The sequence below is a fragment of the Selaginella moellendorffii genome, unplaced genomic scaffold (genome assembly GCF_000143415.4).
Source record: "Selaginella moellendorffii unplaced genomic scaffold, v1.0 SELMOscaffold_66, whole genome shotgun sequence".
NCBI lineage: Eukaryota > Viridiplantae > Streptophyta > Lycopodiopsida > Selaginellales > Selaginellaceae > Selaginella > Selaginella moellendorffii.
The window spans coordinates 211,314-317,734 of record NW_003314327.1 but is presented as its reverse complement, the minus strand read 5'-3'; the positions used below and the strand labels follow the sequence as shown (position 1 = coordinate 317,734).

Below are 106,421 nucleotides of genomic sequence, written 5' to 3'. Positions count from 1 at the left end.
GAGCGGGAGAGATTGAGCGCACAAGAAATCTAGCACGATCAAGAAATCAAGGGAGGAAAGATGCCACCAAGGGTGAGTTTCGATTTGATTGCTTCCACTTCCATTTTTTGAGTCCATTGCTTCCATTCCATTGCTTCCCTTTTTTTTCCTTGATTGCTTCTTTGCTGGCCGAGATCAAGCTCGGGCCGGCCACCTCGGGCAGTTTTGCCCTGCCGGGCCACTGAAGTGCCTGAGGTGGTTCGCATAACCTCGACCTCGGGCACTTTAGGGGTCGGAGGGGCCGAGGTTATTTGAATAACCTCGGCCCCCTGGGTAGCCAAAGTGCCCGAGGTGGAGTCTAGGCCCACTTGATTTTTTTTTTCTCTTTGACTATTTGAATTTCTCATTATCTTTATTTAGTTTGACTAACAAAACTTTTTCTCTTGCAGAAAAGGAAAATTGTAACACATAAAAAGGTTGTTGGAGCCAAGAAGACACGAGAAGTTCAATTTGGCACTGACGACGACATCACAATCGACATGTCCATTGGCACAACAGAGACACATTTAGTTAGAGATTCACCACCTCCACCACCATCACCTCCACCATCACCACCTCCACCACCGCCATCGCCACCTCCACCACCTCCATCACCACCTCCACCACCTCCATCGCCACCGCCACCACCACCATTGCCACCACCACTACCACTATTGCCTCTGCCCCTGCCGCCACCGCCACCACCACCATTGCCACCACCACTGCCACTATTGCCTCTGCCCCCGCCACCACCACCAACGCAAATCCCTGAAATTGGGCAATCTAGTGGTGTTCACGATAGGGAACCTGAGGAACAGCCTGGAGCTGAAAGAGTTGCAGACCTTCCTGACAACGTGGTGGACAAGCGCTTCCAAGAGACTGTTATGTGGACAAGGGAAAAAGCAGTTCACCAAACACTTGAGGCGCTCAAGTGGCCAGGCCCTTGTGACTTGATCAGAAAAATCCCCTTTTGCCGTTTGCAGCAGACGAATCTTGTCCGCACAGCATCCAAGTATGTCAACCCGGATATATACAGCTTGTTCAAACAGAATGGCCTTGCAACAAATATCGGTATGTTTCTAGTCTCTTTTTGCAAGCCAGGAACAACAGAGATCATTACTGTCACACCCGAGATTGTGAATAGCTGGGATTCTATTTGGAGGAGGAAGTCCTTAGAATTTGATGACATGCTTATCAGACATCCTGAGACTCGATAGCTTGCGGGGACAATGTTCCAAATTATTGACGGTAACCACCGATATGGAGCTTGGATGAAGTGTATCGACAATCATTTTCGCGATGATCCCGTCTACCATATCAACGTTCCAATCGGCCATGTCTACGCGAGGGGACCTTTGGATGTCAACAGACTTATCTTGGCCTGCCAAAAAATCAATGCGTAAGTTTTATAATTTTACCTCTAACTCCACTTTAACTTGTTTTGTTGTGTTTAAATGTAGGCTTGGGCAATTCGCTGTTCAAAAACAAAATCTTGTCCATGACATCGAGCAATTTCGATTTTTGGCAGACTTGAGTGAGGATGACATCTGCCAACATTATGGTGATGATCTCGCAACACTTGTTTGGCACTCACGCACTCGAAATGACGGTACAACTTGGTTCAACAACCCAATCAATTTTATGCTCGCTGTGTGCTGTAAAGTATGTCTTAAAAGCCTCTTTTAATTGTTTTGGTTTTTAGCCTTTGGTGAAGATCAAGCAAGATGCTTACGAACTTGCATATCCGGAGAAGAGTCGGGAAGAGCTCTCAACTAAGTTTGTACAAATTGAGCACAAAATTCAGCATGCAAAGTCCTCAAAGTTGAAGAAACTAGTATGCATTGCAGACAATCACAGGCCGAAGGAGTGGCTAGAGACTATAGCTGAAATTTCTTCTCATGAATGTAAGTTTTTTATCACACTTCATTTTTCTTAATTATGCATATGTTACTTTTGCAGTGAACAAAACTCCAGATGACATGATTTACAATATCGCAAAATCGAAGCTTCCATATAAGCAACAGATAGAGACTCTAGAGTTCCTCAATGTCTGCTTGATGAACAGAGAAAAAGGACTGCCAGAACTATTTGAGAACATGATGAGAAGGGCTGTCTATATCACGCAAATTATAAGTGAAGGTGAGAAGTTCTTGGCACCACACATTGGTGATGATCCAGATGGCACATTCATGTCTTTCGACACCTACATCAACACGTCATTGGAAGGGATCGAAGAGGGGTGGCTGCCAGAGAAGTCTACAAGCACAACAACTTATGATTGCCAACATGGTCAACCTTATTTCATGCGACATGCAGCTTATAGGTATAATATGATTTCTAAGACTGTTTTTTAATATATATTGTTTACAGGTATCTTCGATATAGAGGCATGCCATTTGAAGCACCAGTTTGCACTCGACTTGTTGCAAAGGGTGTAAGAGATGGAGGAATGTATCCAACAATGTTTGCAAGAGTTCCGAAGGCACGGAAGATAGAATGCCCTTGGGAGTTGGAGCTCCTAGGGAAGGAGACCTTTACACTAGATCGCAAGGAAATTATCAATGCTAGCAATGATGGCAATGCAAGTGATGATGGAGACGAGGATGAGGAAGCTCCAGATCAAGTTCGTGTTCCACCACCAGACAGTCAGGAACAAGCTCCAATTCAACCATCAAACAACCAAGATCCGGATCAAGTTCTACCAGTAAATAACGATGATCAAGTGGTTCACAGAATATCACGTCGACCTCGAGGTAAGCAAAAGTGAATTTTACAAACTAAAGGTGGTAATACATGTTTTTTGCAGCAATGGCTGTTAGTAGTAATTTCATTCTAGCTCGATGAGATGCTTATGAAGAGGAGTTGGAGGAACTCTCATCGATAACACGCCATATGACGGCATAGCTCTTTTATAGGTCCATCTTGTGTCCCCAATAACACAACGAGGCAATGTGGGTATCTTCATTGGCTCTTATAGTAGATTATTGACATCTTTCACGGAAAACGACATCAACATGGATATACGCCGCCAGTTCAACCATTGGTGCCGAAAGATACAAAGGCCCATGCTCCCAGTTGCGGACTTCATTCTCTTCCACTTTCCAGATGGTCTTTCAGATATCGATGGGAAAGTTGAGGATTAGAACTTTCTCACACCTGACCACTTGCGCGATGCATTCCTATTGTCCGAAGTACTTATGCTCGAAGCTGGCCATGTCGTCTTCATCCTACCGAACGACCCCAACTGGATGTATGAGCTTATGACGTGTGCAGCAGAAGTTCATTTCAAGTCATTCTCTTCCGGGTGCATCATGGATCCTATTGGCGTTGATACGAGGGGCGTCCAAGGGAAGCCTGAAAAGGTGAGTATGTATTTTATATTTTATCTAATTTCTAAACATTTTTATTTTCCAGGTTATGGTGTGGACTTATCATGCCTTCTGCAGAAACACACATGATGGGTTTCGTGATAGCGAACGTGCAGCACGTGTTTTGCCTGGGTACGACAGTTCCACTAACATCATACCCAACCTTGTGGATGAGCAAATCTGCAACACGTTTCTAGGGTACCGATTCCGAACTCCATCAACAATGCAAGTCTTGCTTGAGCTATATTGCCCACCAGATGGTATTGTGATTGATTGCACAGTAGGTAGCGGTTCTATGGTGGAGGCAGCACGTGACTCTGGTAGGTCGGTGTTTGCTATTGAAGAACATCATTTCTTCAAACGCCGGCTCAGAGGATTTCATGAGTTGCCTTCAACTTCAAGGAGGTAAATTATGTTTATTAAAATTTCAATATATATTTCATTCTATTTTATAGATCATAGTCACCTGGAGTTTCTAGAATTGGAGGCTTTGGAAGTCTCCCTGACTATGTAGAAGCCATGGCTCAACACATGCAAGGTGAATCTTCCCCACAATACCAATATAGGAGGAAGTATAAAAGAAATCATTATGTTGATGATGAAAGTTAATTGCATCCTTACATAAAATGGAAAGCTTGTTATATGTTAGATGTCAGTGAAAGTGTCAGATGTCAGTAAAATTGTCAGATGTCAGTGTCAGTGTCAGATACCATAATTATAGATTATCATTCTCACCTATCACTATCACTTTGTAGCGTTTGTGTGTTGCCATCTCTTCCTTCAACATTTTGTAAACAATTGTATATGATATGATAACACCTTCTAGAACAAGGTATGTTACCTACAACTAATATCATTTTATTATATTTTTTCTTTTAATAGTGACAATACTATAGTATAGTAAAGTAATTCTAAATCTTACATTCCACTATAGGGTGGTCTAAAAACCCCATATTTTGCACTAGCCAATGCAGTGTTTCCCAAGGGGATGTTGTTCCTCACCATGAAGCAATAGTGGGTATGTGTCTGTAACTCATTCTTGAATCTATTATACATCCACACGTGCACATTTTCCAAACCTGCCGTTGGGCAATTCATATAGTGCTCAAGAAAAGTTTGTAAACCCATAGAGCCATTTGTCTTGTCCAAGAAAAAGTAGTATATTGGACACCAAATGTAATAGCGTTCTATGCTTTCAAGTAGTCCTGCCATGTCAGGAGCAAGATCTTGCAAAAACATGTGGCATTGCTCTTGAAGCGCTAAATGCAATCCCTCTCTAGTAACAAGATCCGGAATTTCACATATAGAGAGCTCTAATTCAACTTCACTAGAGCCCTCAGCAGAAAAAGGATTGTTATGTGGAGGTGACGGTGGAATGTTGGTAGAACTTGGGGATGGAGGTAGAGATTGATATGAAATGCTGGGGGGCCAAGTACGATTAACAATGGGTCTCCTTTGAGCCATTTAAATATAAACTTCTAAGGAGCTTAAGGAGAACAAAAAACCTACAATGACTATAACTTTTCTAGATAGTTTATATACTAAGTTTTAGTCTTGGGAATGAGGTTTATTTATTATGACACTGACAATACTCAGATTTTTTAAATGTCAGTCTTGGAAATGGGGCTTCATAATCATAACTTTCTTGTAAACATAAGAGCTTCTAGAATTTTAGATTATCGTGTATACACATGCTCTATCATTATGATGAATTCTACTTTGCTACACATATATTCTTTTCTACACATGCCAAATGTCTAGGGAAATAAATTGCAAGGAAATATAGACCACATTATAGTGGTAGAGCACATTGGCACGCTACTATTCTCTTATGTGAGATTGCCTTTTAGTCTTGGAAATGTAGATAAAGTTGATTCTTTGATGTGATATTACTTTTGAGTTTTTTGAAAGATTTTGATTTCTTTTATCATTATTTACAAACAATTCCCAAAAACTTTTAATGAGGATTCACTGCAAAATATACCTTGGTCTTATCATATGAGAGGATTGCGATATAGGCAAGCAATAGAGTTTTTAATATGAATTAATATGTAAATTATAAATGTCATGGAAAGTTTTATGGAGTAGATTTCTTGGTGCTTTCCGTTGTGCTGTTCATTTCTTCATTTCTCTTGCTCTGGACTGTTGTTTCAGAAGTAACAAGAGCATTTTTATCAATCGTGATAGTGGTCTCCACATTCCCAAATGGGTAATAAGGACCAAGAGTGTAATATGGAGATTGTGGTAGTGAAACAAAATTAACATTCTCACATTCTTTTGCACTACAACTCTTACTCACAGATCTTGTATTTTCCTTGCTTCCCATCTTCTCAAGAACCCTAAAAAATCTTTTGAATGAAGGAATAGTATCTACAGCTGTAAAAGTATTCAAAATATTAAGTAGTCAAATCAAATATGACAGCTGTAATAGTTGTCATAATAAAATAATATACTTTTATAAAAGATAGGTTCTCATGAACTTTGTCTTTTTTAAACAATTCAATCTTATAGAAACTTTTAACTTAGATATTTACGTATTTTAATATTTTAAAGTTTGCTAGAACCTTCATTTATTCAATTTAGATCTCCTTTGTAATATTTCTTATTGACTATGTTGACTTGAGTTAATTTGTGTTGAATTGAGCTCAACTCATGAGTTCAACTCAACTTTGGACCATCCCCGTAGAAGGTAGCTACCCAAAACTTTTTAATGGCATAAAAAAGTTAAATATACCCTTATGAGGGATAAATTGCTTATGTTGCGATATAGTAAGTCAACCTCATAAAAGGGAATATTCATTGTCAAAAAAGCCATCATTAGGACACCCAAACACTCTAGAACACCAGAAGGTGGTGTTTAATGTCACGAAGGCAATAGATAAGGCCCAAGGGACTAAGTCCCTAGTGAACGATGGATATAAGGTGCTATTCAAATGTCCAAGGTTGCAAAAACGGGAAAAGTCCGTTTACCTGAATTGGACAAAGCCAAAAATGGAATTTTGGCAAGGTTAATGATGGGCATATAAAGGCCCAAAAATACTTGCTAAGGCATGGTAGAAAGTGCAAGGTTATCCTCTTAATTTGGAGGCGAATAACCAAAAGAAATATGTGAGGCCAAAAGCAAGTAGTAAGGGGATAGAATCAAACCATAGGAATCAAAGAGCATAACCAAGGGTGGTTATATTAGTTGGGAGTGGAGAATCAAGTGGGCGTTTGAGCATATTATTACTAGCAACCGTGGTACCATGAAGAATCTAAGGCATGGAATTGTCCATGTTAGACCATATGGCAATTAGAAAACTGCGAAAGGACAAACCTTAGCAAGCTAAGGGACAGAGTTCTTTCAAGGTTCCCAAAGACAATTCTAGGTAGTGTAATACCTAGAAAGCCAAGTGCAAATGGTTCATAGAACGCGTGAAATCAGAGTGGCATAATAGAAGCATGGTCTTGAAGCTTGCCATAAGGCAATTGTATCAAGGTTGGGGAAGTAGTTCCTAAGTGTTCAAAGGGATGACTTTGAACGAAAATCGATAGTCAAGAACTTTCATGCTTATGCATAAAACCATGTTACACTGGTTAGATGATTTGTTAAGTGAGAGTGGCAAGTCAAGGGAACAAATCCCCTAATTGAAGGTGCTAACTTCAAAAGGGGTCATAGAGGAATCCATGCATGATCATAAACTTGTCAAGTGAGAGGACTTGGCAATTGGGAGGGACTAGGTTTCTAAGCTATGATCCGCTATAAACACCTGGCATCCTGGGTGTTGCCATCCGTAAATGCATATATGGAGGTTAGGTTTGAGTTCTAACCCTCTAATGCTTGGGTTCGAGTCCCAACTCACTAGAGCGCAGTGATGGTTTGGAATATGAGGACATTCATTTTTCGGTGGTCATGGACTCATAGTAAGGAGACTAGCTTGGGCAAACCGCCAAGTGGGAGATGCCCCGAAGTCGTGATGCACGGTTAGATTGCTTAGTGCAAAAGTTTAGCATATCTAACTTGAACACTTTAGTGCAAGTGGCACCAAGGACGTGGTGAATGAGATGGGGACACCTAGACTTAGTTGTTATGGACCTTTGGCCGTAAAGGCTAGTTTGGGTGCACCGCCAAGTGTGGGGGATGCCCCCAGAGTCATGGTCAACAACTTTAAGGTTTAGAAGATCAAGTACTTCTTAGCAAATCTGTTAAGGTGCCAAAGTGAGATCACTAGATGATCTTGTGGCTAAATAAGGATAAGGTCCTTGGTTGGTTAAAGAATGAAATTCCTGGTTTAACTATTGATGGTGGTGTGGCTTGGTCAAGATGACTAAGTGGGAAGAGCATATAAGGGAAATAAGTTGTGTCCATACGATGGCATAACGAGTTTGAGGAAAGTAATCTTTATAAAAGACCCATGGGAGGGTCACTAAGTTGGGCTATGAATAAAGCCCACAATAGAAAATGCTAAAAAAATATACTAGGGGTAAACACCTTTTGGATTTGGCAAGCAAAGCCTTTGTTATGGAACCAAAAGGATACTTCGAGAATGGAGGTAGCAATTCTAAGATATTATTGAGTTACATCTTTGCTGGAGGTAATTATCAAAGGATAGAAGCAAAAAAAAACTAATGGCTAAGAAAAGAGCCATAATAACTATGGGAAGGAATCCAAATGGCAAAGTTAGGTTAAAAACACCAAAGTGTTAAATGCTAATGGATTGTGGGAAAGGCAATGTGTTCCTAATTATAGATTCCCAATTGCTTCAATTTGGTGAAAGTGAAAGTTCCAAAGAAGGAAGCGGTAAAGCAGCTAAATGGTAGGGCCGTGGACAGCCCTAATATGAATTAGGATAACTGAAATTTAGTGGCAAAGGTGGCACAAAATAAAAAAAAGGATGATAGTGCCCTCAAGTAGAGAACTTCCTAAAATGGGGAAGTGGAGTTTGCACAATATGTGCAATGAAAAGTGTCGGAGACACCTAGGAAATTGACTTCGAGAAGTCAAAACTAAAAGTTCTAAAGAGGAATGGTTATATCAATAAAAGTTAAGACTACTTGAGAAGGAGTAGTGGGATTGAGATAAAGAAGGTGTCTCTAATGGGTTTAGCGAAAGCTAAACCAATAAAAGGGAAAGAACCTCTACAAGTGGTCAATAGAGTTTTTATGTTAAAGAAATTATGCTCCTTAGAGGATGGACAATGTAGAGTGAGCCTTTGATTTCCTTCGACTTTGCTCTCTTAACACCATACCCCTTGAATTACACCTAACCATCAATATATAGTGTGATTCCCTTAGCGAACCAATAAACTTTGATTAAAAATTCTTCTAATACCAAATGTAATCTAATTTAATATTATTCAAACCTAAAAATATCTAACCTTAAATATCCTAAAACCCTTAAAAAGGAGTGTGCTTGTATTCATTTAAACAAAACAATAAATATTCCAAACATTTAACCAATTAGAAAGCTAATCAATCTCATGTAGTGTGATTTTTCTAGTTAATCAATAAAGTTGGACTCAAGACATTTTTAACATAAATTGGAAATCTAATCAATCTCAATATGGTATAATTCTCTTAGCTAACCAATAGAATCAAACTTGAGACACTTTTGATATAAAATATAAGTTTTTAAATTTTTTCCTAAGATGTTACTCAACCAAATATTACTCAAATTAATGATGCTTAGCCCTAAATATCCTAAAACTTTTAACCAATTGGGAAAAAAAGGATGCACTTTCTTTTATATGCTTTTTCTCTCTATATTTGAACTTCTACAAATTGTATTTAGAGTTGTTTTCTTAGTTACTTACAATTAAGTATAATTTTTGAGTCATTTTATTTAATTTTTTACAATCCATCATATTTTTTATACAAAATATTAAATTTTAAATTTAAACTTCTCTAGAGGTTACCCAATTTATTACTATTCCAAATATCCTAATACCTTCAAAACGGGTGTGCTTCTATTCATGGGTTATTGTTTTCTATATCTGAACTTTTATAAATTTTATTTTGAATTGTTGTTCTCTTTTGTTTCTTACATATGAATTTTATAAAATACTAAACATTAATATATATATATATATATATATATATATATATATATATATATATATATATATATATATATATATATATATATATATATATATATATATATATAAAATCCCTTTTAAAATTTTAATTGCCATTATTACTAATACTTGTCATACTAATACTTGTCACCAATTCACTTGGAAGAAGCATAATAACTTATATAAGGAGAAATAAATTTTTTAGACCATAAAGAAAGTGTAAATTTAATTTCTTTACAATTCCCATCTTCACACATGCCTACCTTTCCAATGCTTATAGATTAATTGTATGAATAATAAGCTAAAGAATTTGATACCATAAATAACACAAACAATTCTTGAATACCTATATATGTGTTTGTTTATATATATTTATAGTATTAATTATGAAATGATCTTATGGTGTAAATGATATTTCCAAATTTTAATATTGAATTTTAAAATTGTGTCATAAGCATACAAAATCCTAAATGTGTATTACAAAACTATGCCCCTTTACATTCAATGTGGCGAAAACATTGTGTGCCACAAAGTTTTCTACAACTATTATATTCACTACAAACTTGTATACATAATAACTCATTTGCCATTATAAGTAGAACCATATTATTAATAAATAAAACATATAATAAATACCTAAAATCCATGAGAACTAAAATATAATAAAACATTTACTTAAATAGAAAATTTATATTTATTGTAAATTTAAAAATACCTTTTGAAAAAATTTTTTTTTTCTATATGAATTTAATAGTAAAGAGAACTAAAGAAAACCAAAGCAAACTAAACTTTACTGTATAATGCCAAAAACATATTTAATTGGTATATGTGATAATTCTTTTCAGGTTGTTGTTATATCTTTATATAAAAATACTTTTCTTTCTAACTTTAAACTTATTCTAATTTATTTTATTTTAAAAAAAGATTTCTATAAAAATTCTTTTATTAAATTTAAAATCGATACAATTATTAGAAGCAAAGAGTTTAAAAACCAAAAGTATTTTACAAAGTGACAATTTTACGAATTTTTTGTATTTCTTTAATCTTAACTAACGTATCATGGTATGAATTCTGACCTTTAATCTTTATGTGCTTGGTTTATAAAAAATTAGAAGTATAAATTAAGCGTAATATATTTTCAATCACTCTAAACTGTTTGACAAGGGATTAAACCCTTTATAAATACCTAAGTTAGATTTTTTAAAGTTTATAATAACCCAATAAGCAATGCACACACATGCAATAAAAATAAAATTTAAAAAATTAGAGAACAAAAGACTTGTTAAAAAAGGATCCCATTTAAATTATTTTAACTGAAATAATGAAGATTGAGTTGTAAGGAGTTTTACAATACCTATATAATCTTGTAAAAATAAAAATTAGATTAAAGTAAAGTTTTGTTAATGTTATTTGTTTTTCTGAAATGTTTATTTAATTTTGTAACTATAGCAAATTATAGTTATGGGTTAAATTATTTTTGAAATGCCTATCTAATATTATAACTATAAAAATTAAATTGTAGTAAAGTGTAGATATGGGTTAAATTGACACTTATCCCTACTTCCTTTTATATTTTTTTGTTTCTTATTATCATGAATAAAACTATGCTAATTATTATTTGTTAAACATTATTATAATTAAATTGAAGCAAAGGTAAATACTTTTTCTATACTTTTTACTGAGTCAAGTTTCTCATAAAATACCTTCTTCCTAGGAGGTCACCTACCCAAGAATGGGTGACCTCAAACCCAAAGACAATATTTATGGGCTTTTTTCCTTTATATTTAAAAAAGGGATATATTGTTTTTGCTAATAATGTCTGATTTGAAATCTTTTAATACTAAATATAAGCTTCTGAATCTGCACTTCTTTAGTTGATTACACTTCATTGAGAAGAAATAATTTTTTTCATCAAATAATCTACAACAACAAAAATAGCATTATTTCCTCAAAAGGTTAGAAGTAAATTAATGATAAATTTTTTTTGTGTTATACCACATGTTTTAAGTACATGTAAAAGATGATATTTTCTACTTCTCAATAAATCATAACTTGTATTTTTGACCTAAACTCTTAATGGTCTTTGTGATTGATTATTGCAAGCCCAAAATCATGTCATGAATTAGTGATAACTTGGAAGTGATCCCTCTTAACAATTTCTTACTTGATTTGTATTAGTGATAAGTAAGATTATAAAAATAAATGTTAATTGCAAGAAATTAGAGAAGATTTTAAGAGCGGAATATTACAGCCATTGAATTAAAGAATATTTTTGAGTATAATTGGATATATTTTTTACATCTGGACTAATAAGAGAAAATAAGAGAAACTTCTTCCTTGAGGTTAGAATCCACCAAGAACGACATATCCCATAATTAACATGAGATAATACCACCAGTGCCAACTTACAAATAATCTCGAAGGAGATGGAGAGGGGTTCGTGCAAGTAGTGGAATTGCATGCATACGTATGGGTACTTGCTTTAGTTGGGCTTGTAAACACTTCATATTGCCAAGTTAGGACGGGCTCTTTTCATTGAGCCAGTTGAGGCACTTCTGACTGAAGGACTTTCAAAGCTCCGGCATGAGAAAGTCTGCTATGTTGGTGAAAAATGCCCAACACAGTCCGTAGCTTTTGGCATACCTGCTAAGAATGAGTTCACCACCATGGACAACCTGCAATGGAAGTAATGGCAAGTTGGCTTTGTGGCCAGCCTTGTAAAATGGCAGGAGAATGCCTGGATTAAATCAATTTCTATGAATACTGGAGAAGAAGGTGAATGCAAGGCTGCAAAGAGGGGCCCTAGAAAATTAAACATAGAGGAATACCCTTGGGTTAGTCTTTAAGCTCTGAATTGCATGATTGTCCTGTTCCTTCCAGTATGTTTAAGAAAACTTCCTCCAATGTTGAGAGGCTGAGTTGGATGTCTAAAATGCCAAGCTCTTCTTGCTTCTTCTGAAGCAACTCAAAGAAAACCTTCCAGAGAAACATGTCACAAATATTAGATTGTGTACATGCATGCTTGGGTCTTACCGCAAGTAGATTTTCATCTCGGCGCGGAAGAATGAACGACATGTAAGACCTGGTCTCTTCCTTCGCTACAACGTCCATGTACTGCACAGAAGAAATGTACAGGAATTACAACTTAAACGCAGAAGTGTTTTGAAACTTACAAGCTTAAAGAAATCCTTGACCGCGGCTTTGTTATCCGTGCTTTTAACGCTGCAAGTGACGATGTAGCCTTCTCCAAACTGCTGTTTCAGCTGAATCGAGGAACCGACACACCGAAGTGTGCCATTTGCTACGATGGCAATACTATCACCCAAGTTGTCTGCTTCTTCCATGGAATGAGTAGTTAAGACAATCGCTCGATCTGTTTTTAACTTCTCAATGATCTCCCATACCTTCCTCCGTGAAATTGGATCCATGCCTGTTGTCTGACAAAAAGGAAGAGGATTATATACATAGAACTTACGTTCATTGCATTACGTACTGGTTCGTCGAGGAAGACTATTTTCGGGTCACCAATAAGAGCTATTGCTACGCTCAGCCGCCTTTTCATCCCTTCACTGTAGGCGCTGACCCTCCCCCGAGATGATTCCAACAGATCAGAACTGAGCAAGAGTCGTTTACACTCCTGTATCATAGAACTAACTCAAAACAATGAAAAGAAAGTTACGGAGATGAGCTGACCGTTTTTCTTCTTGATGGCTGCATTCCTTTGATGCTGGCAAAAATTTGTAGATGCTCAATCGCAGTAAGCGCGTCCCAGAGAATATTAAACTGATTTGAGAACGAGTGGAATTTCGGTGAGCTTTTGAAATATACATTGCTGACTTACCTGTGGACAAACTCCCATGCTATGTCGAATTTGAGCCATACCGTTCGTAACTGACATTCCATAGACCAGAGCTGCCAAAGAGCGACTGTTTCACGCTTTGAATGGATTACAGCTGGTTCGAAGAGCATTACCATCCCCTGAAGTTAGAGGAAGAATGCCCGTGAGGATGTTGATGATTGTCGTCTTGCCAGCTCCATTATGACCAAGCAAACAAAACACTTTCTCCTTCTCGATGTCCAAGCTTACCCCCTGAATATTGTCACGATTTGGCAACCAGAAAAGAATGAACAGCCATAACTTACTTGGAGTGCATGAAAAGGAGGTGATTTCTTCCAGTGTCCTCTTGATCTTACACCAGGAAATACTTTCGTGAGGTTTCTCAGCTGTACAGCCACGTTCGGATCCACGGTTCCATCTCTTTCAGCTGTTCAGATTGCACATTTACTACTTGCTACTGGAAGATGCACGCGTACCTCTTTTGCAGCGAGATCTCCCAGCCCAGTAGGATGGCCGCACAAAGTAATATAAGGACTTTCGAAGGCCATTTGCGTCAGGCAACACGTTGTCGAAGTAAATTGCGAGAAAGAACCAGATAAAAAATGTTCCAAAGAGCCACACGAAAACCTCCGCCTGGCAGTATCAAACACATTAGAGAGCGGACAACATTGCAAGCTTACCATCACAATATTACAGTCCACGTGAAATGGAGGACATGATGAAACATCTTTCCAAAGAAGACCTCGGTCTCTTTTAGTTGCAGTTCCCTCTCCAAGATACATGAGTCCAATGGCAAATACGTTTGGAGGAAAGAATGACCACAGCGTTTTGATATAAGAGGGATAACGGGGGTCGTAAGGGAAGCCCATCGTTGTCACCAGCTAAATGGAAAGAAGAACTTAGCAAACAGCAAAGAGAGAGACTTGTGCATACCTGAGTCAAGCTCCCGAAAATAAAAATACAAAAGCCCATGGAGTTTGAAGTTTCTAGCTTAGTAACAAAAGTCGAGAACAGAAATGCGAATCCAATCTGTTGCCAGTACTTTGTTAAAACGAAAGAGACAAATCATTGAAACTTACCATGTTGAACTGAAACAAGAAAAATATAAGAAACAGTATGAGCAAACTATTATTCAAGAAAAAGTTCAGCCGGAAAATCATCCCTGAAATAATTAGAAAGGCCGAAGAGCTCAAAGCCAGCATAACCTCCCAAGTAAGCCAAGTTAACCAGTAAACGGAATCAAACAGGCCCATCGTCGACATGGCCTGCTAAGTGTAAGCGTCAGAAACTTCTGCTTGACCATTTCTTAGAATCGTACCTGCCTGAGCTTAAGTTCTTTCTCGTAAACAATTTTGCTGATGAGAATCACCACTGAAAACATAGTAGAGGCGAATAAAAAAGTAGGACCAAAGCTTCCAACACTGGAAAACCTTCCAAGATCGGGGTGGGGATACTCGGAAAACCATACATTCCACTCGATATCCTTGCCTGCATAAACGAAAGCATGGTACTAAGCAATTGATGGTATTAGTTTCGAGCGTACCAGTTAGAAAGCGAGTAATCTCCCTCTCCACAGCCGCTTGCAAAGGCAGCTGGAAGTTAAAGGGTGCGTTCTCATGCTTCCCACGCAACAAAACACCGCTGGGAGTGGAGTTAAATTGCAAGCCATAGGAGATCACACCTGCGGAGCTTTGCTCGAGATGCAATGCCCCACTGCACGCCATTGGGTTTGATAGCAACCACGAATCCACTTCGCTGGATGATCCAAAGCCTCTCACCTGAAAAACTTACCAAAGAAAAATTCGATATCACAAGGCAAAAAAACTTAAAGCAAAAGAATGAATCACCTTGTGCGAAGGGATCGGTCGTCCTGGATTGTTTGCCATGATCTTCTCCACGATGGCTGCGAAATCCGGATTACTACTGTCGCTCCACAAGAAATCGTAGCACGGCGGCCGGATGAAGGCGCTGCTCTCGCAAGCCGGGATAGCAGCCACAAGCTTAGGGTTCGCTGCGACCACGTCCCTGTAGTAGGCATCGCTGCGGCGGCTCGCCATAGCTGCCTGATCGACGACGAAGAGCAAGAAGATGAAGCCGAAAGAGGAGGCCACCTGGAGGAAGAAAGCCCTCTTGTTGCGCATCGAGACCTTGAGATTCTTGAGCATGAGCGCCTTGAATTGCTGGGCGAAGAGGCCGCATCCAGTCTTCAATCCCTTGCCGCTGGCCATGGCGTCGCCGCCATCGCCTCCTTCCTCCATTGCCGCCCAAAAACAAATGGAAATATTCCGCCAGCATCCAAAGATTAGGGTTTATGGCTATGGAGAGCGTCCAGTCCATCGCGGAGAGGAGCTGCGGATCCATTCCATCCTGCTTTGTTCGGCCGGAATGCGAGCGCCCGGGTCTAGCGCACGACGCATTCTTCCAGGAATCGTTCCCAGTGATCGATATTTCGGGGCTGGGAGAGGGATCAGAGCGCGAGCGCGCCGAGATTGTGAGGAGGATCGGCGCCGCCTGTACGGATTGGGGCTTCTTCCATGTTACGAATCACGGCGTGCCCTTGCAGCTCATGGATGGAATGCGACGAGCTGCCGAGATTTTCTTCGAGAGGCCGATGTGTGAGAAGCTCCAATTCTCGACTCCTCCTGGAGAGATGGCCGCCGAGGGCTTCGCGAACCGGATGCTCACTCGGGACGATCAGGTCTTGGATTGGAGAGATTATCTCAACCATCACGCGCATCCCATTTGGAGGAGGAATTCGAGCAATTGGCCTCACGAACAATCTTACAGGTGAAGAACTTCTTTGATTCTTACAAACTTTTGCGAAGCTTTTGCTCAGCTTTTGCTCATGGATGGTTTGCTCGCAGGCAAATGATCGAAGAGTATAGCGCTCAAGTGCTCGCCCTCTCGAGGCAATTGCTTGCTGCTATCTCCGAGTCCCTGGGACTTGGGTCCAAATTCATCGAGGACGCGATCGGGGAGCCATTCCAGAACATAGTGATGAACTACTATCCGCCATGCCCCCAGCCGGATCTAACTCTCGGCCTACAATCACACTCCGACTTCGGTGCCATAACTTTGCTCATGGAAGATCACGTCGGTGGCTTACAAGTCCGGAAGAACGGCCGATGGTTTGCTGTCAAGCCTGTTCCAGGGGCGTTCATCGCAAATCTAGGCGACCAAGTTGAGGTAGCCTTCATGTTCTTCCAGAAAAACCAGAAAAAAGCTATGCTCCGATCTTACAGGTCCTTAGCAATGGACGATACAAGAGCGTGGAGCACAGGGTCGTCGTGAACTCCACGAATAAAAGAATGGCGATTGCTGCGTTCTACGATCCCTCGAAGAACACGAGGATCTCTCCCGCTCCGGAGCTCATTGACGAGCAAAATCCTCGCCTCTACGGTGAAGTTCTCTTCCGGGATCACGTCTCGGATTTCTACTCCAAAGGACCAGAAGGAAAAAGAAATCTAGACTCGATTGCGATCATCCGGCAATGAATGCTGATTCTTGGGCAAAATGGCAGTTTAACCATTCCTTTATTAGCTCAAGGCTATTTTTCCGGATGATGTGGTAGTATATCCTTTGGAGCATATTTTCTCTACTGCCCACATTAGGTTTTTGTCTCGCCTTGATGGTCTGCGCGTGTCAGGTAAACGAGCAACCTTGTTCTCTCTTGCTCTAGTTCCAACACCACGATTCTTTTCTCGCAGCGCCATCTCGCCAGTACCAATTTGATCTACCATCGCCATGAAGTTCCTCGAATACACACCTTTCACAAGGTACTTCTCTTGCTACTAGATTGTAGCTAGGCTCTTGCGCTGAGCAGTTCTCCCACGGGCAGGATAAATGGATTTCTAAGCAATTTGGATCTTGGGGATTGTCGTCTCAAAGGGGTTCTTGAAGCTTACTCCTGTAAGTTTGACTTCCACAAAGGATCAAAATGAAAGAAAGCTTTCTATTGCACAGGCAAGCTTGCTGGCACGGACAAGAAGCTCTCTCGCAGCATAGAGCAAGAAGTAAGTCGTGATATCTTGGCTCACATTTTCTTACAACTATGCGAGATTTTTGTCTTCCTTTTGTTTCAGGTTCTTGACTCCCTTGAAATGTCACCGCAAAACCTTTCCTCCTCGCCTGTTGGCCCCCTCTCTAGCTTGTCGAGGTACACACTTTAATTGCAACTCTCCTTGCTTTCTTTCTTTCTTGCTTACGTTTTTCTTGGTTTTTCTTTAGTCGGAGGACGCTGATTCATCTCATACTGACGCTGTCTCATATGTATCCAGACTACGATTTCAGGTAACCAGTTTTTTCCGGGTACAACAGTGGCTTTTAGCAACCCGACCTTTCCTCTATACTTTCTGGAAGTGATGTCCAATGTTGACAAACGGTGAATGCCGTTGCTCCGTGAGGGGCTTGAGAGTTCAAGTCTCTCCATTTCCATTTTTTTATCCGTAGACGTGGTGGTGGTTCTTTCGTTTTTTCCTCGTTTTGATCTCCTTCTAATACTCTCTGGGAGCCCAGTACTCTGCGTGCGCACCATTTCTCGAAAGAAAATCCTCTTGGTGTGAAGGAGAGCATCGGTTATCATCTGTTAGAGGCGACTCGGGTAGTGTTTTGCTTTTCTGTATCTTGCTGGAAGTTTGTTTATGACTAAGAAAGTGAAAACTCTGCCAGGTTTGGGCTTCGGAGCTAGGAAATAGTTCTCTTCTCATCGATGCTATCTGGGAAGTAATCGACGAGGTACGCAGCTCTTGCGCACTAGGTGTTTTATACATTTCATTCATTTCTTTCTCCAGGTGATAGACATCAAGGACTGTGACATATACAGTTTCTCACCAGAGTTTCAAGTCGGGCCTTTCAACGACGGTGGCATGATGTGAGTAACTTGCGATTGTTTTTGCGGCTGATAGATTATAGCGAGTGGGAGATGGTGTAGATGGTCCTTCAATTACTTCTTCTACAACAAGAAGCTAAAACGCGTGCTTTACTTCAGCTGCCAAAGCGTGAGGTAAAGTTTTTGCTTTACCAGATTTTTCCTCTCGTGATTTCTTTCGTTTTTTATTTCCTTGTTCTTAGCAAACTAGCAGCTGATGAAAGCCTTGACAATGAGGCTGACACTGACGAGGACGATTTCATTCAAGGAATGGAAATCGAGTAAAGTTCCTGCGATGTAATATCTACGCTTATAATGTACAGTGTTGTTTGGATATATGGTTGCATAAAGCGCGGGCAAATATTTCGAAGGAGATTACCTCTAGGGTTTTAGCGTGGGATGTGTGGCGCAGCGGCAGCGGCAGCGATTCTCTCGCCTCTCTGGTATGTTTGGATCGATTGGAGCTGGAAATGCCGGGCGCCATCTTGAATCGACGCTGCCGTTAGCTTGCAGGATCGTTCCCGGCTGCGCAAACTCCCGTGCCTGGCGGAGCACAATGCCGCAGCTCAAGTGGCGGCCCCTGCGTCTCTCAAGTATGATTCTTCCGCGCCTCGGATCCAGACGAGAAAAAGGGTGGTGTCTGGAGTCCAGCCAACGGGGACAATTCACTTGGGGAATTATCTCGGGGCTATCAAGAACTGGATCGAACTACAGGTTTTTTTCTTTGCTTTGTAAATTCAAGTTCCTTTTCTCTATCCATTCTCGATTTGCGATGCAGGAACTATACGACACGTACTTTTTTGTTGTCGACCTCCATGCCGTGAGTGTTCTTGGGATTTTATGCTGGATTCTCTAATGCCATTATCATAGATAACTTTGCCACACGTTCCCGAGGAATTGTTAAAGGCAACAAAGGCAGCGGCGGCTATGTACCTTGCATGCGGTGTTGATCCATCCAAGGTAATCACTCATTTATCGATTGTTTTACTCCCATTTGAGCTTGCGAGTTTGCTGCAGGCTGCCATGTTTGTTCAGTCTCATGTTAAAGCTCATGCGGAACTAACCTGGCTTTTGAGCTGCGTTACACCTATCAGCTGGCTTAACAAAATGATCCAATTCAAAGAAAAATCACGAAGACAGGTATTTGAAAGCTTGTCTCCTTTTCGTTCCTTCATTTGGTTTTCAGGGTGAGGACGTAGGAACTGGACTTCTAACTTACCCTTTACTCATGGCATCAGATATACTGCTCTATCAGGTAGTCCTTGTGTTTGCTCCATCACATTTTGTTTTTCTAATTCGAGAGAACAGACAGATCTTGTCCCTGTTGGCGATGACCAGCGTCAGCACTTGGAACTGACTCGGGATGTTGCAGAACGAATAAACTCTACATATGGAGGTCGTAAATGGAAAAAACTGGGAGGGTAGGTTTTTCTTTCCATGCCTGCAAATGCATTGATTATATCTCATACAGGCGCGGAGGGCGCATTTTTAAGGTGCAGACTCTATACTACCAGCACGACATTAAGCTCGAAAAAGATGTTTCAGGTTCCAGAAGCTTTAATTCCAAAGACCGGGGCGCGTATCATGTCGCTTACTGACGGAACATCGAAGGTAAATGGGACTTCCTCTGTCGAATGATAGTTTTTTGCATGAGCTTTGCTTAAAAACTTGTCTTCCAGCTAAGTTTCTAAGCGTACTGGTTGGTGTTTTTTTTGCCATAAAGATGTCGAAATCAGCGGCGTCAGACCAATCTCGGATCAACATGCTCGATACACGTGACGTGCGTAAGCATGCTACTCTAGTTTTTGTTCTCCAATGGCATTGTTTGCAGGATATTGCATACAAAATCAAGCGGTGTAAAACAGATTCCTTGACGGGGTAAGTATTTATACCAGTAGCCAGGCTTGCAACTAACTGGTTTCTGTACAGGATGGAGTTTGACAATCCCGAAAGGCCAGAATGTAGCAACTTGCTGTCTGTGTACCAGTTAGTGAGCGGGAAGTCCAGACAGGTCTAGTTTCTCCATATCCATCAATTTTCTTGACCATCATCGCATACCTTTTTCTTAACGTGTAGGAAGTGGAAGCTGAATGTCAGGACTTGACATGGGGCGCATTCAAGTTTTTGCTCACAGATGCATTGGTCGAACATCTGGATCCTATTCAGGTGGTAGTTTGAGCTAAATGTGGTCTTGTATCGCACTACTTACTCGTTTTCGCATGGTAACAGAAAAGGTACACAGAGGTGATGAGCGATGAGAGCTACCTGGATCAAGTTCTTTGCGACGGCGCTGCCAAGGCCAACGCCATTGCCAAGAGGACACTGACTGATTTGTATGAGGCAATGGGATTTGCAGCAGCTCGTTAGCAGTTTAAGGTGGGATTCATTTTTTACTCAATCCAATCTTTGATCACGTTTTTCTTTTTCAAAACAGTTGCAATCAGGCATAAGTTCGCTGTGAGTTTGATAAATTGCTTGATGATCATCTACTTGATACTTTTGTGTAGACTCGGAGCTCCGTGAAAGGACCCGATACAAAAGCTAAGGTACCCGGCATTTCTTTGTTACATCTTCCCTTTAAGTCACTCCCTTTTGAGCAGGCTCACTTTGGCCATTCCATACATGGTCGCCAACCAAATAGTATAAAGAAGCCCCCACCACCCTGAGAATCCAGAGAGATGGAGATGGCTTCTCGTCCGAGTATGTGCGTTCTTCTTTTCGCGGCGTTGCTCCTCCCTCTAGCCTGCACCGCGCAAGCTCCTGCGATGTTCATCTTTGGCGACTCGACAGTGGACGCCGGCAACAACAACTTCCTGCCAACGTATGCTCGAGCGAATCACCGCCCCTACGGCATGAGCTTCCCGGGCGGCCTTCCCACTGGCAGATTCACCAACGGCAAGACGGTCCCGGATTTCATAGCCCAGAACTTGGGTCTCCCTCTGGTGCCACCTTATCGCGGGACGAGATCCTACAGCCGGGGCGTCAACTTCGCGTCTGCTAGCTCCGGGATCCTGCCCACCACTCGCCTCAACGGTGCTCTCGTCATGGATCAACAGCTTGACGACTTCGAAAGGGTGGCGGACGTTCTATACGCCACGATGGGGAATCACGCTGCCTCGCAGTTTTTCGCCAAGTCCATCTTCTACATCAGCGTGGGGAACAACGACGTGAACAACTTCTTCCGGAGCAGCACGAACAAGAACAGGCTCACCTCCCTCCCGGCAGACTTCCAGGCGAACTTGCTGGCCAGGTTTGCGCAGCAGATCACGCGGATGCACAGCCGCGGCGCAAGGAAGTTCGTGATCGTCGGGCTGTCGGCGGTAGGATGCATCCCCGTGAACCAGAAGAATGGCCAGTGCGACGAGCACGCGAACGAGGTGTCGGTCATGTTTAACGCTGCCCTGGACGAGATGCTGGATGGATTGCGCAAGAGCCTGGACGGAGTGGCGATTGTCAAGCCGGATTACTATGGCCTAATGGTGGAGACGATGAAGAACCCCAGCAAGTATGGGTTTAGCAACACTGCTCGGGGGTGCTGCACAGGGAGTATGTTTTGTGGGGTGAACGCTCCTGCTTGCCTTCGTCCGGATAGCTACATGTACTTTGATGGTATCCACCACACGCAGAGCCTTTATAAGATTGCGGCACAAAGGTGGTGGAGTGGAGGCAAGGGTGATGTCTTCCCTGTGAACATTCAACAGCTGGCAGCTAGTTAGATGATAGTTAGATGAACCATGAAATAGGATTCTTCTTTTCTTGTTATAACCATATGAACCGAATCCCTCAATTCGTTGTTGGCAAAGTCTATCTCCCCTCACTCAACCACTCTTCTACAAAGCGCACCCCGTGACTCTTCTACAAAGCATAGCCAAGACACCCTCGTCGCCTCAAGTGGCTGTGCCTTTTTCGCTTGGGCTTGGAGTTCAAGGTCGAGTTTGTGCGAGGCAGCTCTACGTCTTGCACGAAATCTGCACGTCCGCTGCTCCGCGTGAAGAGGGACTGCATTCTACAGGATTCTCACAAGGGTCTTGTGCAGCTGACGCCGGAGGTGCTCAGGCTCTGGTTTTGGAGTTTGTGGGCGAATCAAGACATGATATGGGTGGATTAAGACGAGAGTGGTTTCACCTTGTGTTGCGGGAAATTGGGGAGAAGCTGTTTACCACAGTTGGGGATGATCGCTACCAGCCGTATCCAAGCTTGCAGGATTAGAACTTAACATGCAGCGACCTATGTAAAATTTTCAGTTGTTATTGGAAACCTTCAGGATGTTATGCTATCAAGAATAACGTCCGTCTCTTGGGATGCAGGAAGAAGCTCAACAACATCAACAAGCCTGCCCTGCTTATACTTACTTATATGGAAGTGTTGTAGAGTTCATAAAAAGGCCTTTCTTTTCTTTTTTTTCATCCTTGTTAAGCTTTCATCACCTGGGACTTTTTCATTGTCAATGAAAGAGTGCCAGAGATCGAAGCTTTCTTATCAGCTTCAAACCAACAGGGCTAGTGCTTTATTCAGCCTCTCTTTAAATTTTTTGTCTTTCATAAGAGAATAACCTTGCACAGCAAAAACGTATGGAGTTTATGAAATATTGTGAGAGATCTACCACCGACATTTTTTCCAATGTTTCCCAACATAAAAGAGAGATGTAAGGCTGCTTTTCCTGGGCCCATAACCAGAAAACCAGTGGAGATTTATAACAATGGTGGTACAGGATGGCCTGAGCAGCAATAGCAGTTATACATAGGCAATGCAGTGAAACTCAATCTTGCTGAAGGAAGTTTGACAAGGTGTCAAAGATGCAATTGCATCATCATTTCTTTGCATTATAACTGGTACATTCTTTTTTGGTGATTGATCCCTCTCTCTTGCAATGGCAACACTTACAACTTTGCATGTACCTCACTGCCACTATAAACCTTTGCAATGAGTTGCTTGCCATCCTTGAAGAGAAATAAAATAACACTTTAGAGGTAATATTTGGGAATAATGAGGCAACATTGAGAAAAGAGAGTGTTGTTTTATTTTGACTCTATAAGTTCTTCTTTATTGTTTTTTATCTCCTCATATGATTGTGTGTGTAAATTGTTTTCTTCTTGAGATAGAACTCTAGTGCTCTTTTTCTTGTTTGACGTGTAAGGAAGCTATAATCAGGAAGGGGCTCTACAATCAATAACAAACTTAAACTTTCTAAGCTAAGGAGAAATAAATTATTAATTTTTTTCATTCAACTGTATGAGTAAAATGTGTTCCTACTAAGGTAGCATACCAATGCCTTTATAAAATCAATGACAAATTTAGCTTCTAGAAAAAAATGAAATACATATTCTCAAGTTGCTAAATAGTCTCTTCCACTGAAAAAAAATCCAAATAAAATGAATAAGATCACAAAAACTCTTAGATCTATATACCATATAAAGAATGCTATTACTTTGCCACCAACAACCATGTTCTTTGATATTTGAAAATGAAAGACTTCATCTTTTAGAAGCTTTCTCATTAAGGAAAGCAAGAAAAGAATGAAATACCATATAAAGAGGATAAGGATTTTACCTTTAGTACTATAAACACTAATAATATAAATAGAAGATAATAGGCATGATGCACATTTCTCCTCCCTCCACCTCTCCCTTTAGCAGTTGTAATGATTAATTTGTTTTGCAACATCTTATGGCATAATATGTCCAACACCACCAATGTGGTATAACACACATGGTTTTCACCCTTTTATAATGATTTAATATAAAATAACTATGGAGTAAAACAATAACCTTTAGACACATGTGCCAAGGGTAATAGAGCGGAACATGAGCCTCAAGGAGTTATGCCTTTAAACAGAGGGGTAGAATAAAATCCCAAGCATTCAACTAAAAAGCTAAAGAATTAAAATATAGAAGGTAGGGATAATAAAGATAAAGTGTTACATGTGAATTATAATTAGTGTGATTGCCATTTTATACATTATTTTATTAGGGAAGCAAAGAATGAATGAAATACCACACCTTCTATAATGCTTTGTATAATAAAACAAAGATTTTACCTCTTAGACCATAAAAATTAATCATATGCCTAGAAGATAATGGGCATGATATAGATTTCTCCTCTTTCCTCTTCTCTTTTTGGCAGTTACAATGATCAACTTGTTTTGCAGCATCTTGAAGGTGAAATTTCATTAAAATCTAACAACTAAATCACAAAATATCAATATGGAAGTTTTTACTGCAACAAAAGTTTAAGGTTTTTATTAATGCATTAGGAATTGTTTGGGGCTTTATATGTAAAATTTGAGCAGCAAAGACATAGTAGGGGTGAAAGAATACATGCTCAAAAAGTTTTGAGATAGTGTAATGGTTGAATTTAAAAATTTATAGCTCCAAAGTTTGGATGAGTTTAGTATCACTTACAAAAATTAAAGGGGCAATGAGGTTACACACTCAGGGTTGAGCATACCTTTATTATATCCCATTTGGATTTTAGTGGGTATTTATGGATAAACTTTTAGCATGATTTAATGGCTCAATTGCAAAATAAATACGTTCTTAGTTACTATCAATGCTTCGGGATTTTTATTGAAAACTCATAAAGGAGATCTGAACAATGAGAAATTAGAAGGGAAAAGTTAGAATATGCTTAAAATCTTTAAATGCAATCCAACAGTGTTGTTAGAAATTTATAACTTCAAAGTTTCAGTTAGTTTCAAAATTTAAGTATCACTTACAAAAAATAAAAAGGTAAGGAAGCAACACTTCAAATAGATTTTAAACAAGGAATGAAACACCATGGGAAAAACAAATAAAAATTTAAAGGCCATTTTTTATAATAATAGAAGGAACACTTGGAGAATGGAGTGTTATTCTCCTTTTAACTCTAAGAATTTCTTTTTATTTCTCCTTATCTCTTTGTATGATCTTATATGTAGAACTCTAGTGCTCTTCTTCGTGTGAGCAATTTATCATATGGGAGGGAGTTTGCAATTAATAACAAATTTAAACCTTCTAGGTTAAGGAGAAATGAATTATCAATTATTTTCATTCAACTCTATGAGCAAGATGTTTTCCTGCTAAAGTAGCATGCCAATACCTCTACACAATTAATGAAAAATTTAGCTTAAACCTTCTATAAAGAAATGAAATACCTTTTTTCAAGTTACTAAATAGTGTCATCTATTAAAAACAATTCAAATAAGATGATATAAAATCATAAAAAAAGACTTTTAGATGTATATATCATACAAGGAATACTATTACCTTGTCACTAACAACCATGTTCTTTAATGCCAAAAAACAAAAAACTTCATTTTTGAGGAACCTAATATTCCACACAAGATAGGAAAAGGGCATTAATTGAAAGATGAAATGTTACATGCAAGTTACAACTAGTGTAATTGTCATCTTTTACATTCTCTCTTTAAGGAAAGTAAAGAAAGGATGAAATACTATACCTTTCACAATATTTTGTATAAGAAGGATAGAAATTTTACTTTCTACAAAAAAAAATAAACATAACACACATATCTCTTCCCTCCTCTTCTTTTGGCAATTATAACAATTAATTTGTTTTGCAGCATCTTGTAACACAATGTGTCAAACACCACTAATGTGTTGTATAGGATAATTATAGAGCAAAATAAGAACCCTTGAACACATATACCAAAGGCAATAGAGTGGAATTCAAGCTTCAAGGCTTTAGGTCTCTAAACATAAAAATGGAGTAAAACTCCTAAGCATTTAACCAAGAAATAAATCAATTAAAGCATAAAATAACTCTTAAGCATATAGCCTAAAGAATGACATTGAAACAATCTTAAAACATCCAATATCAATGCTAATACCAATATGCAAAATAGAGTTAAATGTTTTTTTACTTTGTGGGTGGTGTGGCGATTATACTGCAATGGAACCAAGAAGCATATAATACATTACTGCCCGTATTCATTTTAGGACTAGATGGGATATATGAGCTTTGGAGTGATAGAATGTAAGCCATGTTTGTTCAATTTCGACACAAAAATTTATATATAGTGAAATTTGAAAGACTTAAAAATGTTGCTTTAAAGTAAGTTTTTCATTTTCACTTACTTTGATTTACTAGTCCTTTTTTATGTTTATTGTAGGTGGGTGGATAAAGCTAGCATAGTTAATGTTCCACCTCTAGGATCTGCCTTCAGTTAGCAAGGATGTTGGACTCTAACATAATGAGGATAAAGTTTCCCAGCATCTTATAATTAAATCCACATAAAGGAAATAATAAAGTCCAATAAAGTCCAAGATTTCTAGGATCTAACATATGATGAGGACAATGATAATGAAGTCCAAGATCAAACATACAATGACAATAATGACAAGGAAAGTGACAACAAAGTCCAAAATCCAACATACAATGATAACAATAACAAGGACAATGACAATGAAGTCCAAGATCTAATATACAATGACAATAATCATAAGGACAGTGACAATAAAGTTTAGGATCTAACACACAAAGACTATAATGAGGAGGTAATATAAAAACTAGCTTGAAAGAAGTGTTAGGTTGTTATGCAAGGTGAGAGGTTGGGAAATTCAATTGCAATCTACATAAATTTGCATGGACCCAAGAAGTCATCAATGGAGATCTCAAATGATGGCCGTGTTTTAATTTAGCATGAAATTGCATACTTATTTTGGGGGTAAGTTTTTAGGGGTTAAAGTTTGGCACTATTTCGACATACCAATGGTCTAACATAAGGATATAAATACTTCATTAATTAACATGGTATGGAGTTTAAGCTTAGACCCAAGTTAAATACAAAATAAGGATAGCCAAACAAATAAATGTCAAGTTGGTTAATTATGCCCAATTTACAATACTTTTGATACTTATAGTCACATTTGCAATATGTAGGTATTATAATGTGCAATCCTTTATGGTCTCACACACCAAGGCATTATATATAAAGTTTTAGAGATAGTAATCAACCTTGCAAAGCTTTTCACCTAAACTTTAGAACTCTAATCAATCCATTCTAGAGAACAAATATTGATGGTAGAGCTTAGAACTAGAAGCATTGCCACAAAAAACTCTATTGAGAATAAACTATATGATTATGGAATGAGATTTGGATATATTAATTACTGAAGATTTTTAGAACTATTTAGAAATACAATAACTTATTAGTGAAGTTTCATAAAGATCTAATGGCTGAATCACAAAATATCAACATAAAAAATTCTGAGCACAACAAAAGTTTAATAGTTTCTACCAATGCAATAGAGTTTATTTTCAGGCATCAGATGCAAAATTTAAGCAATAGAGACATAATTGAGGTGGAGAAGCACATACTAGTTGAAGTTGGAAATTCATAGTTCCAAAGTTTTTGGTGAGTTTTAAATTTGGGCATCACTTGCAAAATCAAACCTCCCACCAAACTTAGAAAATCTATCCAAATGGGCTGTAATAGAGTTCTGCTCAATCTTAACTCTAGCCTTATTGCCTCTTTGATTTAAATGTTGTAGAGGAACCACTACCTGGATTGCAAATTGCTCTGATGGGATTGAAGAGGACCTTAGTGGGTATCTGTGGACTAAATTTAGTATGATCTAATGACTTAATTAAGTTTCAAAGCACATGAAAAATTATTAATTACTATTAGTGCTTCAGAATTTTTGTTGAACACTCAGATGGGAAATCCAAATGGTGAGAAGCTAGGAGGATAAGGGAGTAACATGCTCAAAAGTTTCAAAGCGATCCAATGGTGTATGTTAAAAATTTATAGCTTCAAAGTTTCAATGAATTTCTTTCAAAGTTAAGAAAAAACTATTGGTGTTCTTGATCACTGACAATGGTCCTCTGGTTATCCCATTCCAAAGTGCCAGCTGAGCACTCACAGTCAGGTTCACAACCATAGTCCCATTCACACTGAGTTAACTCCCATCATGCTGCCAACTTTGAGCTTGCACATTGTCACAGCAGTGGAGTTAAGAGCTCCTCAATCTCTCCCACCACCCCACCTTCTTCGAAATCCCCTCGCCTTTCTCGACGTTGGACTCGTAGCACGATTGCTGCTGGGAGCCACATTGATGAGGTTTCCAAAAGGAGACTACTGGCTTGTGAGAAGCTGCTGTGTGTTGGATCGGATTTGAGCAGAGGTTTGGCGATCCACGAGACTTCCAGTGTATACAAAACGTGCTGGCTGGATCCATTCTCGAGAAACGACGAACCTTTGTTCTTGGTCTTCGGTGGAGCCCGTCGCAGCTCTCCTTAGCTCGGGGCCTGGATCGTGGCTGGGCCAGCGAGCTATTCTCATCGTTTCGGCGGTTTTCTACACCACGAGCTCTGCGATCATGCTGTGGTCGCCGTGCTGATCTTGTCAAGGTTGCTGGTCGGCTCGGGTCTCGGCATCGCAGTGACAGTGATACATTGCCGAGACTGCTCCTCCGGAGATACGTGAGACGCTGTCCACGCTGCCGCAGTTCATTGGAAGCTAGACTTGTGCTCCAGAGGCTGAGGAACAAGACAGACATCTCAGGTGAATCCTCTTGGTTTTCGTTCTTTGTGTATACTCACAACTACTTTTCATCTTTCCAGCGGACTGTTGGTGGAAGGATTGGGTGTGAAACCGGCGGTTCATTGGTGGATCCGACCACAATGCCTTCCATGATGGAATTCCCTTGTGTTCCCAGCTCGGGCTTGACGATAAACCTTTGGTCATTTTGACGATCATTGATTCTAATCGCGCTTGTTATTTTTGGCCTCGGGCATATTCGACGATCATCGGTCTTCCTTTAAGCCTGTGCACAAGTCATGTGATCTTTTTCTTTCTCGTTTAATTGGTCGCTACTTTGATGAAAACATCTTCTAGAGTGGTATCTGTCAATCCCCACGCTTGGATGCCCAGCCGCTCTTTCCACTCGCCGACTTCTCTAAACACCTTAGCTATCTTCACGTCGTCCTTCGGTATCTCAAACTTTTGAGTGCCAGAGAGGTTGTAAACCTGTTTTGCACCACTCGACCACTCGCGCACCAGATTTCCCACTTCTTGCTCCTTCGAGGGGTCGCCAGTCACAGTGAAGACGTAAGTGCCACCATATCTGGACTTGAGCTGGAGGAAAGAAAATTGATGAAACAAAGTGAGAGCTCTCTTTTTCACTCACCTCTCTCGTGTTGCCAATGCACTGGAGCTGACCTTTCACGAAAATACCAACGCGATCGCACAAGGCTTCTGCCTCTTCCATTGAATGTGCTGCAAAACAACAAGCGATAACAATCCCTCTCTCGCGAATCTTGAAGAATCACTTACTCGTTAATATGATAGCACGATCTTGCTTTGCCTTCTTGATAGCGTTCCATAGCGTCCTTCGTGAGGCAGGATCCAATCCGGTGCTTGGCTCATCCATATAAACCGCCTGCCACAACGCTTTAGTTTTTCAGTCGGAGTTTTCAAGGTGTATACGTACTTTTGAATGTCCAATGAGAGAAATGGCCACGCTGAGCCGTCTTTTCATTCCCCCGCTATATGTCCCTGCTCTTCTGTCTCCCACCCCATCATAGAAGAGATTTACATTTTTCAGAGATGTTTCCACGGCCTGATAACATCCGAAAAAATGAGTGCAGGTAGGAAATGGAAAATCAAACACATACGGAGTCCAGAGCAGCACCCTTGAGATTCTTTAGGCGTCCATAAAATAGAAGATGCTCCCTTCCAGTCAGTGATCCCCATAGCAAACTGGAGAAAAATAAATTCAAGTTACACCAATAAAAGGGAAAAAAGGAAGTCTTCTTCAGTTATTACTTGTGTTGAGGGCAGACACCCATAACTGTGTAGATTTTATCCATGTCTTTGGAAATATCCAATCCCGCAACAAATGCTTTTCCTGAGGATGGAGTCAAAAACCCAATCATCTATCGGAATAGCAAAGTCAGTCTTTTTCGCGATATGAAAATGGAAATTCTTACCATGTTGATGCTAGTAGTCTTTCCAGCACCATTTGGACCTAGCATACCAAAGCATTCTCCACGCCGTATAGCCAGCGACAAACTTCGAACTGCGTAGTTATCCGGATTTCCATCTTTACCAGCGTATATCTTTTTCAAGTCGTCACATATGATAGCAAAGGATGAATTGCTAGCAGTCCTTAACGTCTCAACAATTGCTCTCTACGTAACGCAAAGATCAGGTACTTTTCATGTCGAAGAGATACATACCTCATTTGCAACGTCGGGTCTGCTTATATCATCTGTATCACTTGCTACAGTTGCCGACTTTTGGAAAAACCTTTCCAAGAAAAACAATGGCCTTCTCTTCAACCCGCACCCGGAAGCAATCACTTTATCCAGGTATTGTGCAAGAACCAGGAAAATAATCCACTCGACGAGCATTATTGCAAGAACCTGCCGCAATCCATTATCGTGGTCTGCAAGGTTCCTCCATTCCATTCCCTTTTCACCAGCACTTGATCCCAGCAACGCATACTGCGAGAATTCATATAGGCCACGATGGAGAGCGAAACCAGGAAGTATTTCGGTCGCAAAGATAATCTTTCCTGAGAAACGTTCAAACCAGGAAAATTTATGATGAAAAAATCTACAAACGTTCACTTACTGCTAATATTCGTGTCCTCGATATAGTTTTCCATGAGAAACGATCCTAACAGCCCGGACCCAAAAACGTACAAGTAACCGCAAACTATGAAAGTAAAGAGCTTGAGAGAAAAGTACAAAAACATGAAACTATCAAACCTGTGGCAGTCAAAGCATGTGAAAATAGTGCCGTCCCAAGAAAAGCCATAGCTATTTGCAAGTTCATGTAGACAAAGTAGAATACAAACTGTATGCTGTAACTGTTCTGTCTGAAGAAGTCCAAGCCTGGAAAAGCATGCTCGTCAACTAGAATACCGCAGATGAAAATGAACTTACCGATGGCAGCACCAAATATCATGAGAAAGAGTATGTACAATATCGAAAAGGCAAGGAAGTAAACGTAGTTGATAAACCAGTAGGGGCCGTCTCCTAAACCATGCATTTTCATCATCATTCGAAGCCTTCGTTCTTTCTCATAAACTAAAGAGACCAAAATCACCTGCAGTTGTAAAAAGCCACAGAGCAAAGCATATAAGTACTCATGGACTGTTAGCTTACCGGAAATAAAAGCTGCACCACCCACATATAAAAGAGAGGGCCAAGCAACAGTGTGAAGTTTATCAGTAGTTTTGATTCTTGCTTCGGCATTTCTTTCATAAAAGCAAAAGGCAGCTGTGTTGAAGGACCAAGCAACATTTTCAGAAACGATGAAGCAGCCTGCAAGTGACAAAATTAATCCAAAAGGTGAGAAGCTTAGAGAGCTTACTATATTCATGCTTCGAGCAACCCGAAGAAGAACCGAATTAGCATTACTTGCAACGTTGCCTCTATAGCTTGAGTTGTAGTAGACAACGAGATCCAGATTCTGAGAACTTGTGTCCAGGAAGTTGTAAGCTACGTGGTGAAAGTGTATTCGTGTATTAGTACTACGAACAAAGAACACCAGCGCCTCACCCAAAGTTATTTCATTTATGAACCTTTCAGGGTTCGCTCTTCTGTAGCCGTCATAGATATCCTCTTCGATCAATTGCTTAGAGTCCCTCCAAACCATATCGGTTGGAACACCTGAAACCATTCTTGATCACAAAAACAATAGAAGAGAAAAAAAGAAAGGGTTACATGGAATTCCCATGGCGTTCGTGCAGTCACGCAACAAAATGCTGAAGTTTTTTGTCAATGCGTCTTCCAAAAAGTAAGAGAATGGAACTTTTCTGGATGTTCCCTGGCCGCCAAGACAATGAAGTGAGATGCTTGGCAGCCTTGAGAAGAAAAACATAACATACCGGCACGATAGTAGACAAGATGGACATGGGATCGGGAGAAGCATCGAAGTCGTCGCTTAGTAAATTACTCGTCAGTGCTGCACAAGCGAGAATAAAACTTTTCGTCAGACTAGAATCACTCACTCGATCGTCTACTAACCGTCGGCTAATGATCGATTCCCTCCAGTGTACAGGAACACGAAATCGCAAGATCCGGAGTCACGGCATCGTGGATCTGGGAATCCAGGAAACTTTCCTTCAAAGTTGACGGCTCGGTATCTTGCATCTGGGACTTGAAGCATGGCCGGGACCTCCGGAGGCGACGGAACCGAGCAAGTGAGCGCCTGCCTGTCGGTGGAATATTGAACGCCGCAGACCGTGTCGCAAGCGCCGCTGGAATCGTTGCGAGGCACGCAAGCGCAGCCGCACTTGTTGGAGGCTTTGTTGTTCTCGGAGTCGATGATCTTTTGCATCGTGAACAGAAAAACGCACAGCAGCCCCGGGAAAAGCACCAGCAGCAAGCTGGTTTTCCATCGTCGCCTCTGGAAATCAATAAAATCGTTCGAAGAAGCTCGCCGAAAGAAAGAAAAAGCTCGAAACTCCTACCTGGAAAACTAGATTTTTGCGAAGCAACGCATTGGCTTGCGTCGAGAATGTAGCAGCAGGCAATTCCGACTGCGTCTCCAGCACGGCACCCCCCGGCATCGCCCTGATCCAGCGTTTCCCGCGTCTTCCACGAGCTGGAGCTCGAGAGAAGCCCTAAGGCCCGACTTTTCAATCGCCCCCAAATCCTTCACTCGGTCATGCCCCCCAAGAACGAAACTTCGGCTGCCTCGTAGTCAATGAAGATCCACCGTTGAGTTCCCGCAAAACGTGAGCCGTACGCGCGAGCGGATATTCGGATTCAAACACCCCCACGGCCTCACGGGCTCGTCGTGATTGTGAAAGTGAACAAGCTGCCGTATCTCGATTTGAGCTGGACATACAAGTACAAACATCCCGAAGGTAAAAACACACAAGTACCCGCAAACTGCATAGCTCATCCGAAGGTAAATAGCACAGTAACAAATGTTTGCATCTACATACCTCTGGCTGTGCTAACTTGAAAAAACAGTGTTGCGCCAACGAAGGATAAAACTATTTTGCAAGTTCATATACACCATGTAAGAATTAAACTGAAGAGAGTGAGCGAAAAAACTGCAAGCCTGCCACAGTGATTCACATTCCAGTGACTGAAATCAGGAAAACCTTACCGACAAGAGAGCCGAACAAATACTATACAAGATTTATGGATCATCCATGTACGAAGGTTTCGTTCTTCTCGCAATCGGCATCACCTGCAAAATCTCTTATCGTCAAACATGCAAATAGATTACTAAACGAGCGTACTTATTGGAAGCAGAAGCTGGATGTCAACCCATAAGTAGAAAACAACGAAGAAAAATCTAAAACATATCACGTCTCTCATCTCCTGGCAAAACTCGTCAATGCAGGGAAATTACAACCGGGAAAGAAACATACCAGATTCATGCAACTCGAAGTATTCCAGGTTTCCGCCTTACAGCCAGTTTGAATGTTGTTTGCTAATTTGATGAAAACATCTTCTAGCGTGGTATCTGCCAATCCCCACGCTTGGATGCCCAGCCGTTCTTTCCACCTTGATGGTAACGATTGCTCTCTACATAACGCAAAGGTCAGGCACGTTTCATGTTGAAGAGATACATACCTCGTTTGCAACATCTGGCCTGCTTAGATTGTCTGGCTGCAGCTGCCGACTTGTGGAAAAAACAATGGCCTTCTCTTCAGCCCGTACCCCGAAGCAATCACTTTATCCAGGTAATGTGCCAGAACTAGGAAAATAATTCATTCGAAGAATCTCCCGCAATCCATTATCGAGGTCCTTCCATTCCATTCCCTTTGTACCAGTCCTCGATCCCGGCAACGCTTACTGCGAGAATACGTATAGGGAGGAAGTATTTCGGTCGCAGAGATATCTTTCCTGAGACAATTTTTAAAAAAGACAGAAGTTGGATTGAAATAATCTTCATGCGTTCACTTACTGCTAATAGTTGTCCTCGATATACCACCATGAGAAACGTTCCTAACAGCCCGAACCCAAAAACGTACAAGTACCCGCAAACTATGAAAAGGAAAGAACTTGACCTGTGGCAGTCAAAACATCCGAAAACAGTCTCGTCGCCAGAAAAGCCATAGCTATTCGCATGTTCATGTAGACAAAGTAAACTATAAACTGTATGCTGTAACAGTTTTTTTTGAAAAAGTTAAGCCTAGAAAAGGATGGTCGTCAAGCGGAATATTGCAGATGCAAATGAGCTTACCGATGGCATAGCCAAAAATCATGAAAAAGAACTACAACATGGAAACCAGTAGGGGTCGTCTCCTAATCGATGCATTTTCATCATCATTCGAAGCCTTCGTTCTTTCTCATAAACCAAGGAGATCAAAATCACCTACGCTTGCAAAAGCCACAGAGCTAAGCATATAAGTACTATGGACTGTTAACTTACCGGAAATAGAAGCTGTACCACCCACATATAAAAGAGAGGGACTGTGAGGTTTATAAATAGTTTCTTCGGCATTTCTTTCCGAAAAGCCGAAGGCAGCTGCCAAGCAACGTTTCAGAAACGCTGAGAAACAGCCTGCAAGTGAAAAAATTAATCCAAAACGTGAGAAGCTTAGAGAGCTTACTATATTCATGCTTCGAGCAACCCGAAGAATACGGACAACATCGCCTCTATAGCTTGAGTTGTAGTAGACAAGGAGATCCAGCTTCTGTAGAGCTTGTGTGCAGGAAATTGACTCCAAAAAGTAAGACAATGGAACTTTTCTAGATATTCCCTGGCGGCCAAGACAATGAAGTGAGATACTTGGCTGCCGTGAAAAGAAAAACGTAAATATACCGGCACGATAGTTGACAAGATGGGATCAGCAGACGCATTGAAGCCATTGCTCAGTAAATAATCCGTCAGTGCTGCACAAGCGACAATCAAATCTTTGGTCAGCTGAAATCAATCTCTCGATCGTCTACTAACTGTCGGCCAATGATCGATTCCTCCCAGTGTACAGGAGCACTAAATCGCAAGATCCGGAGTCACATCTGGGAATCCAGGAAACTTCCCTTCAAAGTTGACGGCTCGGTATCTTGCATCTGGGACTTAAAGCATGGCCGGGGCCTCCGGAGGCGACGGAACCGAGCAAGTGAGCGCCTGCCTGTCGGTGGAATACTCAATGCCAGACTCTGTCACAAGAGCCGCTGGAATCGTTGCGAGGCACGCAAGCGCAGCCACACTTGTTGGAGGCTTTGTTGTTCTCGAAGTCAATTATCTTTTGCATTGCAAAGCGCAAACGCACAGCAGCCCCGGGAGGAGCACTAGCAGCCATCGCCGTCTCTGGAAATCGGAATTCATGGTTCGACGGAAGAAAGAAAAAAACTCAGGCGCGCTGTCAAGTAAAATCGAAACTTTACCTGGAAAACTAGATTTTTGCGAAGTAACGCATTGGCTTGAGTTGAGAATGTAGCAGCAGGCCATTCCGACTGTGTCTCCGGCAGCGGCATCGCTTTGATCCTGCGTTTCCCGCGTCTTCCACGAGCTGGATCTCGAGAGAAGCACTAAGCCTCATTGGTCATGCACCCAGGAAAAAATGAAGATCCACCGTTGAGGTTCCCGCAATCGTGAACCGCCATGTACAAGCGGATATTCGTATTCAAACACCCCCACGACCTTCTTCTCCATCACATCTGCTTGAGCTCCTTCATCACTTTGATGAACACGTCCTCCAGGGTTGTGTCCGCCAGGCCCCACGCTTGTAGCTCGAGCGTCTCTTTCGCGTTCTCTGTGTCTCTAAACACCCGTGACAGCTCCACGCCTTCCTTCGGTAGCTGAAATTTCTGCGTGCCGGAAAGGTTGTATGTTCTCTTTCCTCGAGGTGACCAAGTGTGAACCAGCCCCACCACCTCCAGCTCCTTGGACGGGCTCGTCGTGACTGTAAAAGTGTATGAGCCACCGTATCTCGATTTGAGCTGGAAGTCACACTCGTGGCGTTGAAAAGAGGAAAAACAAATTCGTGCACCGCTTACATCGTTGGAGCTGCCGATGCACTGTAGTTTTCCTTCGACAAAAATTCCGATCCGGTCGCATAGTGCTTCTGCCTCCTCCATAGAATGCGCTGCAATGAGAGTACTGGAGAGTTAAGGCACAATATACATGTTAACAAAAGAGATTACTTGTAAGTACGATGGCCCTGTCTTCTTTGGCCTGTCTTATCACGTTCCAGAGTGTCCTCCTCGAGGCTGGATCCAATCCTGTACTAGGCTCGTCCATGTAAACAACCTTCACAGAAACAAGGAAAGTTTAGTGATCGTGCTGAGATGGCATTCACCTTTGGATTTCCTATCAAGGATATAGCTACACTCAACCGGCGTTTCATCCCACCACTGTATGTCCCAGCTTTCTTGTCGCCAACACCTCCATTAAAAAGGCCCACGCTCTTCAACGACGCTTGCACAGCCTGCAGAGAACAACGAGTTATTAAGCATAGAACTAAGCAGTTACATACGCACATTTTCAAGCGCAGACCCTTTCAAGCTCTTTAGCCTGCCATAAAAGAGGAGATGCTCTCGTCCAGTCAATAGTTCCCATATCAGACTGCCAAAGTAACGAGGAAATGTTAGAGAGCACTAGTTACTGAACACCTTACTCGTGCTGAGGACAAACTCCCATGACCGCGTACAGCTTATCCATGTCTTTGGAAATGTCCCCGCCATCGATATATACTTTTCCAGACGAAGGTGTAAGGAATCCAATCATCTGCAGGAACGTTATATACAGCTTCACATCGAGTGAAAAGAAAAGAAAGGTCACCATGTTGATACTCGACGTCTTCCCTGCACCATTTGGTCCCAGCATCCCAAAACACTCTCCGCGCTCTATAGCCAATGATAAACCGCGCACAGCATATTTACTAAGACCGCCATCCTTCCCGATATAAACTTTCTTCAGATCATCACAAACTACCGAATAGAGTGACGTATTCCCATCCCTTAAGCTTTGCACAGTTTGTACCTATCAAGAAAAGCATTAAGCAAGTACTCTCACAACTTTGTAAGCAGATACCTCTCTCGCAATATCTGGCTTTTGTTCGCCTTCTTCAGACACTCGAGAAATAATATTTTCTTGAGGCCTGGGAAAATATCGCTTCACGAAAAACAAAGGGTGCCTCTTCAACCCGCTTCCAGATGAAACTACTTGATCTAGATATAATGCTAAAATCGTAAAGATCGGTAACTCGACTGCCATTATTGTAACAACCTGCTTGAAGGCATTCTCGCGATCGTGGATATTTTTCCAGCGCATGCCATGAGTTCCTTGTTTCCCACCGACCAATGCATACTGTGCAAATTCATAGAGGCCGCGATAAAGAGAAAAACCAGGTAATAGTTCCAACAAGAATATAAACACTCCTAAAACCAAGTAACAATAAGAAAATACACCAGAAAGCACAATGGCAAACGCGTACTGCTAGTATGCACGTCCTCGACATAATTTTGGAAGAGAAAAGCTCCTAGCAACCCGAAGGCAAAAACATACAGGTACCCGCAAACTGCATTGCGCATCCGAAGGTAAATAGCAGAGTAACAAATGTTTGCACCGACATACCTGTGGCTGTGCTGACTCGAGAGAACAGTGTGGCGCCAAAGAAGGATAAAGCTATTTGCAAGTTCATATACACCATGTAAAAAGTAAACTGAAGAGAGTAGTCGTTGAGCCGAAAAAACTGCAAGCCTGCCACAGTGATTCACGTTCCAGTGAATGAAATCAGGAAAACCATACCGACAAGTGAGCCAAACAAAATGAAGCAAATAATATACAAGGTTGAAAGCGCAAGGAAATAAGCGTATGTAATGAGCCAGTATGGACCATCTCCCAGACCATGCATCTTCATCATCATACGAAGGTTTCGTTCTTTCTCATAAACCAGGTAAGTCAGCATCACCTGCAAAATGAGCCTTCGTCTCTTATCGTCAAAGAGTTCAAAAGAATATTAACCGAGCGTACTTACTGGAAGTAGAAGCTGGACAACCCACATGTAAAAAAGGGGACCAAGCAACGAAGAAAAATCTAAAACATATCTCGTCTCTGGCTTTGGCATCTCCTTTATAAACAGCAGTGGCAACCGAGCAACTGAACCCAGGATAGTTTTTAGAAAGGCCTCTGTGACCTGCAAAACTCAAAACTCGTGAATGAAGGACAATTACAACCGGGAAAGGAACATACCAGATTCAGGCTACGAGCAACTCGAAGTATTCCTGGGAATTCCATTCGAATGTCACCAGCATATGTTGCGTTATAGAAGATATTTACATCGAGCTTCTGCAAGCTCGTGCTTTGAAGGTCATACGCTGCAAGTTTTAGCAAGGTAGCTCTAGAGGCATCACATGAAAACTATAAATCTTACCTGCAGGAATCTCATTGATCCATCTGTGTTCGTTTCCTTTCATGTAGCCTCTGTAAATTTCCTTGTCTATGATCCGTCTATCTTCCCGCCACAGCAAAAGCGTGGGAATGCCTACAGAAATAAACAATTCTTATGCAACCTGAGAAATGTAAAGTATGTTCTTGCGTACACGGAGCTATCCATTGGCCGTTGTAGTTCGAGCAGTCTCGACGCAACACATAGAAATGGTTGGGCAATCCTGGCTCCATGAAATAAGCAAGCGGCGGCCTTCTGAAACTAGCCTGGACGTATCAAACCGCTAAGCACACGTCCTCATCAGCATAAGAAATCTAAAGTTCCAAGAAAAAAAGACTTACTGGAACAAGAGAAGAAAGCGGATTTCCGAGATCCAGTTCGTCATTCAGCATTTGGTTCGTGATTTCTGCAAGGAAAAGAAACAATAGAAGTTACATGACCAAAACAAGAAAAAGAAAACTCTACTTACGGTCTGCGATGGATCGATTCTGCCCAGTGTAGACAAACACGTATGGACAGCTCCAGAACGTCCGGCACGATGGATCAGGAAAACCTGGGAACTCCCCTCCAAAGTTAACAGCCTGAAAGGGTCTCCTCGATATTTGCATCATCGCGGGGATCTTGTAAGGCGATGGAACTGGGCAAGTCACGGCTTGGACATTGTCCGAGTACTCCACGCCACACCGTGTCTCACAGTCGCCCGATGACACTGGAACACACATACACCCACAGGTAAATGCCGGCTCTCTCATCAGCGTATCGACGATCTTCTGGATCCCAAACAGCAGCAAGCACAGCAATGCCGGAAACATGACCAGGCAAGCATTCGTCTTCCAGCTTCGCCGCTGCGGAAGATCTGAGAATCCAAACCCTGGAATGCAGCTGGGAGATTTACCTGGAACACGAGATTCTTCGCCATGAGCGCATTGGCGCGCACCGGGAACGAGGCGGTCTTGACATCGCCGTGGAGAATCCGAGCCTGGCCGCCGCGCTCTTCGTCATCCTCCATAGCCGCGGGGCACCCTCACCCTCGCCCTCTTTCCAGCGGTTGCCCGGGAAAGAATGGCCAGTCTAAAACACCACGAGCATATTCTAGGACACATTTTCTGTTGAACAGATATTCCGAGGTTTAAGTATGATAAGGCTGTTTATTTACACTAATTTAAATTTAAATATGAGAATTCATAATAATAATATCTTATTCTTATTATTCTTCTTATTCTTCTTCTTCTTCTTCTTCTTCTTATTATTATTATTATTATTATTATTTGTTTTTGCATCACTTGAGAATTTATAAGTACTGGGGTGCGATCTTGCCGTCTTTGACAATGTAATAATCCGCAGGGAATTCCTCGTTAACAAAGTAGCGGCGGAGCATCTCCTTGACGCCGGCCGAGTAGCGAGCCTGGGCGTCGAGCGTCGATCCAGAGACGTGAGGAGTCATTGCGTTGTTTGGCATGGATCGCCATGGGTGATCTTTCGGAGGAGGCTGCGGGTACCAAACATCGCCACCGTAGCCTAGATCAAGTTCCCAAGATCAAACAAAATCACAGCAGAAAAATAGAAGAAAAGAGAGACCTCCAAGGTGTCCAGATTTACACGCTTCCGCCACCGCATTGGCATCCATGAGGGCTCCTCTCGCATTGTTCACTAAAACCGCACCTCTCTTCATTTTGCTTATGCGGTCCTTGTTGAAGAATCCCCTGTCACAAATGTCACAAAGAAAACTAACGTATGATCGTTTCTTTCAGCATATATCATTACCTGGTTTTCTCAGTCAGCGGCACATTCATCACCACCGCGTCACACTTGGCCAGCATTGTGTCCAAGTCGGCCTCGCGCGTCGCCCCAGTCTCTTTCTCCTTGTCACTGGGCATGGCCACCCGATCGTAATACAAAAGGTTGCAATCGAACGCCTGCATGGATGTAACAAAGGTGGCGAGCTTTAAGACTTCGTTAAAACTAATACCTTGAGACGCTTGAGCAAATGGTACCCAATTCTTCCAGCTCCCACACTGCCAATGGTTTTGCCTTGCACATCGTAGGCCTTTGAAACGATCTCTGCAACGTCCCAGCCGCCAGCGTTGACTTGGGTCCACCCATTCTGATAGTTGCGCAGAAGGATCAAGACACGCATGAGCTGGTCCTCCGCAACCGAGACCACATTTGACCCTGGGAGATCGTCAATGCAAAGACCGTGTTTGATGGTCGGGTCAGAGTCGAAAAGCCCAGTCAGCTACCTGTGACTTCTGCGACTGTGATGCCAGCCTTGGAGGCAGCCGTCAAGTCAATGTGGTCAGAGCCAATCCCTGCAGTGAGTGCTAGCTTGAGGTTTTTGGCCTTTTGGATCCGCTCGGCAGTCATGTAGCCGGGATGGAATGGTGTGGTGATTAGCACATCCATGTCTGGGATGTGTTTCTCCAGCTCTAGCCAAAACCAAAACCAGAATCAAAATGTCGCTATGTGCTCCAATAAATGTTATAACAAGAAATTACCACAAGTTGGGCCCTCTTTGTCATCAGTCACAATGTAGTCATGGCCCTGATCCTCGAGCCACTGCCGAATTCCCAGGCAATTCTCAACATTCCCAATAAATTTGGGGTTTTTGGCAGCATGCTCTCCTCCTTTGTAGAAAACTCCTACAACCTTGAGCTTCTGGGTTTGATCATAGAGCCCGTGAGAAACTTTTAAATCTTTTCTAGCTTACCTTAGCAGGTGCCGCGGACGAGAAAGATCTGGAGGCCACTTGCAACCCTACACGAAACATGGTGCTGTGAGCATTCGATGATAAGATGTGCTTATGTACACACTAAGTTGTGGACCCCATAACAGGAGAATAGTGATTTCTAAGTTTATGTAAGTGTTTATCTGGAGACCACTTGTAACAGAAACCTGGTGTGCGTAGGGTACTGGACCCCTCTATCACGTCATAGAATTCATCTAGAACTCTGATAACTTTAGATATAGTACGATCTTCATAAAGTTGACAGAACAGAAGTATATTCCAAACTAATAACTTGGAATGTAGGGCTTACACATGAAAGGGAAGCTACTATATAAAGCAAGAGGCAATTTCGGCTTTGGTGAAGAGCCCTAACCTATGGCGATAGATCGGCTTCTAGAGGCAGAATGCTTGGACCCGAGGTCAGGTTTGTATAGGAGATCGGCAGGGGAATGGCAGGCGCTGCGCTACTTGAAAGCTAAACAGGTGGAGGATGAGTTAGTCAAGTTAGCTGAGGACGATCTCCGTGAAGCCGAGTGTTTTCACGCTGCTACTTCTATTTGGGGTACCGATTACTGGCGCCCGGAGGCTTACGATGCCGACCTCTTCTACTTCCTGGCCATTCTTTACGTCTCCCACTGCGACAACCTCCATGACATTGAAGCTCTGAGTGCTAGCGCGTCGGTTTCGATTGCTGAGATCCGTCGACTTGTATGCTTCGCTCGGGTCATTCTACGAAGTGTGATCACAGTCCCTCGAGCCACACCTCTAACTGGTGCAAAATGGGAAAATGAACCACCAGAGATGGCTTCATCATGGGACGCTTTTCTTGACTTCGAGGACAAAGATAGCGCCAGAGCTGCTCTCGAGCTCGGCTGGCGAAGCGTACCTTCTTCACTCGTCGAGCAGCTGTAAGCATGATTGCGGCCTTCAAGTTTTCTTTCTAACTTTCTAACTTTTTGGTGATCAGTGAGAGCTCGAGCCCGTTGCTTGACATCGTCAAACAACTTGTCCGCTCATTATATTTTGTGACGCTACCCGGGCGGGACGAGGTATTTTTATGTGCTTGCCTTGTTTCGTTCTTACGTTATATGTATCTTCAGGGGCCTGCCTGTGCGACTGCGCTGGCCTTCATCAGAAACCGCATATCTCAAGTCGAATCGCAGCCTAGCAGCGAACTGGAGGAGCTGAGAGAGATTGAACGCGGAGTTGTCGAGTGTTACAGGATGGAGGCTGTAGACTTGTCGAAGGAGGACTGGGACCGATACTTTGAGCAAAGCTTGAGCATATATGGCTGCGATCCGGCAGAGTATCCTCCCCCTCTTGCCTGGGGACCCCTCACGGTAGGCCAAGTGAAGCTACTGCTTTCAGCATCCAGCAACGAGGGAAGTTTGGCAGCTTCACTCTTCACACGGAAACCACCAAAGTCAGTATTTCTCTCTCATTTACTGGCTTTATACGACTCTACAGTCCATGCGAGACTCTGGCTTCTCAAGGTGCAACTCCCAGTTTATGTCAATTTCGAGTTTTTACATTGTAAGTCTTTTATGTTTGATTCGTGCATGATCGCTTTGAGGTGTTTTTTTCTGCAGACCGTGATCTTGGCCACATGGAACTGATAGAAACAGAGGTTTGTGGTGTTTTTTCTACTTCAAACTTATTATTTACTTAACCATTCATTTTTATTTCCATTCAGGCACTCAAGTCAGAAGTTGGTTTTCAGGAGCGAGTTCCTTCTTATGTTGAGAGGCTACTGAAAAGAGAGGGGGTATTGGAAACTGCAGAGTAGTAAGTATCACCTTTATGGTTTTTAAACACTTAGTGGACTTACTCATGTCTCCCCTCCTATTTTCAGTATGCGACTTCCAGAAAAAGGCTGCGTCTATCCTGTTAGTAATCCGATATGCTCACGTTTGAAGGTGGGTTGCGTGACTTTCTGTTTTGTGTTCGATTTATTTTGACTACTGGCACACAGGTACCTCTTTTCATAAAGAAGATTGATGAGATGGATGAGTATCATACTAGCCCTCACGCGCTAGGTACCTGTTTTAGCTCTACGCTATGGTACGAGACAAAGCACAAACTGGCATATTGGCTTAGGGTGGGTGAAGCTGGAGGAAACGACGAGGCAGCGCAAGAGTATGGAAATACTGAAAAATTTCTGAAGTGGAGTGGTGAATCAGAGGGGGACACAATGGAACCTCAGCTGAAGTTTCTTGCGTGAAAATGACATGTTTCTGAGTTTGCTTTTGCCTTTTTGTCGGTTAAAACCAATTAACATAGCCTGATCCCTTAGAGCAGATGACCGTAGTTTTTGTGATCGATGAACAATGAGCATACGGCCCACCTAGCTGGGACTTATAATCTGGTTCAATATGAATTCACAAAGTGTGCTTATTCTTACTTCTGCCATGACTTAAGCTCCTCGTTGTACCTTGACATAGAGTTGACACTTGTATAATTGGTATGAAGCGTTTACATTGGGCTTGAAAGGCTTGAAGAATCGCATACACAAGGACTGGATTATACATTGCAAGCCTTCCAAGGTAACGAGCAAACCTAAATGAATGCCCTTTGTCCTCGATTCTTTGCTCTGGACGAGTAAAGAAAAAGGATCCGGGTATAGGAGCCATGACGTAGAATTCACCAAGGCAGTCAACCGCATAGGCCTTGTCAACAGCTTTCGCGAGTGTTCTGGAAGCCGGACAAGATTGTCTGTCCTAGGAGCATCTCATTCCAGCTTTCGAATAGAGAAACCACGAGCATGTTTCATACCATATACATGTGACTTTATAGGATTCATCTGTGTTTAACATTAAAATGTTTTACTTGCGATGAAGGCGATGCTGCAGTAGATTGGTGTTGGGCTGGAAAAGGAATAGCCGCGGCGAAGCCAGGTGGCCTCTTTGCATAGGGAACTAGCCGCAATGTACTCCGCCTCGGCTCGTCTTGCTGCTCCAGGAAAGAGCTGCATTGTGAAGGCTAGAAAAAAGGACCGTCGAGAATCTCGGCAGGCAGCCAGCCCAGTTAGAGTCACTAACTAAATGCTTGCAAGCTTGTATAGAGATAAGAAAATGTATGTCGTACGTACCAAAAACTACGTTTAAATGTTTGCCAAGGTAGAACCTGCTCACCAAGCTTACAGAGAAAGCAAAGTCTGGGCGTGTACACACAACCAGGTATCCAACGGCGCTGCGTTAAGGGACTCGGGCCATCTCACTCCGCTCTTTATCTGTAGAAAGAAACTGATCTTTTGAGAGTTTCAGACCTGCTACCATAGGCATCACAGCAGGAGAGGATTTATCCATGGAGAACCTTTGCAAGATGTCCTGAGAAACAGGGAGCTATTTTTACATCCATCTGGCGAACGTGCCAATTCTCTGCTGCGGCAAGCGCAAGCAATGTTTGAATTATTGTCAGCTTGACAACAGGAGCAAAGGTGTAGTCAAGGCCAGCCAGAGTAGCCTTTGTAGCGCCAGAGAGTGTGGTCTGGCTTAAGTTAAGCTTGATGCTTGGAATTGCGGTGATATTCCTCACTCCAGCGAGTAAAGTCTCCACAAGACTTTCAGGTCTTGTACAGCTGCGAGCATGGTCTGAATCAGCCGTGGCGGTTGGCTTGCCGTTGTTCTGGCGGGAAGAGGAGCGGGAATTAGGGCACGGGAAATTGGAACGGGAATAGCGCCGACTTGGAAATGAGGCACAAGAGTGTCTCCCACTGGATTGGGCACGGCTTGAGGGCCGGGCAGGGCAGGGAGGAACAAGAGCCGGTGGCGCAACGGAGACTGTAAGATCTCTAACCGTGTTGTAAGAGCATTCGATGATAAGGTGTGCTTCTGTACACACCAAGTTGTGGACCCGTACAAGCACAACATGTGTTCTTCATAATTCGATAACTTTATTTGTGTGCTATCTTTTCCAGTGGCAGAACATTCCAAACTAGTCAATCGATTTCTACTTATCCCTTAGTTGGTCCAGTTGAGATAGCTTGGAATGTAGGCATGTATCCCCATAACGTCACAGAGTTGCCGGCTGAACCAGCAGCATTTGTCGATGTCATACACCATCACGACGCTACTACCAGGACCACAGAAGCTGAAGGTGTACATGAACATATACGGCCCACCTTCGGCAAGCACAATCTTTTCGTTGAAGCGGGGACATGTAACTTGGCTCAACCTGTTAGAATTCTCAAAGGGTGAGATATCGATATAGGAAGATCTTTAAATATTCTTACTTCTGCCATAACTTGAGTTCGTTGTAAACAGCCACTACCACCAGACGAGTATCCCAACGAACATAAAAGAGGTAGAGACAACCCTTGTAGAATTTGTATTTAGCCTCTACGGATGTACGTTTCGGAGGAGGCTCAAAAAGCTCAACGAATCGCGTGCAATCAAGGACTGGATTATACATTGCAACCCTTCCAAGGTAGTTCTTCGATATCCACGAGCACCCATCCATACCCTCGCCCTCGTTAAAAGAACCTTTGTCCTTGATTGGCAACTCCCTACTCTCCCACCTCTTTGTCCTGGACGAATAAAGAAAAAACGGTAGACGATCCCGAAACCCAGCCATGACGTAGAATTCACCGTCACGGTCAACCGCGTAGTCCATGTCAACCCCATCAGGCTTGACATCAGGCTCGTCAAGCGTAACAAGGCGGCCAGTCAGCGGGTTCTTGACTTTGATGCAGGAATCATAGGAGACGAAGCCATACCCAGCTCGAGAGGTATGAGCGTAGCTGTTATATTCTTTGCCCAGATAAAAGAGATCCTGCTCTTTTGGAAGCCGGACAAGATCGTTTGTTCTAGGGCACCATAACATATCATTCTCGCTGTCGAATAGAGTAACCACGAGCCATGTTCTCGTACCATACAGCCGGACCACATCGTGCAGAGAGCTAACCAGCGTTGCGCCATTGTAGGATTTATCACCAAGGGAGGGTCCAAATACAATTACTGGAGAGGAATTTCCTACCTGTGAAACCCGTGACATGCTGAATTGCCTTAGTAGCCTACGAGAAAGGGTTGATACAAATTTAAGGGTGAACTTTAGCTTAAGTATGGAGAATGACGGGTGCGCGCCAATGTCGCTCATGGCGAAGAATCTCGTGTTCCAGGTAAAATGCATTCCAGGGTTTGGATTCTCAGATCTTCCGCAGCAGCGAAAGCTGGAAGACGAATGCTTCCGGCATTTCTGTGGTTGCTGCTGTTTGTGATCCAGAAGATGGTCGATACGCTGATGAGAGAGCCGGCATTTACCTGAGGGTGTATGTGTGTTCCAGTGGCATCTCTAGCCAGAACCAGGCAGAATGCTTGGACCTCGGTCAGGTTTGTATAAGAGATCGACATGGGAATGGCAGGCACTACTTGAAAGCTAAAAAGGTGGAGGATGAGTTAGTCATGCTAGCTGAGGACGATCTCCGTGAAGCCGAGTGTTTTTCATTCTTTACGGCTCCCGCTGCAACAACCTCCATGACATTGAAGCTTTGACTGCTAGCGCGTCAGCTGAGATCCGTCGACTTGTATGCTTCGCTCAGGTCATTCTACGAAGTGTGATCACAGTCTCTCGAGCCACACCTCCAACACGTGCAAAATGGGAAGATGAACCAGCCGCGATGGCTTCATCATGGGACTCTTTTCTTGACTTCAAGGACAAAGATAGCGCCAGAGCTGCTCTCGAGCTCGGCTGGCGAAGCGTAACTTTTTCACTCGTCGAGCAGCTGTAAGCATGCTTGGGGCCTTGAATTTTCGGGACGAGGTATTTTTATGTGCTTGCCTTGTTTTCGTTCTCACATTATATGTATCTTCAGGGGCCTGCCTGTGCGACTGCGCTGGCCTTCATCAGAAACCGCATATCTCAAGTCGAATCGCATCCTAGCAGCGAACTGGAGGAGCTGAGAGAGATTGAACGCGGAGTTGTCGAGTGTTACAAGATGGAGGCTGTAGACTTGTCGAAGGAAGACTGGGACCGATACTTTGAGCAAAGATTGAGCATATATGGCTGCGATCCGGCAGAGTATCCTCGTCCTCTTGCCTGGGGACCTCTCATGGTAGGCCAAGTGAAGCTACTGCTTTCAGCATGCAGCAACGAGGGAAGTTGGCAGCTTCACTCTTCACACGGAAACCACCAAAGTCAGTATTTCTCTCTCATTTACTGGCTTTATACGACTCTACGGTCCATGCGAGACTCTAGCTTCTCAAGGTGCAACTGTTTATGTCAATTTTGAGTTTTTACATTGTAAGCCTTTTATGTTTGATTCGTGCATGATCACTTTGAGGTGCAGACCGTGATCTTGGCCACATGGAACTGATGTTTGTAGTGTTTTTTTACTTCAAACCTATTATTTCACTTGCCATTCTTTGTTATTTTCATCCAGGCAGTGAAGTTGCGAGTTCTGTCTTATGTTGAGAGGTTACTAAAAAGAGAGGGGGTATTGAGAACTGTAGAGTAATACGTACCAACTTTATGGTTTATAAAACTTCGTGAACTTACTCCTGTTGTTCTCAGTATGAGACTATTTTGTGTTGAATTTATTTTGAGTACTGGCACACAGTTACATCTCTTTATCAAGAAGATTGAGGAGATGGACAAGTATCATCTAGGTACATGTTTTAGCTCTACGTTATGGTTCGAACCAAAGCAGAAACTGGCTTAGTGGAGGAAATGACAAGGACAAGAGTACAGGAATATTCAAGAATTTCTGAAGTGGAGTGGTGAATCAGAAGGGGACGCAATAGAACCTCAAATAAAGTATCTTGTGTGAAATGAAGCATTTTTGCTTCAATGAAAGATCACTTACCTAATGTTCTTTTGGGTCATTGTTTTGACTGCATTAGCTGATGTGTGGCATGATGGTCATACAGCTCCCAGCAGAACCAGCAGCATTTGTCGATGTCATACATGAACATATATGACCCATCTTCAGCAAACACAATTTCATTGTTGAAATTGCTACTGGTTCCTGTCTTCAAACTTCCCACCCCCCCCCCCCCCCCGAGTTTTTCCACTTTGTTTTCTAGAGTTTTTACTAGTTCATGCAGTTGCTAACATTTGGCATTAGTAGTAGAAGTACACTTTACACTTTTTGCACATTTAAAGCTGGTGCAATCCACTATAGTTGCATATTAAGGTGTGGCCACTTAGAAAGTGTGAAAGTGAGAAAGAGGATATTTAATTCTTGAATATTCCTCACCCTCTTTGTTTAAAACCATTGCATTCATAAGTTGTTGGTTGATGCTCTCTTTGGATGCCTATAGTGCCAGTGGAAAGTGGAAGTGAATCATCTGCCCCACAAGGGCAAAGAATGAGTATTTGTGGAGAGCATTAGAACATTTTATCATGTTTGAGTGTGTTAGGGTGTGGCTACTTACAAGAGAGAGAATGTTTATATTCCTAGAATATTCCTTACCCTCTTGCCCCACAATGAAAGGAGATACCTTAAGGAAAGAAATAATAGCCTGATATCAATCTAAATAATTGAAATTGGAATGTAGACCATTAATAAGAGTATCCTTAGATTAATATTGACTCCTCCAGTAATAGGAGACTTGCCATCTAGCAGGATCAGCTATGAAGCTCACAACAATCCAAGATGCATGTGATCATCAATGCTTGAGTGAGCTTGTAAAACACAAGGCATGTGAGTGAAGAAAAAACAAAGAGCAAGGAAGAACCTGTACATTTCCAAATGATCAGAAGAGTGAATCTATGTCTGGCTGAAGGATGAAGCTAAAGAAGTAAGACTACTAAAGCTGAGGACAAGGTGCTCTAACTACCTGGGATTCTAATATTTATGATCAACATTTTAAGCAGAAGTATCAGGTTTTTCTTAATGATTTTTAACCTAGCCTTGGCATTTTTTTTATGTTTGAAAACACTGCTATGTGAGTGGTTGCATTGGACCTTGAGTTGTATAATCTGTGGCAACCATTTCCTAAGTTAGGTTGGTACTTGCTCATCATTTTGCCATACATTTGCTCGAACTTAGCCGTCTCATGTCTTATGTGGCTGAGAGGAGGAAATTGCCTTTTGGCCACAAGTCTGGAGTTTGGCTTGTGATAGTTGATTGTATGTTTGTTATCCTCCTCCCAGGTTTTGATGACGATGATGAAGGATCTGGAGCACCACAAGAAGGTTTGGAATCCATGACAAATTGAAGAATGGAGGGACACCCCCCTTTATTTAGGGTGGGGCTATTTGGATTTGCATACCACCTCATTGCTTACATAAGCATCCCACTTCATTACTATAAATTAAAGATTGTTCTAATATATTATTAGTTCTCTCAATAAGATCAGAAAAAGTAAGAATACTATCTTGAGCATGATTTATATATTCCAATCTAGCCATAATACTAAAGAGAATGATAAAAATAAAAAACAAAATATAAGAAGGACAATAAGGAAATACCTAAACCAAGCCATAGCTCATTCACTGGCTAATGACAAAATTAAAATTTAACGTTACTAATTTAAATTTAGTCTTTAAATATTTAGGGCTGGCGTGACATGGAGTGCCACGGAGGGAGCGTGGCAAAGGGGTAGCCACCTAAGAGAGTGCATTATGCATTTCCCCTGAATGGAGAAGAGGACTATACTTGGGAAGAAGGATTTATTGTTTTCTTTGCAGTGCATAGCATTTCAGTGGCTCCCCGGGATCATATCTCTTGTCTAGCTTGTGAATTATGGCCAGCACGTCCTTAGTTGGGACCACAAACCTTAATGACTCCAGGATCTTTGGCAACTTCTAAAACACCCACACAAATCAATAACTTTGAAGAAGAAGATAATACAGAAGTAAGGCTCTTGAGTGAGCCAATGTGATCAAACTGTGAGGCTCCCGCAGCCAACATGATGCTAGGGCTGCACCAAGCCATACAAGCCATGAACCCCGAATTCTACTGCGGAAGCAGCCACCATTAAACTATCTTTCACAAGACTTTGCTATGCATGTCTTCTTACTGATTAATTTAAACATTAGTGATAAAAAACGTGAATTGAGAGAAAAGTTTAGAAAATCACAACCATAGAATTGAAAAATATTCTAGAATATACTTAGATATTAGTACAGAAAAGTTTACTTGATCTTCCTTATGAAAGTTTGACGTGTTTAACATCACGTTTTAGAGCTCTAGTTCTAGAATTTTCTCACTATTGCTCTGTTCAGAGGAAAGATCGCCACTACTGGAAAGCTGTATTAAGGTCTTGGCTTTATTTCAATACTCCCTGATTGATTAATATCCTCTATTCAGTAACATTCCAAACTAGCAAATCGATTTCTACTTATTCCTTAGTTTATCTAGAGTTTCTGGCAGAAGCAGCAGCATTTGTCGATGTCATATACCATCACGACGCTACTACCAGGACCACAGAAGTACATGAGAACACCTTCGGCAAGCACAATCCCGGGACTTGTAACCTGGACGTTGTAAACAGCCACTACCACCTGACGAGTATCCTAGAGACAACCCTTGTAGAATCTAGATTCGGCTCAAAAGGCTTGAATGCAATCAAGGACTGGATTATACATTACACGCCTTCCACGTTAAGAAAATACCCTTTGTGCAACTCCCTACTTCCGGCCTCTTCCCTTTGGACGAGAAAAGGAAGACGATCCGAGACCCAGCCATGACGTGCCAGGCTTCACATCAGGCTCGTCAAGCATGACAAGGAGCTTGGTCAACGGTTGACTTTGATGCGGGTGTGACCATCGCTATATTAAGCCTCGAATCCTATAAAGGCGAAAGGATGGTTTGCTCTAGGTCGTGGTGCCCTAGAACAGTATTTGACCCTTCCTATTTAAATAGGTCTTAAATCAACCCTTTGTTTGTTTGTAAACATCTAAATAGACGGCTGTGATGAGCGTAGAGATATCTCACGGTTGGGATGATCGCCGCCAGAAAATTGTGCCGTTGGAGCCTTTGTATACATCGCCTGTGAAGAGCCCTAAAATCACTCTCGAAGCGACTCAAAGCAAGTGATTGTCCAGCGATCTCGGGAAGACGCAAAGCGATTCATCGGCCAGTGTTTCGATTAGTTTGATTGCGTGCATTCTTGTAGAGCTTAGATCTCTCCTCTCTCGTCGGTAGCGTTTGTTGTGTTCTGTTTTGCAGGAAAATGGCCGCCCTGATCAGCTCCAACGGCGGCAAAGATCCGGCTGCAACGCCCGCAAAGAAGCTGCCACAGATCGATCGATTCATTCCGGATCGCAGCGCCATGAATTTCGACGTCGCCAACATGCTTGTTCTTGGAAAGGAGAATTCGCAGCTCCAGCAGCAGCCGCTTCGATCCGACTGCTCCCAGGAAGAGTACAAGAAGCAACTGGCCGAGAATCTCTTGCGCGACGCCAATATTTTCCAGAAGAAGAGCCGGATCCTCGCCTTCAAGAGCAAGCCGCCGCCGCCACCAGAGGGGTTTGAGAGAGAATCGAGGCTGCTCTACTCCGAGAACACTGCTCCAGGCGCGTCCAAGCCCCGGAGGATGTTTAGACAGATCCCTCAGGTAAGCTTCCATCGATTTCTTTGTTCGATCGTTTTCTTTTTTTCCGCTGATCCAATTACCCTTTCCAGGCTCCCGAGAGAACTCTCGATGCGCCAGAGATTCTAGACGACTATTATCTCAACCTTTTGGACTGGGGAACGAACAACATACTCGCTGTTGCTTTGGGACACACTGTCTATCTCTGGAACGCTACCACCGGTGGTATCGAGGAGCTCATGCAAGTAAGCGAGGATGATGGTCCCGTCACCAGCGTTTCCTGGGCGCCGGATGGCAAGCACATCTCGGTCGGGTTAAACAACGCGGACGTTCAACTCTGGGATGCGTTTTCTCTACGCCAGGTACTCTTCGTTGCTCGTTTTCTGTAGATCTTGCCTTCTTTACTTGCGTGTGATTGATTCACGTATAGAGTGGAAGCATTTGTACTCACCAAACGGTTTGTTCATGCAGGTGAGATCTCTCAAGGCTCATACCGCCCGAGTTGGAAGTCTTGCTTGGAACGGGCCCATCCTCAGCACCGGCGGTCGCGACAACGTCATCTTCAACCACGACGTGAGGATTCGCGAGCATGTCACTGGCAAGATGGCGGCACACCAGCAGGAGGTTTGCGGTCTTAAGTGGTCACCCTCCGGACAGCAGCTAGCGAGTGGTGGCAATGACAACCTTCTCTACGTCTGGGATGCCGCCGCGGCCGCCTCACGAGGAAACAGCACTTATCTCCACCGTCTCGACGAGCATCAGGCAGCGGTGAAAGCGCTGGCGTGGTGTCCCTTCCAGAGCAATCTCTTGGCTTCCGGAGGAGGTACCGCGGACCGGTGCATCAAGTTCTGGAACACGCACACTGGAGCTTGCATCCAAAGCGTGGACACGGCCTCTCAGGTGTGCGCATTGCAGTGGAGCAAGCACGAGAGGGAGCTTCTGAGCTCTCACGGCTTCAGCCAGAACCAGCTCATTCTCTGGAAGTACCCGTCGATGGTGAAGATGGCGGAGCTGACCGGGCACACCTCGAGGGTCCTGCATATGGCACAGGTCTGCTCCCTTTCTTTCTTAGGAAAGTGCTTGAGACATACCTTTGTATTTGCAGAGTCCCGATGGTTATACTGTGGCATCGGCCGCTGGCGACGAGACTTTGCGCTTCTGGCAGGTGTTCGGGACACCCGACACAACAAAGGCGACAGCGGTCAGGACGAAAGCCTCATCCAGTGCGCTAAACAGCCGCTGCATTCGGTAACTCTTGATTGATTTCTTTTTTTCTTTTTAGTTTTTGTGCATGCGGTCCATGCTCTCTGGCGCGGTAAGGCCCAGATCATGGGCCAAAATAAAGCGGCGCTGGCCGCCGGGTACTAACAGCCGTGTGCAAGTGTTTGCTTTGCAGGTTGAAGGAGTTCCACCCTCCCAGGCCCCCCCACAATCACAGGTCCCAAGTTTTCGTTCAGAGCTCTTTTTTACTTTCTTTGAGTTTCATCCTGTTAAGATCTTGTCTTGCCTCTTGGCAGGGATGGCTATGGCAGTTCTGGAAAAAGTGCTCGTCGATCCTGGTAGCTCGCTTTCGAAGAAGGAGATTCACGGGGAGAATTCTCACAGATACGCTCCCTCCAACAAAAGCTCAAGAAGGAAAGAAGGACGCGATCAAGGGCGAAGTGTTTAACACTGATAAATACTCGCTTTGAAAAGAAAATAATTTGTTTTCTTTCATACATTTTGTCCTTTTCATTGAATTTCAAAGCACGTAAAAAAATTTTCACTTTTTTATTTTTCATTCGCCATATCCATAGCGCTTGTGTAGCTCACTGATGCCTGTTTTCCATCTGGCACTATAAACACAGGAGATGTCGAGGGATTAGTCACGAGCATTCCGTGGTTATCTCTGGTGAGCCAATGGAAGAGAAACTGTGCACAGCCAGTGAGCAATGGATATGCTTTGCTGCGAAGAAACTCCTGAAGCAAAGAGAGCCAAGTTAATAGTTCTACAAATCCAAGACAAAAATGAAAAGTGGAAAGATTGCAACCTTGTCCAGAGAGAATCAATAGTGCTCCCATAAATGCAAACATTCCTGCTGCATCTTCAAACAAGCTCCACCCATGGTAAAGAGAGCGTAGATAGGATCACCACCAATTGGTGCTGTTTGCACCAATATATCTGAGTGACCACACCAGGTTTACCCTCATTGTGGATGCTGCGTTCAAGGATACTGTCAACTTGAAGCAACTCTTCCAAGTAAGTGCCCTTCCTCTTCCTCTTCGTCTTCTTTCGGTTTTGGTTTGTTTGTTGCCAGTGCTGGCTGACTTGATGATTCTAATGCAAGATCCGTGTGTAGGTCGCTGCTGCTGCTGTTCTATAGAACCAAGCTACAGGCCTTTGATTGGAGACGTGGTGAACTCTCTGATCGCGCTGGTGGTGCTTTGAGGGCGATTGATCCGGCAGTAAAACACAGGATGCATGCACCGAGCGATAGCGTTTTGTTTGTTTGGATCTACACTCTTGGATTTGTCGTGTGACTCCTGGCTGGAAGTTGTAGTTAGCTGTTGTTATAGTCGTCTTGTTGATCAGGTAAGTACATTTACAACCCTAACCTGAATTTATTTCAGAACATTCTTTATTTGAATCTGCTTCTCGACGTGCCAAAGGTGCCACCCAAAAAAGTGCTCAAGAGCAACTTTCACTCTCAAAAGGGAAATTAATTGCAGTGCTTCCAGCTCTTGTGAAGTTGGAGTTTCAAGAATGGGAAATCAAAGATCCAACTCCAAGCACAAGCTTCTTTGAAGAGAGCCTCCAGTGCTTTCAAGTTGTATCTTTCAATGGGTTCGCTTCCTTCAAAACCAGTGGATGGTACGGGTGGAGGTATTGGGCTTTCACTGGAAACTTCAAGCAATCTATAGATCATGTTTATCTTGAGTTCTCTTAAATCGTACCTCTTAAAAACGCTTGATTTCCTGAAGAGATAATAGAAACTAGTTTCCAGTTTATTATCTGGACGCAAAACCAATCAAATTATTGGAAAGAATCAACTTAGCTCTCTTCACAAATGCTTGCTTCCGCCACGCCTAGAGGAGCCAGAGCCCGGGAAAAGTTTCATTATCCAGCCCAGTACACGATCAACAACCTAAGGAAATAGGGGAGAAAACAAAACAAAAAGAGAGACTTTAGAAGATGAACTTTGTGTGTGTAAAGCTCTCACCTCGTCTCCCTCGTCAATGTAATCCAGTTCCTCGTTACTTTGGTGAGAAGCTATAGGCGACACCAAAGGTGCAGAGCGAGCCATGCTTTGGGCCACTGCGAGCTCCAGTTGCTGCGTTTGGCTCTCTAATTTTTGCATCAACTCGGCGTTCTCAACCTGCAACACCAGCACCGATTTTGATTAGACAGCAAGAAACAGTATCCACTAGTTACACCTTTAGTTGAGTGACCGCATTCGATTCATTCCTGAGTAATCTTAAGAGTGCCTCCTTTTCTTCTCCCAACTATTAAAAAGAAAAAGAAACCATGTTTTACCAGCGAGGAGAAATCTTTTTGGCGTACCTCTGTTACTAGAGCATTGATACTTTCTATAATTCCCAACTGGTCTTCAGGCAGTGAGGTTGGATACGCGAAGACGGACGGCTCTTGATCTGAATCCGATGCCTGAGGCTCGCGCTCTATAACTGCAAGAAGAAACAATCGGAGACAATATACTAGCCAAATCTTGCAGAAATAATTACCGAGATCGTCGGTGGAGGTTGAAGCGTCTTCTGTGGATGCTGACTTGATAGGATACGTTTTATCTGCCGCTTCACGAATGCGAGACAGCAGGAGCTTCTTTTCTGAAATATAGCCAGTCAGCCATCACACAAGTAACACGTGATCGAGACAAACCTTCCTGCAATGCGTCATTCAAAGAAATGGCATTAAGGCGATCCTTTTCTATTGATAGAATCTGCCTTCTGCAAAAATTAAAGTATTTTGATCAAAACAAAGGAACTGAAATGCAATTGCAAAGCTGACCTGCATGATTCAACTTCCGCACGTAAAGACTGGACTTCTTTTTGCGACTTTAGCTCTTGCGATCGAGTTTTCAAAATCTGTACAACAAAATGACTGACGATCGGAATCAAAATGAAACATGTAAACGAGCTGACCTTCTCCTCAAGGCCAACAATCTCTGCAGCGAAACCTCGAGAACGTTCAACTGCTGAGGTGCTCTCCTGAACTGCTCTGTCCCTCTCCGCCTTTAGATTTTTAAGCACGGCCTGCAACAATAACACAGGGTGTGTAACTTTGCTAACATGTGTTCGGTACATGCATACCTCTTGCGAGCGAAACTCTTGCTGAAATCTTGCAAGTTCATCTTTCAATTCGTTTACTTTGGCACCCTGCAAAGCACTGAACCGACACTATTATCACACTGGATAGCAAACAGCTAATCTCGATGCAGCAAGATAAAATCAAGAATAGCTGTTTGAGGATGATTGAAACAACCTGCTGATTATAATCCTCCGTGAGAGCAGAGTTGGCTTGAGTCAGTGTCTCCACCAACGCCTTAGCCTTGTCTAGACCGCGTAGCAAAGAAAACTTCTCCTGCGTCAAGTCCTCAATGTGCTGTAAAAACAAATGCATTTCAGTCAATAGCAATCGCGGAAGAACCATTTCTCTTACCTGTTCCAATGCAGCGAAGTCATCTTTGCGGGAGGAACTCAAAGGTGTCTCATCATTCGCAAAAGGCGCTAGTGGTCTTTGTGCCTCGTACCGTGGCTCGTCTATGTGATGTCTTGTCACTGGCGTGGACTTGACAGCCGCATCACCATTCGTTACTTCGGGCACAGCAGCACGAAGAGGTCGAAAGAGAGAGTCCGAGGAGTGCGAACGAGGTGGCTTTTGTTTCGCAGCGGCAAAATTTGACGACGGTTGGAATAGAGTTGCTGGCCGTTGTTCACTCTCGGCAATGTTCGTTCCCGGCTTTTCCTTTTCCAAGTGGTCACTGTAAAAAGTTTTCTTATACCTCGAGTCTTCTTCACTCTCCAGTGGAAGAGCAATGGTGGAGTGTGGGAGAGGATCGGTCGTTGGGTGTGGAAGTTGGTCGATGGTGGCGTGTCGAGCATCCACGGTCGAGTGTACAAGGTCAGTGGAGTGGAAGTTGGAATTCCCAAAGGTGGTGGCGTAGCTCGGTGGGTCGGAGTTCTCAGCTGGAGGTGGCTCGAATTGATCTGGAGGAAGAACGCTCGGAAAATCCGTTTGGACGCTCGGAAGAATCTGAGAGTGTTGATCCTGGCCAGCCGCCGGTGGAAAAGCCGCGGTGTAGATATCCCCATTTGAATCGACCGGTTCTAGAGCTTCGAAAGTGGAAGGCTGTTCTTCAGAAGCTTGCTTGGTAGCTTTCTCACGCTTGTTCTTCTTGAATTGCTCCAGCTGAGAGAAGGAAAAAGAAGAAACAAAGATCAAAACTTCCACAAGAAATTTGGACGAATCACTCACCCGGCGCCTCCCGGCGGCGTGCAAATCTTGCTTTTTGTTAGATCTTGCCGACATCGCGGAAGCTCTGGCAGGGGCGTCTTGAAGCGCGATCGCCATAGAGGGCATCACGGCAGCCATTCCAACGCTCGCGGCCGTGATTCCATGGCTCACTTCAACCTGGTGCGAAGGATTACGACGCTGGCATTCCACTGGATCGTCGAATTCCTGCTCTCCGCCATGATTTCCTACCCTAAAGCGTCAGATCGAGCGAACGCAGCGCTGGATCAGCGCCCTAGCCCCGCCGCCGGCGCCGCCGAGCGTGATCTGTTACCTGGATCGCTGCCCGGCCATATGATCCTTGGGAAATGGAGCTCCTTTTCTTCCAGTCGTGTGTTTCTTCTACTGGCCGCTTGCCCGTCAAAATGCAAAGGCCAGCCGTCAACCAAACCCGTCAGCATCCAACGGCTAGGATCTGCCCTGTTATGTCACTGCGTTTTTCTCAGCCGTCGATCCTGTCCGGCCGAAAAACCTTCGTGTGTTCGATTCGAGTTCTATACTTTCTTGTAAGCCCTAAAAATATTTTCCATTTCTCCAATGAAGCGAGGGCTGCTCGTGGCGGGATTCTTCTCGCTGCTCGTCTTGATCGCTTCGCTGCGATCGCTTCCGAGATCCAGGATGTAAGTGAAATGCGCATGCTTTGTGAGCAAGAAATCTTTTGATCTCCTGCGTGTCGGTAGGCTCAGCGGAGTGTCCTACAATCAGATCTGGTGGAGTGATCCGAGTGGTAGGCGTGATTTCGAGCAATGCTCGTGGTGGAATGATCTGCAGCATGGTAGGATTGTGAGATTGTGCAAGTTTGGTTGAATGGATGGATTTTTCTTGCAGCTCTTCCCGGTGTGAGCAATGGCTACATTATTGTGGATTGCAATGGGGGCCTCAATCAAATGCGAAGGGATGTAAGTGTCACAGTTTCAATGCGTGTTGAGAGCTCACGAGTTTCGTGCAGTTTTGCGATGGTGTTGGAGTTGCACGTCTTCTAAACGCGACACTGCTGCTACCTCAATTTGAAGGAACTCCGTATTGGAACGATTCAAGGTGTGTATGCTACTCAAAGCAACGAAGACTCATAGTTTTTCTAGCGTTTCTCTCTTTCAGACAATCAATCTCTATTCAAGACTGACTGTGTGATGGTTTAGTGGCTTTTCTGACATTTTCGATGCGGATTTTTTTATCGAAACTATGAAGGGTTACGTTCGCGTTGTAAAGGAGCTTCCTCCCCCTTACGCTTCCAAGAAAACGGTGCTGATCGACTGCCAGAAAAAGAAGCTCTTTGATTACGTTGAGGCTGTTTTGCCCGTGTTACTCAAAGAGAAAGTAGTAATCATTCGACCCGCGGCAAGCCAAAGATCGGACAGGTGAGTGGTTTTCTCTTTTATTTCTTCTCGAGAGGCTTCAACTTCTTCCCGTATATGCATGCAGGTATCCACTATGGGCCAAAGCGTCACGGTGTCAAGCTTGCTATAAAGCTCTCCGTCTCGTGCAGCGTCTTGAGAACACAGCTCAAACGGTCTTGGACGCGATTCCCCGTCCGTTTCTAGCACTCCATTTGAGATTCGAGCCGGACATGATCGCGTACAGCAGGTGCACGTATTCCAACCTCTCGAAGGCCTCGCTAGACGCCATCGAAGCCGCTCGCGACAACAAAGCACCTTTCACCGGCAGCCTCGCGGAATCATGGAGAAACAGGGGAAAGTGTCCGCTTACTCCCGGAGAAGCTGCGTTCGTCCTCCAGGCACTCAGAGTTCCCACCACCATGCCAATCTATCTCGCCTCCGGCTCTGGCCTCCTCGAGGAGACGGCCTTTTCCAGAGTATACCCCAACATATATCGGAAGCTCGCCATCCTCGGCGCCGACGCTCTGAAAGGCTTGCACGGCAACAGCAAAGCGGCATTGGACTACTACGTAGCCGTCCACAGCGACATTTACGTGGCTACTTACTTCGGAAACATGGACAAGATGGTGGTGGCAATGCGAGCAATGCACGGCAGTGGCAAGACGCTGGTACTCAACAGGCAAGCTTTCGCAACCTCAGTATCGTCGGGACTTAGCGGTGCCGAGCTCGCTCAGCGAATGTGGGAAGTTCACAGCTCAAGCCTCTTCACCGGGAGAAATCTACCGTTACCGGATTGCTTCTGCCGTAGTACGGGAAGGACAAGAACAAAGAACAGTGACTAGCTAATCATCGGCAAGGAGAAGTCTGGCCACTCTCTTCGCAGCGAAAGATCATCTGGTACAGTGGGCGGCGAAGTTTGGCGACACAAAGTAAAGGAGGAAAAGGACGAGATTCTTTTAAGTGGCAACAGCACTATCAGCGCGGGCAAATGCATCGGCGAGCACAACTTTAGACGAGTCGGCTTTCCGCAGTGACGATCTCTTCGTGTTTGAGGATGGCGACAGCAAAACCGTCTAAGAGCTTTGGCGCTGCGAGCGAAGGAAATGAAAAGATGGTCCTCGGGCTCGTGGACGGCATCGGGCCGTCGAGCTCCGGGGGATCCGACGGTGGGCTGGCCGGCTACGTGGTCTATCTATACGTGCGTGGTTTAGATTGGCCGGGCGACGTGGCCGGTTCTGTGATCTTCACCGTCTCGGCCGGTGCCGGCCGGTTGCTGCCGCGTGGGTGAGTTCGATGCAGTCGCGGGTGACCGGGTGGAACCGGGGCCGCCGGTGAAAGACAGCTTATAGTCACGTGAAATATCTCTCTCTCTTAGCCGAGAAGCTGAAAGCGGTCCAAGAGCTTCCGGTGTCCGGATCGAGCTAGTGCTTGGGGGAGGGGCGAACTTTGGTTCCATCGCAATGCGGTGACTCGGGGGTGTGAGGAGTATCTATTCAGTCATGCGATCGGCGTCCGCGGTGAAGAGGCCGGTTGCGAGTTTCAATCCCGGCGGGGTGGAGAATTTGTCGCGGAAGAAAGGCTCGATTGGTGGTGAAGCAGCGGAGAATGCCGAGGTCGTGGATGATTTGAGCAGCCTCAAAGGTGAGTAGAAGTTTAGATTTTTTTATTCGTTTCTTGATCCTGATGAGAGCTCTTCTTCCGTGTTTTGGTTTCTTCAGCTGAGTGTGATATCGAGTCTGTTGGATACGAGAGCCAGGCGGCGGCCAGCATTGCCAATTTCGGCTGCAAGTCGTTTGCAGGGGCTTGGAAGCCCGTCATCGACGGAAAAATCCAACCTTTGGAGCCACCAAACAGCGCCACCGACACCATCACCAGGAATTGGACGAGCGAGTCCAACTGGACGAATTCGTCATCGAGGCATGGATCAGACAGGCCCTCTGTTTCGAACATCTCCGGCTCATCGGACATGAAGAAAGACGGTGCGTGACCATTGGTCTTTCGTTTTCTTTCTCCTGTTGCTCGCGTGTTTACTCGCGATCGATTGAATATTGCAGACGAAGGCAACGATAGCGACTCGGATATCAGACGAGTGCCCGAGCTCCCCGAGAAGAGCAGCAAAGGTCGCTCTCAGAAGCTTGTCGGTGGAAGCTCGTCGTCGAGAAGGCGATCCGGAGGCTCTTCCAATGACAAGGAAGGCAAGCGACTAAAGAGGTAATTTTCCTTTTTAGAAGTTCCAGAAATGTCCATATTAAGAAAAATATCTCTTTTTTTTTTTTCTTTTTTTTTTCTGGTGGTTTGAACAGGTTGCTGAGGAATCGCGTGTCGGCACAACAGGCCCGAGAGCGCAAAAAGGCTTACTTGGTCGAGCTGGAGCAAAAGGCCAAGGATCTGGAAACTAGAAACGCAGAGCTGGAGGAGAAAAACGCGACGCTTCAAAGAGAAAACTACATGCTCCGACAGGTACGCTACGCAATCTCTTCTTTTTCTTCTTCAGATGCCAATGTTTTTTGCATGACTAGATTTCTTGTCGACAATAGATACGTATTGACGTGTAATTCTTTTCTCCAGATTGTCAAGAACACTACCATCCGGGGCGGTGGCGATTGATAATCCAAATCTTCCAAGACGAAAGAAACAGGAGTAAACAAGATCTTTGGCCATTTTACAACATACATTGGCTATATAACAAGAGAAGTTATGGTGTTACAACAAAAATAATTTAGCTATGACTAAGATAGGAGGAAGAAGATCGCTCACTATGCACTGAGCAGCTGGACGAGGCTGGCGGCCTTTCGCGCCGCGCGGCACTCCCCATTCAGTCCGCGCGCCATTTCCCCCGCCACCGCGGCGGCCCCGGCGTCGCGCGCAATGGCCGTCCACGTAGCGTCCTCGCAGCACACGGCATACAGCACGGCGGCGCAGCTCTCCCGCGCCCTCAGTGGTACCGCCGAGTCACCAGCGGCGCCCATCACCCTCACCAACGCGGGCACCACGCCCCGCCGGAGCCTCATCTCCGCCCTCCCTTCCGGACACGTGGCAAGCACGTCGAGCAGCGCCAGCACGGCCTCGCCCTCGGCCGGTGCCGCGAGGTGTGCCGCGCAGTACCGCGCGTCGTTCTCGACTGCCGTCAGCAGCACGGACACGACGCCGGCGGCTACCGCGCGGCGCCGGTTGTCGGGTAGCATGCATAGGCTGTAGAGCGCGATGGCCGCGTCCTTCTTACCGCGGGGACTGCCCGAGCTAAGCAGCCGGACCAGGCCCGGCATTGCGCCCGGATGCCGCCCAATGATGGCCTTGTTCACGTCCACCATGGCGAGGCTGGTGATTGCGAGCGCGGCGCTGGCCCTGGTGTCGATGGATGCCTGGTGGTGGTGGCGCGAGAGGATGTGGAGGATGGCGTCCACCGCGCCCTCGGCGACGAGGCCGACCTTGTTCTCGTCGTCGGCGCAGAGATTGAGGAGCGCCACCACCGCGTTCTCCTCAATCTCGTTCTGGAGGTCGGGGAAGGCTGGCCGGGATTTGCCGAGGAGGAGGTCGAGGAGCTTGGCGACGCCGCCGGCCTCGCAGATCATCGCGCGCTGGGGCCTGCTCTCCTTGGCCAGAATCCGGAGCTCGCGGACCGAGTCCCGGATCAAGGACGCGGGATTGGCGGCCAGGATCCCCCTGACCAGCGCCTCCACGGCCTCCTTCCTTGCGCGATTGGAGGAGGAATCGCTGCTGCAAATGCTGCTCTTCTTGCTCTTGCTACCGCCGCCAGAAGCGCCGCCGCCGCCACTGGCGAGCTCCACCGAATTCGCCGCCGCCCAGCTCTGGATCAAGCTCCGCAGCGCGTAGTTGGGGATGAGGCGTGTGTCGTCGTGGAGCTCCTGCTTCGTCTTGGGGCACGTCGTGTGGCCGGAGTCGAGCCATCGCTGGATCGACTGCCGATCATACGTCTGCCCCGTCCACAAGATCACCGGCTCGGCCATCACCTCCAGCGATATCGGGCACCGAAAATCCTCCGGAGGAGCTGGAATCCCCTGACTGCTCGTCTCCATCGCCAGGAACTCGACCTGCGATTCCCTGGCCCTCACTCGCGCCTGCATTTCACGGATTCAACCAAGATCCATCGAAAATCCCCGCTACTCACGAAATCTCGCCGCGGCGATGGCGCATCGCCAGCTCCTCGTCCTCCTCGTCACTCGACGAACAGCCTCTCCTTCCAGGAAGAGCGCCATCGTATAGGGTAGTCTTCTCTCGCGGTATATCTCACGCGAATATTCGCCGCCACTGACGTGTCCACTAGCCGTACACTGTACCGCAGCGCGTGGAGGGTTGCGGAAGCTCGATGTGGGCCGTCGGATCACACACGTGAATCTTACGCTCCACATTCAAACCAAACTGGCGTTTGTATGTACACAAAAGAGCTCCAAATCAAACCATAGTAAAAACTCGTTCTTTTTCGTCTTCGTTTCCGTTCTTCTTTCGCGTTCGAGCGCACCAAACTCTAATGCCTGTAAGTCTTCACAATCTGCTCGATCCGACGCCGACACAATGGGCAATTTTGCAGCTGAGCCGAGCAGGATATGCAACAACACATGTGACCGCATCTGCGAACAATCCAGGACACGCGAATCAGTCACAAGTTCTTCCAAGAAAACTTCACTTTCCCCCGTTTGAGAGAAGAGAAAGCAAAAAAATAAAAATAAAAAGATCTTTAGGTGCGACAGAACTTACGGGACAAAGACAGCGTTGTATTCTTGCTCCAGACAAATCACGCATAGGTCGGGTAGGCGCCCGTCTCGTTTTGTTGCGGTTTCCACCTTGGCAAACTCGCCAACTTCTGATAACAGACAAGAAAGCAAACGAATCAGTGCAATGGAAAAATAAAAACAAAATAGAGGACGGGCTTTGCCTTCGTGCTCTTTCCGTTCACGCCTTCGTGCAGCAGCTTCCATTACTCTGGCAAGAAACTAATTTTGTTAGTCCGGCAAGCGAGAAAGGTTGTGAGTTTAGAGGAATACCTTCTGTTCAAGGCCGCTCTTCTCCGCTTCTCCATGACATATCTGATGGTATGTGAGGCCACAAGGAAAACACCGAATAAAGTGAAGCCCAAAGACATGTACTTGTACCATCTGCAAAACGCATCTGTAAGTCTCATACATTGCCAAACGATGGCACACACTCACCTTGACCACTTTCCCAGATTCGCGATCAGCTGATCGATGCTTTTTGGAGTAACGTAAAATGGTCCTTTATGTGGCCTCTGGATTCTCAGCGTTCCTTGATCGTCTTTGATTGCCTAAAAGTTGTATTGAAGAAAACCATTAAGGCTACCATGAGTACTTACTTCTCCAACAACTGTAAGAGCAGTTCCAGTCGGTAGAACCCTTTCCACACGCTTCACTCCGAGCATCTGACAGAGCGTAGCAAGTGAAAAAAACAATCGGGAAAAAAATCGAAAAGCACGAGGCACCTTGAGACCTTGCAGATAATCCAAGGTTCCCCGAACGAGGGACCGACCGGACTCTTCAAAAACCTCACTAGCGATCGTGAGTTCCAGGCCAGCAGCTCCCCGTGCTCCAACAATGAAGACTCGGCCACTGGCATCCTCCTGCAATTAAAACGTGAGACGCTCGACAAGGTGTAACCTGCAGGAAAAATAGTTTAAGACAAGGAAAAAAGCACTCACCAAGAACCAAGGAACCTCCTTGTTGTTTGAAAGCATGAGAGCCGAGTCTTGAATCCAGGAGCCGGTGTCATTGTGCTTCAAAAAATGCTGCTCTGCCTAATGCAACGACGCACTCTCAATGCTTCTGAACCGATCCACGGGAAAGTAAAAAGAATTAAAATCGGAGCACCCACCGTTTCTTCCAAAATGACACACCTCAAGCTGCTATGGTCGCAGCCGATCGGCGTCTCCGAGCCAACACGACCCGCGACGGTGACGACCAGCGGCACAGCTTTGCAAGCCGAGTCGAGCAAATGTGCTGCCAAAACAACCAAATTTTCCATAAGCAAAGAAAGTGTCATGACGAAATCCAGACTACAGACCTAAGTCTTTCAATTGATCGACCCTTCTGACCGCTTTCAGCGTGGCAGCGTCTCTGTAAGGAGAACAAAAAATGGAAACCTATGAATCGCGAATCGATCGATGAGAAGAAAGATCGAAGGTACCTGCCGCTGTTGCGACTGAGAAAATAGAGCGCCACACCGCTCAGGCACATTGTGATGCCGCCCCATGGTAGCATGCTCCGCTACTCACCAATCTTTGCTCTGGGAATGTAGCCACGCCCTCATAATCTTCGCTCGATCCCTCGATTGGATTGCCCGATTCCTCGGACCTAGCGATTGGATCGATCGCGCCGTGCGGAGAATCGATAGAGAAAGAATGCGGCGACCGCCGCAAGACGCACAGGTCGAACAAACAAAAGAGTGCGGCACAAAGAGAGCCCTAAAACGTCCGTACCTAGAGGTCGTACAAGAAATAATGCAAGCAAATTCCTTTGGAATCTAAACCGTCCGTATCAGCGAATCGACGGTGGATCATCATGGTCATGCATCCATGAGCACGGCTATGGCGACCGGAATCAAATAGGGCTATGGCGGCCGCGCAAAGAAACTTGCATTCCTGACCCACGCCACGGGAGTCGCCGGTCGGCATTTGCCAGGGATTGGACGGATCGGCGCCGTGCACCGCGGAAAATCGCAAGATCCGTCGGTGATTCTCGCAGCTGGGGCCGCGATTTCGCTCGCTTCTACCGCGGCCGAAGGTAACCTAGGATATTTCCGCGAGTTCCTCGGATTTCTTCCACTTCTTCGTCGTCGCCGTCGCCGTCGCGAATCATCAATCTCGATGAGGCTGGAGGAGGAAGAATGAGCTTGGATTTCCATGGCACGGGCTCCAGCAGTGGCATTACAGCAGGAAGGTGTTGTGAGCAGCACGCCCTCGAGATCGCGTAGTGTGACGGAGACGAAGAATGGGTCGCATCATTTCACGATCAACGGATATTCGCTGGCCAAAGGCATGGGCGTTGGGAAGTATATAGCCAGCAACACTTTCACGGTCGGCGGCTACCAGTGGGCGATTTACTTCTATCCAGATGGGAAGAACGCCGAGGACAATTCTCTCTACGTCTCGGTGTTCATCGCGCTCGCCAGCGACGGCACCGACGTCCGGGCGCTGTTTGAGCTCACGCTGGTGGATCAAAGTGGGAAAGGCAAGCACAAAGTCCACAGCCATTTTGATCGATCTTTAGAGGGAGGTCCCTACACTTTGAAGTACCGCGGCAGCATGTGGTACGTAGAAGTTTTCTCTACTCTTTCTTGGTGGGCTTGTTTAAGATTTCTTGGTTCTTTCTTTGTGTTCTTTGTTTCTTTGTGTTGGTTGGGAGAGTTTTATACTTCTGCTTTGTGTTTGTTTCTAGAGTTTGTAGCTCGTGAAGATTCTTTAATCGTTTTCGTGGATGGTGACTGTTTGTATAGAGGTTTTGTTCTTCCTTTCTGGATTCGTATGGTACAGAGGCGTCAAAAGCTTCTTTTTTTTCGATCCTGCGTGTTTGTGTTTGTTCTCGCGCTTTCTCGAGTTGTTTACTCAGTGATGTTCCTAATTGATCTTCCACATTTGTTTAATTTCCTTCTTATATTCTCGTACTGTTCCAGGGGATACAAGCGTTTCTTTAGGCGAGAGGCGCTGGAGATGTCGGACTATTTGAACAACGACAGCCTTGACATAACGTGTACCGTTGGCGTCGTCATGTCGTGGACACAAGTCACAAAGATCTATTCTATCCAGCCACCGGAGCAGGATATTGGTAAGCACTTTGGAGCTCTTTTCGAGAGCGGAGAGGGCGCCGATCTCACCTTTGACGCGGACGGGGAGACGTTCAAGGCTCACAAGCTTGTGCTTGCGGCCCGATCTCCAGTTTTCAAGGCGCAGCTTATGGGGCCTCTCCGGGAGCGCACCAGTGATGTTCTACGAGTAGAAGACATTTTAGCTCCAGTCTTTAAGGTACGCAAGTCACGCTTTATTTCTTTCTTTTCGTTCTTGACGATCGATGCTAAGCTAGACTGAATGAGTTGCGATCTTGTTGCAGGCAATGCTACAGTTCATGTACACGGACGCTCTTCCTGACACGGCCGAGCTCTCGGGAGTTTCGTCCTCCTCGTCCCCGACTCTCCTCTACCAGCACTTGCTAGCAGCCGCCGATAGATACGGACTAGATCGCTTGAGACTCCTGTGCGAGGCCAAGCTCTGCGAGACCGTGAGCGTGGACACAGTGGCGACAACGCTGGCTCTCGCGGAGCTCCACCACGCTTCCCAGCTCAAAGGAGTGTGCCTGAAGTACGCCGCGGACAATCTCTCGGGTAAGTTTCTAGTCTCTTTTCATCGACCGATTGCTTCTAAATCTCTTACTCGCGCTTCCAGCCGTGATGCAATCCGAGGGATACGACTATCTCCGCGAGAGCTGTCCAGTGCTGCTGTTTGATCTTCTCAAGACTGTAGCTGGAGTAGGGAAAGATTTATTCGTGGGAAGTGGTGGTAAAGGTGGCTACATTTGGGGCCAACTCTCCGACGGTGGCGACGTGAATGGTAGAAGAGTGAGGCAAAAAACGTGAAAGGGCAAAAAAAATGCATCCATAGAGAACAACACGACATTGTGTAGTCAATCCCTCGCTAGTCAAGACGATGGTCAAATGTTTGTTGACCGGATCTATACATAAAGCCCTAGGTTCAAAAACATTTTCGAGCTGGCTAGAGCGCCAACGATTTCAAGCTTGCAAAGATTCTCGGAGCGGACTATTTGCCCTAGAATTGGTGGAAAGACGATCCGTCTGAGCAAAGTTCGTTGCCCCACTTGTTTTCATGTGTCTCAATGTGCTGTTTTCCAGGTGTTTATCAACGAGACTGCACACTTCAGAATGCGAGAAACACTGACAAAAATTTCTTTTTGATGATTCAACCGTCCCTGGTGTCGTATTCCATGAGCACTCCACCAGGATCGGAATTGCCTCCATCTTCTAGTGTATGTTCCCGGGTAAAACTGTTTGTGGCTTTTGGTGGATTCAATGTTTCTTGTTGAGCCCCAGGCCCGATTTTTACTAGCAAGGCTAAATCCATCGGCGACTTATAACAGAGCACTAGCTGGTGCCAAACTCATATTCACGCACGACGACGTGAGCATGCACCCTCAAGCGAGGATAATATTTCTAAAATGACATTCAAATTTGTCATAAGATAATGTTCCCATCTGAGGGGCTCTTTTTCGTACCTTCACTGCATTCTCTTCTAGCTTCCAATATGTAAACATATGAATCATATAAAACATATATGAAACTAGCCAATCCTTACAATAATCACGTGAATATTCAAAAAGTTTCTTTGTTTTAATATTAAACAACAAAAATATATTTTACATAAAAGAGAATAGTATTACATAAATCATAAAATTGAGGTAATATAATGATAAAATAAGCTACTTTGAATATGGTTTAAAATATTAAATTTTATTGCCTTAATTATTAAAAATATGGTTTATAAATATCAGATTGTCTTTGGGGATAAAGAGTTACTATATTTATATATCTTTGAAATAATTAGCAAACAATAATACATAAATTTTAGGAATTTCAACCCATCTCAGAAATTAACAAGGAAATCATTTGGAATCAATTTTCCTTCACCATAAGTCTCCCCTAAGTTAATTCTATAATTTATCATCCATAAGTATTTATTAGAAATTATCATAAAAATAATAGATTATAATTATAATTTAATATTATAACTTTTAAAAATTAAAAAATGTTAAAATAACTTTTAATATTATAACTTTTAACTTTATTTAATAAATTTAGTTTCTATAAAGAAACTTTGAAGTTTAGGTAGTCATTTAATAGCTTAATGTTATTATAATTTAAAATTTAATACATTTAAATATCAAATTAATAAAACATAAAAGACATTAATAGCATTATGAGGTGCTAGATGGCAAAACTCATAATGATAATTATTTTGTGAATTATATAAATCATAATATAGCAATGTGTTATTATTTTGGTAAAAATCTAAATAAGAAAATGAAATTTTCTGCTGGAGATGAAGATATCTAACGGCATAAATATATAATTGCCACTTCATTATGATTTTGATTGGTGAACAATAGCTTGGTTACTGTTTTGGTATGAAAAATTTTAAATTCTAAATTATCAAATTTGTAGCTAATATCCAATAATACAAAGATTATAGATCCAAAGATAAAACTAACTAAAAATTATTCATTAAAATAAGGGAATAATATTTTGATTATTCCAACAAACGAAGCTCCATCCCTGCATATACCAGGAAATATCCAATGCACCCCAAAAGGTGTTGGAATGGACCACCACTGGCCATCTTCTTGATGCGCCACATTTTTTCCTCCCTAGGGCCGAAAGAGAAAAAGAGCGTGGTCCGTCCATCCATCCATCCATCCATCCATCTCTGTCACTAGCCGTGCCCACCCGTACGTGTACATCCCCGTACCGGACTGACTCTCTCACAAAAGCATACACCAGATTAATTTAGTCCAAGGCGATCCCGCTAGATGCGATTTCACGAGTTCCATATTTTCTCCATGCCATCGAAATCCCGGGCAGGAAAGATTTGACTCCCCCGGCACAAGCCCAGCAGCGGGCGCCCGTGATCAAACACTAGCCCTAACAAGTCAACGACAAATGCCCAGGAGGATTTCTTTGTGAGATCAGCCAAGTTGCAACCAAAACAACTTTTACATACAAGTTGCAATGTTTCCTCTCTTATCTTTGAAGGCTCAACTTGCTCGCGGCTACTGCAAGGAAAGTTTAGCGGAGTATTAAAAAATAACGGTGATTTTTTAGTGCGTGGTTCGTGCATGACATGATCTTGTAGGGGAGGAATCCCAGCAGTTGGTGCCGGGCATCCGACGGTGACGGCGCGCGGGCCCACACTGGCCGTGAGATACGCGCAAGCGACGGCGGAGATCTATATGAGCGCGAGCGAGGAGTTTAGGGCTCTTGGACGAGGAGGAGGAATGGGGCTCTCTCTCCGCGACGATGTGTTTGAGGCTGATTGACATGGATGATCAGGAAGGCGAGGGCGCGGTGTGAGAGAGGGGGATTGGAATACTCCTCTGTCGTGTTCTTGCAGTTGGATTCTTTTCTTCCCTCTTCTTCGTCTTCTCCTCCATTCTTTTCTGGCGATGGCGCGCGAGAATCCCTCGGAATCGGCATGGCTCGGCCGCTGCAGCTTCTCCCGCTCCGTCTGCCACCGGATCGACGCTCGAAATATCCCCGATCTTTGCTTCCCGCATCAAAAGATCGGCAAGCCGCCGCTGCGCTCCAGGTCTCACGAAGAAATCCCGCTCGAAATATTCAAGAAGCGGCTGTTCATCGATTCCTCGTCGGATTACTCCCTCCCCTCCAGCAACAGGAGCTCCCCCTTCGCATCGCCCGCGAGAACCGTGGAGGAATTCGTCCACGGGAACGCACCAGGGAGAGCTCTCGTCCCCAAGCGCGTGGAATCGTGGTCGCAGTACCTGGAAGGGATTGGCGAGGTCAAGGCGGTAGAGCGATCGGAGGAATGGGTAGTGGACATGACGCAGCTGTTCTTGGGCCACAAATTCGCGTCGGGAGCGCACAGCCGGCTCTATCACGGGATCTACAAAGGCAAGGCCGTGGCTGTCAAGGTGATGAGGCAGCCGGACGAGGACGAGGAGGTGTCCCGGATGGTGGATAGGCAATTCGCGCATGAGGTCTCGCTGCTCTCGCGTCTCCATCACCGTAACATCGTCCAGGTCGATTCCTTCTCCTTTTTCTTTTTCGATTGATCTTGACGAGCGGCATGGTTTTCTCATAAATCTCTGGCCCCTCCTCGCGTTCTTGATCGAGAATTCGTGCTTGTCGGCATTTTCTTTACCTTTTCGATCGAGTGGCATGGCTGAGATTGTGGCTTCTTTCTCTCTCTGAGAATTCATGGCTTCTTTTCTTCTCTCCCGAAGAAAAGAAGATGATCTAGCAGCATTTTGGTCGTGACAACTTTGCGCGAACGCTCGCTCACTTTCTTCGTTCTTTTGCATTGCAGTTCGTCGCGGCTTGCAAGAAGCCACCCGTGTACTGCGTCGTGACCGAGTACCTTGCGGGTGGCTCGCTGCGCGGATTCCTCCACAAGAACGAGCCCAGCTCGCTGCCACTCAAGGTGACGCTGGGCATGGCCATGGACATCGCGCGGGGGATGGAGTACATCCACTCGCAGCGCGTCATCCACGGCGATCTCAAGTCGGAGAACCTCGTCCTGGACGGCGATATGTGCGTCAAGATCACGGACTTTGGCGTCGCGCGGTGCGAGGCGGACGCCCCCAGCGTCGGCAAGGCGGACGTGGGCACGTACCGCTGGATGGCGCCCGAGATGATCAGCGGCAAGAACAAGTGCTCCACCAAAGTCGACGTTTACAGCTTCGGCATCGTCCTGTGGGAGCTCGTCACCGGCCAAGTCCCCTTCCAAGAAATGCAAGCCGTGCAAGTCGCGTACGCTGTTCTTCACAAGGTGTGTAGCTCTCGCCTTTTTTCCTTTGCTTCTTTTTTGTTCTTCGAAGTCGTCGTCATCGTGTTCTTCCTTCCAGCCCTGATCGAAGTTTCTTTGCCTTTTATCTAGGACGCGCGGCCCGAGGTGCCCGAGAACTGTCCAAGCGCACTGGCCGCGCTGATGCGAAGATGCTGGTCCGCTAATCCGGACAAGAGGCCCGGCTTCCCAGAGATCGTCAAGACGTTGGAGCAGCTCGACGATTCGTCCAGCAAGGCCATGTCTTACAACACTTGGCACTGGCCCTCGGAGCGAACCAAGTCCTTCCTGGGATGCTTCTCGCGCTGCAAGAAGTGTACGCCCGTCCGCTGCAACTGTAAGTGACACACCACCACTCCACAGGTCAGTCGATCGAGAGGGACAGCGAGAAGAGGGGGGGTCGTCGCTTAGAGTTTAAAGAAACTTAGGAGTTGAGCCGATGATCGATGCTTACTTGTAGTGATCGGATTGTTCAAGGTGGGGGGGAGGGGGGCGCTGCTTTCTTTGTTTTTACTTGTTTTTCTTGCGTAGCGTGCTAGATCTCATATTGGTGGCCCCCCTGACGATCGACACAAGATGATGAAGAAAGAACGTTTTTATTTTCACACCACCCAGAGCGAGCCACAAGAGCGCTGCTTATTTGGACTTTCCCTGCAGCGAGAGTTGACAGGCGGATAAGCATGAAATCGTTCACACACAGCGTTGTTCGTTACCTCTTTTTCGTAGTTTGTTTCGCGATCTCGTTTGACTCAGCCGTAGCATCTGATGGGATCCGTGCAGCCCTTGGCAGCCGATTGCTTGCGCCCACCTCGCCCGCCTTTCTCGAGATACTGCTGGTGGTAATCCTCGGCGGGGTAGAAGGTTGTGGCCGGGAGAAGCTCGGTCACGATTTTCTTGCCGAGTCGTTGCTGCTCTTGCTCGAGAGATTGCTTTGCGAGCTTCTCTTGCTCGGGTGTGTGAAAGTATATGCCGGATCGGTACTGGGATCCTATGTCATTCCCCTGTGAAATAACGAAAAGAAAAAGTGAAAAGAGAGCGGGGATCGATCAATCGCTGTCTCTAAAACTTTTACCTGGCCATCGGCCTGTGTTGGATCGTGCTTCTTCCAGAACGCGTCCAGCAGCGCTGTGTACGAGACCTCCTTTGGATCATACTCGACGAGCACGGCTTCGGCGTGGCCGGTCCTGCCAGTGCAAACGTCGTGGTATGTGGGAGATTCCTTGCTTCCTTGCGTGTACCCGACGGTCGTCTACACAAGGAATGCGCGCAACAATCACTCCCTCTCGGAAAATCCGCGGCAATCGATCACCGATTGATCGATCGATCGTTCGAGACACTTAAGGAGAGAAATAACAGATCACGCACCTTGATCACGCCGGGAATGCGCTGAAATGCGAGCTCCACGCTCCAGAAGCATCCCGCTGCGAATGTCGCCATAGCCGGAGCCATGAAGACCTAAATCAATGACGTGTCCTACGCTGACTTGTCCAGTTCTCCTGGTAGTCAAAGTGACACTTTATGACGTGGCATGGCATCTTTATGATGCCATGGCATATTTGCTGCATTCGCGTTGGTGGCAACAAACAAAGTGATTGCTACTTGAGTCTCGTGATTCGCCCTAAAGAAGCTAAACGGTTTTAGGTTAGCGCGAGCGAGCAGCGAGGGAGTGGCGCTGGCGCTGGCGCATCCGGTAGGGAGAAGCTCTTCAATGCAGGGATTTTCATCGAATGCTTGCTTGTTCCAGCTGCGCTGCAGCCGATCGATGCGTTTCCTTGCGCTCCTCCTCCCGATCCGCTGCCCGCGGCTGTTTTATCCATCGCTTGTCGCGAGCGTCGGCAGCGTGTAACGCTTGGCGAGGCGCTGCGCGTGGAGCCTATGTCGTGCTTCCCGTTTAAAAAGGTGCGGCATTCTCGGCATTTCTTCTCCTCTTCTCTCATGCGATCGATCCCAGATCTCGAGCAGCAGTAAGGTCGGAGCTATGGCGGCATCGAAGATGAGTTGCATGGCTGTTCTAGAGGCCAAAATTCTCCGCTTCGATTGCGACGAGGAGAGTCGCCCGAAGTGCTTCCCTTCTCTTTCGTTTGTGCCGGCCGAGAGGCGGGAAAAGCGCTTGGAATCGACTGTCAAGCCGCTCTTTGTTCCTCTCTTTACCCTGGACGACGATTCCACCCAGACAGTAATCCTAGCGGTATGATATCCTGTGGATTCTGTCTTTGAAAGCTCTCACTCTAAATTTCCAGCTTCCTTCGGGAGCTTCGTTCTATGGAACGGGAGAAGTCAGCGGGCCTCTAGAGCGAACAGGAAAAAGAGTAATTTGGATTAGACTTAAGTGAAGAAACTAAGTTTTTACTTGCGTTTTGCAGATGTATACGTGGAACACCGACTCTTGGGGCTACGGAAAGAACAGCCCCTGCCTTTATCAGTCACACCCTTGGGTCTTCGTTGTCCTTCCCAGTGGCGAAGTACTGGGGGTACTGGCCGACACTACCCGAAAGTGTGAAGTAAGCGATCTAGAAATTAATGACGAAGACGATCCATTGTGCTACCTGTAGGTGGACCTTCGCAAGGAATCGACAATTCGATTTGCTGCCGATTGCTTCTATCCAGTTATCGTATTCGGACCGTATCCGGCACCAGAAGATCTACTGGTGGCACTGGCAAACGCTACTGGTAAGCTTGTTTACTTAGTTCTTGGTGGTGCTGATGTGATGTATTATTACAAAGGGACCATGAATATGCCTCCAAAGTGGGCCCTGGGATATCACCAATGCCGCTATAGCTACGAGCCAGCGTCGAGAGTTGACGAGGTTGCGTTTCTAATTTTCACGTGGCAATTGACAAGTTCTTTATATTAGATCTCCAGGCTTTTTCGCGAGCACAGAATACCTGCTGACGTTGTTTGGATGGATATCGACTACATGAACGGATTTCGTTGCTTCACATTTGACAAAGTAATGCGAGACGTTACCGTGATGTGCTCAACTCGTCCATTTTTCGTTACTGTTTCAGGAAAAGTTCCCGGATCCTATTGGTCTTGCAACGACTTTGCGTGGGAGGGGATTCAAAGCTGTCTGGATGATTGACCCGGGCATTAAGAAGGATGAAGATTATTTCATATACAATGAGGGGTGTTCTGAAGATGCATGGGTTGTGGATGCAAGTGGAAAGCATTTTATTGGTAAGTTCATTTTGCTGTAATTTGGTTCTCTCTTAGAAACGCAAGCTGCCTTCAGGTGATGTCTGGCCTGGACCTTGCGTTTTTCCGGATTATACCCAAAAGAAAGTCCGTGCATGGTGGAGTAACCTGATAAAAGACTTCGTTTCTAACGGAGTCAATGGCATATGGAATGATATGAACGAGCCCGCTGTTTTCAAGGTACAAATGTGTTTAAAAAATGAGTTCAAGTTTAAACTTACGTAAGCTAATGCAGTCAGTGTCGAAAACAATGCCTGAAGATAATATGCACAGTGGAGATCCAGAAATGGGAGGGACACAAAATCACCGTCACTATCACAACGTATGGAACTCTTTGCAAACATTTTGCTGATTGGCTTTTGAATTTTCAGGTGTATGGGATGCTGATGGCCAGAGCGACGTACGAAGGAATGCTGCTTGCAAACCCCACTAAGCGGCCATTCGTTCTTACTCGAGCGGGCTTCATGGGAAGCCAGAGATATGCTGCTACATGGACAGGCGACAATTCATCCAACTGGGATCACGCACATATGAGTATAGCAATGGCCCTCAATCTGGTACATGCATTTTTTTTCGTCTGCTGTGGCTAACTTTTTTGCTTCACAGAGCCTGAGTGGGTCACCACTAACTGGACCTGATATCGGAGGTTTTGCGGGCGATGCAACTGCTAGACTTTTTGGTAGATGGATGGGATTCGGGGCACTGTTTCCATTTGCTCGAGGACATTCTGAGAAAGGGACGGTTGATCACGAACCATGGTCTTTTGGTGATGAGGTAAATCCTGGAGATACGTTACTGTTCATAGAATCATATTTACAGTTTTGTTTCAGTGTAAAAATGTCTGCCGTCTTGCCTTGCTACGAAGATACCAGCTGCTGCCTCATTTATACACGTTGGTATACTTTGCACATACGAAGGGACTACCAGTGATGGCTCCAATTTTTTTTGCTGGTTTGTCCTTTGTTTATGGTAATAATATTGTCAATGCTTGTAACCGTTTTATTTCTGTTCTAGATTGCAAAGATCCAAAGCTACGGAAAGTCGAGACAAGCTTTCTGCTAGGTTCTCTGCTAGTGTCCACAAGGTATAGTTGACTTTTGCTTTTTCTCGCCACGCGTTTGACTTTTATTTACTACAGTACCGATCCAGACAAGGTTGTCGATCCAAAGACAATTGTTATCCCTTCTGGGATATGGCAGCGCTTTGATTTTGATGACTATCATCCTGTAAATCAGAATATATTTTTTTCTTTGATTTTTACGTGGATTCGCAGGACCTTCCACTTCTCCATTTGAGAGGTGGTTCCATCATACCTGCTGGTCCCCGAATTGAGCACCTAGGCGAAGCGCACTTTGAGGACCCAGTAACACTTATTATTGCTCTCGACAAAGACGGTAGGAAATGCTCCATTTGCTGCCAAAAGGTGACGTAGAGCTGCAGGTAATGCCGAGGGTGTACTTTACGAAGACGACGGAGAAAGTTTTGGTTACCAGAAAGGAGAGTTTTTACTAACGCATTACGAAGCAAACAGCAGGAGCAACGGAAGTGAAGTGCTGATCAAAGTGGCAGGCGTACAAGGCGCTCTGAAGAGACCAAAGCGACCCCTTCGTGTTCGTCTGTTAATTGGCGACCGCGCTGAGGTACTTACACGAAATGTTCTATATCCTGCTTATCTAACCTCTTCGTAAATCTTGAAGATCAATGCTGACGGCCAGGATGGAGATGACCTGTTGATGAAGCTGCCGGGTTCCGAGGAAATGCAGAAGCTTGTAGAAGCTGCGGTCAAGCAAGTCGAAGAGAAGAATGGTATGTGTGGCATTTATATTCAATTGGTCTTGCTGATGAGTTGACAGCGAAAGTGAAAGGTTTGGCGGAATACGATATCACACACGATAAGCTCAAGGGTGTTGGTGCTCCTAGAGTTTTAATTGAACTCTCAGGCACAGACTTTCAGCTTAAGGTGGTACCTTGGATTGGTGGTCGCATCATTTCAATGGTCCACAAGGAAACAGGTCTGTCTGTGTTTTCAGCCGGAATTTGGTACTGATGGTTGAAACGCAGGTATTGATTTTTTCCCAAGCCGGGTAGAAGGTGGCGGCTACGAGGAATACAGCACTAGCGAACACCGCGGCCCTGGTTGCACCGAAGAATACAATGTTCTGAGGTTGGTGACACTGTTGTGTTCCGCCACTAACTTGCGCGTCTGTGACTGCCAGTCGCAACCTCCTAGAGATAAACGGGGAGGACGTCCTGTCTATGGAGTGTGATCTTGGTGGCGGACTGGTTATGTCCAGGGAGATCGCCATTCACAAGAAGTCCCCGAAAGTTGTCCATATTACCTCCCAGATTGTAGCGAGATCTGTTGGAGCTGGCGCTGGCGGATACTCAAGGTACTGCAACAAAACCTCGATACACTTCACATTATTTTGATTCTCTTGGACCAGGATTGCGTGCCTTCGGGTCCAGCCATCGTTTCAGGTGCCGCATCCCTCTGAAACGCTTGTCAAGTTCACGGCCGTCAACGGGGCCAAGAAAGAACTCGGCGCCACGTTTGGAGAGACGTTCTTGCGCGGAGACGACAGACCAAACGGTAGAAATCGTCAAGTTTTTCTGAGAGAATGGTTTCTAGAGTTTCATTTGTTTGTTTTTCCAGGCGAGTGGATGCTCGTGGACAAGGAATCAGGCTACGCAGTAGTGAACCGATTCAACGTCAAGGAAGTAAGTGTTTGCCTTGTGCATTGGGGCGGCGCGGAATGCAGCTTGGGGCTGTGGTCGGAAGAACGATCACTCTCCAAAGAAACCCCGCTCCAAATCTCACACCATTACCAAATTATCAAAGTGTAAGAACAAATGGTTTTAATTAATAATGGCATAGTTTAAAAGATATGATCGTGTATTTTTGCCCCGTAGAAGCCAAGCTTATAAAATAGATAGACTTTGGGTTATAAAAAAAATAAATTCACTTGATCGTAGTTGCAAGATGATGATGATGAAGAAGCTTGTGGTTTTGATTCTCATTGCTTTGTGTCTCTCTAGTTTTTGCGATGCAAGGAAAGCACACAATGGCAGAAAGAGTAGACATCACCACCGCGGGCATGGGAGTAGACTAGTTGGACACCACCACCACCACCCGCCGCCATCGCCAGCTCCTTCGCCATCCCAGGCTCCGCCGCCGGGTCCTCCATGCAAGAACGCCAGCGCTGGAGTCCAGGGATTGTTTGTGTTTGGCGATTCCATCGTGGATCCGGGGAACAACAACAATCGCAACACTCCGGCCAAGGCCAATCACTTGCCGTATGGATTCAAGTGGTCGGGGCACGAGGCGAGCGGGAGGTTTTGCGATGGAAAGCTCGCAGTGGATCTCGTGGCCGAGCACCTGGGCCTGCCGTATCCGCCACCGTATTCGTCTGATGCATCGGCCGCTGCCCAGGGGATGAATTTCGGCTCGGCCAGCTCGGGAATCCTCACCAGCACCGGACAGGTATGGAAATCAATCGTGATCTTCTCAATTGCAGTGGAGCATTGGTGGTTTTCTTGGCAGGGATCGATTCTTACGCTGCCGGATCAAGTCGATTTGTTCACTCAGGTGGCCAAGGGTCTCAGCGCGGACGTGATCTCCAATTCGATCTTCTACATAAGCACTGGGAACAATGACATGATGTCGATTTCGTCGACGGCGTCGATCATCTCGCAGTTCCAGACGCAGCTGGAGGTAAGCAAGAACCCTAAAAACATTTTAAAATTCGCGAATCTGGCGCGCTCACTGGGTGCTCTCGCAGCGACTGTACAACGCGGGCGCGCGCAAATTCGTGGTTGTGGGCATCCTGGACGTGGGCTGCGTGCCCGCGACGCAAGTGAACGACAAGTGCACGGATCTGGGCAAGTCGATGACGCAGAAGTTCAACTCGCAGCTCCAGGCGATGCTGCAGTCGATGCAGCAGGCGCACCAGGGATTCACGCCCGTGTACGCGAACGCCGCGTCGATCATGGAGGAGGCGATCGCTGATCCTTCGAGCGTGGGGCTGAGCAACGTGCACCAGGGGTGCTGCCCGGGCACTGGCAACTCGATGCAATGGTGCTACGCCAACGCGCCCCACTGCGCCAACAGCGGGGAGTACATGTTTTGGGACCTGGTCCATCCCACCGAGGCATTCAACACCATCGCCGCGCAGAGATGGTACAATGGAGGCACCCAGTATGTGACGCCCATGAGCATCTCGGCGCTTGCGGCTGCTTGATAGCAACTCTCCTCTTCCTATATATTTCTTTTGTGTTCTTCCTAGATTGATCTTTCGCGAATTAGCTATTTTTGTGTTGTTCCTTGTGTTCTTTTGCTAAAAGTTATGCATTAGTGCCAATTCAATTAGACTTGCCCTAAATTCGACTAGGGCAAGTTTTAGGGTAGCCACGATTATCCCACATGCCCAAGCATGAGCGTAAAAATTTTATTTAAATAGAGTGGAGATTAGAAATCTATTAACTTGTTGGGTCGTAGAGTATGCATCTGATGACCCGTCTGTCTGTCTCGAAGTATAAGTCATATTCCGACCCAATAAGTTTTTGCGAAAAAAGGGTTTAGATTCTGTTATTGATTTCAATCGCTTGAAAGGTTCCCGTTCTCTTTTGTTTCTTCGGCGGCGATTTCCTGGCCTTTGTCTTCCTGAGTGGAGTGATCATCTTCCAAAGCCACATCTGTCTGAATCTCCACTTTTACCAGCTCGTTTCCAGCTTTCTCGACCGCCTCCAGTATACTGCTCATCCTTGCCGATTTGCGCTTGTTCGTCTTCTTAGCAAACTTGTTCGCAATTGCGAGGCGTCTCCAGAGACTGAGCTGAGAACACGCTCCCTGTTTGCCAAAGAACAGTCGATAGTTCCAACTTTAAGACGGAAGGAGAAATACCTTCAGTGGACTACCAGCGTCGACGTGATTCGTTGCATTGTGTAGCATCCAGTTCGACTTCGAGGAGTCTGGGCAAAAACTTCCAGAATACGTGCAGCACTCTTTTGGCAATGATATTTGCGGGGTTAGAGGAAACAAATGACCTTCCGTTGAAAACAGGTACCTGGAACGGAGCCGCTACATTGTCAGGCCAAGAGCTAGAATTAGATCAACACTTACGGGTAAGGTCCATTTTCTACAATGTTATCACCGCCCGCTGCAAGATCAAACAATAAGTACAAGTATTTTACCTACATAGAAGAAAACAGGTTAAATAAAATGAATAATGAAAAGATCTGAAAGTTTTACGTACAGTTTCAGAGAGAAAAAAGCTTTCCATGTGATCGTCCTGTTGGTGTGTTTCAACGTCCGCAATATGGCAGTAGCCGCATGGACAGCGGCATCCATACTGAATGCTGGCCAAAATATCACGACCTGCATCAAGGTAACTAGTCGGCCAACGTCGAATTAGAGACCAAAAAGTTTCCCCAAAACTTCGATGCCGTACATTGGATCTCTGGTCGCTTTGTAAAGCCAGTACGTGCTCTCAATTAATTCTGGCCGCAAAGGATAGCTCCTTTGACCTGGCTGCAAGAATCCAGTTAGAAAGCATTTTTCTGTTGAAACTAAATGAGGAACAATAAACCAAACCTGTATGCTCATGCTTGCAAGATTAAATCCTTCTGGGGTGAAGCCAAACTTCTTCCACACAGAGAAAAATGCTGTGTGAGTTTGAGTAGCGGGTTCTACATCTCCTGCCAAGACCTGATTATGGCGACCGGAATCAAAATGTTAAAACATTGTAACACATCATCTTTACCTGTAGTCCAGGCCAAAACGCTTGCAAACTATTGAAAAGAGGCCAAACAACAACGGCGCTGTTCATGTTGACCTCCATATACCTGCAGTGTTGACATTTCAAAGAAATCAAAACAACCATGGATTATAGAAAAAATACCATGGATCTTTGAATAGGTAGCGCATTACTGCCTTGTATGATTCTTTGAACATATGCAGGTACTCATCTTCTCCAAAAAGCAAATAAGCCTATGCATAGGAGCAACAGGCTCAATTCAATATCCGAGAAAATTAGAGAGCCATTCTTTACCTTCAAAAGATATTCGTAGAACGAATCTATGCTCGTTCCAATTCCGGAATCCTGGTATAAAGCAGGTTAAACGACAAAGGTGGAAATGCAGTAAAGGCGCTTACTTTATGTGTCCACTCTCCGGAAAGCACATTAATGTGAGCACCAACAAGACCAATGTGAGAACGTTGGGCCCAAAGTCCACGGACTGCATTTCGAGAGACTTCCTCAAACACTGAATCAGCCGGACAATGTCAGTTTCCAAAACTGGATTAAATTCTACATCACCAGGGTCGCCAGTCAATCGACTTAGAACACCGAATTCCATGGTTAGAGTTCCTCCACCCGCTGTTGATGTTACCTGTCATTACCAAACTAAGCCGCAGCACTCAGACAATTGCGTCAATACCTGACTTTCGTCTTCGCTCACTCCATAGAGAAGATTTACAGAACCGTAAGGTATTCCTGGACAAAGGCTGTCAGCAATTCCAGACACAAGAAAGAAAAACACGTACCAGTAGGTGTGTCGAAAGCAGGAAGAAGCCTCCGACCAAGGTCTTCTGCAAGATTAAGTAGCTCGTCATTGTAATCATACATTACCATTCCCTGAATGTGGTCGTGAGGATAGTAAGAGAAACAAAACTAAGGGAAGAGCTCTCTCACCGTGGCTTGGTCACTGACAAGCATATGAGCAGAAAGAAGGCCTCCAAGCACGCGAATCGTAGTCTCAAACACGGATACAGTCTTATTCTACAAAATAAAGAAACAAGTTGGCGGCGTTCGTGAAAAAAAAAAAAGGAGAAACAAAGAAAAAGAAAAAAACATCAGCCATTTTACAGAGTTACTGTACTTTGTCGAATCGTAAGTGTTTACCAATCCAATTCACAGCGTCAAAGAATTTCTCTCGATCACCCAGCACGGCTAGCATGTCCAGAGAATCAACCTGTAAGAAATAAACAAACCAAACAAAAAACTCACTACTAAAACCCTCGAAAAATATCGCTACCACGTTACCAAAGTGAGTGCATAGCCACCGAGAGAGTCCTCTCCAGCGCAGCTCATCGGCCGGAGCTCGTCTAGAGGAAATGCGTGAGCCATGTAGCCATTGTAAGCGTGGTAGAACATTTCTTTCACCTGGAAGCGGGCAAAATACGAGCGATCGATCGCCTAGATCCAAAATTTCCCCACGAATTACCTCGTCACGAAGCTGGAGCGCCTCCGCGGCCGTGACGCTCGCCGCGGAGGCGCCATCGCTGATGAGAATGAGAAAGGCCGCCATGGCGAGCAGCGGCATCGCCGCTCTTCTTCTTCCATTGGCGGTGTGCTGAATCGAACCCGCAACCATTGTGGCATGACCTAATGCTTTAAAACAGGAATCGAACCCGAGTAATCCAGCCAACGGGAAATAAAGGACAGGAGAGAGAGAAGCCTAGGGTTTGTGAGTGGGATGGAAGGAGAAGGCGATGGCGATGGCGCCGTCGCTCTCGGCGGAGCTGATGAAGAATTCGCCAGATCGGCGCCACCGGACGCATCAGCGGAGCCGGAAGGATTAGCCGCAGAAGTAGCAGCAGCAGTGCCTCAAGAAGAAGGAGAATGGGATCGAGAAAAGGGGTCGCAGCAGCCGGAGTCTACTCCGCTAAACAGTGCTGTGAGATCTGAGGTTGAAAGGAGGGAGGTGCATCGATTCCGGGAGGATGCAGGTTTGGGCTAGAATTTCGCTTTAGATTGCTTAGAGGACTGCTTCTACGGGGGCTGCTTCGTAGTGGGTTGTCTTGTGTGCTTGCTCGGGAGTAGAAGAGGGTCTGGGAAATCTATCTACTGGAGGGGTGGGATTTTTTGTAGGCTTTAGCTGGATTTTAGAAGCCAGTGAGTATGGATCTCTCGCTTCAAGTTGCATTAGTCCTGTATTTCTCCTCCACGTAAGTGGCTGATTTGTGTTTCTAAGTTGCATTCTTCTGTTTGAGGAGGCTTGTGAGTCTATATAACGCGTCGTTCTTTTGCAGATATGATCCACATCTCCAATCTTCCCGACGGAGTGACGGAGGAGAATCTGGTGGAATTGCTGGCTGAAGCTGGAGAGCCGAAGGTAGAAGTTTTCTTTGCTGTGAATAAAGCTGATGAAACGTTTTGAATAGGTTGGTCGAGAAGGTATTAAAGTTTTTAAGACATATCATGGCGATTGCGAGGCCGAGGTCGTTCTGGAGGATCCAAAAGATGCAAAGGGATTGATCAAATGGTTCGATGGTACGTATGGACTATGTAGGCAGTGGTTGTTTTTAACTAATGTCTTTCAATCACCAGGCTATGAATACAAAGGAAGCAAAATCCAAGTCTCTCTGGCACGTAAGACAAGTGGAAGCCGAAGCCGCAGTCCCAGCCTCAGTCCTCGCAGAGGAAGGTTCAGTGACTTCCCTTATAGAGCGGCGGTTAGAGGAAGAGGCCGGAGATATGATGGACCAGGACGAGGTGGAGGATTTGGTCGAGGCCGGGGGCCTTATGACGAGTTCCGTGCGGACGGCTTTGGACGTAACAATCCCAATGTTGCTCCAAGAGAAGGCGACTGGATATGCACAGAACCAACGTAAGCTCTCGCTGAGTTAAGCTTTCCTGTTTCGTTCTTTACGCTTCTCTCTTTCCTGCAGCTGTGGAAATCTAAACTTTGCTCGAAGGACCGCTTGTAACAACTGCAGCCGGCCCAGGAGAGACATGAGTCCCTTCCGGATGGATCCTCCAAACTTTCGGCCACTGCCACCTCCGTTCCTCGATGGACCGCCGCCTGTAGGCATGGACAGACCGATTGGTGGTGGATTCGGGCCGCCGGGACCGATGTGGGAGCGCAGACCCTTCGACGACTTCGGTCCCCCGGAGCACCACTTCCCGGACAGGCACTTCCATCCGGGCAGGGACGTGAGATCTCGAGAAGGCTTCGACCATCGATACGAGCACGAAAGATTCGACAGGGAGAGATTTGATAAACCAGGAGGCTTCGATAGAGGAGGAGGAGGAGGAGGAAGTTTTTATGGTGGTGGACACAGGGAGAGGGAAAGAGACTACTATCACGAGAACAGGGGACCGCCTCCAGGAGGTTTTAGAGACGAGAGACGACCGCCATCGCCGTATGCTCCTCGCTGGGGAGGAGGAGGACGAGACTATCGAGAGAGAAGCCGGTCTCCAGTTCCAGTTCGCAGGGACCGCTACAAGTCGGAGTGGTCGCATTTGGATCACCGCGATGGTAGCAGTCGAAGGGACAGCGGCGGAACGAGACGAGACCAGAGAAACACGATTCGAAGGTGAATCTTATCGAGAACTTTAGGTGACAATTTGTTCCTTCTCTTTTACTTATTTACCTCACATTCTAACACATAGTCAAGTTCGTTGCTTTTTGGAAACTCCAGTGGTACTAGTAGCAGCAACTTTGGTTGACGCAGCGGGCTTGATCGAGCTCGCTTTGGTCGTCGCGGCTCTGGATCTCGATGGAGCTGGAGCTGTCGATGGTTTGAGCGCCGGATCTAGCTTTCCCGGCGTTGGTGTTGGTGGTTTGCTCGCAGCCTTCTTCAGTCCTTTGGCGGCAGTAGCAGTAGTGGCGGCGGCGGTTCCTTGCTTTGACGCTGCGCTCGCGAGAGGTTCGTCCTTGGGCTTTGTTGTTGCTTTGCAAACTAGCTCCTGGTCGGCCTTTTTGACCTGCTGCTCCAATCCCACCAGCTGTTTGTCCAGATCTATCCTCTCGGATTTCTCCCTCTCGATAAGGATCTTCAGTGCTGCCGTGTGTTCCTCCAAGTCTTTGAATCTCTTTGCATTTCTTCTCGCCTCCAGGCCCGATTCGATCATTTTCTGGTTGAACACAACCATGTCGTGGCTTGTTCTTGCAAGCTCCTTGTTTACGGCCTGATAGAACGAATATCAGAAGTGTTCCGAATCTGGTTTACTCACGTCCATGCATTTTTCCAAAGTGTGGTTGACTTCTTCCAGCTCGTCTGCCTTCTCCTTGATGCAAAACAAGCCTTTCTGCTCGCATTTGAGAGCGTTTTGGACTGCTTTCAACCCGGTAACGTCTCTGTGCAACCTGGAAACCTCAGAGTGCAGCGCGTCTCGGTCCATCTCCATTTCCTGAGATTTTATGACAAGCCTAATGTCTCTGGTTAGTTTGAAACGTTCTGAAGTAGTAGTAGTTCGTTCTTACTTGAATCGCCGTTGGCCGTGAATCCCTTCGCAGCGTGGATAGCTCGTCAAATTGCGCGTCGCACACAGCTCGCATGTCTTCGTATCTTATCTTTAGTCCTGCGTAAGAGAGAAAAAAAAAGAGAACAAGGAGCATTGTAAGTTCTATGAAAAGAAAAAAACCTCGAGCTACGCTAGATTTTCCTTCTACCTTTAAGTCTGGTACGTATGCTTCTTCCACGGGGTGGAGACTTGATGTTTCCTTGCGTTTCCATGTCTTTGATATCAAACCCGAGCTTCCTGTCATAGAAGCTCGATTCGTCAGAAAAGCCAGATAAGAAATCCAAACTCCAAGTAGCTACCGATTCTCAATCTCCACAGTTGAAACGTGGACCTTGTCCCGGCGAAGAAAGAAATCCTGGCAGTGGATCGCTTGCTTCAGCCTGATCGACTCTTCCAGCAAAGCCTCCTTGTCCTTGGCATTGAGCATGAGGTTCTGGACGCCAGAAGGACTGGCCTCTCGCGGAGATCCCACCGGACCGGCGGGAGAAATCTCTTGAATCTCGCGATCCCAACGCACCGGCGTCCTGGAAAGCCATGCCCCGCCTCCGCGATGCTGATTATCCTCCCAGACAAACGGATCGAACGTCAGGCCCCCCGGGGGGCCGGGCCGCCTCGTCCGATTGGTGAGATTTCGAAGAGCTCCGCGGGAAGATCCATACACAGCTTCGATTCCATCCATCGCCGTGACAAATCTTGCAAGCTACCTAGAATGCGGCTCTAGATCGATCGAAACCTCAGCGATCAGTCGATCGCTCCAGCTAAGCCGCGCCCAAACCCTAAGAATCCCGCGCACACATAACAGAGTTTTTTAACGGGACCGGTAAAACACAGGATTTTAACGGAACCTCGGCCGGAAGAGATCTAAGCCGTTGAAATCAAACGGTCCAGATGTGTTCGCACTGATGTCACACCAGCCGGTGGTGGTTCGATATCGGGCCCCAGATATATACCATACACCCCCTTTCGTACAGTCACCTAACGATATTGGGCCACAGGCCACGAATCTCACTCGCTTTCGTACGCTTTAGAGTGGAAACCAGTCGGTGTTTCCTTCCAGCCCTCTTTCTTTCTTGTTCATGCCAAGCGCATCGGTATGATCACGGCGTTGTCCAGGTAGAATTCCCGTGAGGAATTCTCGAGCGGCAGGCTCCAGGCAAGGTCTATCGCTGGATCGTCGCGCCCTGGGGACAATGCAGGCGTGAATCGGCAAGATCTGCGCGAAATTCCGGGGATTCTCGCGCAATGCGGGCGTGATCCAGCGGGATCTGCATTGGAATTCTAGGTAATCTTCGGTTCTCGGCTCAGGGATGGGGGATTTCCAGCTAGGGCTGCGAGGAATGGGCGGGATTCTGGCGCTGGCTGTGGTGGCCATTTGCATTTGGTCCACAGATGCGTCCGTCCACGAATACGTGCACGAACACTTTGTCGGGCAAGGGAATGCCTACATTTTCTTTGGCGGCAGCGAAGGAATCTATGCGAGCACGTCGAATGCTAATAGATCTGGGATTGGCAACGGTCGTTCTTACATCAGGTACTATTGAGCTCCAAGAAGCCTGGAGTTTTTTTTTCTAATCCATACTCACATCGTGCTTTCGTTCTTTGTTTTTTTCTTTGTTTGTGCCAGGTTTGATCACTCGGTGACTTTCACTCGCACGGAAGAAGCCGCTGCCAAGCATGCAGCGTCAGAGCACAAATCTGGGCTGGTCCAAGCTGTGGTTTTCGACGTTGCGGACAGAGATTTGCTCGGGGGTTCTCTGTACGGTGGTCACCTCGCGCTTTGCTGCACTCCAGATCTCGCCAGGGACGTTGGCTGCAACCAGGGAGAGGTGATACTCCGTCACAACCCCGAGAACGCGGGATCTCCGAAAGCCATCAATGTGTTCTTCCGCGGCAACGATCTCACCACCACCATGGGAGTGGAGGAAGTCAAGATCACAAAGTCAGGCATGTACATTCTCTACTTCGTCTACTGCGATCCTCAGCTCGACGGCTTGATGATCGATGGCAAGACCGTGTGGAAGAACCCGCACGGATACCTGCCGGGAAGAATGGTGGCTCTCATGACGTTCTACGGATTCATGTCACTGGCTTACTTGGCACTCGGGCTGGTATGGTTTCTTCAATACTCGAGGTTCTGGAAGGATATCTTGCAGCTTCAAAACTGGATCACGCTTGTCATTGGGCTTGGGATGACCGAGATGTCCTTCTGGTACTTCGACTACGCCAACTTTAACATCCGAGGAGGCAGGCCCATGGGTATAACTATATGGGCTGTGACAATCGGTGCACTCAAGAAGACCATCGCTCGGCTTTTGGTGCTGGTTGTTTCGATGGGATACGGTGTGGTGCGTCCAACGCTAGGTGGTCTTACTTCCAAGGTTCTGCTCCTCGGCACGACTTACTTCGCAGCCTTGGAGACTATGGACGTGGTCGAACATGTCGGGAGGATTGACGAGATGTCAAATAAGACAAGGCTGCTGCTGGTTCTGCCTGTGGCAATACTGGACGCGTTCTTCATCCTATGGATCTTCAACTCGCTCTCAAAAACTTTGGAGAAGCTTCAGGTAAGAACAAAGCTGCTGTTCTTTCATCCTTTGACAATCTCTGCTGTCAATCTAGGCGAGGAAGCTCGTTGTCAAGCTGGAGCTCTACAGACGCTTCACGAACTCATTAACATTGGCGGTGATAGCCTCCGTCGCATGGATTGGCTACGAGGCTAGTTTTTCTCTTTCCTTTGTTTTACATCCTTGTTCTGTTTGGAAACAAACTCACAATCATTCTTACAATGCAGTTGTACTTCAAGGCTTCCGATCCATTCGGCGAGAACTGGCAAAACGCGTGGGTCATCTCGGCGTTTTGGAACGTCGTCTCGTTCCTCCTGCTCTGCGTACTTTGCGTCCTCTGGGCTCCATCACAAAACTCAATGCGGTATGAAATCATCAAGACAAAAAACAAACTCCCAAATTGAAATCGAATTGACACTTCCGTGCTTTCGCAGCTACGCATACTCGGACGAATCCACCGAGAAGTTTGACGAGGACGAAGCTGTCGGCCTGACTACGGGGACACTAAAAAACTCGTTTGACATCGAAAAGGCTGTTCTCAAGCCAGACAAGGAGAAGAAGTTTGGCCTGGACGATACAGAGGAGGACAAACAGGAGTAAAGAGAAAAAGGAGAGAGAGAGAGAGAGTTTTTTTCTCCATTCAACGTGTCGGTGGAAGAAGATCTCTCTCGCTCGCTCGCTCGCTCGCGCTGGAGGAAAGAACAAACGTTTTATAGTTCTACCCGTAGAAACTTTAGCTGTGGCATTACAAAGAATGTGTCAATAATTTTCGCGAGAGGATCGATTTATCGATCTTTGTCTATAAATCCAATCCACTATACATTTTGGACAGGGCGACAGCGAAAGGAAGAAATCGCCCAGCCACTACTGGCAAGAAATTATTATCGCTGACGTGTCTGTACGGACGGGACAATCGCTTATTAGGTCCGGGCAAGCCAAGCGTGGGAGGGATTGAGATCGCGCGGCGCGCGAGCGGAAATGCGGTATGGATTGAGCTGAGCGATCGAGAATCTAGGCTAGGGCGCGGACGTGATCGGGCGCTGGCGCCATGGATTACCTGACTGACATGGGGTTTAGCCGTGAGCTCGCGGCGCAGGCGCTGGCGGCCACCGGGGGGAAGTCGACGTACAAGGCCACGGAGTGGATTCTCAACCAGAGGAAGTCGGATGGGATCGTCGGCGCTGGGAATGCCGGTGTTGCTACTACTACTCCCTCGCGGCAGCAGCACCAGGGACGAGTGGATCAGTTCTTCGCGGCCAGCACTTCGAAAGCTCTCGTCGCCATCACGGATGGAGAGAATGGAGGGAAGGAGGCTCCATCGCAGAAGAAGATTGTGACTCGCAAGAACAGTTTTTTCAAGAGCAAGGACGACGAGGCTACTACTACCACGCGGACAGTTCTGACGATCACTGATAGAGTTTTCGAGAGCGCGGATGCGGATGTTGGAGGTGGCGTAGCGAAGGTCCAGAAGCAGCCAGCTCTGGTGGAGCCTCCGGCGAAGAAGCTAAAGCAAGACGAAGAACAGCAGCCATCGCCGCCGCCTCCTCAGCAGAAATCTTTCCCGTTTCTTTCGACAAAGGTGGCGAAGAAAAACTCCAAGGCCGCGGTTCCTCTTGCGGAGAGGATGAGGCCGACGAGTGTGAACGACATACTCGGGCAGGATCATCTTCTTGGGCCTCGAGGCATCTTGAAGAGCCTCTTGGAGGGCGATTCACTGGCTTCGGTGATTTTCTGGGGTCCTCCAGGAACAGGGAAGACGACGCTTGCTCGGGCGATTGCGTCGACGGTTTCTTACCGGTTTGTGGCGCTCTCGGCGGTGACGAGCGGGGTGAAAGAGGTCCGGGAGGTTTTAGAGGAGGCCAAGAAGGCCAAGAAGTATGGGCAGCGAACTTTGCTCTTCCTGGACGAGGTTCACAGGTTCAACAAAGCTCAGCAAGATGCGTTTCTTCCATACGTGGAAGCTGGGCATGTTGTCTTCGTGGGAGCCACGACTGAGAACCCGTCCTTCGAGATCAATGCGGCACTGCTTTCGAGGTGCAAAGTTCTCACAATGAACAAGCTTCTTCCCGAGCATCTGGAGAAACTTATCAAGCGGGCTGTCTTGGACAAGGAGAAAGGTGTTATAGTCTCCGCTGGCATCAGCTCGCCAGAGATGCTGCGCGTGGAAGACGATGCCGTGGTTTTTCTAGCGGCGGCAGCCGATGGAGACGCTCGGGCAGCACTCAACACTCTGGAGATAGCCGTTCTAGCAGCGAGCTCCAGGTTCCAGAGTGGCGAAGCCGCCTTGGAGAGTGTTCTTCCAGCTGCGAAGATGGACAACACTCCGTCGCCTTCTAGACGTGATGCTGCTACTGGCAATGCTGCTCCTGGCGAGTGGGATAACAGGACTGGAACTTTGAGGAAAGAGCCCAGTGGAGTGGAAAAGATCATGAAGCGAGATTCTTTCAACATCCTGGAAGTTCTAAAGGAGAACGTCCAGCACTCGCAGCAAGAGTACACAAAGCCTTTCAAGAAATTTGTTGGTGGGAAGAACGTGACTGCCGCTGCCGGAGTGGCATTCGTAGCGTCAGCAGCAACAGTGATAGAAGCTGACAAAGAGGCCGATGGAACAAGCATGGACAGAGAAGTGTTGGATAGACGAGTTGCGACGCTAGAAACAGAGATCGACAAGTCAGTGATGGTGGTCACGCTAGCAGATGTTAAGGACGCACTGCAACGCTCCCACGTCTTCTATGACAAGACCGGCGAGGAGCACTACAACATCATCAGTGCTCTCCACAAGTCGATGAGAGGAGGCGACGCTGATGCTTCTATTTACTGGCTTGCACGGATGCTGGAAGGTGGCGAAGGCCCGCTCTACGTCGCACGAAGGCTGGTCAGATTCGCGAGCGAGGACGTTGGCTTGGCCGATCCACAGGCGCTACCACAGGCCATTGCGTGCTATCAAGCTTGCCACTTCCTGGGAATGCCCGAGTGCAACGTCCATCTCGCGCAGTGCGTGGTTTATCTGGCCTTGGCTCCAAAGTCCGTGGCGGTCTACCAAGCGATCCAAGCAGCACAGCAGTACGTGCGTGAGAAGGGCCAGAACGAGCCGGTTCCACTCCATCTCAGGAATGCTCCGACCAAACTCATGAAAGATCTTGGATACGCGAAGGGCTACATTTATCCTCCGTCTCACAGTGGTCCTGTGGAGCAGGACTACATGCCTTCGAGCTTGAGAGGACTAAAGTTCCTGCGTTGGCCTCCTACATAGTTCGCCCAAGGTGAGACTTCTTTGCGCGATCGTCCACTCCACAGTGCTAATGGTTTTTCTTTTTCGTGTGGAAAAGGTCTTTTAAGTCACCGACGCATAGCGTGCTACGATTCTAGTGTGCTTGCCAGTAGCAAGTATGGAGCAGAGTTTTCGGGATCCAGCTTGGTGAAATGCGTTATTGCTCGTGCTCCTCTCTCGGGGTCCGAATGAATCTTACAGGCTCCCAGCAGCGCTCCCCAGGAAGCCGAGCTAGCCGGCGAAGAATCTGGACTGGTGACGAACTCCTCGGCGTCCTGGAGCTGCCCCACTCGCCCGAGAAGATCGACAATGCAGGAGCAGTGCTCGCGCCGAGGTGCCAGACCAAAGTCGCTACTCATCGAGTGGAAGCGGCTTAAGCTCTCCTCCAGGCTTCCAACGTAGCTACACGCCGTGAGAACGCTCCGGAAAGTCATCTCGTCGGGCTGGAGTCCCTCGAGCAGCAGGGAGAGGAAAGCTTGCAGCGATCGATCGGTGTCACCTCTCTGGGCATAGGCTGCTACCATGGTATCCCAGGAAACGACGTTCCTTTCGGGCATCCTCTCCAGTATCTTCCTCGCAGCGCTGATATGACCGTCTTGGGCATACGCCGCCATCACCGAGTTCCAGGACACAACGTCTCGCTGCGGCATTCTCGAGAAAGTTTCGAGAGTTTCTTGGAGGTGGTGGCACTGGGAATAGGCGGAAAGCATTGAGTTCCAGAGCCGGATATCTCTCTCGGGGGCGGTCTCTACGATCCATCGGGCTTCCTCGAGACGTCCTCGGTTTCCACACGCAGAGACCATCAAGGTCCAGGCGATGGCGTTCCACTCGGGCATCATGGTGTCAAAGACGAGCTTTGCTCGCTCCAGGCCGCTGCCATCCTCGCTGAGAAAAACTTGGAGAATCGACGTCCAAGTTACTATATCCTTTTGCTCCATCGTTTCAAAGACTTGCAACGCTCGAGCTTCGTCATGGACGAAGGCTGCTATCAAAGTATTGCAGGAAACTACGTCGTGGATTGGCATTTGATCGAAGATGAGCTTTGCTTGATCGATCAATCCTTGCTGCGTGTAAGCCACGATCATGATGTTCCAGGTCATGATGCTTCGGTAAGCCAAGTTTCGAAACATTTGCTTTGCTTTGTCGGTGAGACTGTTTTGGGCATACATTGCTATGATAATGTTCCATGACATAGTATTCCATTTGGGCATTTTATCAAAACACTCCTTTGCTTGAAGAATATGCCCGTTTTGGGCATATCCAGCCACAAGAGCGTTCCATACGATTATGTCCTGTACAGGCATGCTATCAAACACGATTTGGGATTCCCGCATATGCCCAGCACTGGAATACGCCCGGACCATAGTTGTCCATGTCACCAGATCCCATTGCGGCATTCCATCGAAGATTCGTTTACCTGATCCTACGTCCTCTGCATGTGCCTCTAGGAATATATTCCATGATACCACATTCCTCTGTGGCATCTTTGAAAACACAGCGAGCAACTCAGAAATATTCCGTGATTGGGCATATGCCAAGAGCAACACATTCCAGGAGACTAAATTCTTCTCGGGCATGGCTTGGAACAAGCCCCCAGCTTTGTCCAGATGCCCAATTTGGGAATATGCCGTGAGCATTGCGTTCCAAGAGACAGTGTCCCATTCGGGCATCTGGTCTAGTATACAGTGGGCATCTCTTACATTCCCTGCCTGAGAATATGCTCCTAGCAGCGCTGTCCAAGATACCAAGTCCCTCATGGGCATGCTATCGAATATTCCTTGAGCGGCTTTTGGATGCCCGTTGTGGGCATATGCCTGGACGAGAATGTTCCATGAAAAGAGATTCTGTTTTCTCTGCCCGATGCTGTCAAAGACGAGATGAGCATCTTCTAGGCTGCCGCATTTGCCATACATTTGGATGAGAAGATTCAAGACGAATACGTTATCACTGTGCTCGTTTTGCAAGATTGCTTGGTGGAGTCTCCTTGCTTGAGCAAGATGGCTGCATTGGTTGATAAGCTCAATGGTTAGCATTTCCTCCACAATTTGCCATCGCCTTTTTGAGTATTAGGGTCTATAACTATGTAAAAGGTTAATTTTAGGGTTTATAGCTCTCTCACATAAAACCCTAGATCATCTCTCTTGGGCATTGTCTCGAACACTACTCTCGCCTCCTCGATGCTCCCACACTTCGTGTACGCATCCACCAGTGCTGCCGTCACGATCGAGCAAGCTCGCGTGTTCATGAGTTTCTTCTCCAGGAGACCGTGGATTCTTCTCACTCGATCCGAAATGTTTTTCTTTTCTTCTTGATCCGCGCCTGGATCCACCGCCAGCGACGCGCAAGCCCCGATAGCGGCCAAGAAGCTCCTCTCGTCCGGCCTCACGCCCTCCATTTGCATCGAATGGAAGATCTCCAGAGCTCGATCGCTCCTCCCGGCGCGAACATAGCCCAGGACGATGGCGTTCCACGCCAGAAGCGGCTTCTTCCTCGCGCCCATCAAATCGAACAGCCGCTGCGCCTCGCCCATCTTGCCGCATTTCGCGTACATCGCCACCAGCGATGCCGCGATGGTGTTCTTGGGATCGTTCGCCACTCCAATCTCTGCGTGGATCCTCTGGCCGGTTTCCAGATCCCTATAGCTCCCGCACGCCATCAGCGCCGCGGAGACATCCCAGGCACTGGGCGATTTCCCTTGCTCGCGGAGCTCCTCGTAATTTCGCAGCGCCTGTGAGCGCGAGATCTTCGCCTTGGCAGCGGCCGCGGCCTGGAGCTCATCTGGTGTGAGGAATCCATCCTGTTTGATCCGCGCTAGCAGGCGCAAGACCTTCCTCGACGATCCTCCCATCGATCGATTCTCTTCTAGCGGATCAAGGAATCCCGCATTGGGATATCTCCAAATGCCTTGAAGAGCCCTAAAAATATTTCACTTGTTCCTGCCAGATGGCGAGTAGCGATGGCGCCGTGGCGAGCAGCGATGGCGCTCTGTTGATTTCTGCCCTGGAGCACCGGAAGAAGCATCGCCAGCAGCGCGGGAGATCGGATTTGGTGCTGGATGATCCTCCTCCGGTTGTTGTAGTGAGCGATTTGGATCCCTGGACGGCCTGGGCGTATCATCCACGCACGATCTCCGTGCTCATTGCCGGCGTTTGCGCTCTCATGTAAGAAAGAATCGCCGCAGCTGCTACGATCATACTCGTTTTTCTGGAAATTTTTTCTTGTAGATGGGCCAGCGGTGCGCTTCAACCGGAGATCTCCGACGAGAATGCCGCTGTCAATGGTACGAGGTAAGCTCTTTCGTTTCCTTCATTCTTTCTTTTGGTTGAAGTGGATTGATCGAGTTCCAATTTTTCTAGAGGAGTATGGGCCATGATCGCCGTGTTCTTAGGATATTGCTTACTCCAAGCTCCTCCCACGTAAGCATTTTCAGTGCTGCGATTTCATTCTTCTTTCTTCGTCTTTTATCACTTCACAGGATCTTGATACGACCGCATCCTGCGTTTTGGAGAATGATCCATGGCGTCGCAGTGGTTTATCTAGTGTTCCTCACCTTCCTTTTGTTCCAGGTATTTGACACTTCTTCCTTTCAGTTTTTATTCCGCTGAATTGTTTGCTCTTTCTGCAGAAAAGAGACGATGCAAGGCAATTTATGAAATATATTCATCCGGATCTCGGAATTGGCAAGTCTTTTCTTTGCTCGTGTAGCTGGAAGTTGTCTTACTTTTTTTCTTTTTTCTTTTTTCTTTTGTTCTTTCAGAGCTTCCCGAAAGGTCATATGGAGGAGACTGCCGAATCTACACACCCGAGGATCCCAACAAGTTTAAGAATGTCTATGTATGAATGTCATAACTATCGTGAAGCTGAACACTAATTTCTGTGTGTCTGTTTGTTTTCCAGGATACTCTGTTTGATGAATTTGTTATTGCTCATGTCCTGGGATGGTGGGCAAAAGCTATCATGCTACGTAGTCTTCCAATTTTGTGGATGCTTTCTATCGGCTTCGAGATGATGGAGGTAAATATCTAAAAGAGTAGCGTTGCCAAAAACCTTGGAACATTTTCTTTCAGGTGACGTTTAACCATATGCTACCGAACTTCAATGAATGTTGGTGGGACAGTATCATTCTCGACGTTCTTATTTGCAACTGGTTTGGTACGTAATTCTCCTTTGTATGAAAATGTCTGGTTTTAATTCTGTGAGTCACAGGGATCTGGTCTGGCATGAAAACCGTCCGGTACTTTGATGGAAAAACTTACGAGTGGGTTGGATTGAGTCGTCAGCCAACCATAATGGGGAAGGTGAGAAGTGAAACATCGGAGATCTAAACATATAAACATTCATAACTTTTTCAGGTGAGACGCTCACTAAGTCAATTCACTCCAGCAAACTGGGACAAAGACGAATGGAATCCTCTCTCTGGCCCGTTACGTTTTGTCCAAGTGCTTGGGCTTGTTGTCATTGTCCTCACCGTGGAGCTCAATGCGTTCTTCCTCAAGTTTTGCCTGTGGGTGCCTCCACGCAACCCGCTAAACTCGTACAGGCTCATCTTGTGGTGGCTTATAGCCAATCCAGCCATCCGGGAGTACAATTCATTCCTTCAGGACAGGTACTCCAGTTTCACCGCTTTTCTCCTGATTTACTTCTCGTGGTGTGTTTTTTTCTTTTTCAGAAAACCAATGAAAAAGATTGGCGCATTTTGCTGGCTATCACTTGCAAATTGCATTGTCGAGGTACTCATTTGTGTCAAGTTCGGCCAAGGTAAGCATCCTTTATTCATCTTCGACGACGAAAACAGCAATGAGCGCGTTCTTTCTCCGTCCAGGTCTCTATCCCAAGCCAATGCCAAAGTGGATCGTCATCTTTTGGTCCAGCACTGCTGCTTTGCTGGGAATTTTCCTGGCCGGATGGATAGCTAAGCTGTACGTCGACAGGAACCGGCTCGTTTCGGCGACCGAGGTGTACGTAAAGAAGGTATCTTGATGCTTTAATCTCTCGTTTTTCATTCTTGGGCATACTACCTTTGATCACTGCGCTGTACGATTGTGAGAAGAAAAATAAAAGCCGCAGGCTCTTTGCTCAAGCCCGCCCGACTCTTATCCCGAGGTAAACGTCAGTTACTATCTCTAAACCAGGATTCGTTTCTCATGTAGGCGTCTCTGGCCTTCTCCCGTGCACTCGACTCACAAGCTCCCGAGCGTCGTCCAGCATTTGCCACACGTCCAAGGTCCCTGCCATGGCATTGCACTCCCGCAGCAGCTCGTCCATCCCTTTGCAGTTCTCCATGATGAACTTCCTCCTCCGGCACACCGCCGCCGCTATGGTGTAGAGCAGCAAGTCGTTAGTCGGGGGAGCCTTCTTCTTCTTCTGGGCCTCTCCCACTCCCTTGCCCGTCCTCATCGCCGTTGAGTCCGCCCATATCACCTCCCACAGGCATATCGTCTGCTCGAACGTCAGCTCCCTCCGGAACAGCACCACCACCATCCGGTACACGAAGGTGCAGTCCTCGGCCTTGATCTTCACCAGGTGGTCGTACAGCTCCGGGTCTGCCACCCTGATGATGTCCGAGGTCCCGTTTAGCTGCCGCCGGATGCCAACCTCGTCCAGCCGGAAGTTGTGCCGCGCGGTCCTCATGAAGCTCACGAAGCACCAGAAGGCCTGGTGGTCGTCGTCCATGAGCGCGACGAACGGCGACAGCAAGTCACTCATCCCCTGGCAGTAGCCCGTGTCCGGATCGTAGAGCGCATAGGCCTCGAGGATGGAGACGAGCCTGGCGGCGTGGTAGCGGCGGCAAGTTTCCAGGTGCTCGTCGTCGGACAGGCCGGCCTTGCGGGCTACTTTGGACGTCTCCTCGTCGCTCACGTTTGCCTGGGACGGAGAGTATGGAACCCACTCGGCGTTCATCCGGACGGCGTCCAGGCGGATGATCCTTTGCCAGGTGACTATGTCGTCCAATGCCTTGGGTCCTTTCTTCCAGAACGCGCTGCCGTCGTTGATGCTGCTGAATGCTTCGATCTGGCTCTCGGAGAATGGCATGAGTTTGTGTTCTTCTTCTTCTTGTTCTTCCATGCCATCTTGTTGATGCTCTCCTTCTCTTCTGGACGTGAGTGATTGCTTGATTTCTTGGCAGTAGCTTCGTATCTTTTCGTATTCCTTCCTGCAGGCGAGTTTCCAAGGAAAGTTTAGTTTTTTTGCGTATGGGATCTTCGGAAACTTGCTCGTTACCTTAGCTTAGCATCTTGCTCCTTTCTTTCTGCCTCGGTGCTATCAATCTCGTATCTGATGGAAGGTATGAAAAACTTCGAAACTTTGAACGTATGAAAGGATTTGTAACACACTTACATTCCAAGCAGAAATGGCCACACTTGAGCTCGAATTCCTGGCTCTATGCCCTGTCACGACGCACATCACAGTTCTTCCTTGAGACAACTCTAAACACTGGAAAAACTGGTAAAAAAAGAAGAAAGAACTCACCCCCCAGCGAACTTTGTGAATGAGCTTTTCGGTGCTGTTATTCGAGAGGCGGCCTTCATCCCCGAAGAAATCCTCCCATTGCTGCTGGGTGAGGGGGTGATGCCGCCGTCGCCTCCATCGCTTTCGAAACGGCCCCCTGGAAGAAAGAAAGAAACCGACAAAAGGATCAAAAAGATGGCCAGCCGCTTAGAGAAGAAATAAACACACAAGAAAGCAAGACGAAAAAATTCGAGGGAGGGGAAGCTACTACTACCTCTTGGAGGAGAAATAGTAAGGCTTGCAATAAGCTTGGTTTCTTCTGTGAGCATTGCCTTGCCCCATGTCCAGTGGTCTCAACACCGCCACATCTCCACACATCTGTGGGAACGAAGGCAGCAAAGAGCTCCAGGAACAAGGAAAGCAATCGCAGGAAATTCATTCATCCAGTTCCATTCCATTCTCTAGGCATCGATCGATGGAAATTTTGCCTCAAATTCGCGAGAAGAGGGGGTGGGATTGTTAGGAAAGCTTACCGATCGCTCAAGAATCCAGTGCCCCCAACCGCAACGGCGACCGCGACCCCGGCGACGGCGGTGACCGCCACGCCCACCACAACCGCGGTAGTGAAATTCGCGGACGAGTGCCTGCCGGACATTTGGATCCCACCCAGCGTGTCATACACCACGCCGATCAGCTGGTTGAGCAGCTCCTTCTCCAACATCACATTCCACTCACTCGAGAGAGGGAGAAGCCCTAAATTCCCGATTGGAGAAACGAAACGCGTATATTCTGCCAACTGACTTGTGGCACTAACGGATATTCTGTCACTTTATTCGCCACCAGTTTATAATAAGTAGGGTTTAGACTACCTTATATAAGGTTTGTAGCATGGCACCACGGTAAAAGGCGGACAAGCCTGGTTAGCTGCTCATGTGCGATGGGTGGGGCCTTTTTCAAAGGGATCAAGGGAGCAAAAAGAGGTTAGAGTTGAAAACGCCATGAATTTGGACTAGGTGTGTGACGCTCTGGAACAAGAGCGAAGAGAGCAAGAGTGAAAGTTCTAGCAACGAGGACCTGGATGAGGATCCCGAACTCCTCAAGGAGCTTGACAGATTGCATGCTGAAAAAAAGGAGGAGCAAAACGAGGAGCACAAAGAGGAGGAGCAAAATGAGGAGCAGTCAGTGCCAAGTATCCCATTGATCCTTATGCCCAAACACTGTGGCAAAGATCTAGCCACACAGTATAAACTATGTAAATAGTAATCTTGTCCATTAATGATAGATATTTGATAATTTTGCAATCTATCACACAACTTTCCCAGTCTTTGTCCACTGTCATCCCAAGCTCATGAGGCAGATCATCCGCATGTTGTCCCTCAAGACCACAGTCAATGAACACCACCTTACAAGGTTTTCGTGCTGCAATGCGCCATTAACCATCAAATGCATGTAGTTACTTCCCACGCCTTTGGCTACGATGCTGGTTGGAACAGTGTGGCCAACCAACCTTGACGCTGGTTGGAACAGACACACTAGCACCCACATACCGGGCGCATACCACACAAAACCACATCCAAGGTGTTGGACTCCTACCTTGCCTTCATCAAGTGAAATTGGAGCAAGCATGACATGGTGATGCTGTTTAAGTTGTCATACCAAGAAAGAGTAGGGCCATTTTATGTGCATTCCAGCTCTCCCTAAGCCCCTCTGCTGCCAGTAGGGAGTGTGATGTACTATGATTCCAGAGATATCCCAAATATCAGATTATTCCAGACTCATTATTATTTTCCAATGGCCTTTTCCAATGAGAGACAGAGTTTTCAATGGGATTTTGAGTGTGCAGCAAAGTTGGTGACCACAATGGGATGACTTCCTTCTCAGCTGAGGCATCATGTGGAGTATTAGCAGAAATGCCTCAGAGTGCAGTCAAATTATGGAATCACACCACTCCCAGAATTGGAGGCACCTACTCCACTGGTGCTGGTGGAATACAGTCGCTAAAAGTGCAACAAGGTTGCCCAAAGTTATTAGCTATTTACACACTGGAAACAATGATACAAGGAGAAAACCTGTATCAACTCTCTGGGATGTATCTCTTTCTTCTCCTCCATGTCAATGATCTTTTGCTGCCAGCTCTAGATGCCACCATTATGCAGTAACTCTTCAACACGTTGGTGCATCATGTAGGCAAGAACCTCTCTAAAATGCAGGTTATGGTTTTTTCTAAACCTGGTTTCGAGAATCTGTTTCTACAATGACTAACATGTAAACCTACTTGGGCTATGCTCTCCATCGAAGGGGCACAAGGAAGAGGGAGTGAAGGATCATGTCAAGGCAGCATAATTGGCTTACTATAGCCTTGCCACAACAATGCAATTATCAGCTGGAAGTCCTCTCGTCATCCAAAGTGGTTCTAGTGTTGAGGGGGAAGCCCCTCAACATGGGGAGAAACACTTTTAAGTGTAGCTCCAAAATCTCATTCATGAACTCCCTACCCTAAAAGTGGAGAGGAGGAAGAATCTAAATCTCTTGATAGTGAAATATTTCAGGGAATCTCATTTAAATGTTATGTATAGGTGACCATTGACCATGGGGAATTGTGTCAAACTCTGTTGTGTGTGAGAAACCCACAACTACTACAAGGTGATATAGTATGTTGGCACTGCTGTGACAAAAAGTGGAGGAACCATAAAAGAAAAGAGAAAAGGAGGAAATCAAAAGTTCTGGATTCAAGGGAAAATCATGAGGGGAAAAACTTGAAGTGGAAATTTGACATTTGATCCAAAATGAAGTAGAAAAAGTGGAAAATAAAACAAAAGAGAAAAAGAACAATAAAAAAACATGAAACCAAGTCAAGGAGAATCACTTATTTGGAATTCCACCTCAAGGTCCCTTTACCTTTAGAAAGTTCCTCCAGCGCACTTGGTCGTACATAAAGTTCCAAGGACATGGAGTGGTAGAATGAATGTGTTGCTTGAGGATAGTAATTGCTGAAGTGAAGGAAGGTGGTGGCTGAAAGAATGGATTGTGGGTGAATATGAAGTCCAATTATAATGTAATGGTAGTGGAGGGGATTTTTTAGCCTCTCATAACCATCAAAGTGGTCAACAGCTTGTATGCTAGTAGTAGAAGAAGAAAAAACTCATAATCTATGCTGGTGCATGCATAGATCACTATTTGTGCTAGAAGAAATCATCAAGATTGGAAATAAACATCTGCCCATGGTAATGCCTGGTCTCTTGTGCAATTGGCTCTCAAAAACCAACTGCTAAGTGTTCTAGGTTTACTCAGAATTGCTGTGTTATGAGAGTTTGCATCATGTCTTGAGTTTGGTATGTTGGATTTTGCTGATTCTTGATTCATCTGCCATGTTTACTGATGCTGAAGAGTAATGGGATCCCCAAGATCATGTATGTATGGTATGAAAAGTGGTTGAAAAATGAGTGGGCAACTATATCAAGTATGAAATTATGGTGGAGAAAGTAATAAAATGAATGGATGATGACTATGAGTGATAGAAAATAACAATAGTGATGTGTGGAGTGCACTGATATGGTGAAAACTTGGGAACCTTGAAAAAAAAACTAGGAAATGCTCAAGCTTCCAGACAAGAGGAATTGATACAACTTTGTAGCGCACCTTTATCTCTCTCCCCTTAAGCCAACTGGAAAAGGGGCAATTGCTTGATGAGAGAGCCCTTAGTGGCTATTTTATCCCCATTTATCCCCCAAAGTTCCAAGGATCCACGGTGACAATATATCCAAATCTCATCCCATGATCACATGCACTACAAACCTTGAAGTGAAAATCCAAACTCATACTTGCTCAACCTATAGGATCATATTTGTTGAAAGAGCTTGAGGTGGTGGTGATTATATGCATGGGGCAACTTTTAGTCTGATTCATTTGTGAGGATGTAAGCACCAATATGCTTTTTGATGAAGAAAGGACCAAAAAACCTAGGAGAAAACTTTGTGGACAGTGTAAAGTCCAAGAGCATTATTGTAAGCAACTAAAGGGAACAATTCGAGAAACAATCCATAAAGGTTCAAATATAGAAGGAAAGGGCACATGAACAAAAGTACACCCTCTTTTTTAATCGGTTAAGGGTGGGATACTTAGAGTTAAACGTCCTTAGGTTTGATTAGTACTTCGTTGGGTGACTTCCTAAAAAGTTCAAATTTAGGAGCTTACATTTGGTATCAAAGGGGTCTTGGTCCGACTCTGTTAGTTGGCTTAAGGGAATTACACCACATGTTGATTAACATCTAGCTAGTCTAGTTTGCTTCCGTTGGGCTCGACCCGAGGGGTAGGGTGTCAAGAGAGTGGGGCTCTCATGAGAGCTGTAGTTGATTAACATCTAGCTAGTCTAGTTTGCTCCTGCTGGGCTCGACCCGAGGGGTAGGGTGTCAAGAGAGTGGGGCTTTCGGGAGAGCTATGGCTCTCAGCTTCTGTTCACGATTCCAAAGGGAATGATTCGAGAGACGATCCAAGGGGTTCAAATATAGAGGGAAAGGGCCCATAAATAAAAGTGCACCCCTTTTTCCAATCGGTTAAGGGTTTTGAGATAGCATCTTTGGGTTTAAATAGTACTGGGTTGGGTGACCTTCTCACCACCAAATGCAAGTACAAGGGACAACAGGATTAGTTTTGACAAGATGAGCCCTTGCCTACTAGCCAGTTCATGATTGTAAGCTCCTAAATTTAGCTCTTGTTGGGAAGTAGAAACTCTATTGCATGTCACAAAAGTGAAGGGACTTGGAGCTTAATTGGAAGAACAACTTTAGCTCCATACACTAGAAAGAATGGAATGGCTACCACAAACAGTCTTGAATATCATTTTGAAAGCCCAAAATGTTGTTGGCAAGTGCTTGTGCCATTATCATAGATGATCTTTAGTGAGCTTTGAAAGAATAATCTTTAAAAAGTTTATTGCTAAACTCATCTTGGCTATTTGATTGGTGGTAGTAACTACTACTCTTCACATGAAAGAAAGTGCATGACTTGCCCAAGGAAAGTGCCACTGTGATCTGAAATGAATATTGCAAGGAGTCCAAAATGGTACATAATGTGTTTGTAAATGAAGTATGTTGTGGAAACTTGAACAACATGTTACATAGGGATTGATTCAACCCACTTGATGAAGTAGTCTATGGCCACAAGAAATCTCAATAACCCAGTGAGCTTAGTAGAGAAATCAGCCCCACAAAATCCAAGCTCTACTTGAAAAAAGGTCCTACCAAGGTGATAAGCTTGAACAAAAATTGCAGGATATGGCTGTGAGGATTGAATTTTTGACACTGGACACAAGCTTTTCATATGCTACTCATGGTAAAGTGTTGTCCAGTAGTACCTGTGATAGAGAAGTTGAGCAGTAGTTTTTCAAGAGAAATGGTTGACATATGTGTGGAAAACACAGAGGAGAGTTGGGATTTTGTCTTCCAAAACACAGCATAAAAAAACTCCATCTTTTTTCCACCTATAAATCACTCCACCAAGGAGGTAAAAGTCTCGAGCCTTTTGTATAAAGCTCCATTAATGAATCTAAAGGATATGCCTTGTTTTCTAGGTACTCAGCTACATCCCTAAGGGTTGTAGGGACAATTAAGGACTCCATGTTGACTGCAATTGTGAGTTGGCTGGGTGTGTGTACACATTGGCATTGCATTACAAAAGTTGGCTGACCACAAACATATAGAAGTGGATATAGGCTCCTAAAAGCAAGTTGAATTTTATTTGCAATTCTATATGCAGGAGTAAATCTGGCATATGTACAACCTTTGACCAAAATGTTTTTGGTAAATCTAACATCTCAACAAACAAAATTCAAGATTGTCTTGTTTTTCCTTTCTACCACTCCATATAAGTGTTGCAGCTGTAAGATCTGGAGGAGCCATTGCATGACTTGCCTGAGGAAAGCACTACTGTGATCTGAAATGAGGATTGCAAGGACTCCAAAATGGCACTTAATATATTCATAGATGAAGTGTGTTGTGGAAACCTAATTAGCATGTTACAAGGGGATTACTTCAACCCACATGGTGAACTAACTTTTGGCCACTAGGAAATATTGATGACCCTATGAGCTCAGTGAAGATTCTCTACCCCTAACATGTACTTTCCTCAATTGAAGTCATTGATAAAAGTGATGTAATACCTTTACTTGCTATGCGATTATATCCTCATTGACCAACATAAATTTAAATGTACCAGTTCTAGGCATTGCAAGGTGTTTAATGTGGAAGATGTACACATATAATTTGCTTTCCCAGTTCACATCCATAGTAAATTGATAAATGTCCTACTTCTTAAATTGATTGATTCTATCCACTATTTTTATTTCTGTCATGCATTTGATTAGGGAGAAATTTGCATGTCCAAATCTTGCATGTGAATGACCTCGTTCCTGTCCATGTACACTTGATTGATGTCCTCTACATTGACATTTCTATGCTTAGAACACTTGCTATTCAACTTATTCATCTTTGGGTTGTTTTGTAGCAAGATAAGTATTGACCAAACCCTTATTGCTTGTCATTGAGGTTGAACTTGCCAACTCTTGCGTGTCAGCTCAATTTTGAGCAAGCCCTTTGTATACATGAAAGAAATCATGTTGATTCTTACACTCACCATAATTGCCTTAAACACTTTATTTTGAAAATAATTGCAAAAGTCTAATGTTTTCTTTACCTTTGAATAGAATTCTTTTAAGATCATTTAAATTCTCTTGAAGTTGTGCAAGAAGTTTATCAAAGTCATCTCCAACTTGAAAATAAGTTTTTTTTATAGTAGTCTCAATGATGCTCATTTGAAATTTGGTCATTTCAATGGAGATAGACTCAAATTTCACATGTAAAAAGATTGCACACTCACATCATCATTATATCATTAAGCAAAGAATGATGATCTTGGCTTATTCTTCCTTCTTTACTAACTTTTCTTTAGGCATTTCATCCAAGCTTTAACAATGCTTTTGGATCTCTTCTTACAGCTAAGTTATTTTCTCCTCATTTACAAGTTTGCCCTTAATAACAACTAAAGCTCTAAATTGTGGTTGATTGTAACATATGTGATTATAGGATAAGATTTAAATATACTATCATCATGGATCCTTAGAAAATGAGGATAAAATAGTCACTAAAGGCTCTTTTATCAAGTAATTGCCCCTTTTTAATTAGCTTGAAGGGAGAATGATAAGGTGGATTATACTAGCCATATCTTACCACATTTATAGTTGATAGATTTACTATGCTCCACATCTTTTCCAACTTTAACACACTAATCACCTTCTTGACCCATGTTATATATTTTCTTCTCCCATCAAAGGAAAAAATATTTTAAAGTAATACAAGTGTAAACTTGCTAGTGCTCATCCTAGCTTTGATACTATAAACAAGGTAGTGTTCCTAAAAGAATACCCATGATACACACTAGCATACACAACACTTAGTGATATAAAATCATTTAAGTATTATTGCCTCACCACCTCATACTATATCCTAATAAATTGGGATATTACTCATTCATATAGAAAACTTCTAATTTCTAATGTGACCTATACAATAAAATACTAATTAAGTACTTTCAAGAATTAGAAATTTGTTATTTTTTTATATGTACACCAAGGAGTGTTAGTAGAAATTTCATTGAAGAACCAGCAGTAAACATCTTGGATAAATGGTGGTTGCTAATCCTAAAAATTCTTATAAGTAGGCAAACTATAAGCCTAATTTCCATTTTAAATTAGTCACTTAACAACTAAATTCCATTTTACATTAATTATACAACCATATCTTTGACCACTTAGAAGATCACAACCTCTATGAGTCTGTAAGTGACTAAATTTTTCATTTTATTTTAGTCATTTATAATTTGGTATCAAAGCGGTCTTGGGTCTGACTTTGTTAGTTGGGTTTAGGGGAATTACACCACATGTTGATTAACATTTGGCAGATTGTAACGAATGTGATTTCGGGTATCGAAAGTTACTTGTTGGCTAGTCTTTACAGGCACTCATTCCTTATGCTCATCCGGCCAAGTACAGATGCTAAATCCAGTTTACTAACACTTGGACAAAAGGGGTTGATAAAGGGAACTAGCAATACTGACCTCTTGCTGTCATGGCAGTAAGGAAAGACCATATATACCACAAACCAAACAAAACCATCTATTTTATGAGTGATCACCCTATGACCATTTTTTAACATCCTTAGAATGCATCAAGATTTATAAAATATTATCCTTTAATATCTTTTATTTAATCCTCACTAAATCCCTTCTATTCACGATATAGCTACTGAATGAGCTTAAAAGCCTGTCCATTAAGTCCCATTAACTTTTGAAACTTCAATATGTGATTATACCCTTAGTTACTAAGCAAAAAGATCACTTTTGTTTCTTTTAAGAATCAATGACTTCAGGATGACACTTCAAAATATTATGGCTTAACACAAGTATTATAGATGCTTTCAGCCATCAATATACCTAACCATGTGGCTAAAATGAAGTTTTGATTAGCCATATAATGTATTTAAATATGTAATGTTATTTATACATGGATTAATAGTATTAACTATCTAATCTGTTTGAAAGAGATAGAGCCAGCTCTTGAATACTTCACTAAATCACTCCATTTGTTCATTCATGTTTAATTTAACCTCAAACTCCCCAATGTTTATATTATCACTTATTATATAGGTATAACTTTCCTTTGTCACACTAATTTCTTTAAAATCCTTCCCTATCGATGATTGTTTTATGAGTGCTTTTTAGAGAATTCCACTCCCACTTTTGAATTTTTAAGTCAAAGGTTTTGGTCTAAACATGTTATATTCATGTTTTGCTACTGCTATATGGTAAATTTTTGGCTCCATATTGGGACTTAAGGCTTGTGTTTTACAACTCCAATATCCTTATTAACTATTAATTTATTTTCTAAAGCAATTTTATCAAGGATTACCATTTTATTTTTGTCACAAAAACACTATTCATCAATAGTTTAATATTGAATGTATATTATACTTTGCACATTATTTAATGAAAGTATATCCTCTAACTCTTGGGCTTAGCCCCTAAATTCCATTTCTTTGCGTTTTAAATCCTACTAAATCCCTAGAAGATATTTTCTCTATCTCCACTTTACTTCTTACTCTAGAGTAATTTCAAACTATATCAATAAAAAACTACCATTTAAATTTTTTTTGTTAACTTTTCCTATGTATTCACTCTTCAAACATTATTTTAAACTTATTCTTATCAAGTAATTGTTTTTGCTCCTATTCTCTATTTAGTGTATAGTATTATTACTCCATCTTACTTTTACTTTAAAAAGGTATTTAAAAGTGTTTTCTTCTCTAACAACAATGTTTAGCCAATTTATATTTTGATTAATGCACTATTTAATTTGATTAGGAGTGTGTCATCCTAATCATCCTTTTTCAATCAAAGTATTGAAAAACACAATTTCAGGAGAATGTTGGGGTGTCACAGTGAAGGAAGAGTGATGTTAAGGTGCAATAATGGAAATTATAATAAAGTAATAATTAAGTATTTAGGATAAAAACACTTTACATTAAATGTTATGGTGAATGAGATAGAAATCTTACAAGATATGATGACGCCACATCGCCGTCATGAATGAC

General features: G+C 45.1%; 28 protein-coding genes across 39 annotated transcripts; 15 read left to right on the top strand and 13 right to left on the bottom strand.

The window, feature by feature from the left end:
• Window positions 1–12,168: 12,168 nt before the first annotated feature.
• On the bottom strand, window positions 12,169–15,538 carry LOC9649491 (ABC transporter A family member 2). Its single transcript, XM_024659105.1, has 15 exons — window positions 15,128–15,538; window positions 14,824–15,058; window positions 14,599–14,768; window positions 14,360–14,545; window positions 14,214–14,309; window positions 13,961–14,161; window positions 13,757–13,913; window positions 13,586–13,707; window positions 13,415–13,532; window positions 13,284–13,354; window positions 13,136–13,225; window positions 12,936–13,079; window positions 12,616–12,879; window positions 12,476–12,556; window positions 12,169–12,418 (listed from the first exon to the last, which is right to left on the bottom strand). The coding sequence occupies exons 1-15, from the start codon at window positions 15,536–15,538 to the stop codon at window positions 12,278–12,280; spliced, it is 2,487 nt and encodes an 828-aa protein (XP_024514873.1). The 3' UTR covers window positions 12,169–12,277.
• Window positions 15,539–15,583: 45 nt separating this feature from the next.
• On the top strand, window positions 15,584–16,840 carry LOC9649490 (probable 2-oxoglutarate-dependent dioxygenase At5g05600). Its single transcript, XM_002985216.2, has 3 exons — window positions 15,584–16,067; window positions 16,145–16,466; window positions 16,523–16,840. Exons 1-3 carry the CDS (start codon window positions 15,592–15,594, stop codon window positions 16,772–16,774), a joined length of 1,050 nt encoding a protein of 349 aa, XP_002985262.1. The 5' UTR covers window positions 15,584–15,591; the 3' UTR covers window positions 16,775–16,840.
• Window positions 16,841–16,851: 11 nt separating this feature from the next.
• On the top strand, window positions 16,852–18,483 carry LOC112340548 (repressor of RNA polymerase III transcription MAF1 homolog). Its single transcript, XM_024659154.1, has 11 exons — window positions 16,852–16,926; window positions 16,988–17,056; window positions 17,119–17,189; window positions 17,244–17,293; window positions 17,363–17,436; window positions 17,508–17,570; window positions 17,796–17,880; window positions 17,949–18,014; window positions 18,071–18,150; window positions 18,211–18,282; window positions 18,351–18,483. Exons 2-11 carry the CDS (start codon window positions 17,025–17,027, stop codon window positions 18,430–18,432), a joined length of 675 nt encoding a protein of 224 aa, XP_024514922.1. The 5' UTR covers window positions 16,852–16,926; window positions 16,988–17,024; the 3' UTR covers window positions 18,433–18,483.
• On the top strand, window positions 18,451–20,844 carry LOC112340547 (tryptophan--tRNA ligase-like). 3 transcript variants are annotated; one of them, XM_024659153.1, is made up of 17 exons: window positions 18,451–18,590; window positions 18,654–18,861; window positions 18,926–18,967; window positions 19,018–19,107; window positions 19,165–19,287; window positions 19,334–19,402; window positions 19,456–19,568; window positions 19,619–19,640; window positions 19,693–19,758; window positions 19,871–19,927; window positions 19,979–20,025; window positions 20,077–20,158; window positions 20,224–20,313; window positions 20,377–20,523; window positions 20,582–20,604; window positions 20,655–20,693; window positions 20,748–20,844. In XM_024659153.1, exons 1-14 carry the CDS (start codon window positions 18,547–18,549, stop codon window positions 20,512–20,514), a joined length of 1,191 nt encoding a protein of 396 aa, XP_024514921.1. In that variant the 5' UTR covers window positions 18,451–18,546; the 3' UTR covers window positions 20,515–20,523; window positions 20,582–20,604; window positions 20,655–20,693; window positions 20,748–20,844. The 3 variants fall into 3 exon arrangements, with proteins under 3 accessions (XP_024514921.1, XP_024514920.1, XP_024514919.1); XM_024659152.1 differs by having other exon boundaries at window positions 19,871–20,025; window positions 20,748–20,824; XM_024659151.1 differs by having other exon boundaries at window positions 19,871–20,025; window positions 20,582–20,693; window positions 20,748–20,824.
• On the top strand, window positions 20,826–22,356 carry LOC9649272 (GDSL esterase/lipase At4g16230). The gene is made up of 2 exons (XM_002985215.2): window positions 20,826–21,858; window positions 22,076–22,356. The coding sequence occupies exons 1-2, from the start codon at window positions 20,826–20,828 to the stop codon at window positions 22,354–22,356; spliced, it is 1,314 nt and encodes a 437-aa protein (XP_002985261.2).
• Window positions 22,357–28,930: 6,574 nt separating this feature from the next.
• On the bottom strand, window positions 28,931–32,893 carry LOC9649271 (ABC transporter A family member 7). The gene is made up of 18 exons (XM_024659086.1): window positions 32,571–32,893; window positions 32,125–32,506; window positions 31,986–32,062; window positions 31,822–31,924; window positions 31,657–31,767; window positions 31,469–31,596; window positions 31,261–31,419; window positions 31,039–31,201; window positions 30,862–30,987; window positions 30,725–30,808; window positions 30,328–30,665; window positions 30,079–30,279; window positions 29,915–30,024; window positions 29,764–29,848; window positions 29,580–29,708; window positions 29,423–29,528; window positions 29,277–29,365; window positions 28,931–29,224 (listed from the first exon to the last, which is right to left on the bottom strand). The coding sequence occupies exons 1-18, from the start codon at window positions 32,667–32,669 to the stop codon at window positions 28,949–28,951; spliced, it is 2,766 nt and encodes a 921-aa protein (XP_024514854.1). The 5' UTR covers window positions 32,670–32,893; the 3' UTR covers window positions 28,931–28,948.
• A 187-nt stretch (window positions 32,894–33,080) lies between these two features.
• LOC9649270 (ABC transporter A family member 8) lies at window positions 33,081–39,511 on the bottom strand. The gene is made up of 28 exons (XM_024659085.1): window positions 39,352–39,511; window positions 38,926–39,301; window positions 38,798–38,862; window positions 38,611–38,722; window positions 38,442–38,552; window positions 38,261–38,385; window positions 38,046–38,204; window positions 37,817–37,979; window positions 37,643–37,768; window positions 37,503–37,586; window positions 37,100–37,446; window positions 36,848–37,048; window positions 36,684–36,793; window positions 36,547–36,631; window positions 36,366–36,494; window positions 36,211–36,316; window positions 36,064–36,152; window positions 35,452–36,006; window positions 34,886–35,374; window positions 34,674–34,823; window positions 34,493–34,624; window positions 34,304–34,435; window positions 34,025–34,252; window positions 33,691–33,963; window positions 33,486–33,642; window positions 33,354–33,435; window positions 33,218–33,301; window positions 33,081–33,169 (listed from the first exon to the last, which is right to left on the bottom strand). Exons 1-18 carry the CDS (start codon window positions 39,463–39,465, stop codon window positions 35,719–35,721), a joined length of 2,790 nt encoding a protein of 929 aa, XP_024514853.1. The 5' UTR covers window positions 39,466–39,511; the 3' UTR covers window positions 33,081–33,169; window positions 33,218–33,301; window positions 33,354–33,435; window positions 33,486–33,642; window positions 33,691–33,963; window positions 34,025–34,252; window positions 34,304–34,435; window positions 34,493–34,624; window positions 34,674–34,823; window positions 34,886–35,374; window positions 35,452–35,718.
• A 185-nt stretch (window positions 39,512–39,696) lies between these two features.
• On the bottom strand, window positions 39,697–41,267 carry LOC9649489 (formate dehydrogenase, chloroplastic/mitochondrial). Its single transcript, XM_002985096.2, has 7 exons — window positions 41,164–41,267; window positions 40,952–41,111; window positions 40,697–40,882; window positions 40,426–40,628; window positions 40,221–40,372; window positions 40,035–40,159; window positions 39,697–39,974 (listed from the first exon to the last, which is right to left on the bottom strand). The coding sequence occupies exons 1-7, from the start codon at window positions 41,221–41,223 to the stop codon at window positions 39,748–39,750; spliced, it is 1,113 nt and encodes a 370-aa protein (XP_002985142.1). The 5' UTR covers window positions 41,224–41,267; the 3' UTR covers window positions 39,697–39,747.
• Window positions 41,268–51,148: 9,881 nt separating this feature from the next.
• LOC9649268 (cell division cycle 20.2, cofactor of APC complex) lies at window positions 51,149–53,425 on the top strand. The gene is made up of 4 exons (XM_002985212.2): window positions 51,149–51,680; window positions 51,749–52,018; window positions 52,128–52,706; window positions 52,762–53,425. The coding sequence occupies exons 1-4, from the start codon at window positions 51,297–51,299 to the stop codon at window positions 52,906–52,908; spliced, it is 1,380 nt and encodes a 459-aa protein (XP_002985258.2). The 5' UTR covers window positions 51,149–51,296; the 3' UTR covers window positions 52,909–53,425.
• Window positions 53,426–54,607: 1,182 nt separating this feature from the next.
• Window positions 54,608–57,528, bottom strand: LOC9649486 (protein BLISTER). The gene is made up of 12 exons (XM_024659207.1): window positions 57,127–57,528; window positions 56,311–57,060; window positions 56,134–56,253; window positions 55,962–56,027; window positions 55,794–55,904; window positions 55,660–55,736; window positions 55,531–55,598; window positions 55,377–55,478; window positions 55,198–55,319; window positions 55,071–55,139; window positions 54,857–55,012; window positions 54,608–54,781 (listed from the first exon to the last, which is right to left on the bottom strand). Exons 1-12 carry the CDS (start codon window positions 57,241–57,243, stop codon window positions 54,698–54,700), a joined length of 1,842 nt encoding a protein of 613 aa, XP_024514975.1. The 5' UTR covers window positions 57,244–57,528; the 3' UTR covers window positions 54,608–54,697.
• Window positions 57,529–57,697: 169 nt separating this feature from the next.
• LOC9649485 (O-fucosyltransferase 13) lies at window positions 57,698–59,876 on the top strand. Of its 2 annotated transcripts, none has more exons than XM_024659083.1 (6): window positions 57,698–57,782; window positions 57,849–57,937; window positions 57,991–58,061; window positions 58,112–58,200; window positions 58,302–58,520; window positions 58,585–59,876. In XM_024659083.1, the coding sequence occupies exons 1-6, from the start codon at window positions 57,700–57,702 to the stop codon at window positions 59,339–59,341; spliced, it is 1,308 nt and encodes a 435-aa protein (XP_024514851.1). In that variant the 5' UTR covers window positions 57,698–57,699; the 3' UTR covers window positions 59,342–59,876. The 2 variants fall into 2 exon arrangements, with proteins under 2 accessions (XP_024514851.1, XP_002985257.1); XM_002985211.2 differs by having other exon boundaries at window positions 57,843–57,937.
• Window positions 59,877–61,214, top strand: LOC9649267 (transcription factor HY5). Its single transcript, XM_002985210.2, has 5 exons — window positions 59,877–60,140; window positions 60,218–60,478; window positions 60,554–60,710; window positions 60,803–60,959; window positions 61,068–61,214. The coding sequence occupies exons 1-5, from the start codon at window positions 59,999–60,001 to the stop codon at window positions 61,104–61,106; spliced, it is 756 nt and encodes a 251-aa protein (XP_002985256.1). The 5' UTR covers window positions 59,877–59,998; the 3' UTR covers window positions 61,107–61,214.
• On the bottom strand, window positions 61,133–62,753 carry LOC9649266 (U-box domain-containing protein 8). 2 transcript variants are annotated; one of them, XM_024659082.1, is made up of 2 exons: window positions 62,629–62,740; window positions 61,133–62,578 (listed from the first exon to the last, which is right to left on the bottom strand). In XM_024659082.1, the coding sequence occupies exon 2, from the start codon at window positions 62,534–62,536 to the stop codon at window positions 61,256–61,258; it is 1,281 nt and encodes a 426-aa protein (XP_024514850.1). In that variant the 5' UTR covers window positions 62,537–62,578; window positions 62,629–62,740; the 3' UTR covers window positions 61,133–61,255. The 2 variants fall into 2 exon arrangements, with proteins under 2 accessions (XP_024514850.1, XP_002985139.2); XM_002985093.2 differs by having other exon boundaries at window positions 61,133–62,753.
• Window positions 62,754–62,846: 93 nt separating this feature from the next.
• Window positions 62,847–64,923, bottom strand: LOC9649484 (E3 ubiquitin-protein ligase SP1). The gene is made up of 11 exons (XM_024659084.1): window positions 64,656–64,923; window positions 64,533–64,585; window positions 64,344–64,468; window positions 64,171–64,266; window positions 63,955–64,092; window positions 63,829–63,894; window positions 63,668–63,780; window positions 63,503–63,613; window positions 63,394–63,440; window positions 63,216–63,321; window positions 62,847–63,088 (listed from the first exon to the last, which is right to left on the bottom strand). The coding sequence occupies exons 1-11, from the start codon at window positions 64,727–64,729 to the stop codon at window positions 62,986–62,988; spliced, it is 1,032 nt and encodes a 343-aa protein (XP_024514852.1). The 5' UTR covers window positions 64,730–64,923; the 3' UTR covers window positions 62,847–62,985.
• Window positions 64,924–65,012: 89 nt separating this feature from the next.
• Window positions 65,013–67,199, top strand: LOC9649483 (BTB/POZ and MATH domain-containing protein 2). Its single transcript, XM_002985209.2, has 4 exons — window positions 65,013–65,777; window positions 66,141–66,489; window positions 66,575–66,845; window positions 66,907–67,199. The coding sequence occupies exons 1-4, from the start codon at window positions 65,371–65,373 to the stop codon at window positions 67,095–67,097; spliced, it is 1,218 nt and encodes a 405-aa protein (XP_002985255.1). The 5' UTR covers window positions 65,013–65,370; the 3' UTR covers window positions 67,098–67,199.
• A 2,139-nt stretch (window positions 67,200–69,338) lies between these two features.
• Window positions 69,339–71,655, top strand: LOC9649265 (serine/threonine-protein kinase HT1). Its single transcript, XM_024659169.1, has 3 exons — window positions 69,339–70,288; window positions 70,576–71,037; window positions 71,146–71,655. The coding sequence occupies exons 1-3, from the start codon at window positions 69,695–69,697 to the stop codon at window positions 71,395–71,397; spliced, it is 1,308 nt and encodes a 435-aa protein (XP_024514937.1). The 5' UTR covers window positions 69,339–69,694; the 3' UTR covers window positions 71,398–71,655.
• LOC9649482 (peptide methionine sulfoxide reductase A1) lies at window positions 71,630–72,518 on the bottom strand. Its single transcript, XM_002985091.2, has 4 exons — window positions 72,418–72,518; window positions 72,125–72,301; window positions 71,766–72,053; window positions 71,630–71,703 (listed from the first exon to the last, which is right to left on the bottom strand). Exons 1-3 carry the CDS (start codon window positions 72,499–72,501, stop codon window positions 71,802–71,804), a joined length of 513 nt encoding a protein of 170 aa, XP_002985137.2. The 5' UTR covers window positions 72,502–72,518; the 3' UTR covers window positions 71,630–71,703; window positions 71,766–71,801.
• Window positions 72,519–72,656: 138 nt separating this feature from the next.
• Window positions 72,657–77,132, top strand: LOC9649481 (alpha-glucosidase 2). Of its 4 annotated transcripts, XM_024659223.1 has the most exons (24): window positions 72,657–72,742; window positions 72,797–72,951; window positions 73,004–73,240; window positions 73,293–73,361; window positions 73,416–73,553; window positions 73,605–73,722; window positions 73,777–73,859; window positions 73,908–74,003; window positions 74,062–74,230; window positions 74,286–74,428; window positions 74,484–74,570; window positions 74,620–74,805; window positions 74,855–75,022; window positions 75,079–75,199; window positions 75,263–75,332; window positions 75,387–75,474; window positions 75,522–75,642; window positions 75,689–75,888; window positions 75,946–76,054; window positions 76,102–76,260; window positions 76,310–76,412; window positions 76,465–76,638; window positions 76,693–76,838; window positions 76,902–77,132. In XM_024659223.1, the coding sequence occupies exons 2-24, from the start codon at window positions 72,928–72,930 to the stop codon at window positions 77,090–77,092; spliced, it is 3,000 nt and encodes a 999-aa protein (XP_024514991.1). In that variant the 5' UTR covers window positions 72,657–72,742; window positions 72,797–72,927; the 3' UTR covers window positions 77,093–77,132. The 4 variants fall into 4 exon arrangements, with proteins under 4 accessions (XP_024514991.1, XP_024514990.1, XP_024514989.1 ...); XM_024659222.1 differs by having other exon boundaries at window positions 73,605–73,859; window positions 76,114–76,260; XM_024659221.1 differs by having other exon boundaries at window positions 73,605–73,859; window positions 76,108–76,260.
• Window positions 77,133–77,228: 96 nt separating this feature from the next.
• Window positions 77,229–78,486, top strand: LOC9649264 (GDSL esterase/lipase At1g29660). Its single transcript, XM_002985206.2, has 2 exons — window positions 77,229–77,960; window positions 78,028–78,486. Exons 1-2 carry the CDS (start codon window positions 77,229–77,231, stop codon window positions 78,484–78,486), a joined length of 1,191 nt encoding a protein of 396 aa, XP_002985252.2.
• A 283-nt stretch (window positions 78,487–78,769) lies between these two features.
• On the bottom strand, window positions 78,770–81,617 carry LOC9649480 (alpha-mannosidase I MNS4). The gene is made up of 17 exons (XM_002985090.2): window positions 81,470–81,617; window positions 81,289–81,408; window positions 81,125–81,217; window positions 80,938–81,024; window positions 80,790–80,880; window positions 80,684–80,739; window positions 80,563–80,635; window positions 80,400–80,509; window positions 80,296–80,346; window positions 80,146–80,234; window positions 80,008–80,089; window positions 79,839–79,952; window positions 79,696–79,775; window positions 79,501–79,636; window positions 79,368–79,438; window positions 79,149–79,311; window positions 78,770–79,094 (listed from the first exon to the last, which is right to left on the bottom strand). The coding sequence occupies exons 1-17, from the start codon at window positions 81,566–81,568 to the stop codon at window positions 78,843–78,845; spliced, it is 1,767 nt and encodes a 588-aa protein (XP_002985136.2). The 5' UTR covers window positions 81,569–81,617; the 3' UTR covers window positions 78,770–78,842.
• A 78-nt stretch (window positions 81,618–81,695) lies between these two features.
• LOC9649479 (RNA-binding protein EWS) lies at window positions 81,696–83,654 on the top strand. 2 transcript variants are annotated; one of them, XM_024659145.1, is made up of 5 exons: window positions 81,696–81,974; window positions 82,278–82,360; window positions 82,410–82,518; window positions 82,576–82,855; window positions 82,917–83,654. In XM_024659145.1, exons 1-5 carry the CDS (start codon window positions 81,722–81,724, stop codon window positions 83,566–83,568), a joined length of 1,377 nt encoding a protein of 458 aa, XP_024514913.1. In that variant the 5' UTR covers window positions 81,696–81,721; the 3' UTR covers window positions 83,569–83,654. The 2 variants fall into 2 exon arrangements, with proteins under 2 accessions (XP_024514913.1, XP_024514914.1); XM_024659146.1 differs by having other exon boundaries at window positions 81,880–82,193.
• Window positions 83,621–85,277, bottom strand: LOC112340545. 2 transcript variants are annotated; one of them, XM_024659147.1, is made up of 5 exons: window positions 84,795–85,277; window positions 84,644–84,732; window positions 84,455–84,552; window positions 84,205–84,400; window positions 83,621–84,159 (listed from the first exon to the last, which is right to left on the bottom strand). In XM_024659147.1, exons 4-5 carry the CDS (start codon window positions 84,376–84,378, stop codon window positions 83,641–83,643), a joined length of 693 nt encoding a protein of 230 aa, XP_024514915.1. In that variant the 5' UTR covers window positions 84,379–84,400; window positions 84,455–84,552; window positions 84,644–84,732; window positions 84,795–85,277; the 3' UTR covers window positions 83,621–83,640. The 2 variants fall into 2 exon arrangements, with proteins under 2 accessions (XP_024514915.1, XP_024514916.1); XM_024659148.1 differs by having other exon boundaries at window positions 84,455–84,732.
• A 208-nt stretch (window positions 85,278–85,485) lies between these two features.
• LOC9649478 (transmembrane protein 87B) lies at window positions 85,486–87,890 on the top strand. Its single transcript, XM_024659144.1, has 5 exons — window positions 85,486–86,026; window positions 86,120–87,059; window positions 87,115–87,210; window positions 87,287–87,423; window positions 87,494–87,890. The coding sequence occupies exons 1-5, from the start codon at window positions 85,803–85,805 to the stop codon at window positions 87,657–87,659; spliced, it is 1,563 nt and encodes a 520-aa protein (XP_024514912.1). The 5' UTR covers window positions 85,486–85,802; the 3' UTR covers window positions 87,660–87,890.
• Window positions 87,891–87,984: 94 nt separating this feature from the next.
• LOC9649263 (ATPase WRNIP1) lies at window positions 87,985–90,503 on the top strand. The gene is made up of 2 exons (XM_024659087.1): window positions 87,985–90,322; window positions 90,389–90,503. Exon 1 carries the CDS (start codon window positions 88,108–88,110, stop codon window positions 90,310–90,312), a length of 2,205 nt encoding a protein of 734 aa, XP_024514855.1. The 5' UTR covers window positions 87,985–88,107; the 3' UTR covers window positions 90,313–90,322; window positions 90,389–90,503.
• Window positions 90,417–92,363, bottom strand: LOC112340530 (pentatricopeptide repeat-containing protein At4g02750-like). Its single transcript, XM_024659102.1, has one exon. It carries the CDS (start codon window positions 92,361–92,363, stop codon window positions 90,417–90,419), a length of 1,947 nt encoding a protein of 648 aa, XP_024514870.1.
• A 71-nt stretch (window positions 92,364–92,434) lies between these two features.
• On the bottom strand, window positions 92,435–93,178 carry LOC9649477 (pentatricopeptide repeat-containing protein At1g11290, chloroplastic). Its single transcript, XM_002985089.1, has one exon. It carries the CDS (start codon window positions 93,176–93,178, stop codon window positions 92,435–92,437), a length of 744 nt encoding a protein of 247 aa, XP_002985135.1.
• Window positions 93,179–93,245: 67 nt separating this feature from the next.
• LOC9649262 (CDP-diacylglycerol--serine O-phosphatidyltransferase 2) lies at window positions 93,246–95,410 on the top strand. 2 transcript variants are annotated; one of them, XM_002985202.2, is made up of 12 exons: window positions 93,246–93,491; window positions 93,555–93,617; window positions 93,687–93,746; window positions 93,806–93,896; window positions 93,956–94,010; window positions 94,088–94,164; window positions 94,228–94,344; window positions 94,398–94,482; window positions 94,537–94,628; window positions 94,683–94,936; window positions 95,000–95,088; window positions 95,153–95,410. In XM_002985202.2, the coding sequence occupies exons 1-12, from the start codon at window positions 93,274–93,276 to the stop codon at window positions 95,308–95,310; spliced, it is 1,359 nt and encodes a 452-aa protein (XP_002985248.2). In that variant the 5' UTR covers window positions 93,246–93,273; the 3' UTR covers window positions 95,311–95,410. The 2 variants fall into 2 exon arrangements, with proteins under 2 accessions (XP_002985248.2, XP_024514858.1); XM_024659090.1 differs by having other exon boundaries at window positions 94,683–95,088.
• LOC9649476 (GTPase-activating protein gyp7) lies at window positions 95,307–97,552 on the bottom strand. Of its 2 annotated transcripts, none has more exons than XM_002985088.2 (5): window positions 97,314–97,552; window positions 96,802–96,937; window positions 96,670–96,719; window positions 96,553–96,606; window positions 95,307–96,484 (listed from the first exon to the last, which is right to left on the bottom strand). In XM_002985088.2, exons 1-5 carry the CDS (start codon window positions 97,499–97,501, stop codon window positions 95,473–95,475), a joined length of 1,440 nt encoding a protein of 479 aa, XP_002985134.2. In that variant the 5' UTR covers window positions 97,502–97,552; the 3' UTR covers window positions 95,307–95,472. The 2 variants fall into 2 exon arrangements, with proteins under 2 accessions (XP_002985134.2, XP_024514856.1); XM_024659088.1 differs by lacking the exon at window positions 97,314–97,552 and adding an exon at window positions 97,055–97,307.
• Window positions 97,553–106,421: the final 8,869 nt, after the last annotated feature.

Bases quoted from the DNA above. Each gene is read 5' to 3' on its own strand.
- LOC9649479 (XM_024659145.1), top strand. From the start codon at position 81,722: ATGGAAGGAGAAGGCGATGGCGATGGCGCCGTCGCTCTCGGCGGAGCT. The intron at 81,975-82,277 runs GTTTGGGCTAGA...GTTCTTTTGCAG, and splicing joins TCGATTCCGGGAGGATGCAG to ATATGATCCACATCTCCAAT. The intron at 82,519-82,575 runs GTACGTATGGAC...TTCAATCACCAG, and splicing joins ATTGATCAAATGGTTCGATG to GCTATGAATACAAAGGAAGC.
- LOC9649262 (XM_024659090.1), top strand. From the start codon at position 93,274: ATGGCGAGTAGCGATGGCGCCGTGGCGAGCAGCGATGGCGCTCTGTTG. The intron at 93,897-93,955 runs GTATTTGACACT...CTCTTTCTGCAG, and splicing joins TCACCTTCCTTTTGTTCCAG to AAAAGAGACGATGCAAGGCA. The intron at 94,011-94,087 runs GCAAGTCTTTTC...TTGTTCTTTCAG, and splicing joins TCATCCGGATCTCGGAATTG to AGCTTCCCGAAAGGTCATAT.
- LOC9649485 (XM_002985211.2), top strand. From the start codon at position 57,700: ATGAAGCGAGGGCTGCTCGTGGCGGGATTCTTCTCGCTGCTCGTCTTG. The intron at 57,783-57,842 runs GTAAGTGAAATG...GCGTGTCGGTAG, and splicing joins TCGCTTCCGAGATCCAGGAT to GCTCAGCGGAGTGTCCTACA. The intron at 58,062-58,111 runs GTAAGTGTCACA...AGTTTCGTGCAG, and splicing joins TCAATCAAATGCGAAGGGAT to TTTTGCGATGGTGTTGGAGT.
- LOC9649267 (XM_002985210.2), top strand. From the start codon at position 59,999: ATGCGATCGGCGTCCGCGGTGAAGAGGCCGGTTGCGAGTTTCAATCCC. The intron at 60,141-60,217 runs GTGAGTAGAAGT...TGGTTTCTTCAG, and splicing joins TGATTTGAGCAGCCTCAAAG to CTGAGTGTGATATCGAGTCT. The intron at 60,479-60,553 runs GTGCGTGACCAT...TGAATATTGCAG, and splicing joins ATCGGACATGAAGAAAGACG to ACGAAGGCAACGATAGCGAC.
- LOC112340548 (XM_024659154.1), top strand. From the start codon at position 17,025: ATGAAGTTCCTCGAATACACACCTTTCACAAG. The intron at 17,881-17,948 runs GTAGTGTTTTGC...AAACTCTGCCAG, and splicing joins ATCTGTTAGAGGCGACTCGG to GTTTGGGCTTCGGAGCTAGG. The intron at 18,283-18,350 runs GTAAAGTTTTTG...CCTTGTTCTTAG, and splicing joins TTCAGCTGCCAAAGCGTGAG to CAAACTAGCAGCTGATGAAA.
- LOC9649484 (XM_024659084.1), bottom strand. From the start codon at position 64,729: ATGCTACCATGGGGCGGCATCACAATGTGCCTGAGCGGTGTGGCGCTC. The intron at 64,586-64,655 runs GTACCTTCGATC...TTCTCCTTACAG, and splicing joins CTCAGTCGCAACAGCGGCAG to AGACGCTGCCACGCTGAAAG. The intron at 63,441-63,502 runs GTATTCCTCTAA...GTTTCTTGCCAG, and splicing joins AGAGCGGCCTTGAACAGAAG to AGTAATGGAAGCTGCTGCAC.
- LOC9649491 (XM_024659105.1), bottom strand. From the start codon at position 15,538: ATGGAGGAAGGAGGCGATGGCGGCGACGCCATGGCCAGCGGCAAGGGA. The intron at 14,310-14,359 runs GTAAGTTTCAAT...TACTGGCAACAG, and splicing joins TCTTGTTTCAGTTCAACATG to ATTGGATTCGCATTTCTGTT. The intron at 12,880-12,935 runs GTACGTAATGCA...CCTTTTTGTCAG, and splicing joins TAGTCTTCCTCGACGAACCA to ACAACAGGCATGGATCCAAT.
- LOC9649476 (XM_002985088.2), bottom strand. From the start codon at position 97,501: ATGTTGGAGAAGGAGCTGCTCAACCAGCTGATCGGCGTGGTGTATGAC. The intron at 96,720-96,801 runs GTGAGTTCTTTC...GCGTCGTGACAG, and splicing joins TTCACAAAGTTCGCTGGGGG to GGCATAGAGCCAGGAATTCG. The intron at 96,607-96,669 runs GTAAGTGTGTTA...ACCTTCCATCAG, and splicing joins TGGCCATTTCTGCTTGGAAT to ATACGAGATTGATAGCACCG.
- LOC9649481 (XM_024659219.1), top strand. From the start codon at position 72,928: ATGTCGTGCTTCCCGTTTAAAAAG. The intron at 75,333-75,386 runs GTATAGTTGACT...TATTTACTACAG, and splicing joins TCTCTGCTAGTGTCCACAAG to TACCGATCCAGACAAGGTTG. The intron at 75,889-75,945 runs GTACTTACACGA...TAAATCTTGAAG, and splicing joins TAATTGGCGACCGCGCTGAG to ATCAATGCTGACGGCCAGGA.
- LOC9649482 (XM_002985091.2), bottom strand. From the start codon at position 72,501: ATGGCTCCGGCTATGGCGACATTCGCAGCGGGATGCTTCTGGAGCGTG. The intron at 72,302-72,417 runs GTGCGTGATCTG...TTCCTTGTGTAG, and splicing joins GCATTCCCGGCGTGATCAAG to ACGACCGTCGGGTACACGCA. The intron at 72,054-72,124 runs GTAAAAGTTTTA...GTTATTTCACAG, and splicing joins CAACACAGGCCGATGGCCAG to GGGAATGACATAGGATCCCA.
- LOC112340530 (XM_024659102.1), bottom strand. From the start codon at position 92,363: ATGCTAACCATTGAGCTTATCAACCAATGCAGCCATCTTGCTCAAGCA.
- LOC9649265 (XM_024659169.1), top strand. From the start codon at position 69,695: ATGGCGCGCGAGAATCCCTCGGAATCGGCATGGCTCGGCCGCTGCAGC. The intron at 70,289-70,575 runs GTCGATTCCTTC...TTTGCATTGCAG, and splicing joins ATCACCGTAACATCGTCCAG to TTCGTCGCGGCTTGCAAGAA. The intron at 71,038-71,145 runs GTGTGTAGCTCT...CCTTTTATCTAG, and splicing joins CGTACGCTGTTCTTCACAAG to GACGCGCGGCCCGAGGTGCC.
- LOC9649486 (XM_024659207.1), bottom strand. From the start codon at position 57,243: ATGGCTGCCGTGATGCCCTCTATGGCGATCGCGCTTCAAGACGCCCCT. The intron at 55,599-55,659 runs GTCAGCTTTGCA...TAATTTTTGCAG, and splicing joins GCGGAAGTTGAATCATGCAG to AAGGCAGATTCTATCAATAG. The intron at 55,320-55,376 runs GTAATTATTTCT...TTCTTCTTGCAG, and splicing joins AACCTCCACCGACGATCTCG to TTATAGAGCGCGAGCCTCAG.
- LOC9649483 (XM_002985209.2), top strand. From the start codon at position 65,371: ATGGCACGGGCTCCAGCAGTGGCATTACAGCAGGAAGGTGTTGTGAGC. The intron at 66,490-66,574 runs GTACGCAAGTCA...ATCTTGTTGCAG, and splicing joins TTTTAGCTCCAGTCTTTAAG to GCAATGCTACAGTTCATGTA. The intron at 66,846-66,906 runs GTAAGTTTCTAG...TCGCGCTTCCAG, and splicing joins CGCCGCGGACAATCTCTCGG to CCGTGATGCAATCCGAGGGA.
- LOC9649478 (XM_024659144.1), top strand. From the start codon at position 85,803: ATGGGGGATTTCCAGCTAGGGCTGCGAGGAATGGGCGGGATTCTGGCG. The intron at 87,211-87,286 runs GCTAGTTTTTCT...CTTACAATGCAG, and splicing joins TCGCATGGATTGGCTACGAG to TTGTACTTCAAGGCTTCCGA. The intron at 87,424-87,493 runs GTATGAAATCAT...GTGCTTTCGCAG, and splicing joins CCATCACAAAACTCAATGCG to CTACGCATACTCGGACGAAT.
- LOC9649270 (XM_024659085.1), bottom strand. From the start codon at position 39,465: ATGGAGGATGACGAAGAGCGCGGCGGCCAGGCTCGGATTCTCCACGGC. The intron at 37,049-37,099 runs GTATCTGCTTAC...TTTTCTTGATAG, and splicing joins AGCCAGATATTGCGAGAGAG to GTACAAACTGTGCAAAGCTT. The intron at 36,794-36,847 runs GTGACCTTTCTT...ACGTTCCTGCAG, and splicing joins AGACGTCGAGTATCAACATG to ATGATTGGATTCCTTACACC.
- LOC112340545 (XM_024659148.1), bottom strand. From the start codon at position 84,378: ATGGAGATGGACCGAGACGCGCTGCACTCTGAGGTTTCCAGGTTGCAC. The intron at 84,160-84,204 runs GTGAGTAAACCA...TCGTTCTATCAG, and splicing joins CTTTGGAAAAATGCATGGAC to GCCGTAAACAAGGAGCTTGC.
- LOC9649489 (XM_002985096.2), bottom strand. From the start codon at position 41,223: ATGTTTCGTGTAGGGTTGCAAGTGGCCTCCAGATCTTTCTCGTCCGCG. The intron at 41,112-41,163 runs GTAAGCTAGAAA...GATCAAACCCAG, and splicing joins CGTCCGCGGCACCTGCTAAG to AAGCTCAAGGTTGTAGGAGT. The intron at 39,975-40,034 runs GTCTCTCTTTTC...AACTTGATCTAG, and splicing joins TAAATCTGGACACCTTGGAG to GCTACGGTGGCGATGTTTGG.
- LOC9649264 (XM_002985206.2), top strand. From the start codon at position 77,229: ATGATGATGATGAAGAAGCTTGTGGTTTTGATTCTCATTGCTTTGTGT. The intron at 77,961-78,027 runs GTAAGCAAGAAC...GTGCTCTCGCAG, and splicing joins AGTTCCAGACGCAGCTGGAG to CGACTGTACAACGCGGGCGC.
- LOC9649477 (XM_002985089.1), bottom strand. From the start codon at position 93,178: ATGGGAGGATCGTCGAGGAAGGTCTTGCGCCTGCTAGCGCGGATCAAA.
- LOC9649490 (XM_002985216.2), top strand. From the start codon at position 15,592: ATGGCTATGGAGAGCGTCCAGTCCATCGCGGAGAGGAGCTGCGGATCC. The intron at 16,068-16,144 runs GTGAAGAACTTC...GTTTGCTCGCAG, and splicing joins CCTCACGAACAATCTTACAG to GCAAATGATCGAAGAGTATA. The intron at 16,467-16,522 runs GTAGCCTTCATG...CCGATCTTACAG, and splicing joins ATCTAGGCGACCAAGTTGAG to GTCCTTAGCAATGGACGATA.
- LOC9649271 (XM_024659086.1), bottom strand. From the start codon at position 32,669: ATGCCGGGGGGTGCCGTGCTGGAGACGCAGTCGGAATTGCCTGCTGCT. The intron at 30,666-30,724 runs GTAAGTGAACGT...AACGTTTCTCAG, and splicing joins CGAGGACACGAATATTAGCA to GAAAGATTATCTTTGCGACC. The intron at 29,529-29,579 runs GTACGTATACAC...GCGTTGTGGCAG, and splicing joins CTCTCATTGGACATTCAAAA to GCGGTTTATATGGATGAGCC.
- LOC9649263 (XM_024659087.1), top strand. From the start codon at position 88,108: ATGGATTACCTGACTGACATGGGGTTTAGCCGTGAGCTCGCGGCGCAG.
- LOC112340547 (XM_024659152.1), top strand. From the start codon at position 18,547: ATGTGTGGCGCAGCGGCAGCGGCAGCGATTCTCTCGCCTCTCTG. The intron at 19,403-19,455 runs GTAGTCCTTGTG...TCGAGAGAACAG, and splicing joins CAGATATACTGCTCTATCAG to ACAGATCTTGTCCCTGTTGG. The intron at 20,314-20,376 runs GTGGTAGTTTGA...GCATGGTAACAG, and splicing joins AACATCTGGATCCTATTCAG to AAAAGGTACACAGAGGTGAT.
- LOC9649268 (XM_002985212.2), top strand. From the start codon at position 51,297: ATGGCCGCCCTGATCAGCTCCAACGGCGGCAAAGATCCGGCTGCAACG. The intron at 51,681-51,748 runs GTAAGCTTCCAT...TACCCTTTCCAG, and splicing joins TGTTTAGACAGATCCCTCAG to GCTCCCGAGAGAACTCTCGA. The intron at 52,019-52,127 runs GTACTCTTCGTT...TTGTTCATGCAG, and splicing joins ATGCGTTTTCTCTACGCCAG to GTGAGATCTCTCAAGGCTCA.
- LOC9649272 (XM_002985215.2), top strand. From the start codon at position 20,826: ATGGAGATGGCTTCTCGTCCGAGTATGTGCGTTCTTCTTTTCGCGGCG. The intron at 21,859-22,075 runs GTTAGATGATAG...TTGGAGTTCAAG, and splicing joins CATTCAACAGCTGGCAGCTA to GTCGAGTTTGTGCGAGGCAG.
- LOC9649480 (XM_002985090.2), bottom strand. From the start codon at position 81,568: ATGCCGCTGCTCGCCATGGCGGCCTTTCTCATTCTCATCAGCGATGGC. The intron at 79,637-79,695 runs GTACGGCATCGA...TTGGCCGACTAG, and splicing joins AAAGCGACCAGAGATCCAAT to TTACCTTGATGCAGGTCGTG. The intron at 79,095-79,148 runs GTATTTCTCCTT...TTTGGCAAACAG, and splicing joins ACGCTGGTAGTCCACTGAAG to GGAGCGTGTTCTCAGCTCAG.
- LOC9649266 (XM_002985093.2), bottom strand. From the start codon at position 62,584: ATGCAGGCGCGAGTGAGGGCCAGGGAATCGCAGGTCGAGTTCCTGGCG.